The 133458-nt window shown below is 49.1% G+C and overlaps 4 protein-coding genes across 29 annotated transcripts; 3 read left to right on the forward strand and 1 right to left on the reverse strand.

Annotated features, from left to right (window-relative positions):
* Positions 1 to 268: 268 nt before the first annotated feature.
* Positions 269 to 43041, forward strand: DOCK6 (dedicator of cytokinesis 6). 13 transcript variants are annotated; one of them, XM_067032749.1, is made up of 50 exons: positions 269 to 405; positions 7622 to 7709; positions 8325 to 8500; positions 8764 to 8832; positions 9082 to 9211; positions 10172 to 10384; positions 11682 to 11767; positions 13481 to 13547; positions 13653 to 13802; positions 14724 to 14804; positions 14920 to 15073; positions 15241 to 15368; positions 15485 to 15578; positions 16071 to 16233; positions 19291 to 19408; positions 19480 to 19550; positions 19774 to 19912; positions 20007 to 20108; positions 20790 to 20876; positions 21294 to 21525; positions 21776 to 21937; positions 22610 to 22773; positions 23450 to 23554; positions 25685 to 25777; positions 26022 to 26117; positions 26873 to 27013; positions 30082 to 30195; positions 30388 to 30558; positions 30908 to 31047; positions 31135 to 31304; positions 33720 to 33880; positions 34153 to 34335; positions 34443 to 34569; positions 34876 to 34960; positions 35121 to 35217; positions 35353 to 35487; positions 35814 to 35966; positions 36149 to 36307; positions 36427 to 36527; positions 37202 to 37394; positions 37487 to 37630; positions 38749 to 38880; positions 38977 to 38991; positions 40304 to 40435; positions 40562 to 40651; positions 40979 to 41215; positions 41582 to 41725; positions 41808 to 41914; positions 42183 to 42344; positions 42798 to 43041. In XM_067032749.1, exons 1-50 carry the CDS (start codon positions 362 to 364, stop codon positions 42838 to 42840), a joined length of 6348 nt encoding a protein of 2115 aa, XP_066888850.1. In that variant the 5' UTR covers positions 269 to 361; the 3' UTR covers positions 42841 to 43041. The 13 variants fall into 13 exon arrangements, 9 of the variants coding, with proteins under 9 accessions (XP_066888850.1, XP_066888851.1, XP_058917006.1 ...); XM_067032750.1 differs by having other exon boundaries at positions 41582 to 41689; XM_059061023.2 differs by having other exon boundaries at positions 40310 to 40435.
* On the reverse strand, positions 16505 to 17985 carry ANGPTL8 (angiopoietin like 8). The gene is made up of 4 exons (XM_059061026.2): positions 17689 to 17985; positions 17346 to 17507; positions 16690 to 16799; positions 16505 to 16608 (listed from the first exon to the last, which is right to left on the reverse strand). The coding sequence occupies exons 1-4, from the start codon at positions 17983 to 17985 to the stop codon at positions 16581 to 16583; spliced, it is 597 nt and encodes a 198-aa protein (XP_058917009.1). The 3' UTR covers positions 16505 to 16580.
* Positions 43042 to 43941: 900 nt separating the features above from the next.
* Positions 43942 to 70013, forward strand: KANK2 (KN motif and ankyrin repeat domains 2). Of its 12 annotated transcripts, none has more exons than XM_067032791.1 (13): positions 43942 to 44029; positions 45492 to 45718; positions 46708 to 46823; positions 47290 to 48501; positions 59180 to 59353; positions 59449 to 59551; positions 60342 to 60581; positions 61230 to 61317; positions 61853 to 62072; positions 63198 to 63340; positions 65962 to 66162; positions 66242 to 66331; positions 67751 to 70013. In XM_067032791.1, the coding sequence occupies exons 3-13, from the start codon at positions 46787 to 46789 to the stop codon at positions 67808 to 67810; spliced, it is 2568 nt and encodes an 855-aa protein (XP_066888892.1). In that variant the 5' UTR covers positions 43942 to 44029; positions 45492 to 45718; positions 46708 to 46786; the 3' UTR covers positions 67811 to 70013. The 12 variants fall into 12 exon arrangements, with proteins under 12 accessions (XP_066888892.1, XP_066888891.1, XP_066888890.1 ...); XM_067032789.1 differs by having other exon boundaries at positions 43949 to 44029; positions 46672 to 46823; positions 60330 to 60581; XM_067032792.1 differs by having other exon boundaries at positions 43949 to 44029; positions 46672 to 46823.
* Positions 70014 to 76613: 6600 nt separating this feature from the next.
* On the forward strand, positions 76614 to 81849 carry SPC24 (SPC24 component of NDC80 kinetochore complex). 3 transcript variants are annotated; one of them, XM_067033444.1, is made up of 5 exons: positions 76637 to 76863; positions 80101 to 80245; positions 80414 to 80518; positions 80766 to 80842; positions 81630 to 81849. In XM_067033444.1, the coding sequence occupies exons 1-5, from the start codon at positions 76704 to 76706 to the stop codon at positions 81734 to 81736; spliced, it is 594 nt and encodes a 197-aa protein (XP_066889545.1). In that variant the 5' UTR covers positions 76637 to 76703; the 3' UTR covers positions 81737 to 81849. The 3 variants fall into 3 exon arrangements, with proteins under 3 accessions (XP_066889546.1, XP_066889544.1, XP_066889545.1); XM_067033443.1 differs by having other exon boundaries at positions 76626 to 76863; positions 80101 to 80518; XM_067033445.1 differs by lacking the exon at positions 81630 to 81849 and having other exon boundaries at positions 76614 to 76863; positions 80101 to 80537.
* The last annotated feature ends 51609 nt before the right edge of the window (positions 81850 to 133458 follow it).

A 133458-nucleotide genomic window follows, 5' to 3' on the forward strand; every position in this document is an offset into this window, starting at 1 on the left:
TTAATAAACGCTCGAGATTATCATTATTATGGTGATTATAGTGATTGCTAGCCAGAGGGCAGAAAGAGCATCCCCCGGGAGGAAGTCCGAGGCCCCCAGCCTCAGTCTCGTGTCCTCTCCTCCCCTGCCCCCCTCAGTTTCCCCAGCCCAGCCTCGAGGGAGCAAAGGGGGCCGGGGGATCCGCGCCGCCTCCGACCGGCAGGGGCAGCACAGAGCGGCCCGGGACACCCGGAAGGGCCCCGCCCCCGTCCCCGCCCAGTTCGGGCTGCCCAGAACCGGGAGGCGGCGGCGACGGCGGCCACGGCGGGGACGGTGGGCGCGGCTGCAGCAGCGGAACCGGCGGCTGGAAGCGCGGAGCGCCATGGCTGTAGCCGAGCGCCGCGCCTTCGCGCACAAGATCAACAGGTATTGCGGCCGCCGGGCCCCCTCCCGGGCCGCCCCCACGTGTCCGAGCCCCGCCCCGGGGCGGCCCGGCCCTCCCCCGCCTGGGCGCCCCCCATTCAAGCTCCTTCCGCCTTGGCCAGCTCCGGCCCGCTTCCTCCGGCTGGGGGCGCAGGCGTGGGGAGGTGGGGAGGGCGGTGGGGTTCCGGGCTGGGGGTCGCGGGGGGACTGCGGGCGCGGTGATGGCTGAGGTCTTCCCTTGGAACCGGTGGGACGCGTGGGGGCGTGCCCGGGGGGGCCTTCCTGGAGGAGGCAGCGCGGGGAAAGCGCTGCTCGGCACCCTCCGCGACTCCTATCCCTCTCCTGGCCCCTCCTCCAGCCCCCAAGCTCCCCAAGCGTGGGAGTTGGGGGGCTCTTTCCGTCCCATCCTCTGGGCCTGGTGTGGGGCAGGGACGCATCAGGCGCCGAGATTTGGGAACAGGGATGGTGCTCCTGGCGGGCTTTGAACCCCCTCGGGAAGTTTCCCGTGATCTTCTCCCCGCGAGCGTCCCGTGCCCGGCTGTCTGGGGCGCAGGGGACAGCTGTGTATGTCCCCCCGCCCCCAGCCCTGCTTCAGGCTCTCCCAGCACCGGCTGGACGCGCTGGAGATGGATGGTGATTGAATGGAAGGAGTGGGGGCGGGGGGACAGAACCAGCTGGTGGGCAGACGGGGGGAGGGGACAGGCGCCAGGCGCTGGGGGATCCATTTCCGTGGCCACTGGAGATTGTAAGAGATTGGCCAGGGAGGGGGATGTCAGATTCTCTGGGACTGAAGAGCCTTTCACCCGTTCGGGTCTTTGCCTCCAGGAGTGGGTTCAGAATCTGCTGGCGGGGGGGGGGGGGGGGGGGGGTGGTGTGTTTCTCTCGCAGCGGAGGAGGGGTGGGGTGGGGCGGGGGGCGGGCAGGGACCTCCCCTGATCACCCCCAGGTGAAAGAGTCAGCCCTGCCCTGACGGAGACACAAGAAAAGATCCCACCCTTGGGGGCAGATACAGTGGGGGAGGCAGAGGAGAAGCAGGATAAAGTAGATTATATGTTAGTGGTAAGTGGTATCAGGACATACAAGGCAGAGAAGGGAGATGGGGACTGTGAGGACTATTTTAGATCTGGGAGGCGAGTCAAGAAGGCCTGGAGGAGAAGGTGGCATTTAAACAAAGATCTGATGGAGGTGAGGGAGGAGTCCATGCCCAGACATGGGGGAAGAGCAGTCCAAACACAGGGAAGGGCAAGTGCAAAGGCCCAGGGGCAGGAGCAGATGTTCACAGAGCATCTGAGGAAGCCATTCAGGCTGGAGCAGAGTGAGGAGGGGAGCAGGTAGTACAGGGCTTGTGGGTTGTGGGGAGGAGTTTAACTTTTACCCTGAGTGAGGTGGGGGCCATGAAGAGTTCGGAACAGAGGAGGGACATTGTGATGTCTGGGGCATAGCGGTTGGGCGGTTTTTATGTTCTGTTATCTCTGTGTGTCTGAATCGTTCCTCTGTCTTGGACCTTTGGTGTTTCCGTGCTTGGGGAGGTTATTGCCGTCTGTTTTTTTGCCTCTCAGTCCCTATGTCCTTGGGTCCTGGCATCCACTCAAGTGAGAAAGAGAGGCCCTGGGTTTTGCCCTGGGGAATGGATACTCTATAGAGTTCAGGGTAAGAAAAGCAGAGAAAGATCCTGGGGCCCCAGTGAACCACAAGCAAATGGCTCAAGTCTTCCAGCCACCCTCTGATAAGGCCTCCTGAACAGACCAGTGGGCACCCAGGTATCTACATGCTCAGACCTGGGCCTATATTCATCTGCTTGTTCATTCAATTATTCATTCCACAAGTGCCATATTAATTTGAATATTAGACAGTCTCCCAGTTTCCTAATGAACAGGTCCATTTAAAACAAAGATTTGGCGGGACAACTTAAAAATACAAACTCGGGAATTCCCTGGTGGTCCAGTGGTTAGGACTCGGCGCTTTCACCGCAGAGGCCCGGATTCGATCCCTGGTCGGGGAACTGAGATCCTGCAAGCCGCCAGGCATGGCCAAAAGGAACAACAACAAACAAACTCTTATGAATATACACAACATGCACAAATATTATTGTATGCAACATAATGTTCTTTTTTTTTTTTTTTTTTTTTTTTTTTTTTGCGGTACGCGGGCCTCTCACTGTTGTGGCCTCTCCCGTTGCGGAGCACAGGCTCCGGACGCACAGGCTCAGCGGCCATGGCTCACGGGCTTAGTTGCTCCGCGGCATGTGGGATCTTCCCGGACCGGGACACGAACCCGTGTCTCCTGCATCGGCAGGCGGATTCTCAAGCACTGCGCCACCAGGGAAGCCCTGTTCTTTTTTTTTTTGACTTGTACTCTTTAAAATAAAGTCCAATCTGGAATGGTGATAACCACCAGTACTTTTTTTTTTTTTTTTGGCTGTGTGGCTTGGCTTGGCTTGGCTTGCGGGATCTTAGTTCCCCAACCAGGGATCAAACCCATGCCCCCTGCAGTGGAAGCCTGGAGTCCTAACCACTGGACTGCCAGAGAATTCCCATGGCCGGCACTTCTAATGTGCTTATCGCATGCTGGTCCCAATCTGAGATGTCACTAATTGTCACCAGAGCCCGTTGACATCGGTATAACTATTGAAACCGAAACCCAAAGTGGCTAGGTCACTCTCAAGGGTCTCTCAGGGGGAAGTGAGCCCAAGAGTGTGTGGCTCCAGAGTTGAGAACAGTCTTGGAAACCGTGCCTCTTCCTGCCTTCTCCTATCCGCAAGGATGTCCATTCATTCTTCCAGGCTTCTGAGAGCAGTGTCTTTATTTTGCCCCTCAGTTGTCTGATGTCGGGCAGTTTGCGTTTCTCACTTAAAGAAATGATTTGTTGGAGTGGTGGGAGCCCAACGAGACGTGCATTGACGAAATTCCAAAAGTACCTGTGGGATTTCAAGGAAATATCTTCCTCCCAATCCTGTCCCCCAATACATTTGCAGACGTGAGCTTATGCATAGGTGATTACTTTTTACCTTTAAAAAAATTGTAACAGATGACATGTATACAGAAAAATGCTAAGTTGAAGGAGTAATCATGAAACAAATGCCAGGGGAAAAGTCACTTGGATCAAGATGGGCTGTCTTGGGAATTCCCTGGCTGTTCAGTGGTTAGGGCTCCATGCTTCCACTGCATGGGGCACAGGTTCAATCCCTGGTCGGGGAACTAAGATCCTGCATGCTGTGTGATGCTGCCCAAAAAAAAAAAAAAAAAAGACGGGGGCCGTCTCTACCTTCCCAAGCCTCCCCACTCCAGCAGGCCCCCCTCAAGGTGATCTGCACTTGATTCTGCCCCTCAGGGAACGGCCATGCTGGTGGCAGCTACTATTTCTTCCTCACTTACATTATGGTTTGTCCTTCCAAGTTGGCTTCCTATCTGCAGTGGGTTGGCTCTGTCTGTTTAGAACATCTCATTAATGGAACCACACGGGATGTCAAGTCCTATATGGCAGCGTAATGTCGGCAGCATCTGTGCTGCTGCCTGTAGTCCGGCTCGTCCTTTTTCATTGCTGCGTACTATTCCCCCAGCTTCTTGTGCGTTCTCCATCTTTGGTCAAGGAACTTGTGAGTTGTTTCCCTTTGAGGTTGTCATGATCAGAGCTGCTATGAACGTTCTCGGCCATGTATTTCCTCCTGAGTGTCTACGCCTCAGTGGAATTGCTGGATTGGCACATTTTCAACTCTGCCTGTAAATTTACAGATGGTTTTCCAAAGGGGTGCCCCCAGCAGCAGATGAGGGTTCCCATTGCTCCGCCTCCTTGCTGGCAGTCATACTCTTTGCCTTTAAATTTTTCTGTCAGTCCGGGAGGGGTCGGGTGAGATATGAGGAGGAATCTCTTTATGGTTTTATATTTACTCATTTTCTTCCCTCACTTTTTGCAGAAGTGGGAACACAGCATCAAGGCCTAAGCCATTCTTGTTTCTGGTTTTGTCATCCTCCTCCCCCGTGAGCGTAGTCCTCTGTTAATCTGGCCAGCCCTGGGGGGAGGTACACAGCCTCACATGAATTCCCAGTGCTGCCACTGCTTCATCTTCCCCCTCTGAGCATCTCTTTACTATCACATAGGGTTGTGGAGTTTTCACCTTAGAAGGATTTATCTCACCAATAGCTATAACCCACCACCTGATCTTTGCAGTTTCCCTCATTGAATGCTGAGATTCCCTTCCTGAGAAAACCCACTAAATTCAGCTCAGCATCTTGCCTCCCCTTTTGAAATGTGGTCCACGGGAACATCTGAAGCAGATCTGATGTGGGAGTGAGAAAGAGAGGGGTTGGCGATGACTCCCAGGTGTGGGTCCCGAGCATCCAAGAGAGTAGCGCTGCCCTTAGTGAGACAGAGAGGATGGTGGGAGGGCAGGTTATGGTCATGGGGCAGATTTGAGGATCTGTTGGTGTTTAGATGGTGTTGAAGCCTCGAGATTGGATGGGACCGCTCTTCGGAGTGGGGAGTGGGGAGTGTGGACAGGGAAGGGGCAGGCTCTGGAGCCCCTGTTCTTGGCCCTACTCCCCATCATGGAATGCCTAGCGCTAAAGGACTTCGACCTCCAGCCGACCCGCGTTCAATTCTGGGCACCGCTGCGTTCTGCTGTGTGACCCTGGGCGCCTCACAACCCCTCTCTGAGCCTCACTCACCTTTGGTATACAAAGCAGAGTCAGAAATTCTAGTTTCCCAGGATGCTCTGTGAGGCAACGTGGTGACAGCTAGCTTTAATTGAGCACTTACTGTGTGCCAGGCCCTACACTCAGAACAGCTCAATAAGTCGTGGGTACTGTCCCAAGCCCAGAGGTCCAGAGAAAAGATGTCATTCACCCATGCCCGCCGAGGTCCAAGTGCAGAGCTCTGTGACTCAGTAAACTGGCTCCCGTGGCCACACCGTTGTGGACCCAGCCTTCTCCTACTCTGGGGTCCTCACTCTAAGGCCCGTGGCAAAATGAAGCTGGAGGCTCAGCCCTCCCCACCCCCCTCCCTGCTCTGGGGCAGCTGCTGCAGAACAGCTGGGACCAGGGCACAGACAGGTTCCCTGATATGGCATCTTTTGTAAATCACCCCCAATCCTCCTCTGTGTGCCCATGCTTCCAGAGCAAGTGGCCTAGACTTGGGGAATTTGAGGACAAATCTCTAATTCTCCCCCCCCCGACCCCCACATTGCCTGGCTTTCGGGATCTTAGTTCCCCACCCAGGGACTGAAGCTGTGCCCTCAGCACTGAAAGCGTGGAGTCCTAACCACTGGACCGCCAGGGAATTCCACAAATCCCTAATTTTTAACATCCTTTGAATTTCCTACAAGCTTCTCTTCCCTTCCCCGCTTCCCCACACCCCCTGTCCAATAGAAGCAAGACTCTGAGACAGTTGACAGAGAAAAGAAATAGAATCCAGGGACAGAGAAGGAATGAGGCTGGGGTCTCAAATTGGAGGCCCCACGTTGGATCAGGGTCATGGTCAAGTTTTGTTTGGTCAAGTTTCAAATCCACACGGATTTGAATTCGGAGGCTTACAGACAGGGCTGAAGCTCCTAATTATCCCCACCCCACACCTGTCTTTCCTGGGCCCACCTCACACATCCATTGCATTGGACGCCTGTGGGCCACATTTGCAATCCTCAACATAGCGCTTTATGGGGCACAACTTCTATTTTATTTTTATTTAATGTTTATTTATTTATTTATTTATTTGGCTGCTCTGGATCTTAGTTGCGGCATGTGGGATCTAGTTCCCTGACCAGGGATCGAACCCGGGCCCCCCGCATTGGGAGCACAGAGTCTTAGCCACTGCACCACCAGGGAAGTCCCAGGGGCACAACTTTTTATTAAGAAAATTTCCAAGCATAAGAGAAAAGAGGGAAGCAGGAGCGATTGAGGCCTGAACCCCTCAGCCGTTGCCTTGCCTTCCTGATTTTAAGAGAGACTGAGGCCCAGAAAGGTTGTTCCACCTGTCCAAAGGCACACAGCTAAAAGATAAGGGGCTTCCCCCAACTTACAGTAGATTTACACAAGTTGGACCAAGAGGGAGATTGGAAGGGATTCACTCATTCCATCAAAAAAAAACATGTATTCATGGGAATTCCCTGGCAGTCCAGTGGTTAGGTCTTGGCGCTTTCACTGCCGTAGGCTGGAGTGTGATCCCTGGTCAAGGAACTAAAATTCCACAAGCCATGTGGTGCAGCCAAAAATAATAATAATAATAAATTATTGAGCATCTACTATGTGTGGGATCCAGTGCTGGGGCTTCCACAGGGACGACACAGTCCTAGTCCTGTTTTCACAGAGACCCCAGGGAGCAGCGATTTCCAGGCCCAGAGAACAGAGCCCAGCCTCAGAGCCTTTGCACTCGCTGTTCCCTCTACCTGGCACACTTTTCCCCCAGATAACTGCAGGGCTCCCTCTCCTTCCAAGCTCAGCTGAAGGAATTAAGAGCTTGGGGAACCCCTGCCCCTATAGGGTTTGTTCGAAATTCCTGTGCTGGCCCCCTCTGCGGTGGGTCTTGCCCCTTCACCCTCATCCTCTGGGACTCTGAAGGTCAGCGTAGATGCAGGCGGCCCATGAAGGCCACGGCACTGACCTTGGTGGCTAGGTTATGCTCTCTGCGAGTCATGCTGGCCTCTCACACACAGTCAGCCTCAGACTTCCTGAGAAGGTGGGTGTGTGGCATGCCCGCTGAATGCCAGGCCCCCTGCTCAGCTCCACTGGTCTGTGAGAGCAGGGAAGCTACAAATGGAGAAACTGAGGTTCAGAGGCAGGAGTGACTTGCTCAGCAAGGGTGGAACGGTTCTCACATTCATGATGAGGGGCAGGGGCCAGGGTAGGCGGAGGTCCTCCAGATGAGGAAGTGGAGGCCTCTGTCCAGACCTGGAAGCCAGTCCTGGTGGGTCAGGACTCAGACCCCGGGGGCCAGGAAGAAGAAGGAAGTGCAGGAATCAGTGGCCCTCAGGCCCTGCCCAGCAGCAGCGCTCTATCTGTGCTTGCAGGAGGAAAGGGGACGATGTGTCTGCCACAGCCTTGGGGCCCACACGCTGAGATCTGTGGATCCTGAAGCCTGGGTTCTCTTGGCTGGGGCCTGATTTTTTTTTTCTTTCCATAGCCTGGATTTTCCTCTCATGGAATGAATTTGTCGGCTCTGAAGCCCCAGTTCCCAGGGCCCAGCTGCCCAAGTTCTCTTGCCCCCAACTACCCCCTTCCTGTCCCCACAGGACGGTGGCTGCCGAGGTGCGGAAGCAGGTGTCCCGGGAACGCAGTGGCTCTCCGCACTCCAGCAGGCGCTGCAGCAGCTCCCTGGGGGTGAGTGTTTGGGAGCCCAGCCCCCCACCCCCACTGCTGTGGGGAAGCTGAGGCTGGGAGGGACCCAGCTGTGGCAGGGGAGGGGGTCCCTGTCCTGGACCAGCACTGTCCCCATTCTTGTCCCCAGTGAGCATGATTGGGAGGGTGGTGGACCCCCCTCTGCAGGGAGCAGCCCTGTGGGTGGTCGGAGGGAGAAGTTCCAGCCTGATGTGACCCGCACCTCCTGCTGCCTGGACCACCCAGCTGGGGATGGTGGGGAGGGCCGTCTTGGGGATGGGAGGTGCTTCTGGCTGCCATGGGGAGGGGTGGGGCTCTCTCTCGCCCCAGGGCCTGAGGAATTGTATCTTGCTTTGCTGCAGTTCACAAACCTTTCCTTCCACCAGGAGTTTCCTGTCCCTCCAGGCACAGGGTGTGATTTCCTGCCTGGAAAGAGGGTCAGGGCTGGCCAAGCTAGGGTGGGGGTGGAGTGGCTGAGGTCACTGTCCTCCAGGGCCCCTCCAGCTCCAACACCCTCCATGGCTCCCACGCCCTCTTGTTTGTTCAAGGCCAGCCCAAGTCCACACTCACCCTCCAGCCCCCCGGGGCACGGGTCACAGCCACTTTGCTCCAACTCAGGTCCCACTGACTGAAGTCATTGAGCCCTTGGACTTTGAGGATGTGCTCCTGAGCCGGCCGCCAGATGCAGAGCCTGGGCCACTCCGGGACCTGGTCGAGTTTCCAGCTGATGACCTGGAGCTGCTGCTGCAGCCCCGGGAATGCCGCACCACGGAGCCTGGGATCCCCGAGGATGGGTGGGTTCAGCCCCACACCCTCCCTGTCTGTAACTCCACCTACCTCTGTGCCCACCATGAATACCCCCTTTCCCACCAAGCTCCCAACAGCCCTGAGTTCAACTCTTGGCTCCGCTGTGTGACCTTGGGCAAGTCCCCTTCCCTCTCTGAGCCTCTACCTCTGCATCTCTGAAACAGACAGAAGGACAGGCCCCACCTCACAGGCCACTGGAAAGATTAACACTGGGCGCTGCCTCTGTTTACCCTGATTGTATTTTGTGCAGAAAGCTGGATGCCCAGGTGAGGGCTGCCGTGGAAATGTACACGGAGGACTGGATCATTGCCCACAGGAGGTAGGTCTGGCTCGGGGGCAGCTCAGGGTAGAGAGGCCAGGTCTGAGCTCAGAAGAGCCCATTGTCTGCTGCCGGTCCTCCTGTTTATCCACCCACTGTCCCTTTAAGGGTAGCCAGACTTCTCCAGCAGAGCGCAGGGAGGGTGGATGGTCTTGCAGGCATCACCTGGACCTTGGAGGTGTGTCAGCACATCCAGGAGCCCTGGGGAGCCCTCATTCCTGATACCCACCAAGCCCTGCCTCCTCCTAGGTACCAGCACCTGAGTGCAGCATACAGCCCCATCACCATAGAGACGCAGCGAGAGAGGCAGAAGGGCCTCACCCGCCAGGTCTTCGAGCAGGACGCTTCTGGGGATGAGAGGTCCAGCCCGGATGACTCGGTGAGGGAGCCCTGGGCAGGGGTCATTATAATCATATGTACATGCATGGGCTGCGGCCCCTGCTCTCAAATGCATATGATGGGAAATGACCCAAACAGCCTTGAACCCAAAAAGAAATGTATCAGCCCTGTAAGTGAAAAGTTAAGGGTAAGAATTATAAGCATTTATTAAGGGCTTAGTGTATACTAAATGTTTTATACTTGTCCTTATCTTTTATCCTGTGAGACCGGGCAACACCCATTTTATAGATAAAGACACTGAGGGGAGTTCCCTGGTGGTCTAGTGGTTAGGATTCAGAGCTTTCACTGCTATGGCCTGGGTTCAATCCCTGGTTGAGTCTTGAGCCTGTATTTTGTTAACCAATATTTATTGAGTGCCTAGTTTTACCAATAATAATCATGTCAAGAATTATTGTTATTGTTTCCTTGTTACTATTTGTAAGTGTAGATGGGGAAACTGAGGCCCTTAGAGTTGGGGTCAGAGACCCAGGGTCACACAGCTGAGCTGGGATTTGAACCAAGGTAGGCTGCTTCTGACCATAGTTGAGTCTGGGAGGTCAGGCAGGGTCCTGGGCCATTGACAGCCCCAGTGAGAACTCTCCCTCCCCTGGCAACAGTGAGCAGAGTCCCAGGGAAGGCTCTCATTGGCCCAGCCCAGGCATATCCTAACCTTGGAGCCAATCCCTGGGGCTGGTATCTGTTTTGTTCTGATTGGCCAGACAAGGGTCATGTGATACCCAGACTGGGAAGTAACCTCCCCACGATAATAAAGGAGGGGGCTTCCCCAGACAGAAGGTTCTAGAAAGAGTCAGCAGAGCCCTCAGGTGACCCTTGTAGTGGTGACCCCAGCACCTGGCCCGCAGCTTCCCCATCTGTAGGTTGGGCATGAGGACAGTCTCACCTGAGTAGGATGGAGATGCATTCAGCTGTCGCTCAGCGCTTGCCCATTCTCTACTGGCAGGATGACCGCCGGCACTCCTCAGGCTCCCCGGATGACACCCCACGAAGCAGTGGTGCCTCTGGCATCTTCGACCTGAGGAACTTGGCAGCCGACTCATTGCTGCCCTCACTGCTGGAACGCGCGGCCCCTGAGGACGTGGACCGGCGCAATGAGGCCCTGCGGCGGCAGCACCGGCCCCGTGCCCTGCTCGCCCTCTACCCGGTGCCCGACGAGGTGGGTGCCCACTAACCTGCACAGGCCCTGAGGTCAATACACATCCAACTGACATGTATCACAGTATATGATCCCAGCAAGATTTCCTGGGTGCCTACTGTATACCCTGCAATGTATACTTTAATTCAATGGCTTATATTGGGTGCCTACTATATACCCCTATATTTTTCCACTCAGCATTTATTGGGCACCTACTATATACTGCTATATTTACTCAACCAATATTTTATTGTATGCCTACTGTATAGTCTTTTCTTTAGTCAAACAGCATATAATCAACCAATATTTATTGGGTACCTATTGTGTACCCTATTTTTTATTTGATGACTTTTATTATATATACCCCTATATTTATCCATTCAGCATTTATTGGGTACCTACTGTGTACCCTATACTTTTATTCAATGACCTTTATTTATTATACATACCCTTATATTTATTCACCCAGCATTTATTGGGCATTTACCGTATATTCATATTTATTCAGTCAATGTTAACTGTATGCCTACTGTATAGTCTTCTATTTAATTAAACAGCATTTGAGCAACTTTTATTGAGCACCTACCATGTGTACCTATATTTATCCAACTAACTTTTGTTAGGCACCTAGTATATACATCTGTGTTTTAATTCAGCCATTTATTGAGTGTTTGCTGTATACCCCAATATTTTATTCAACTAGTACTTATTGGGTGTCTAGTACATGTCTCTCTATATATCCAGTCAGCATTAATCAAATACCTTGTGTATATGTCTATGTTTATTCAACCACTTTTTAGTAGGTACCTACTACATACCTCTGTGTTTATCCAACCAAGATGTTTGAGTGCCAGTCATATAGCAGGCACTGGGGATACAGCCATGAACAAGATAGAGCCAGTCTTTGCTCTCCGAGTTCACAGCCTGGTGGAGGAGAGATGCCAGGAAATGACAACCCAGAATAGTGCCATGATGAGGTGTGTGTCATTGTCGCTCACATGGCCCTCAATGTCCCAGCCATGTGGCCCATTGCAACAGGGCCTGTTGAGCATCTGGAACATCAAGTGCCTCTGAGTGAGGGAAGGCTTCCTGGAGGAAGTGCCAGCTAAGGTGCAACCTGACGATGAGCATGTATCGGCCAGGCAAGGAGGAAGGGAGAAGAAGGGCATTCCAGGTAGCGGGAACAGCATGTGCAAAGGCTCAGAGGCAGGGGACTGAAAGAAGTTTAGTCAGGCTGCAGGTAGAGCTGGTCTCAGGCCACACATTCCAAGCCCTCCCTGGAGGATGTGTTCCCAGCTGCCCCTTCGGCTCTTGGCAGGATGAGGCCGTGGAACGCTGCAGCCGCCCAGAGCCACCCCGAGAGCACTTCGGACAGAGGATCCTGGTCAAGTGTCTGTCGCTTAAGTGAGTGTGCTGACCCGTCCCTCCCTTCAGACGTGGGAGGGGACCATGTGGCTTATGGTGTGGCATACACTCGGCACTCACTACTCGAGCCATGCCATTACCGTGTGCAGCCCCGAGACCTATGAGGACGCCCATGGGCTCTCAGGCTGGAAGATAAGACTCCCTTTTTCATTATTCAAAACCGCCAATCCTAAACTCCAGTTGTGTGTCAAACTCAGTTCTCAGCCCTCCATGTGTATTAACACTGACCTTCACCACAACACGCGATGTGGGTGCAGGTGGGAAACCGAGGCACAGGGTGGTAAAGTCATTGTGCCCAAGATCACGAGTTGTGAGGCCAGAGTCTGACCCTCGCCCAGTCTGCTGCTAGGACCCAGGCTAGAGGGGGTGCTGGTGACCCTGGGCCTGGCTTCCAGCTGCCCAAGGCCCCCTCCACATCGCCCCCTGGGAGCAGCCAGCGTTCGTGGGAATGGAGCTGAACAGGATGTGGCCTTGGACCTGAGCCCGGCCCCTCCCCTCCCCCACTCTCAGTTCCTGCCTGGATGGGGGCAGGAAAGGGAGGTCCCATCTGGCCTGAGGCCCGGGTGGGCCTCCTGCCTCAAGCACATGGGCTGGGAACCGGCTCTCTGAGCTCATCCAGTCATTCAACAAACACTCATTGAGTGTCTACTCTATGCAAGGCCGTGTCACTGTGGGATGAACACGTAGGGCTCTCTAGGTGGGGGATACAGCACAAACAGAGGCCAAGAGATGTCTGGAGAGAGGAAAATTGAGGCCAAGAAGTGGGTGGGATGGGGCCATGCAGGGCAGTGAGGAGCCTCAAATTTTAAGTTGTTTTTTTTTTTTTTATTCTTACTACCTTCTTTTTTAAAAAAAATATTTATTTATTTGGCTGCATCAGGTCTTAGTTGCGGCATGTGGGATCTTCTTTGCAGCATGTGGCATCTTCGTTGCGGCATGTGGGATCTTTCGTTGTGGTGCACGGGTTCTTAGTTGTGGCTCACAGGTTCTAAGTTGCGGCACGCAGGCTCTCTAATTGTGGTGCGGGCTCAGTAGTTGCGGTGCGTGGGCTTAGTTGCCCCGCAGCATGTGGGATCTTAGTTCCCCGACCAGGGATCGAACCCACGTCCCCTGCATTGGAAGGCGGATTCTCAACCACTGGACCACCAGGGAAGTCCCAAATTTTAAGTTTTAAGATATTTCCTTAGGAAGCACGTGGATGATGAGTAGAAATGAGCAGGGCAGAGTAAGACAGGGAGGCGGTTATAGGGGCTATTTAGGCAATGGAAGATGGGACTCAGCCCAGGATGGCAGAAGCCATAGAGGACACCTCAGGGAGGGGAGGCAGGGAGGCCCAGGAGTCGAGAATTTCAAGATGGGACTGGGGGAGGATTGATGTGTCAAAAGCTGCCTCCATGCCAACCGAACAAGGGCCATGGTTTCAGCAAGAGGGGCTCTGTGTGAGTTACTTACTGAGGGAGGAAGCGGGGCGGGGGGTGGGAAATCTCTTGGTGCCTCAGTTTCCCCTTTGGCAAAATGGGACAGGTCTTTCCTACAAGCCCTTAAATGGTGCTTCTCTGTGACCCAGTGGGAAACAGATGCCCCCCGCCCCCACAAGGCACCAAGGCTGGGCTGGACCTCAAGAGGGAGTGGGGTGTATGGAGGAGGGGGTGTCAAGGTCCTCCTCTGCCAGAGAACCCCCGTTTACTGCAGGTTCGAGATAGAAATCGAGCCCATCTTTGGCATCTTGGCCCTGTACGATGTGCGGGAGAAAAAGAAGGTAGGAACCCCTTTCTTCCCTTTCCTCCCAGTCCTCCTCCTCCTCCTCGCTGCAGGGTAGTGGGCTTCCTGGAAGTGGTGTCCCAGCTGCCTCTTGTGCCCCCAGATCTCGGAGAACTTCTACTTTGACCTGAACTCAGACTCCATGAAGGGGCTACTGCGGGCCCATGGCACCCATCCTGCCATCTCCACCCTGGCCCGCTCTGCCATCTTCTCCGTGACCTATCCCTCGCCCGACATCTTCTTGGTTATCAAGGTACCCACTGGGGCTGGCAAGGGGGTGATAATGGTGAAGGCTGCAGGCGAGGTCCCCACTCTCACGAAAGAAGACAGACATGTCACTAAGAAGGGTGATCAGGGCTGTCATGGGGGAAGTACAGGCAGCTGGGTGAGAGCCCAGAGGAAGCTTCTGACCCAACCCAGGTGGGGAGAAATCACCAAGGGCTTCCTTGGGGAGGTTACAGCTCAGCCGACACCCATGAGTGGGCAGCCTGGGGAGAAATGGCATCCCGGCACGTGTGGGTGGATGTTTAAAATTTTTTTTTAGTTGAGAGCTTTTCAGTTTATTAGAGGAAGAAAGAGCTAGTTGGCACATTCGTCTGGGATTTTCTTTTTCCAGGAGTGAGTTCAAATTTCCTTCCCCAAAACATTCAATAATTAAGTTACACTAATGACATTAATTGAACACCTTAAGGCAGGCACTGCCCCCAGTCGGTTAGGCTTCACAGGGATTCTTGTCTTTGGTCCTCACAGCAGCCCTGGGAGGTGGGAGTTGCCATGGGGCCCATTTTACAGTTGGGGAAACTGAGGCACAGAACTGGTAAAGAATATGCTCACGGTCCCACAGCCCCTGAGTGGTCAGGATTGGAGTCCAGGCTCAGAGCCGTGCTTGGTGTGGACTCTGTTTATACTAACAAAGAAAGATGTAAACGTGGGGGAAAAGATGGAGTCTTGGGTTTGGGGCCGGGTTTAAAAGGTGGGCAGGATGTAGCTAGTTGCCCAGGCTGATAGCTAGCACTCAATCTCAAGGACAGTGGGAGCCATGGTCGGTGTTGGAACGAGAGCCCTAGCTGGATGGAACGGAATGTATGGGAGACTGTGAGGGTCAGGGAAGTTGGGGGTGGCTTGGGGAGGTTGGAGTCCCAGCAGTGCCTCACTGGCCTTGCCTGCCTCTCAGCTGGAGAAGGTGCTGCAGCAGGGGGACATCAGCGAGTGCTGCGAGCCCTACATGGTGATGAAGGAGGTGGACACAGCCAAGGTAAGCGTGGGAGGCTGGGCCAGGTGGTGAAGGGGTCCCCAGGCAGGGCAGATCCTGGATTCAGAGGACCTGGGGCACTGAGCTTGTGGGGTGTGTTTGCGGCATCTCCCCACAGAACAAAGAGAAGCTAGAGAAGCTGCGCCTGGCGGCTGAGCAGTTCTGCACCCGTCTGGGCCGCTACCGCATGCCCTTCGCCTGGACGGCGGTGCACCTGGCCAACATTGTGAGCAGCGCGGGCCAGTCGGACCGGGACTCGGACTCGGAGGGCGGTGAGGAGGCGGGGCCGACGGGCCAGGGGCGGAGCTACCGGGGAAGGGGAGGGGCGCCCTCTGCTGGCCGGACTTGGTACCAGACCTGAGTCCGCACCGTCTCTGCCCTTCTCTGCCTCTCTCTCTGTCATTTCTGTCCCTCTCCATCACTGTCACTGTCTCCCTAGAGCGCCGACCCACTTGGACTGACCGGCGCCGTCGGGGACCCCAGGACCGGACGAGTAGCGGGGACGACGCCTGCAGCTTCTCCGGCTTCCGCCCAGCCACGCTAACTGTCACCAACTTCTTTAAGCAGGTGCCGTGGCTCGGGCGTCAGGGGACTAAAGGAGGGGCACCCAGGGGCAGCCCCCATTACCCCCCTGTGGCTGCCCGGGCCCCGGGGCCCTGGTTCACCAGGGCGGGTCCCTGCAGGAAGCTGAGCGACTCAGTGACGAGGACCTCTTCAAGTTCCTGGCTGACATGCGGCGCCCGACATCCTTGCTGCGGCGCCTGCGGCCCGTGACCGGTGCGTGGTGCGCTCCCTAGATGAGACGTGTTACTCATACAGTCACTCAGCAAATCCACACTGAGCACCTACTGTGCCAGGCCCTGGGGACCATGATAGGCAAAGCCCCGACTTCATGGGTGGACCTTCTAATGGGGCCCAGAGATGAGAAACAGAATAAGACAGGACTTCCCTGTGGTGGTCCAGCGGCTAAGAATTCACGCTTCCACTAAGGGGGCGCGGGTTCGATCCCTGGTTGGGGTGCGGCCAAAAAAAAAAAAAAAGAATAAATAAGACAGAGAGATAGTAGGTCACACGGGGAATGTGGTGGCCAGAGCTGATCAAATATGAGGGCAAGACATGGGAGTTGAGGGCATCTTCCAGCCTTAATACCCGAAGGATAGAGCCACCAGAGGGTATTGTGGGAGAGTCAGAGCCCTGATCCGAAGCCCAGAGAGGTAGGGCCCGGCTCGAGGCTCCCAGGCAGGTGCAAACTGGCTATCCCCTCCCCAGCCCAGCTCAAGATTGACATCTCCCCAGCCCCTGAGAACCCCCACTTCTGCCTCTCCCCGGAGCTGCTTCATGTCAAGCCCTACCCAGACCCCAGGGGTCGGCCCACCAAGGAGATCCTGGAGTTCCCTGCCCGGGAGGTCTACGCCCCCCACACCAGCTACAGGTACAGCCTCTGGGGCAGCCGGGCACTTGAATGGGGGCATTCAGGCATCGTGCAAAGTGAGATGCCCTTTCCCCGACATTCACAGACACTGGCCTGAGATGCCACTGCTCTGCTTTAATGGGGGATGGATAGGAATGAAGGGGCGTGTCCTTCCTCCACCCCTCCTCGACGGTCCATGTCCTCTGCCTGCGTCCCTGCCTGCTTCCGTCTCTGCTCCATGGCCAGAAATGGGGCCCAGCGCCCTGGCCGACCTCAGCAGACAGGCAGCTCCTCCCTGTGCAGGGGCCGCATGGGGCATGGCAGCATCCCTCGGTGCATGACTGGTCCTCAGTTCCACCCAGACAGTGTCAGGCTGGGAGCGCCGCCGTGTGGAGTCTGGGAGGGAGGTGAGGCTTAGCCAAGGCGCAGGGGTCCCCATCCCGCTGCCTGGCACACCCAACCCCCCACCAGGCACACCTCTCCTGAATCTCTCTCAGCCGCTGCTGCTGTGCCATCATCTCCTGCCTCTGTCGCTGCACGTGGCCCATGAGGGCCCACATGATGTGGCTCTGCTTGTCTGCATGGGCCTGTGGGGACAGGACAGAAACCTCAGCTGGGGGCCTCCTCACCTCCTGTCCCTCGACCCCACCCAGACCCCCCTGCTCCCCACTACATCTGTGTGACCCGGCAAGTCACTACCACTCCTTGGCTTCAACTTCCCCACCTGTAAAATGGGGATGAATCAGGAGTCCCTTTGTGGGGTTGTTATGAGCATGATGTGGATTTTTAGAGGGCATAAAACAGTGCTGGATACGTCATGGGCACTCAAGAAATTCTCTAAATAGTGTGCATTTATTGAGTAACTCCCACGTGCCCCACCCCATGCTGAGGATTTTGTCTGCCCTGAGTCCCTGGCTCAGGGACATCAGTTGAGACATCAGTTGTCGCCATTATTTGCAAATAGGGAAACTGAGGCATGGGTAGGGACATGGGTTTTGCCCAGAGACACGCAGAGTAGACGCCAGGGTACTGGAAGGCTGACCTTTGGGGGGGGTCTCTGGGACAAAAGGTTCAGAAACGAGGTCTGGTTGTGAATCAGGGTCTTGACTCCCCCAGGGCTGGGAACCCCTTACCTTTAAGGCCTCAAATTCTAGGTGGGCATGGCCCAGCCAAGCGCCTCTCAGCTGGACTTCCATCCGCTTCATTTTCTTCCGCAGCACCTGCTGTCCTTGGGCCACTTCCCCCAGCGCCTGGGCTGTGGCTTCTGCCTGCAGCTTGAGACCGTCCTCCTCCATCTGACCAATAGATAGCGGATGTTAGTAGGATGACCTACTGGGACTGGCCTGATTTTGACACTGGAAATCCTGTATTCCAGGAACCCCCTCAGTCCTGGGAAAACCTGACAGTTGGTCACCCTAGGCATAACTCTCCCATAGACCCCTATCCACCCCGTAACACCCCAACTGCAGCGTCTACCTGCATCTCCAGTAGGCTCGCACGTAGCTCCTGGGCTGCATCCTGGCCCTGGCTGACCTCCTGCCCCAGGAGCCCCAGTGCCCGGCCATAGAGGCTCAGGCTCTTCCCGGCCTCTGTCAGCTGTGCCTCCGTGGCCCTGTACACGCCGTTGAGAGCCTGGCTCAGCTGCAGGGCCCCGTGAAAGAGCAGGGTCAGCTCCTCCTGCTGTGCCGGCTCCGAGCCGCTCATGGGGGCCAGCAGGGCAGGCTGGGCCGCCGTTGCCAGGGCGCACAGCAGGCACAGCACGAGCATGGGCATGACTGGGGAGCCGGGGGTGTGGCCACAGCAACACTGCTGCTGCCTTTTATGCCTTAACACCCCCCTTAACCTCAGGTCAATCGTTAACCGGCCAGCCGGGTGCCCCGTGTTGCGCAAGGGCCTGGCGGTGGCACTGGAGTTGCATCAGGCGAATGTCCAGCCGGGCCACGCTGGCACCACGCTGGCTGGGGCTCGGGCCAGGTGTGGGCTGGGGACACTGGGAGAGAACAGGCCCAGGCCCCGCTGGGAGACCCTAGGGCTCCTAGCCTCAGTTTCCCCTCCTGCAGATAGGCATGACAGCAATAACAGCAATAACAGTGAGGCTTTTATGAGCTCCAGTGCTTTGCCCAGAGCTGTCCCACTGCTGTTACAATAGCTGGTCTCATAATCTTCCCACGAGCCTGTGATGCTGGTGTTTTCGTTGGCCCGGTTAGGAGCTAAGGGAGCAGGTACAGACGGTGGAGACTCTCCCAAGGCCACACAGCGTGACTCCAGGACCTCCACGTACCCTGGCTCAATACTAACTGCCATTTGTCTCCCTGGGTGGCTGTGGGCAAGTGCCTCTGTTTCCCTGTGAAAAGGAGTGCGATGTGAGTCCCTGCCCGCAGGCTGCCGGTGAGAAATAAATGAGTCATTTCACGTCGGGTGCTTAGAACAGAGCCCGGCACACCCAGAGCCAGTTGGTGCCACGTTAGTGTTTGGTGCGATTATTGACATTTTTGTAACTTAGCATCGTTGGTATTACAGAGGCTCAGCTGGGAGGCTTGATGCCCCCATTAGACAGATAGGGAAACTGAGGCCCAGGGGGCGGTTAGGGCTTGAATGGAGTTACCCTGGGGGAGGGACGCAGAACCCTGACCCCAGCCCAGCCCTTGCCTTCAACTCCAGCCTTGGTTTCCCCACCTGAGAGACACACCATATAATTCTAGTGGCCTCTCCCCGGGGGGAAGGGGTGCTCAGGCTCCTGAGCTGGGCGATGGGCAGGTCAACCTGGGCGGGGCTCAGGCCTGGTGCTGGTCGCCTGGGCTACCTTCTGGGAAGCCTGGCCCTCAGCCCCCCTCCCCTGCGCTCTGCCTCACTGTGCACCCTCAGTACCCCCGGAGTCCACCCGTGTTCCCACCCTCTGCCGCACCGTTCCCGCGCCTGTGCTCTGAGCGAGCCCGTCTGTCCTCCGTTCTCTGCCGGGCACATCTCCCGCCTGGTGCCTGTATGTGTCCCTGACCCGGCTCTCAGTGCCCCAGTGGTGTGACCACTGTCCCCCCGGCTCTCGGTCCCTCTGACGTGGACACGCCCCTGCCCCCGCAGGAACCTGCTGTACGTGTACCCGCACAGCCTCAACTTCAGCAGCCGCCAGGGCTCCGTGCGCAACCTCACTGTGCGAGTGCAGTACATGGCGGGCGAGGACCCCAGCCAGGCCCTGCCGGTCAGTGGCTAGGCCCAGGGGGAGGCAGGCGGGGTGTCCGCCGCCGGCCCCTCATGCCCCTGCCCCCCCAGGTCATCTTCGGCAAGTCCAGCTGCAGTGAATTCACCCGCGAGGCCTTCACACCGGTGGTCTACCATAACAAGTATGTGGGGTCGGGGTGGGGGCACCGATGGGGGTACGGTGGGGCAGGAAGAGGGGCCAGGGTCGGGGGAGGGGTGCCGTCGCCTGGAGTGCTAATGCGGGGAGCCGAGCCCGAGAGCAGGGACAGCGGGGCCCAGCAGCACTGGGGGGACATGTGGCAGAGGGGCTGGGGCAGGCAAGGGGGAGCCCAGCGCCCAGCAGAACCCCCAGCCCGGCCCTGCCAGGTCCCCTGAATTCTACGAGGAGTTTAAGCTGCGTCTTCCGGCCTGTGTGACCGAGAACCACCACCTGCTCTTCACCTTCTACCACGTCAGCTGCCAGCCCCGGCCAGGCACGGCCCTGGAGACTCCTGTGGGCTTTACTGTGAGCTCCCCTCCACCACTGCCAGCCCGCACCCCCATGCCCAGCCCTCCTGCCCCCGGTCCGGCCCCATACCTGACCCCCAGCCTCTCCCCAGTGGACCCCACTGCTGCAGCACGGCCGCCTGAGGACCGGCCCCTTCTGCCTCCCCGTGTCCGTGGATCAGCCCCCGCCCAGCTACTCTGTGCTCACACCGGACGTACGTGCTCTGGACTCCCAGCCAACTGGCACCCTGTCCCCCATCGGTGCTCCCAAGTCCCCCGTTCGTGCCCTGCTTTCCTTCCCACCAACACCCCTGGGGGCCTTGTCCTCCATTAGGGCCTCCAGGGCCCCTGCCTGCCTCGTCTCCCCCACCCCCATTGTTAATCCTGTGTGACCTGCTGCCCCCGTGCGTGTCCCTCCCCGTGCCCGACCGGCCCTGCCTCGTTACCGCCCCTCCCCTGCCTCTGCACTCACTGTTCCGTCGTAAGATCCCACTGCCTCTCCGCTGCAGCCCCCCACTTGCCTCCCTAATCACCGTCCCTAGAGCACCCCCTCCCCATGTGAATGTTCTGTCACCCTCCCCCATAGCCTGTAATTTGCACCCCGGGGACCTCGAGTCCTCCCATCATGCTATTTCCTGTTCATTCCCTCCAATAACGGTCACCCTGGCTCTCCATTCTCCCGTGAGCATCCCAGGCTTCCGGCCTGCCCGGTGGACCCCCGTGGCGCTCCCCTCCGTCTGCCCCCATCTCTGGGCTGGGCGGGGCCCAGGGGAAGGGTGCCCAGTGACTCCCCCAGGCGGGGCTGTGCTCAGGCCACAGTGTCGCAATGGCTGAGGCTGGTGGCCTGAGCAGTGGGGAGGGCCGGCCGGTGCCCACTCGGTGTGTCCCTCCCGCAGGTGGCGCTGCCGGGCATGCGCTGGGTGGATGGCCACAAGGGTGTGTTCAGCGTGGAACTCACGGCGGTGTCCTCTGTGCACCCCCAGGTAGGGGGTGGGGCCAGAGCCCAGGAGTCCGGCCCTGGGGTTGGGCAACAGTTTCCGCTGACCAGGGAGGCCTGGCTCTGGGCCATTGGACATGACTTTGGTCAGTGGGGCCAGGCTCCAGGGGAGCTGCTGACTCAGGCAGGGGTGGCCGTGCCTGAGTGGCCATCCCAGCTGGAGCTTTGGCCTTTGCATGGTCTCTCCTCCCCCCACCCCATTTGTCCCTTGCTGTTTCTGTGATCACTCCCCATCTTTTCCTTTTCTTCTTGAGCTACCGTCTTGTCCCTTTTCTCATGTATTTTCCATTCACTGATCCCCGGCCTCTGTGTCCCAGCCTACTCAGCCTCGCACTCGATCCCCTGGGCCCTTTCTGGATTGGGGACCCTGGCCTCGCCCTGCTCACCCCTGGTCCCCCACCAGGACCCCCACCTGGACAAATTCTTCACCCTGGTGCACGTCCTGGAGGAAGGGGCCTTTCCATTCCGGCTCAAAGATGCCGTGCTGAGCGAGAGCACCGTGGAGCAGGAGCTGCGGGCCAGCCTGGTGGCCCTGCGACTCGCCAGCCCTGAACCCCTTGTCGCCTTCTCCCACCACGTACTGGATAAGCTCGTATGCCTGGTCGTGCGGCCCCCGATCATCGGTGGCCAGATTGGTGAGTGGGCACAGCCTCATACCTTAGTTTCCCCATCTGGAGAATGGGCCTTGGGTCCCCTGGTCCTGGGTGACCTCCCATAGCCCATTTATCTCTCTGGTCTCAGTTTTCCAATCTGAAAAATGGCCCCTCAGTCCCCTGGTCCCCTGACTTTTTGATGGCCACCTGAGCCCCTTGGACCCTGAAGTCTCTTCCCTGGGGAACTAGGAAGCTCTGAGACCTGGAACTTGACCTCTCCTCTGCCCGGCAGTAAACCTGGGTCGTGTAGCCTTTGAAGCAATGGCTCATGTAGTCAGCCTCGTCCACCGGAGCCTGGAGGCTGCCCAGGATGCCCGTGGTCAGTGCCCACTGCTGGCTGCCTATGTCTACTATGCCTTCCGACTGCCTGGCACAGAGCCCAGCCTCCCAGGCGGTGAGTGTTGGTGGGAGACCCTGGGGCACAGGAAATACCTGGAAGCAGAGCATCCCAAGCAAAGGGAAGGGCATGTGCAAAGGTCCTGAGGCTGCACAGGCTTTGGTTGGTTTGGGCAATTTACAGGAGAGAGAGAGAGAGAGCTTTTTGCCCCAGCCCCAGGGGTATGGTCTTTGTAAACTTGACTGGCATGTGATTCAGCCAGTCAGCAAGCAGGGACTCAAGCAGAGCTGTCTGGGTTTGCATCTCAGTTCTGCCTACAAGCTCTGTGACTCTGGGCCAGTGACTTTACCTCTCTGGGCCTGTTTTCCCATCTAGAAACCGATGATAATAATAGTGCTTCTCACAGTGGTGCTAGCACTAGTCAATGGCATAGTAATCCATGCAAAATGCTTGGCACACTAAGCGCTCAATAAAGTTGGATTTTTTTTCATTTGCTAAATAGTTAACAATAAGCACTAAGACTTATAATGTGCCAGGCACTGTTCTCAGTGTTTTTCATTCTCCCCAAAATTACTATGAGGCAGAGCCATTATCACACCCATTTTACAGGTGAAGAACCTAGAGGTTCAGAGAAAGAAAGTGACTTCGCCAAGGGCAGCTGACTGGGGAGGGGCAGGGGGTCATGAGGGCAGGTGGGCAGGGGGCTGAGCATATTCCTTCCATCATCAGGGGCCCCTCCGGTGACGTTGCAGCCTGCCACGCTGGCCCGTGGCCCTGGCCGCCCCGCAAGCCTCTACCTGGCCCGCTCTAAGAGCATCAGCAGCAGCAACCCCGACCTGGCTGTGGCCCCTGGCTCCGTGGACGACGAGGTCTCCCGTATCCTGGCCAGCAAGGTAGGGCAAGGGGCCCCTGCTCTCTCCAGCCTCAGTGGTCATGGCTGCCAGGTGGGCAGGTGAAAGATCTCAGGGTTGACAGAGGACAGGAAAGACAGCCAACAGCATGGATGAAGACTTGACCCTGGGTTATTCCCTGGCGGTCCAGTGGTTAGGACTCCAAGCTCTCACTGCCGAGGGTGCGGGTTCAATCCCTGGTCGGGGAGCTAAGATCCTGCAAGCCATGCAGCCTGGCCAAAAAAAAAAAAAAAATAGACTTGACCCTGGACATTAGAGTTGGGCTCTGGCTGTCACAGGTGGGGAGCTGTGACTCGGACTCTTAGGCTGACCCAAGGAGGGGTGACTGGATCTTGAAAAACGAGCACCACCTACGTAGTGCCGTGGTGCATTTCCGCGTGTACCCTACGCATGTATGTACATGGGGCACGTATATGCACGCACTCCACGCACATGGGAACGCAGGTGCATGTACTCATGCATTCCACGCACAGACGTATGCGGGAGGCATATACGTGTGCACCCCATGCGCATTTGCACACACACACATATTCCAGGGTTGCGTGTGGGTGTCCACGTGGGCACGCGTGTGGCCCGGGACAGTGAGCACGCTTGGTGTTTCACGCTGGTTTCCCTGCCCTCTGCCCATAGATGCTACCACTTATCCGTGTATCTCCAGGGTATCGACCGCTCACACTCCTGGGTGAATTCTGCTTATGCTCCAGGAGGCAGCAAGGCGGTGCTGCGACGGGCACCCCCTTATTGTGGGGCCGACCCCAGACAGGTGCCCTCCCTGCCTGCCCCTGCACGTGTGTCACCCCACCTCAGCATGAGCTCCTCCCACCTTCCTGGCTGGGGCCGACTAACCTAGGGGGGCTGCCTGGAGGAGGCAGTGGACCCCCTCCTGCCTTTGTATGGGGCTGTGGAGTAGATGTTGTAGGCAACACAGGGTCATCTTAACCAGCCTTTTGCTGCCACACAGACCACAGCCTCAGGCAGAGACAGAAGGGGCAGGGTGGTATGCAAACAGCATGCAAATGATATGCACATTCAGCCTCTCTAACCTCACTGTCCTGCATGCCCTGTTTCTCTCCCCTTAATTCACTCTGTTCGGGAGACTCTCAACTGTCCCCTTGACACAGCAGCCTGAATGATGCCCAGGGGATGGAACTGAACCTCTGGGCTCCCCAACCCCGTTTCAGGCAGAGCGACCCCTATGGGCAGCTTCCTTTGCTTTGCCCCTTCCTGGGACCTGGTGTGGGGAGGGGATTTGCCATCAGACCCTGGCTCTGCTGTGGGCTCCCCCTGCGCCCCAGGTTCTGAATTTTCAGAAGTGAAGACTTGCTATTCAGTGCAGTGGTCCGAGCCCGGGAGGGAGTTAGGGCGTCGCAGGCAAGATTTTGTTGGGCAGATAGATCCTCAATCCAGCCTCATCCCTGAGTTCCTGGCTAGTCAGGGAGATGGACACCCATCAAACAAACACACGAATATATAAGTGCAGGGGGTGAAAATACCTGAAAGGAAACGAACTGAAACAGGGCCACCAGCCTCCCTCTGGGTGGTCTGGGGAGCCTCTCCGGGGAGGTGACATTTTTGCTGGTACCTGAAGGGTAAGATAGAGCCAGCCAGCGAAGGATGGGTGTTCCAGATGGAGGGAAAGGCATATGCAGAGGTCGGAACCAAGCTCAGAGGCCCCTGGGCACCAAGGGCTGGATTCCCTGCATACTTGGCCCCAGGCCGTGTTCCAGCTCCGTACCTGTCACCTAGGCAACCTGCACCGCATGGCAGCCAGGGAACTGTTCACAGCACCGGCAGGGGGACTTTCGGACAGTGTTCTAAGATTTGCTGGGAGTCTGGGTTCATGGGCCTTTCCAGCCCCCCCATGTTTCTAACAGTTCTCCCCACCAGTGCCCTCAGTTCTCTGGGGTGTCAGCTGGGCCTGGAAGAGCACATAGGAGGTGACAAGGTGGCAGGAGGGCAGGCATTCCAGGCAGGAGGCGGCAGTGAGGCTGGCCTTTGCAGTAGATGGCCCATCTGATGCGGGCTGAGGAGCCCAGGGCGTGTGGCTGGGACTATGGGAGCTCGGGGGTGGAGGGGCCCTCGGCCAAGGCAAAGGACCTGGGCAGTTTCCAGGGCCAGGCCAGCTCCATCCCTGGGTCTCCTCTCCCTGTCAGCGGCCTCACCTGACCAGCAAAGGAGGCGGGGAGAGTGGAGCTTGAGCACCTTATGTCCATTTCACAGATGGGGACACTAAGGCCTGGCAAGGCTGGAGTGGGGCCAGGCCTGGAAACAGGGGCTCTCTTGGCTGCTTCCGCTGTCTCTCATCACTATCTCACCTCCTCTGTCCTTATCTTTCTTTTTCTTCTTTCTCCTCCTCCATCCTCCCTTTAATCTCCTTTGTCTGTACTCTCCACCCCTGTCTACACTCTTCCTCCTCCGCCCTGGTGCCCTCCGCCTCCCCTGTCCATCCCTGGACTCACGGACTCACTCACACTCTCTGCCCTCGTCCCCACTTGGCGCACCTCCTCTGACCACATTCTCTTCTCCGTCTACACTGATTTTACCCTCCCCACCTCCACTCCTCCCATCTCTTTTCTCTTACCTTTGTCTGCTGGGTCCTGCTCCATCTGACGGGCTCCCGGCCACGTTCTTGCCTGTTCCGTTCACCCTGCTCGTCCCCTCCTTACCTGTGTCTTGCTTCTCTTCATCTCTTCCATCACATTCTTATCTTCTCCATCCGCTCCCACACACTTCTGTCTTTATTAACACGGCTCTCTCCATCCACATCCCCGCTGTCTGTCCACACGGCCACGTCTTTCCTCCATCCACGCCGACTGTCTCTCTTCCCCATCCGTACCGCCTGCACCCACTCTGACCCCCGTCGCCATCCCATCCCCTCATCATCCCATCCTAGGCCATCGACCGCAGCTCTAGCCGAACCTCTTCCTACCTCGAGGCCTCCTCCTCGACCCCACCAGCCACCCAGCCGAGACCCACTGTGCAGAAGGTAGTGGGAGGCACGGGGTGGGTGACTCCATTTTGGGGTCCAGAGCTCCCTTGCCCGCGAGCCCAGCAGGGTCTGGAGAGCCCGGGGAAAGGGCACATTGACTCCTCCTGGCCCCTTTCCTCCTGCATGGCCTCTCGCTGCTCTCATCCCAAGCCCTCCAGCTGCATCCTCCCCTGTCACGCCCTCCAGACGGGGGTACGGGGTGGGCTCCTCTGCTCTCTGTGATCCCTGCCCCTGCCCCCAGCTGCTTCACGAGGAGCTGGCCCTGCAGTGGGTGGTCAGCGGCAGTGCCGTGCGCGAGGCTGTCCTGCAGCATGCCTGGTTCTTCTTCCAGCTCATGGTGAGATGCCCTCCTCCCCGCCCAAGAACAAGGGGCCCCCAGGGGAGACTCTCCTTGGGGAGAGAAGCCCCCTGAGATTGTACCTAAGCCCCCTGAGAAATGGCCCCAAGAGACCCGCACGTAGAGAGAGATGAGAGATGCCCAAGGAATCTCTCCCTGGAGAGGCCCCCTGAAAGTTACCTGAAACCCCTTCCACAGTGAGAAGGATCCCCCCCTACCTACCTTCCCTATAAGACCATTGAGAGACCCCCAACTAGCAAGGAGGCCACCCCTGCAAGAGAGAGAAGGAAACTGTTGGGATCAGACTTGAGACACCCCTCAAACTCTTCAAGAGGTGCCTTGAACTATTCCTCCTGACTACAGCCGTCCCCCCTCAATCTGGTGGGCCTTCAAGCCCCACCCTCTTACCTACAGTCAGACGTTGACCCCTGGAGACCTGCTCTATCCCCACCCATACTCTCTCAGCTTCTCACCCCTCTGCCTAGCACCCACTCAAGGCCCCGCCATGTCCTTCTCAAGCCCCGCCCACAACCTGCAAAGTCCCACCCACAGCTCTGGGGCCCTCCCCACAGCTATCAGGCCCCACTCTCACCCCGTAACTACAGGGCTCAAGCCATATCCAGAACCCCTCATGCCCACCTTTAGCCCACTTCAAGCCACCACTCAGAGCCCCCCAATCTCTGTTCCCTTCTGGCAGGCCACCTCCACCCACAGCCCCTCAAGACCCACCCCCCGTCCTCTTGCCCCACCCCCAGGTGAAAAGCATGGCACTGCACCTGCTTCTGGGCCAGAAGCTGGACACACCCCGCAAGCTTCGCTTCCCTGGGCGCTTCCTGGATGACATTGCTGCCCTGGTGGGCTCTGTGGGCCTGGAGGTCATCACCCGTGTCCACAAGGTAAGGGGGAGGGGCCTCCATGGAGGGAGGGTGGGGCAGGGGTGCTTAGGGAGGACATAGAGCCAGCCACATGAGGCATCAGTCCTGTCCAGTGCCTCCTGGCTACAAGACCACGAATCCCATTTGCTGAATCAGTCTGTTCACACAACATCTATTTCTTAAGCACAGCCCTGTGCTGGGAACTAGAGACACAGCAGTGAACAAAACAGACCCAGTTCCTTGCCCGCATGCAGCTGACTTTTAGGGGAAGACTTGAGGACATGAGGGAGCAATCTATGTGATATCTGGGGGAAGAGCATTCCAGTCAGGGGAGAAACAGCAAGTGCAAAGGCCCTGAGGCAGGACCGTGCCACTGTCAGAGGAGCAGTGAGGAGGTGAGTGGCTGGGGTGAAGTGAACAAAGTGGAGAATGGGAGTTGGTGAAGGCAGAGTGGTGACAGGGCAGATGCATTAGCCCTTAGCACAGTGTCAGTATACACTAAGTACTCAGTAAATGGATGTTGATGTTCCGAGAGCTTGATGCTTATCCAGGCCCTGGACCATTAATTCCAGTGCTCACAGAAGCTGGGCAGACAGTGATAATAGTAATAAAAGTATGCATTTATTGAGCACTTACTGTGTACCTAAATACTTTATTTTTTTTAAAAATTAATTTATTTATTTTTATTTGTGTATTTTTGGCTGCACTGGGTCTCCATTGCTGTGCGTGGGTTTTCTCTAGCTGCGGCGAGCGGGGGCTACTCTTCGTTGCGCTGCGTGGGCTTCTCATTGCAATGTCTTCTCTTGTTGCGGAGCACGGGCTCTAGGCATGTGGGCTTCAGTAGTTGGTGCATGCAGTCTCAGTAGTTGTGGTGCACGGGCTTAGTTGCTCCGTGGCATGTAAGATCTTCCCGGACCAGGGCTCAAACCCATGTCCCCTGCATTGGCAGGTGGATTCTTAACACTGTGCCACCAGGGAAGCCCCTACCTAAATACTTTAGATGGATCACATCATTAAACTCTCCCAACAACTCCATGAAGTTAGAAGTATTGTTTCTTCCATTATACTGTTGTAGAAACGGAGGCAAAGAATGACTGAATAAGAACTTGATACCATATAAGTGGGAATGGGCAGAATGGGGGTTTGAACCCTCATCACCAGCTTCAGTTGGGGAGGTGGGGCTTATGGTGGACCAAAGGGCATGTGGCCAGAATGTCTGATTTTTTTTTTTTTTTTTTTTGCGGTACACGGGCCTCTCACTGTTGTGGCCTCTCCTGTTGGGACGCGCAGGCTCAGCAGCCATGGCTCATGGGCCCAGCCGCTCTGCAGCATGTGGGATCTTCCCGGACTGGGGCACAAACCCATGTGCCCTGCATCGTCAGGCGGACTCTCAACCACTGCGCCACCAGGGAAGCCCCAGAATGTCTGATTTTTTTTTTTTTTTTTTTTTGCGGTACACGGGCCTCTCACTGTTGTGGCCTCTCCCGTTGGGACACACAGGCTCAGCGGCCATGGCTGACGGGCCCAGCCGCTCCGCGGCATGTGGGATCTTCCCGGACTGGGACACGAACCCGTGTCCCCTGCATCAGCAGGCGGACTCTCAACCACTGCGCCACCAGGGAAGCCCCAGAATGTCTGATTTTTAAAGAGAAAGGGGACTTCTGGATTTGATGGGAATTTTCCGGATTTTTGAAATGCTGGCCTGTCCAAGCTGGCCCTTGTGCAATCCCCCACGACCTCTGGGCTGGTCTCAAAGGTTTTAACCTTGTTTCACTAGAGCCTCCCCAAGGGCTGAGTTCCCGGAGGCTGATCCAGATTATGAGGAAACCCTCCTCAAAAGGGCTGCAGGGAAGAACAATGCCCTTGAGAAGCACCTTTGTCACAGCGCTGGGGGGGTGGGTATCAGTGACGGGCCTCAGCGGTTTCATTCCTTCACTTGACATTTATGGAGTACCAACTGTATCAGGCTCCATGTACAAGTCTCTGCCCCACTTGAGGACTCGGAGCTCAGGTGGATTTTGTATTTTGTTTCTTTAGGTTGCAGGGAACTGCAGGCCACCGAGGCTAACTTGTGAGGCCGAGAGTAGCTCCCGAAAGCAGGAGGGCAGCTGGACCTTGAGGTCATAGGAGCCTCCTTCCTTGTCATTCCTCACACTTGCCAGGCGCTTCCTGCTCCAGGGCCTTTGCACTTACTGTTCCCTCTCTTCAGAACGCCTTTCTCCCCTGGGCTCTTGCTCATCCTTCAGGCTTCTCTTGAAATAGCACCCTGTTAGTTGTCTTTGAAACACATAGAACTATCCGGAATACTCTTATCCCCCATCCCCCTCCCCCCGTGAGACTGAGAGCTGGACAAGCAGCAGGGACCATGTCTGTCTCGTTCACAAGACTTGGTACATAATAGATGCTTGTTAAATGATTTCTTAGGGTTTATCAGTTAGGGCAAAGGTTAATTTGCTTGAACATCGTCACAAATGGTTTAAATGTGACCAAAGTTTATTTCTGAGCATAGGTGGGCTGCAGGGGGCTCCACGGTGTGGGTCTGGCCATCTCAGTTCATCATGGTACCTGCCACATCAGGCATTACAGGCTATGGAAACCGGAGGACCTGCCCCTTCTGTTTAAGTGGCCACATCATTCCTCTCAAATCCCATTGGCCAGAATGTGGTCACATGATTGTTCTCAGCTGCATGGGAGGCTGGGAAATGTAGTCCCTACCCGGCTCTGAACTCTGAAAAAGCGTCCCAATACCTGTGAGAGGATATGGCGGGGGGGTCAGCAGTCAGTCTCTGCCATCTGTGTTGTGTTACTCAAATCTGGTGAGAGAATAAAAAAGAGTGTCCTCAGCAGAGCCGGGTGGAGGGTAGACACTAACTCTGGGGAAGGGAAGGGCTAGCCAGAGGGAGGAGGACAACCAGGAATCCTGGGAGTCAGGAGCCTAGAGACAAGGGCGTGTCGAGGAGACCCAAGGTTTTCGGGCAGTGACACGGCTCTTAGGGGTCACTGGTGGCCTTGGCGAGAGCCAGGCCAAGGGCAGGGCTGGAGGCTTGATGGGGTGAGTGGGCATGGGCTGACAGGCCCTGTCCCCCCAGGACGTGGAGCTGGCCGAGCACCTCAACGCCAGCCTGGCCTTCTTCCTCAGTGATCTGCTGTCCCTGGTGGACCGCGGCTTTGTCTTCAGCCTGGTCCGGGCTCACTACAAGCAGGTAGGGGTGGGCGTAGTGGGAATGGCACACCTGCAGAGACGTGGTAGGAACAACACACCTGCAGAGATGTGGTGGAGACGGCATACCTGTGGGGGACTTGGAGGGGACAGCACACCTGCGGGGACATGGCAGGGGGTGGTGTGGATTGGTGGCAGAGCAGTGTAATGTCACCCGCTGGACCCTCGCCCGCAGGTGGCCACACGGCTGCAGTCGGCTCCCAACCCGGCGGTGCTGCTGACCCTGCGCATGGACTTCACCCGCATCCTATGCGGCCACGAGCACTATGTGACCCTCAACCTCCCCTGCTGCCCCTTGTCGCCCCCGGCCTCGCCCTCGCCCTCCGTATCTTCTACCACCTCGCAGGTGGGCTGGCCTCACATCTGCTTCCTCTTCTTGACCTATGACCTCTTGCCTTTCAGCCCTTCTTATGTGGTTCCCTCATCTCTGTCCATTTCACAATAGGCCACTGCCCAGGGGACTGACCCCTTACCTCTGACCCTTCACCCCTGACCCTGCATTCTCAGCAGTTTCCTGGGAGGACCAGCTTCTGATTTCTCACCCCTAAATCCTAAGTCCCAGACTGGCGTTGCATCTGCCATTTCTCAAATCTCTGACTTTGGACCCTGTGCCCTGTCATCTCACAGATGAGTTAACCCTAACCTCTCACCTCTGACCCTTGGCCCCTGGTCCCTTGCTTTGTCCCCCTGTCCAGAGCTCCACCTTTTCCAGCCAGGCCCCAGACCCCAAGGTGATCAGCATGTTCGAGCTGAGTGGGTCGTTCCGGCAGCAGCACTTCCTGGCTGGGCTCCTGCTGACGGAACTGGCCCTGGCCCTGGAACCTGAGGCTGAGGGGTGAGCACAGGCCCTGCCTGGCCGTGGGGCGGGAGGAAGGTCCAGGAGCCATACCCACTCTGTCCTGAGCACCTCACTATCCCACAGGGCGTCCCTGCTGCACAAGAAGGCCATCAGTGCTGTCCACAGCCTGCTCTGTGGCCATGATGCTGACCCCCGCTACGCTGAGGCCACTGTGAAGGCCCGGGTCGCCGAGCTATACCTGCCACTGCTGTCACTGGCGCGGGACACACTGCCACGGCTGCATGACTTTGCTGGTCAGCAGGGCAAGGCGGGGTGGGGTCCCACAATCTGGGGGCCTGATTGATCCCACAAGGCTCAGATCGGGAAAGGTTGGCAAGCATGTTAGGAGTAAAAACATGGGTGTTAGGATCAGAGGAGTGGGTTCAAGTCCTGCTATGGGGCCCCAAGAAAGCCATTAACCTCTCCGAGCCTCAGATTTATCACCTGTAAAATGGAGACAGTGGTAGCACCAGCTACTTCCTAGGATTACGTGAAAATCTGAGGGCGTGTAGTACTGGGATATTGTCAGCGTGCAATAAATGGGAGACGAATTATCTTCCAGAAAGAGGTGTGAGGAGGGAAAGGTGGGGAACATCAGTTGGAGCCCTGTGTTCGTTCATTTATATGCACATTCATTGGCACCACTGATGGACAAGTGTGTTCAGTGGTTGGCAACACAGACCTGGGATTGGTGGGTTGATCCCCTTTGTCATTTGGGGGAAACTCTCAGTTGTTATCTCTTGAATTTTTTTTTCTGCCTCGTTTTCTCTCTTCTCTCCTCCTGAGACTCCAATTACACGTATGTTAGACCTTTATGATCATGTTACAAGTGTCTGCTGTGCTCTGTTCTTTTTTTCATTCTGTTTGCTCCCTGTGCTTGAGTTGGGAAACTTTCTGTTCACTTGTGTTTGAGCTCACTACTTCTGTCTTCTGCTGTGTCTGGTCTTCTATTAATCCCCTCTATTGAGTTCTGAATTTCAAATTTTATTTTATTTTATTTTATTTTATTTTATTTATTTTTTTTTTTTTTTTGCGGTATGCGGGCCTCTCACTGTTGTGGCCTCTCCCGTTGCGGAGCACAGGCTCCGGACGCACAGGCCTAGCGGCCATGGCTCACGGGCTTAGTTGCTCCGCGGCATGTGGGATCTTCCCGGACCAGGGCACGAACCCGTGTCTCCTGCATCGGCAGGCGGATTCTCAACCACTGCGCCACCAGGGAAGCCCTGAATTTCAAATTTTATATTTTCCAGTTGTAAGTTTTGATTTTGTTGTTGTTGTAGATTCTAGTTCTCTGCTGCAGTTCTCCATTTTTTAACCCATGTTTGTGCATCTTTTTTATTTTTTATTTTAAAGTTTTGCTCACTTCAACATTTGATCATTTCTGTGCCTGCTTCTATTGTCATTTCTCCCTTATCAGTCAGTCACCTTTTCCTGCCTCTTCACATCTTCTGATTTTTTTATTGTATTTTGGACATTGCATGTAACAGGACCATCAGGACTGAAGCAATGTCATCTTTTCCCAGTGAGCATTCCCCTTTCTCTCTCTTAGGCAGCTAGGATAAGGGGCTGATCACCTCAATCCAGTCAGGAATTCAGCTAGGTTAAACTGGGCTGGAGCTTTAGTAAAACTCAGTTGACTTTGACCTTTTATTTCAAGACTCTCTGGGGTGAAACCTGTTGTGTATTTGTTGGCAGCAACTCTCTGATGAGACTCTTTTTGGGGGAGGGGGGAGTGGAGAGAGTACTCTTTTAAGATCAGAGATTTATTTATTTATTTATTTTTGGCTGTGTTGTGTCTTCGTTGCTGCACACAGGCTTTCTGTAGTTGTGGTGAGCGGGGGCCACTCTTCGTTGCGGTGCGCGGGCTTCTTATTGCAGTGGCCTCTCTTGTTGCGGAGCACAGGCTTTAGGCATGTAGGCTTCAGTAGTTGTGGCATGTGGGCTCTAGAGCACAGGCTTAGTAGTTGTGGTGTATGGGCTTAGTTGCTCTGTGGCGTGTGGGAATCTTCCTGGACCAGGGATTGAACCTGTGTCCCCTGCATCGGCAGGTGGATTCTTAACCACTGTGCCACCAGGGAAGTCCAAGATCAGAGATTTTGGAACCAGACTGTTTAGATCAAAATCCTAGCTCTACCATTTATCTACTGTGTGACCCCAGGAAAGTAACTTAACCTCTCTGTGCCTCAGTTTCTTCTTCTAAAGAGTAAGGGTGATAAAAGTACTTATCTCATAGGGTTGTTCTGAAGAGTAACAGTTAATATTGTTAAAGTGCTTAGAACAGCACCTGACACAGGAAATGCCATGTAAGCGCCACTTGGTGCTGTAATAATAGCAGCAGCATTTATTATTGTGGTTGTCACCATTGCCATCATCATCATCATCATCACTTTACAATGACTGCTCCTGTGCACCAGGCCACGTTCTAAGTGTTGAGTTTAGAGTGGCCACAGCAGATATAGTCCAGGCCTTTGTGGATCTTAGAAACAGTTGCATGATGAATGTATTTAATTACAAGTACAATAAGTGAGCTCTGGGAGTCAATAACTAGAGACTCCACCCTGGTCTGGGGGGGTAGAATCAGGGAAGGCTTCCCTGAGGAGGTGACCTGTGAGCTGAAATTTGAGACAGAGATAGCACTTAACCACGGTCTCATTCTTTTCTCCCCGCAGAGGGTCCAGGTCAGCGGTCAAGACTGGCCTCTATGCTCGACTCAGACACAGAAGGGGAAGGGGACATGGGAGGCACCATCAACCCCTCAGTGGCCATGGCCATAGCTGGTGGCCCCCTGGCCCCTGGCTCCCGGGCCAGCATCTCCCAGGGCCCAGCGACAGTGAGTACCAGCCTTGTCCCCAGAGACCCCATCCAACATTTGATTGTTTTTGTGCCTGTGTCTAATGTCTTTTTTTCCCTTATCAATCACATCTTCCTGCCTCTTCACATGTCTTGTGATTTTTTTATTGTATTTTGGACATTGTGTGTCCAATAACCTGGTAATGGAATTTATTCAATGAAGTACCAATCGGCCAGTTCTCATCTTAATATGGAGAAAAATGACAGTCACCTCTCTCCCTTCTGAGTGCCCTGTCCCCTCTCTGTCCCCAGGCTGCTCGCTCAGGCTGTGCCCTCTCTGCCGAGTCTAGCCGGACCTTGCTGGTGTGTGTGCTATGGGTCTTGAAGAATGCTGAGCCAGCGCTGCTGCAGCGCTGGGCGGCGGACCTGGCCCTCCCTCAGCTGGGTCGTCTCTTGGACTTGCTGTACCTCTGTCTGGCTGCCTTTGAATACAAGGTTCGAGGGGTAGGCAGGGGACGGGTGTAGGAGGCAGAAGAAGCAGGACCAGGGTAGCCCACAGAAAAGAGCAGAGTCAACCTCGAACTTCTTCTCTGTTCTTCCAGGGGAAAAAGGCCTTTGAACGTATCAACAGTCTCACGTTCAAGAAATCACTGGACATGAAGGCCCGGCTGGAGGAAGCTATCTTGGGCACCATCGGAGCCCGACAGGAGATGGTGCGACGGAGCCGTGGTGAGAGGGAGATGTACCCCATGCACGTCCCTACCCGGTGCCTCCCAGCCTTTGTACCAGGGGCCCCGAGACGGGGACCATCTCTGCCTCTATTTGGCTTACTTTTCCCAGAAAGAAGTCCACGCGTTATCCCCGTACACGTGGATGTCTGTGTTCCCTGTTCATGTCTAACTGCATCCACTCCGCAAGCATCCACGTCACCCAGTGTCCTCACAGGGATCCCACGTGTGTGGGATCCATTCTCATGGTCATCACGTGTGTCTTTATGTTTTTGCACATCTGTGAACATGCACCTGTGTGTCTCAGAGAGGAGCCCATTTGGGAACCAGGAGAATGTACGCTGGCGGAAGAGTGTCACACACTGGAGACAAACCTCGGACCGTGTGGACAAGTGGGTGTGGGCAGGAAGTCGTTTGCTGGGGTTAGACCAATTTCCAGAGAACTGGCGCCCCCACCCAGCCACCCAAGGCAGCCGAGGGAGGGGAAAGACCTCAGCCGTGGGGTGGAGTCTGGCCCTGAGAGGCCCCCTCAATCCCTTCTGTCCCCTCCAGGACCAAGGAAGAAATGGAACACGAGGCCTTGGTGGACGGGAACCTGGCAACCGAGGCAAGCCTGGTGGTTCTGGATACACTGGAGATCATCGTGCAGGTAGGGCTTGATCCAGCATCTCTCTCATCTCTGACCCCACCACAGGGCCTTGTGATCTCTGACTCCGGAATCCCTCTCCTTCCCTGACTCCATAACCACCCCAGTCTCTAACAGTTGGATTTCTGGCCCCCCCAGACGGTGATGCTGTCAGAGGCCCGGGAGAGTATCTTGGGCGCGGTACTAAAGGTTGTGTTGTACAGTCTGGGCAGTGCCCAGAGTGCCCTCTTCTTGCAGCATGGCCTGGCCACACAGCGGGCCCTGGTATCCAAGGTGAGTACCTCTGACAGCCACACTTCTTAAGAGTAACAGTCACAGCCCATTCGTTGAGCGACTGTTGTGTGCTCAGCAACTCCATGAGGCAGACACTCACTCCTTAGCTACAGTTTGCAGAGGAGGGAACTGAGGTTCAGAGTGGCAGAGTTACTCACCTGGAGTCACACAGTAAGGGCTTAAACCCAGATCTGACACCAAAACCTGCTGGGATTGGCCAGAGAAGGCAGAACACAGACCGATGCTTCCGCCCATGTCCCCATCTGGGACCTTCTGAGCCAGAACGGGGAGGGGCTGACTGGTGTCTGTCCCTCTATGGGGGCCAGTTCCCAGAGCTGCTGTTTGAGGAGGACACGGAGCTGTGTGCCGACCTCTGCCTGAGGCTCCTGCGACACTGCGGCAGCCGCATCAGCGCCATCCGTACGCACGCCAGTGCCTCCCTCTACCTCCTCATGCGCCAGAATTTCGAGATTGGCAACGTAAGTGGGGGTGTGGGGTGTGTGTGTGATCAAGGGCTCTGGGGAGGGCGGCCGACTAGGGGTCTTGACGCGACAGACGCAGGGCAGGAGGGGAGAGGGGTGAAGTCAGCGGGTCTAGCAGGCTCTGGTGTGAGGATCCGAGGTCCACAGTCAGGCGTGCTCTTCCTCCCCGGCCCACCCAGAACTTTGCCCGCGTGAAGATGCAAGTGACCATGTCGCTTTCGTCCCTGGTGGGGACAACGCAGAACTTCAGCGAAGAGCACCTGCGACGTTCACTCAAGACCATCCTCACCTATGCCGAGGAGGACGTGGGGCTGCGGGACAGCACCTTTGCTGAGCAGGTGACCCCGCCGGACCCCCGCCCCACCTTCCGCAGCCAGGGTCTTTGCCCTGCGGTGCTTGACCCCTGACCCCACCACCTCGGCTCCGTCAGTCACTCCTGGCCATTTCCCCGCTCCAGGTCCAGGACCTGATGTTCAACTTGCACATGATCCTGACTGACACGGTGAAGATGAAGGAGCATCAGGAGGACCCGGAAATGCTCATTGACCTCATGTACAGGTGAGGAGGGCCGGTTGGAACCTTCGGCCATTCACAGACAGGTGAGGGGAGAGGAGGTGGGGAGGGAGCAGGTGAGCGCACAGGTAATAAGAGAGACGAGTAAGGATGGACAAGTGAAGGAGGGACCAGGAGAGGAGACACGTGAAGATGACCAAGTGAGAGGGCAGACAGGCGAGGGGCCAGGTGAGCAGACAGGTGAGGGCAGGTAAATGAGTAAGTAAAAATGGTGCCAGGTGAACATACAGATGAGGATGACAGAGGAGCACAAGAATAAGTGAGGGGGACAGGTGGGAGAGACAGGCGAGGTGCTAACCCGTGAAGGGGTGACAGATTAGGGGAACCAGTGATTTGGAGAAGAGTGAAGGGTATTTAGTAAGAAACGGGGGAGTGGGAGATGGGGGCCCACGTGATGGAGACAGGGAAGGCAGGGGGCATACAGAAGGGTTGGCCCTGGGCAGACCCCACTCTGGGTCTGGGGCACTTGTGGGGGTAATGAAGAGATGGACAGGTAAGGAGTGGGTTAAGTTAGGAGACAGGTGAATGGGGTAAAGGTGAGGAGATTGGCTGGGACAGATGGGTGGGGTCACAGGTGAAGGGGATGGACATGTGAAGGGTGAGCAGGGGGGCAAGGTGAGTCCCCGTCCTCCTCACATCCCCCCTCACCTGGGTCCTAGGATTGCCCGGGGCTACCAGGGCTCCCCAGACCTGCGGCTGACATGGCTGCAAAACATGGCGGGGAAGCATGCGGAGCTGGGCAACCACGCAGAGGCCGCACAGTGCATGGTTCACGCGGCGGCCCTGGTGGCCGAGTACCTCGCTCTGCTGGAGGACAGCCGCCACCTGCCGGTGGGCTGCGTTTCCTTCCAGGTGAGCGGCGGGGATGGGGGGTGAGGTAGTGGCGGGCAGGGGGTGGCACACGTGGGCCGAGGACCGGGCTCTGATGCCACCTCCCACCCCAGAACATCTCGTCCAACGTGCTGGAGGAGTCCGCCATCTCTGACGACATCCTGTCGCCTGATGAGGAGGGCTTCTGTTCCGGGAAGCACTTCACGGAGCTGGGGCTGGTGGGGCTGCTGGAACAGGCGGCCGCCTACTTCACCATGGTGAGGACTGGGGCTGGGGAGGCATCGTGCGTCTGCTGATGGGCCCGATACCCGCTCCCAGAGACTCAAGGTGAAGCTGCTGCCCGGACCCTATCTGGGCAGGGGATTTGTAGAGGAGGAGGATTGGGTTCCCTCAGAGGCCCCGCTACCTGCCTTTCTCCCCATAAAACCCTTGACACATGGTCTGGATATAGTAAGCCTTGAATATATTCAGTTACCATTTTAAATTTTTTTTTTTTTTTTTTTGCCACACCATGTGGCTTGCAGGATCTTAGTTCCCCTACTAAGGGGATTGAACCCAGGCCCCCCTGCGGTGAGAGTGTGGAGTCCTAACCACTGGACCACTAGAGAATTCCCTAAAATTCTTTATTGTTATAAAAAATGTCAAGAACATATAAAAGAAAGTTGTATCCCCACCACCCCCCATACCCAGCACTCAAATTCAGTGACCATTTACCATCCTGTTTCAGTTCTTTGCATCAAGCCTTCTTTTTTTTCCCTTTTTTTCTAGAGGTTTTTGTGTTTTTTTTAATGTTGTTTTTATTATTATGATCACTTTGCTGGAGTCTCAGAGACAGAGGCCTTGGGAATAAGCCAGATGGTAGACACAGACCTCTAACACTCAGCAAATAGCTCAGGATACCTGCCATGTGCCAGACTTGATGCTGGCCCTGACTGGGGGCCAGCGGCACTCAGGAGTGGCCATTACCATGTGCCGGGAGGCAGTTGAGTGTGGAAGTCTTAGGCACCATGCCAGAAGGGCCGGCCTTCAGGTCCTGGCCCTGGGGAGCCCCTCCATGTCTCTGAAGTTCAGCTTCCCCTCTGAGGAGTGGAAAAAAAAGATGACTCCTCCCACCAATGAAGGAACATGGGTAGAGTGTACATGTACACAGCACCGGGTCCATAGTAAAGCAGGTGGAGACCACAGAGAATGTCTGTAGGGGCTGAGTGGAAAGGCTGGTACCCCATCTGGGGCAGGTGTGGTCAGGGTGGGCTTCTCGGAGGAGGTGATAGAAGATGGTGTCCTGGAGGGGTGGGTAGGAGCATGGAAGGAGGGTTGTTCCAGGAAGGAGAGAAGATCAGGGCTGGTGCTGGAAATCCTGATGTTCCACCCCCAGGGTGGGCTCTACGAGGCAGTGAATGAGGTCTACAAGACCCTCATCCCCATCTTGGAAGCCCACCGTGACTACAAGAAGCTGGCTGCCGTGCACGGCAAACTGCAGGAGGCCTTCACCAAGATCATGCACCAGGTGGGCCCAGGATGCCCTCTCAGACCCTGCCCTCGGCCCCAGCCCCTGGCCCCTGCTGGGCTCAGCTGACCTTGACCCTTCTGTCCCCACCCACAGAGCTCCGGCTGGGAGGTGAGTGGCCACCTGCCTCTGGTCAGCAGTGGTCAGGGACCACCAGGGGGCGCTGGAGGAGCACAGCTGCCTGGCCACAGGGGCTCAGTGGGCGATGACGCACCCCACTACTTCCCCCCGGAGCCCCCCTCCCTGCCCCAGATCTCCAGGGCAGCCTGTGACTCACCCAGCTGGGAGCTCTCCAGAGACACCCCTCCCTCAGGCAGGGCCAGCTTGGTCACTGCCTGGAAGCGGGGGGGGGGGCCTCCAACTTCCTCTGTCTCTGTTTCTTTTTCTCTCTCTTTGTGTCTCTTGGTCTCTTGCCGTCCATCTCTCCCTGTCTCTGTCTCTCTCCTTGATCACTCTCTCTGTGTGTCTCTCTTGGTTTCTGTCCCTGCCTCCCCAGCTTCCCCCAGGATCTCTGCTCCTCATTGCCATTTAATGTCCCCCCTCTCCCGCCTCTCCCCTACTTGGGTCTATTTTTAGGCATCTCCTAGTTTGGGGAGAATTTTCTGGCCAAAGATGGCAGGAACCCAGAACCAAGGGGGGAGGACTGGGTGGGAGCTGGGCGGGGCGGGCAAGTCCCCTCCCTCCCCGGATCTCCTGTCTCTGCCCATGGAATAGTTCTCATGGGACAGCATAACCAGGACTCTGGGGCCTGGGGGCTGTGACCTCTGACCTCACCCATGACTTTGTCTCTCTGCCCCCTGCTCCCCACCTCCATCTCCTGGTGCCCACCTCACCCTGCCTGGATCTGCCTTGGTGAGTGAACATGGAGCCACCCCCATCCTTCCTGGTGGAAAGTAGTCTACCTGGAGGGAGGGGGTCCTTCTTGGCAAACTTAGATCTGGGAGGGGAGGGGATGCAGTGGAACAAGGGAACCAGAGCCTCTGTCCCAGAGCAAGAAACGGCCACGCCTTCCCTCAGTCACTCGTGCATGTATTGAGCACCTACTGTATACCCAGACCTATAGGCATTGAGCACCTAGTTATGAGCAATAGGGCCCCAGTTCTCATTTCATATTGAGATCCAGACTCTGAAGAATTGCATGGATCATGAGGGAGAGTCAGAAACTAGGGGTTTGTGTTAAATGAGAATAAAGATTTGGGGGAGGTAGGAGACAGGCTGGGGAAAATAAATGAGTGAGGGTGTGGGCAATTGGCAGTTATCTGGGTTCACGCCCCTGCCTGTGCCCGTGATGTGATGTTCTTGAGGTGTCCGGGGTCCTCCGCCCATGCCAACCTCTTCCGCACATGGGGCCTGAGGACCCATGTGTCTCTGGTGTAGAGGGACCTCCAGCAGGGCCTCCTGGGCAACAACAGCTTTCCCACAGCCCCAGCGTGTGTTCGGGACATATTTCCGCGTGGGCTTCTACGGCGCCCGCTTCGGTGACCTAGATGAACAGGAGTTCGTGTACAAGGAGCCGTCCATCACGAAGCTGGCCGAGATCTCACACCGGCTGGAGGCACGTCCTGGCAGTTGGGGGGTGGACAGGGCACTGGGCTGCCCTGGGGCGGGGTGGGGCGGGGTGCCCTGGGACAGGGCACTGGGGCTGCAGCTGTGCAACTGTGAGTCAGCCCCGTTTCCTCAGGAGTTCTACACGGAGAGATTCGGGGAGGACGTGGTCCAGATCATCAAAGATTCTAACCCTGTGGACAAGACCAAGCTGGACCCCCAGAAGGTGAGGGCTCCTGACTACCCCCCCAGGGACCCCAAAATCCTATATTCAGGGAGACTCCAAGTATTATAATTCTGTGTCCCCTCAAATCCTATATCGCTGGGAAACTCCAAAGCTTATCTCCCTCGGGGTCCCCACGTCCTCTTCCTCAGGGGATTCCCAAACATCCAAAGGAGACATAGGGAGACCTGGGAACCCCAGATCCAAAGCCCCCAGACCCAGGGAGGCCCAAATCCCCTTTCTCCAGGGATGGGGCCCCTACGGGAGGCCAGCAAGCCCCAGCCGTGTGTATTGGGGCTGAGAGCCTCACCCCTGAGCCCCGTGCCCCAGGCCTACATCCAGATCACGTACGTGGAGCCGCACTTCGACACCTATGAGCTCAAGGACCGGGTGACCTACTTCGACCGCAACTACGGGCTGCGAACCTTCCTGTTCTGCACGCCCTTCACGCCGGATGGGCGCGCACACGGAGAACTGCCCAAGCAGCACAAACGCAAGACGCTGCTCAGCACAGACCACGCCTTCCCCTACATCAAGACACGAATCCGCGTGTGCCACCGGGAGGAGGTGGGCGGGGCCCAAGCCTGGGGGAGGCCCAGGGAGGGGCGGTACAGAGACCCCAAAACCAAGGGAGGCCAGGGACCCCCAAACTCCAACCTCCAGACCCCAATCTGCAGACTCAAACCTCCTACTTCCAGACCTTGCTGACCCAAGGCTGGACTAGAACCAGACCAGAGTTATCAGAACCAAACAAAGGCAGCTCAACCTTGACCCCCACCCTGCCAGACCCAAGCAGGCAGGAGCCCCAGACCTGGTTCCTTACAGCCTCTTGTACCCCTGTCCACCCCCAGCTGGGGTCCAAGCTGCCGTGGGCTGGGTTGGGTGAGGACATCCTCAGGCCCCGACATGTGCCTGCTCATCTCCACCCCGCAGACAGTGCTGACGCCAGTAGAGGTGGCCATCGAGGACATGCAGAAGAAGACCCGGGAGCTGGCCTTCGCCACCGAGCAGGACCCGCCTGATGCCAAAATGCTGCAGATGGTGCTGCAGGGCTCCGTGGGGCCCACTGTAAACCAGGCACGGTCGGTGGGGTATGCAGGCTGCCTGAGGCCCCCGGGGGCCATGCAGACATCGTCACAAGCCCCTATCACCCCCACAGGGTCCACTGGAGGTGGCCCAGGTGTTTTTGGCCGAGATCCCGCAAGACCCTAAGCTCTTCAGGCATCACAACAAGCTGCGGCTCTGTTTCAAGGACTTCTGCAAGAAGTAGGCCCGACCACCACCCCCAGTCAGAGTCCCACTAACCCCCGCATTATGGCTCTCTGCCTATCTGACTCCCCAGTACAGCCCGTCTATCAGCCTGAGCCCCCATTGTAACCTCTCTGATTTCCATTAAGTCATATCCACCTGCCAGACCCCCATCATAGGCTCCTGTGCATGCCTGACCCCAGCTCGCGGACTCCCCACCTCTGGTCTTGCTTTGTCTTCTGAGTGTCGGCCCCTGAGCATCTCCTGCCGTCTGGTCCTCCCTCAGGTGCGAGGATGCGCTGCGGAAGAACAAAGCCCTGATTGGGCCGGACCAGAAGGAGTACCACCGTGAGCTGGAGCGCAACTACTCCCGCCTGCGGGAGGCTCTGCAGCCCCTGCTCACCCAGCGCCTGCCTCAGCTGCTGGCGCCAAACACAGCCGGCCTCAGGTGCCTGACCCAGGCCTCCCACCCTAGAGAGGGAGACAGGGGGCAGGCAGAGAGAGCGTGGGGGCCGTCATACACGTGCACATCAACACGGGTGCTCAGGGCTTTGCACAGTCATGTGAATACTCAGACACGTACACATATTCAAGCTCTGGGCAACCGTTTCTGATCATTTCCCAGGTGTGTGACTTCATTTTTCTGAGCCTCAGTTTCCACATCTGTAAAATGGGCGTTGGGCGTGATTCATATCTCCAGTGGTGGATTCTAAGAGACAATTTCTGATTCCATGGCCAGATCAGAGCCAATGTAAAAGGAGCCAGGAAGACCATAGAAGACCTCCTTGGAGGAGGAGGGGGGGAGGAAAAGGGGGAGGGGAGGAGGAGGAGGAGGAGGCTGGGGAGCATTATGGAGTTGGGGGCCCTGTGGCCATGTTGATCCACTTCATTCCTCCCCCAGGAACTCCTTGAACAGAGCAAGTTTCCGGAAGGCTGACCTCTGAGCTCACAGGGCCTGAGACCACACCCAGAGGAACCAGCACCCTGGACTCAGCTGTCTGTGCCTTCCTGACAGTCTCCACCACTGCCCACTCAGCCATGGGGTGACCACATCGCACATGGGTCTGGGCCCTCTGTCCCTCTGTTCTCATCTGTGTGCACTGATGCTTCTTACCTTTTCTAATTTAAAATGGTTTTTATAAACAGCCTGTGTGGTGTGGTCCCTGGGAGCTGGGTCCCGTGTGCACCCTCTACCTGCACACCCTGATTGTTGATGCACAGACACTGAGAACCAGTTGGGTGCCAGGGACACAGCAGTGACAATGGATGCAAATTTCTGCCCTTGTAGAGCTGACATTCTAGTGGGGAAGGCAACACACAAATGACAATGTCGCATGTGTGCAGGGGGAATAATAGTAACATTTATTAAACTCTTGTTAAGCGCCCAGCCCTGTATAATTGGCTTCCGCAAAGACACTGCCCCATTTATGGGCCTTTCTGCCTGAGGGACCTCTATTAGGCCCCTGCCTCATGGTTATAGAATCATCTTAACACCACTATCAGGCAGGCAGCATTCTTAGCCCCATTTTACAGATGGGGAAACTGAGGCAGCAAGTAAAGGCTTGGTGGAGTGAGGATTGGAGCCCAGGTCTGGCTGGCCATGGAGCCCAGGCCTTAGCTATGGTCTGTGCAGCCTCGCGCTGACCCAGCCCTCCCTTCCCGCCCCGCGGTGGTCACGCCACCGTGTACCAGGCCTGTGCTGGGCGGCTTCCAGCCCTGAGCCGGCGGGGGGAGGGGTGACCTCCCGCAGCCGCCGCCGCCACCACCGCCCTCCCTCCAGGAGCTGGACCCCGGCCAGCCCCGCCCTCTCCCGCCCCCCGCAGCGGCCCAGCGGCAGCTGTCGCGGGGGGGGGTGGGGGGAGGATAGCGGTGGTGGGACCCTGACCCGAGGACGGGAAGAGGGGGCGAGGCCGGATACCCCACAAGCGCACACACACCTGCCCGTCCAGGTGCGATCGTGTCCCCCCACATCCCCCTCCACCGTGGCCGGGACGCTGGCGACTAGAGGGGCGGGGCCAGCCCGGGGGGCGGGGCGGGGCGGAGCTACCGCCGAGGGCCGGGCGCTCGGGCGGCGGCGCGCTGAGGACGCAGGGGCGGCGGGACGCTGGGACAGCGGCGGCCGGAGCGCGCGAGGCGAGTAGGACCCGGGCTGGGTCGGGGTTCGAGTCCGGTTCTGGGTTCGAGCGTGGTCCCCACCCCACCCACCCCACCCCTAATCCCGGGGCGCGATCTCGCCGGTCTCTACCAGCTGCTGCCTCCAACTGCATCATCTATGCCCAAACTTTCCGGACTTTGAGTGTCTTGGTCCCGCGCCTCTGCTCCGTCTTCATCTTTGACCCTGTCTCTGCTTCTCTCCCCCAACCCCATCTTCCATCCGTACCTCCCTTTGCCCCATCACTGCCTCCCCTCTGCCCCTCTCCCCTGTGTCCATCCTCCTTTCTACCTCTGTCCCGCCTCCCCACTCCCCCACCCGGTCCTCCCTCGCCCTCCTCCGCGGCCGGGCCGGAGCCAGGCCCAGGCGGCGGGAAGGCGTCCGGGCGTCCGGCCGGGCTGGGCCTCGGCCTGGCGGCTGGGCCGGCGTGGGGAGCAGCAGCTGTTTGCCATTAGCTGGGGACCCCGCAGGCCCCGCCCCTACCCTGTACGGGGCGGGGTCCTCCTCGCCCCTTCTTTGAGGCGGAGAGAGGAGCGGGAAGACCCCAGAGACGTCCAGGCTGGTCTGGGAGGGGGGCCTTTAGGGAGACCCCGCCGGACATCCAGGCCTGCCCGGGACCCCGCGCCCCTTCCCTGAGCCTCCCACCTGTCCCCTCTTGGAGTGTCCTGTCCCTTTCTCTCCATGTCTCTCTGTTCTATCCCGGGTCCTCCCCTTTCTCCAGGGGTCCTATAGAGGGAGAGGAGTCTCAGCCACAGACACCCACCACCATTACACTTTCCCCCACCATCTGCTTTCTCCACCTTGAGTCAGTCACCGGCCCACGTGGAAGACGGTCAGATGGCTGGAGACTCTCAGACCTCAGTCTCTCTGCCTGGGAAATGGGCAGAGGAATGTGGCGAGGGGGTTAAGGGTGGCTTGGCTGGCAGTGGGGGAATCTACCAGGCTTAGGATTCAAATCCAGACCCAGCTAATTCCCCCTTCAGTGACCCTGGGCAAGTCACTGTATTTCTGTGTCCCCAAACACAGAATCTGTAAAACAGGGTGATAACTACCCACCTGGTAGGGTTGTCATGATAATCAAATGAGTTTCTGGGATGACGATTATAGTTATTACTGTTAGTCGCCTCACACCCTGCACCTCCAGGGTTCCACACCGGGGACCGTTCCTCGTCCCTGCCTCCAGTCTCTCTCAGGTCCCCAGAAACTTTTTTTAAATTCACTTTTATTTTATCGGCCGTGCCCGCGCCACGCATCATGCGGGATCTTAGCTCCCCAGAGATCGAACCCGCGTCCCCTGCATTGGAAGCGCAGAGTCCTAGCCACTGGACCCCCAGGGAAGTCCCTGCAGAAAATATTTTTGATCACCTTCCTGTTGTGCATGGGATGGCCCTCCAGGCAGCTGGAAAACCAAATTTCCTACAATTGGGTGACTGTGTGTTTCAGGCATTGAAAGACAGAGAAGTGAGGACAGAGACGTGGAGAGACAGGGAGAGAGAAGTGAAGAGAGACACAGAGAGACAGAGACGTGGAGAGACACAGAGAGACGTGGAGAGAGAGACGAAGGAAGACGCTAAGCAAGGAGGGTGTGAGACAGGAGAAGCTTGGCTGCCCCTGGAGCCCCGACCCCGCCTTCATGCCCAGCAGGTGCCCCACCTGGCCCATCCTCCCAGGTACCCACTGCCCCAGCACCTGCAGCTTGCAAAGGGTCCTCTCTGGTGGTGGGATGGGCTGGGATCTCTGCAGCAGGGTGGCTAGGGGTCAGACAGCAGAAAGGACTGGCCAAATTCAGGTGGAGTGTTGGGGACAAAAGTGCCCTGGCCGGCCTCCAGGGCTGGGGGGGCAGGTTAGTGAGAGGCCCTGCTTGTCCCTCCCCTTTGAAGCCTCCAGGCACCCCCTCTTACTTCCTCCCCCAGCCCCCATGACTTCTCGGGCCTCCACCCGGCCTTCTATCCCAGCCGTGCCGCCCCCCCACGCCCCCCCCCAGCCCTGAGCCCTAGGCGTCCTTGGTGGGGGGGGGGGGCAGGAAGTTCTCGTGTAGCCGGGCAGTGAAACTGTTTATTTTTAGAGAAAATTGTTTCCATAAAGGGGAAAGGCTTTGCTCCTCGCTGACTCCCCCCAACTTTCCCTACCGCCCCCCACCCGCACCGCCTGGCCTGACCCAGCTCTGTTTTGGGGTCCCGTACCCTGAGCTCTATTCCTCTTTGTGCCCCAGTGTCTCTGTCTCCTCGGATCCTTGCAGGAAGGCTGTCTCCCCATGAGTGCCCCAGCCCTCGGTCCACCTAAGCCCCCATCTGTCCCAGCAGCCAGCTCTTGCCTGGGCTAAGGGGAGGGGGCTCAGGAAAGGTGGGGCCTGTCAGGCTTAGGGCTCCTCCTCGGCCTGGGAGCCTTGTGGAGGCAGGGCTGTGGGAACAGCTGGAGCCCGTCCAGGGGCCGGACAGATGTGCGGGCGGACAGTGAGTTTTGGTTTCTTTGTTCCAGGCTCTGGGGGCTCCCCACCCCTTTCCACAGCCAGGCTGGGTGTGCACCTATGAGAGGGTCCCACGCCCAGGGGAAGGGGGAACTTGGGGCGGGGTGGAGGGGGCAGAGGGGAGAGGTGGCCACATCCCCTCCCCTCCCCCTGCAGATTCCCAACTCCGGCTTCATCACACCCTCTCCCCAGGTAAGCCTCAGCCCGTGCTGCAGGTGGTCTGACTCACAGTCTCCCAGGTGACTCTTGAGGAGCGTCTGCAGGCAGGAGGATGGCCCAAGTCCTGCACGTGCCAGCCCCCTTCCCAGGTCAGGGGTCTCACAGGGAAGAGGGCCCTGCCCTGGGGTTGGAGGTGGGGGAGGGGAGACACGGCCTGGGGGAGGGGAGAGGGCCCTACTTGAGGAGGCTGAGGGTAGGACGCAGCCCTGCCCTGAGGGCCTGAAGAGGGGCAACTTGGCTCTCCCCTGGAGAGTCTGATGGGAGAGACAGGGCCTTCCAGGGAAGGAGGTTGGTCTGAGTGGGGAGACAGGGTCCTGTCTCGGTTGGGAGGTTGGGAGGTTGGAGGCACAGCCCTGCCCTGGAAGGGTCTGTGGGGGTGACAGGGCCCTGCCCTGGCCGGGGAAGGCTCGGAGACGGCAGACACAGCTGAGCAGTTGAGCACCCGGTGGGATGCCATCCTTTGGGCAAATAAGCCTTGACCCTCCCAGGGGCAACAGTGTGCCCCGAGGAGGGGACCACCGTGTTCAGAGGCGCTGGCCTTTCCTCCCACCCCAGGGACCCCCGGCCCAGCCTCCCCGCCCGCCTTCCCCTCCAAGGAGCCCGAGCTGCCCTACTCCGTGGAGACGCCCTACGGCTACCGCCTGGACCTGGACTTTCTCAAGTACGTGGACGACATCGAGAAGGGCCACACGCTGCGGCGGGTGGCCGTGCAGCGCCGGCCCCGCCTCGGCTCCCTGCCCCGCGGCCCCGGCTCCTGGTGGACGTCCACCGAGTCTCTGTGCTCCAACGCCAGTGGGGACAGCCGCCACTCGGCCTACTCCTACTGCGGCCGAGGCTTCTACCCGCAGTACGGCGCCCTGGAGACCCGCGCCGGCTTCAACCCGCGCGTGGAACGCACGCTGCTGGACGCCCGTCGCCGCCTCGAGGACCAGGCGGCCGCCCCCACCGGCCTGGGCTCCCTGACCCCCAGCGTGGCTGGCTCGACAAGCTCACTGGTGGGCGTGGGGCTGCCACCCCCGACGCCGCGGGGATCGGGACTGTCCACGCCGGTGCCGCCCAGTGCTGGGCACCTGGCCCACGTGCGGGAGCAGATGGCGGGGGCCCTGCGGAAGCTGCGGCAGCTGGAGGAGCAGGTGAAACTGATTCCCGTGCTCCAGGTGAAGCTGTCCGTGCTGCAGGAGGAGAAGCGGCAGCTCACGGTGCAGCTCAAGAGCCAGAAATTCCTAGGCCACCCGGCGGGAGCCCGGGGGCGCAGCGAGCTCTGCCTGGACCTCCCCGAGCCCCCCGAGGACCCGGTGGTGCTCGAGACCCGGAGCGTGGGCACCTGGGTCCGAGAGCGGGACTTGGGCATGCCCGACGGGGAGGCAGCCCTTGCCGCTAAGGTCGCCGTGCTGGAGACCCAGCTCAAGAAAGCGCTCCAGGAGCTGCAGGCAGCTCAGGCCCGGCAGGCCGACCTCCAGCCCCAGGCCTGGCCGCCACCAGACAGCCCAGTCCGTGTGGACACTGTCCGGGTGGTGGAGGGGCCGAGGGAGGTAGAGGTGGCGGCCAGCACAGCTGCGGGGGCCCCTGCACAGCGGGCCCAGAGCCTGGAGCCCTACGGGGCCGGGCTGCGGGCCCTGGCGACATCCGGCGGGGCCGAGAGCCCCGCTGTGTTCCGCAGTCACGAGGTGGTAGAGACAGTGTTCCCAACGCCCCCTGCATCCACCAGCAATGTCCACCTGGTAAAGAAGATCAGCATCACAGAGCGCAGCTGCGATGGGGCAGCAGGTGAGCCTTAGTGGGCTGGGGCAGATGGTGGAGGGTCCCTCCTTCTTCCTCTGAATGCCGGGGTCCAGCCCCAGCCCTGTCCTTCTACCAGCTCTCAGAGCCTCGGTCTCTTCATCTGTGAAAAGGGGACACTTATGCTGCTGACTCAGTACCTCTAGGGACCATGAGAAGAAATTGGGTGTCTGTTAAGCATGTGTGCTCATGTCTAGCGCATTGTCAATGTCTAGAAAACAGGAGGTATTTGGGGGAGGGTCCCCAAGGCTGTTGGTTCCTGGGCAAAAAATCGTCCCTGATTGGCAGAGACCAATCTCAGACTATGAGAAAGGAAATGTGTTGTCCATGTAACTTAGTGACGGCTTCAGGCATAGCTGGATCCAGGTACTCAAATATCCTCAGGAATCTCTAACTCCCTCTTTCTCTTCCTCTGTGCACCCTGGAGCCTTCTCTCTCAGGTAGACAAAAGTGGCCCCACCACTCCGGGCAACTGTCCTTGCAGCTCAGTGGAAAGAGAGCCCCTCAATCCAGATAGCACCAAGAAAAATCCCAGAGGTGGCCCTCCTTGGCTGGCTTGGGTCATATGCCCATCACTGAGCTAATCACTGTGTATCTCACTGCCCAGGACCAGGTCCTGGGGGTAGAGGAGCCCCAGCCAAGTCCTGAGGGAGGAAGGGGCTGCTCCCTGGAGGAACTGCTGAGTTCTCATTCCAGGAGAGGGGATGTGGGATGTGCAGAATGGCAGCTGTCCCACCACCGCCTTCCTGAGGCCCCTGGGAGGAGCTGCCAGAATGATTCATAATAATAACAGCTGTCCTTTATCGAATACCAGTCTGGTGCTGAGGGCTCTGATAAGTGTTTCACCTACAGAGGAGGTTAAGATGGTGGGCTGTGCAGCCAGGCAACCTGGGTTCAAATTTCACCTCTTACTGGGTGACCCTGAATGAGAAGCTTCACCTCCCTGGGCCTCAGCTTCCTTATCTGTGAAGTGGCATAATAATGACCCCCACCTCTAAGACTCTTGTGAATTAGTGCATACAGTAAGTGCTTAGCCAGTGCTTGTTGCTCCATCTACTAATGATTTTCAGGTCAATTCTTTTTTTTTTTTTTTGCGGTATGCGGGCCTCTCACTGCTGTGGCCTCTCCCGTTGCGGAGCACAGGCTCCGGACGCGCAGGCTCAGCGGCCATGGCTCACGGGCCCAGCCGCTCTGAAGCACGTGGGATCCTCCCGGACCGGGGCACGAACCCGCGTCCCCTGCATCGGCAGGCGGACTCTCAACCACTGCGCCACCAGAGAAGGTCTCAGGTCAATTCTTGTCATAGCTGGGGAAACTGAGGCCTGGGAAGAAGCTTCACTTGCCCTGTGCCACACAGCCAGGATCGAAGCCCAGGCCGTTCTGAACCTACAGCAGGGCTCAAAGGTGGGGCCCATATCCCCATCCCAGCCTTGAATGTCAGGTGGCCAGAGCCCATGGAGGGACCAGAGGGCATAAGCTGGGGGGCAGGGACCCAGCTGTGTTTTCTTGCTTCCCCATGTTGTTCCTGGACAGCTCTGGACTCCACCCTTCTGTTCTGTGTCTATCCTAAACACCCAGCCCTGCGACCCTGGCCCCCAGCCAGAGGCCCCGCCCTGCCCAGCCTCGGTATCTCTTGAGAGGCAACCTCCATTCCAGACATGCCTCTCAGGGCAGCCACGGGGCCTTCTGCCTGCAGAACACACAGACCTAGCAATGCCCTCACCCTGTGCAAGCTGCCACCCCTGAGAGAGTTCTTCTTTGTGTCTCACTTAACTCCTTCTTGCTGCAGCCAGCCCTAATCTCTGCCTTGCTTGGGTGGAACTGGTGTGTGCTAATTCATTTCGATACCTTCTCATCCGGCAGACATTTATTGAGTGCCTGCTATATGCCAGACTCTTGCAGGCACTGGGGACACAGCAGTGAACAAGACAGACAAAAGCCCCTGCAATAAACAAATAAGAGACCACCAAAAACACATGAAGAAAAATAATTTCAGAGAACACGTCTGGAGCAAATAAAATGGGCACGGGGTGGGTGGCGGTTGGATGGGGTGGCGGCCTGTGTTCAAATTCTGGTTTCCCTGCTCCCTAGCTTTGTGCCCTTGAGCAAGCTGTTTAACCTCTCTGTGCCACATTTGCAAATTGGGGGTCCTGACAAGCTGATGTCACCAGATCAGTGTGATCTTAAAGGCATCAGTTGGTGTGAGTGTTCAGTATGGTACCAGGCGCTGGTAGGTTGCTCTTTGAACCAAGATGTGAAAGGAAAGAAGCAGCCGGGTGGCTGCTTGACAAGTGGTTTTTGTTTGTGTATTTGTTTTTCTATTTTTTTGGCCACACCACAAGGCATGCAGGGATCTTAGTTCCCCAACCAGGTATCAAACTCACGCCCCCTGCAGTGGAAGCGTGGCGTCTTAACCACTGGACCGCCAGGGAAGTCCTTGATGAGTGTTTGGACCATGTGTTCTTTTAGGTCAGTCAGCTCAATGGGTAGGTCAGGGAGGACTCCCTGGAAGAGGAGGCAGGAAGGAGCCCAGCCTCTCTGACATCTAGAATTTGCTTGCTGCAGCCAAGGGCAGGGAAGGTGAGAGGCAGCCTTCCCCTCAGGCTGGCAAAGGTGGGTGGGGCAGGCAGAGGCCTGGAGACTCCATAAAGTCTCATTCACCCCTCACCTTTCAAAGGCACCACAAAGAGATTAGTGGGAGAAGGGGTACCCAGGCACATGCATCCATGAGATCTCTCCAAGGCTCTGAAATTTCCTGTGCTCTTGTTGGAAACATAGTCCTATGAAAGCAATTCATATTCTTTGTGGAAGGTTTAGAAAGTACAGACGAATCTAGAACACAAAATATAAGCCCCATAAACCCACCACCACCATTTTTAAAAAAATTTTATTTATTTTTGGCTGTGTTGGGTCTTTGTTTCTGTGAGTCGGCTTTCTCTAGTTGCGGCTAACGGGGGACACTCTTCATCGTGGCGCGTGGGCCTCTCACTGTCGTGGCCTCTCGTTGTGGAGCACAAGCTCCAGACGCACAGGCTCACGGGCCTAGTTGCTCCGCAGCATGTGGGATCTTCCCAGACCAGGGCTCGAACCTGTGTCCCCTGCATTGTCAGGCAGATTCTCAACCACTGCGCCACCAGGGAAGCCCCCTCCTGATTTTTTTAAATGCAGAAGATAATATGTATTTTTCAAGTCTGGCAACATATAGCTGATGGAATTTGTTGTGTTGCTTTATTTTATATTTAAAAGCATTTAGGCAGCCCTTACAATGGGCCCAGGGCATTATTTGATGCCCTTTTTGTATTTTAATTCATTTACACCCCCAGCACCGCTATGAGGTGGGTAGTGTTTTTAATCTCCATTTTACAGATGAGGAAACTGAGGCACCGGGAGGTAAAGGAATTTGCCCACAGTTTTCAAAGCCAGGATTTAAACTCTGATTTCTTTAATTTAACATTATCCCAGGGCCATTTCATCACATTGTTAAAAATTCTTGGGGGAATTCCCTGGCCGTCCAGTGGTTAGGACTCCACGCTTTCACTGCCGAGGGTGTGGGTTCAATCCCTGATCGGGGAACTAAGATCCTGAAAGCTGCAAGGCGCAGCCAAAAAAATTCTTGCGGGCTTCCCTGGTGGCGCAGTGGTTGAGAGCCCGTCTGCCGATGCAGGGGACACAGGTTCGTGCCCCGGTCCGGGAAGATCCCACATGCCGCGGAGCGGCTGGGCCCGTGAGCCATGGCCACTGAGCCTGCGCGTCCGGAGCCTGTGCTCCGCAATGGGAGAGGCCACAACAGTGAGAGGCCTGCGTACCGCAAAAAAAAAAAAAATTATTGGGACCTGCTATTTATTTTTTAACAGCTGGGTGACTCTTTACTGTCAAAGATGCTATGCAAATGTCCTTCTATGGGAACCCTTCACACACACACCCTTTTTTTTTTGGCCTCGCCAAGTGGCTTCCAGGGATCTGAGTTCCTGGACCAGGTATCGAACTTGGACCCTCTGGACTGCGGAAGTCCCTGGAAGGGCATTTTTAAGGACACACACACACACACACACACACACACACACACACACACACACACACACACCCTCCATGTACAGGTTGGCCAAGTGATTTAAATTTTTTAAAAAATTTCTTTTGGACTTAAGGAGCTCAAACCTGAGTTAATCTAATTCTTGGGCTCATGGCAACCAGCCCCATTGAGCTATGCATGGCATCTCTCTTGTTTTACTTTAATACTTTTTTCACCTTTGTCTTCCGCCCTCAACGTTGAGGGTTGATAAATATTGATAAGTATTTTCGGCTTTGCGGGGCATCTGATCTCTGTTACAACTCAGTTCTGCTCAGTTCTTTTTTTCCCCCAGCCTTATTGAGGTATATTTAATATACAAAAAACTACACATTTTTTTTTTTTTTTTTTTTTTTTTTGCGGTATGCGGGCCTCTCACTGTTGTGGCCTCTCCCATTGCGGAGCACAGGCTGCGGACGCGCAGGCTCAACGGCCATGGCTCACGGGCCCAGCCGCTCCGCGGCATGTGGGATCTTCCCGGACCAGGGCACGAACCCGTGTCTCCTGCATCGGCAGGCGGATTCTCAACCACTGCGCCACCAGGGAAGCCCTACACATTTTTAATGTATACATTTTGATGAGTTTGGCTCCTCAGTTATGCCTTTGTAGCACTTAAGCAGGTTTAGCCAGTGCATAAATGAAAGAGCATGGCTGTGTACCAATAAAACTTAATGTGTGGACACTGAAATTTCAATTTCCTATAATGTTCACGTGTCCCAAAGAGAATCCTTCTTTTGATTTTTTTCCCAACCATTTAAAAATGTAAAAACCGTGTCCATGGGCCATGATTCAGCAACCGCTGCTCAGTCATACACCTCCACCCCACTGTAATATCTTTCCTTGCAACCCATCTTCCAGAAGCTTATTTAGATATTTGAGTGTTCTTGAAAAATATGCCCTATGCTTGTTTAATTTCCTAAAATGGTATTGTGCTTTAGGGGAAAAAAAAAAAATCTCATTATTTTTTCTCTCTACACACTATTTTGGAACTCTCCACCCTGATGTTTATAAATCTGGTTTGTCACTTTTAATGACTGCGTAGATTTCTGCCCTAGGTATGTGCTACACTTTCTTATCTGATCCCCCCCTTGGTGGGCCCCTGGGTTACTTCCAGCTCCTGGCCGCTTTGAACAGTATGGAGCCATCCTCACATGTCCCCTCTGGTGGGGTGGCTGGGTCACAGGCAATGTACAACTTCACTCCAGATTTTGTCTTATCCTCTTCGGAAAAGGTCTCCCTGTCCACGTTCCCACCAGCCGTGCTTGGGCCTGAAGTACCCACTTCCCTACATCTGCACTAACATACAGTTTTACCTATCTTTCTAATTCTTCGCCCATTTGACACTGGTGCAAGGTGGTATCTGCTTGGTGTTTTTTCGTTTTTGTATTTTTTTTTTAATTGGGGTATAGTTGTTTTACAATGTTGTGTTTGTTTCATATCTCGTTTTAATTTGCATTCCTTTGATTCCTGGTGAGGTTGGGCATCACCATATAAGTTTAACAAGAATCCTTGGTGAGTTGCTTAGTTGTAGCCTTTGTCCATTTTTCTTTGGGCAAGTTTGAGATGTTCCTGGCATATTTCAGAATAGAGGTTAGCAAACTACAGCCTGCAGGGCCAAATCCAACCCACTGCCTGTTTTTATATAGCCCATGAGCTAAGAATGGTTTTTATGTTTTTAAATGGTTGAACAATGTGAAAAGAAGAAAAACATTGTGTGATATGAGCAAAATTATATGAAATTCTAATTTATTAGAACACAGCCACGCCCATTCATTTATGTACTGTTTAGGGCTGCTTTTGTACCATTTGCAGCAGACCTTATGGCCCACATAGCCAAAAATATTTACTATCTGGCCCTTTACAGAAGAATTTTGTGGACTCCTAGTCTAGAAAGTAATCCCTTGCCTGTTTTTGGCATTATGACTATCTTCCCACAGCCTGTATTCTTCTGTAGATTAACTTTGTCTAAGAGTTTGGGGTTTTTTTAACCAAATAGAAATCTTCATGTTGATGTAGTTAAACCCATCGTATTTTTCTTTTTTTAATTTTTGATATTTTCTGCTTTTTTGAGATATAATTGACATATAACATTATATCAGTTTAAAGTGTATAAATTAATGATTGGATATATGTATATACTGCAAAATGATTACCACAACAGGTTTAATTAACATCTATCACCTCACAGAGTTACAGGTATTTTTTCTCGTGATGAGAACTTTTTATTTATTATTTATTATTTATTAATTTATTTATTGGCTGCATTGGATCTTTGTTACTGCACGCAGGCCTTCTTTGGTTCCATCGAGTGGGGGCTACTCTTCGTTGTGGTGCATGGGCTTCTCGTTGCGGTGGCTTCTCTTGTTGCGGAGCGTGGGCTCTAGGCGTGCAGGCTTCAGTAGTTGTGGCATGTGGGCTCAGTAGTTATGGCTCGCGGGCTCTAGAGCACAGGTCCAGTAGTTGTGGTGCACGGGCTTAGTTACTTCGCGGCACATGGGATCTTCCTGGACCAGGGCTCGAACCCGCGTCCCCTGCACTGACAGGTGGATTCCTAACCACTGTGCAACCAGGGAAGCCCCCTTGTGATGAGAACTTTTAAGATCTCTCTTAGCAACTTTCAAATATACATCAGAGATATTGAGGGTTCGGTTCTAGACCCCCTGCAATAAAGCAAGTTACACAATTTTTTGGTTTCAGAGTGCATATGAAAGTTATGTTTACACTGTAGTGTAGTCTATTAGGTGTGTGGTAGAATTATGTCTTAAAAAATAATGTACATACCTTAATTAAAAAATACTTTACTGCTATAAAACGCTAACCATCATCTGAGCCTTCAGTGAGTCAACCTTTTTGCAATAGTCACATTGAAGATCACTGATCACAGGTCACCATAACAAATATAATAATGATGAAAAAGCTTGAAATATTGTGAGAATTAACAAAATGTGACACAAAGATACAAAGGGAGCAAATGCTGTTGGAAAAATTGTGCCAATAGGCTTGCTCGATGCAGGGTTGCCACAAACCTTCAATTTGTAAAAAAATGCAGTATCTTCAAAGCACGATAAAGTGAAGCCCACTAAAAGAAGGTATGCCTGTATCCTATACCTGGAGGTTTGTACCTCTGGACCACCTTTACCCATCCCACCCATCCCCTGCTTCTGGCGACCATCAATCTGTTCTCCGTATCTATGAGGTTTTTTTTGGTTTTTTTATTCCACATTTAAGTGAGATCACCTCATACTTTTCATATATGGTTAGTGCTCAGAGGGCTTTTTAAAGGGATCTTTCCCCTTCTTGAGGCCACTGATATTCTGCCACATTTTCTTCCTGTAGCTTTGTCATTGTGCCTTCATATTAGTCCTTCGGAGTTTATTTTTTGCATAAGGTGTGAGGTAGGGATCCAGCCTGATTTTTCTTGGGCAGAGTAAGCTGCTTTCCCTACACCACCCCACAGAGCTCACCCTTGACCACTGATTTGTGGAAAGCCCTCTGCTTTACCCCAAGTTCTTTCAGACAGGGTCTGTGTTGGAACTCCTTTCCTTTGGCCCATTTCTTCCTGCAACCGTGCCCTGCTGATTTGATTATTGTGACTTTGGGAATATGTGTTACTCTCTCCTAAGCCAGCTTCCCCATCCCTGCCCATTTTTGTAAAATTAGCTGGCCATGGACTTTTGTTCTTCCTTATAAATTTTGATAACAGTTTGCCCCATCTCCCAGTAGAATAACAACTGTTATCTGTTATTAATAACAGATACAGAATAACTGTTATTAATAACAGATACAGAATAACAATAATAACTGTTTTGTTATTGTTATTTTAGTGTTGCAGTGTCTGACCTTGAACTTCTTAAGCTGGAAGGAGCCATGCTTTTCCCTCCGGGCAGAACGGGCCATAGAGCTGCACCACTTCACTTTTTTTTTTTTCACATTTTAAAAAATTGCAGTAAAATACATATAACATAAAACTTACTCTCTTAACCATTTTTAAATGTCCAGTTCAGTGACAATAAGCACATTCACACTGCGTCCAACCATCCCCACCATCCGTGTCCAGAACTCTTCCATCTTCCCAAATTGAATCTCTGCCCCATTACTCGCTCACTCCCCATCCCCTTCCCCAGCCCCTGGCACCCGCCATCCTACTTTCTGTCTCTATGGATTTAACTCCTCTAGGAACCTCATATAAGTGGAATCATGCAGTATTTGTCCTTCTGTGACTGGCTTCTTTCACTGAGCATAGTCTGATTTGCCGAGTAACAAACCTCCCAGGTGTTTACATCAGGAGGCCTGAGTTCGGGCAACAGTGAGACTGTGAAGTGGCCCATCTGCCGCCTCCTGATACATTCCACTCACATAGTGCTTTTGTTTGTTTGTTTGATGTGAATTTATTGACAAGGTTTAAAAAAAAATCTGGAGATTCACGTAAAAACCCGGTGTTTGCTCTTCGTTCCCCATGGGAGTTGGAGCTCCCGGCTCAGGAATCCGCCTGGCCCGACTGGGTTGGGGCGCTGTGGGAAACATTTATGGCCAATGTCTTATCCGCTCTATGTGCCTTACTTCTGCTGAGTGTTTACTCCCCGGTTCTTAGCTGAAGTTGAGTGTCGCCCATGGACTTGAGGAAGTAGTTACTGTGGATGTCAAAAAAAGTTAACCATGGGCTTCCCTGGTGGCGCAGCGGTTGAGAGTCCGCCTGCCGATGCAGGGGACGCGGGTTCGTGCCCCGGTCCGGGAGGATCCCACGTGTCGCGGAGCGGCTGGGCCCGTGAGCCATGGCCGCTGAGCCTGCGCATCCGGAGCCTGCGCTCCGCAACGGGAGAGGCCACAGCAGTGAGAGGCCCGCGTACCACAAAAAAAAAAAAAAAAAAAAAAAGTTAACCATTAAAGGGAATTAAAATGAATTGGTCTGCAGAGCCCCTGGCCAGCTGGCAGGAAAGGGACATCCTGGGGAAGTGATGACACAGAAGCCACACGTGGCCTGGCCAGGGCAGGGGTTGGGGGGGGGAACCTGAGTGGGTTCCGAGACCCGGGAAACCACTCCAAGTGGCAACTGGACTTTTGTTTCTAGCTCCAGGCTGGCGATCCGGGGCTGGAGCTGTCTGCCAAGGCCACTCCCGTTTGTGCAGTGGGCACCCTTGGGGCCCAGGTCCTATAATGTCACCTTTGTTCTCAGACCAAACTGGGCGGGTTTTTTTCTAATGATGATAAAATACACATAACATAAAAAGTATCATTTTTGCCATGTTCGGGTGTCCAGCTCAGTGGCATTAAGCACATTCACATTGTCGTGCAACTGTCCCCACCCTCCATTCTCAGAACTTTTTCATTGGCCCAAACTGAAACTCCACCCGGGTGGGGTTTTAGTTTTCATTTTCTAATAGTCCTTATTGTTTATTTTTTGTGATTATTAAAAGGAACACCTGCTTAATTTCTTTTTTAAAAATTTATTTACTTATTTATTTTTTGGCTACGTTGGGTCTCTGTTGCGGTGCGCGGGCTTCTCATTGTGGTGGCTTCTCTTGTCATGGAGCATGGGTTTTAGGCGCGCGGGCTCTAGAGCGCAGGCTCAGTAGTTGTGGCGCACGGGCTTAGTTGCTCCGCGGCATGTGGGATCTTCCCAGACCAGGGCTCAAACCCGTGTCCTCTGCATTGGCAGGTGGATTCTTAACCACTGCACCACCAGGGAAGTCCCCTGCTTTATGTTAAGTAAAGAAGGAAGTGAAATACAAAATGTTATCTACAGCACAACCCTACTTCTGTTAAAAACAAAAAGTATAATATTAGGGCTTCCCTGGTGGCACAGTGGTTGAGAGTCCGCCTGCCGATGCAGGGGACACGGGTTCGTGCCCCGGTCCGGGAGGATCCCACATGCCACGGAGTGGCTGGGCCCGTGGGCCACGGCCGCTGAGCCTGCGCGTCCGGAGCCTGTGCTCCGCGACGGGAGAGGCCACAACAGTGAGAGGCCCGCTTACCAAAAAAAAAAAAAGATTAATATTAAATCTTATCAAAATATAGTTTACAATTCTCTTGAATTACCAAATGCTCTTCAGGTGCTCTTGATGTGCAGGTGTTGTTCTAAGCTCTCTCCCTCACATTACTGTCTTTAGTCTGCACAATGCCATGATGTAGGAAATGGTGTTTGTCCAAGGCACAGAGAGGTTAAGTGACTTGCCTGAGGTCACACAGCTCTTTTGTGGGAGATACGAGTCCCGACCATGACCACTATGCTTGGCTATAGTTTCCAGACAATACTCAGTATGAAGTCGGAGGGGGTCACAAGCCAGGATTATGGGGTCTCGTAGTCTTCCCTGACCCTGACCAGCTGCGAGGCAGGCAACAAACCAGGGTTGGGATGGATTCTGCCACTTGTTCGCTGGGTGACCTCAGGCAATCTGTGCGCCTCAATTTCCTCATCGGTAAATCATCCAACTTCTGCATGGGCTGGGAAGATTTGATGAAATAATGCAAGAATTAGCCCTTGGAGCACCTGGCCTGGGGTATGTGACCCCCCCCACCCCCGCTACCAGGAGGTAGCTATTGTTACTATTCTTGTTTTGCTATTGTTACCCACAGTAAGCGCCTCTTTTCCTGCCCCTTCAGGTCTCCCACAGGCTCCTGCAGAGTCATCCTTGTCACCCCCGGAGTCTGAGGGGGCCTCCCTCGCGCAGCCAGAGAAGAACACAGGCCTGGTGCCTGCCCACGACGCCGCAAACAGGGAGCCTACCAGGCAAGCAGTCCCACAGGAGTTGGAGTCAGAGGAGGCCGGGGGTGCAGGTAAATGGCGGTGGCCACCGAGAGGGTCAGGTGCCAGAGGCCCGGCATGGGGTCTGGCTTTGGGAGAGCCTCACGACACCACGCTCCCCCACCAGGAGGGCCCCAGGCAGGTGTGCCATCCATCCTGAAGCAGAAGGAGGAGCCCGCAGACCCTGAGACCCACCGGAGGAGCCTCCAGTTCGTGGGGGTCAACGGCAGGTGAGAGAACCTGGTCTGAGCCCCTCTCTTTATGGTTCATTCATTTAACCAAAGCACAGTAGACAGACGAGGAAACGCCTCGTGGGTTGGCTCCAGAGCCTGTGCTGCAACCACTGCACCACACTACCCCTCGGGAGGTGCTGGACTCAGCTCCCTGCCCTCATGGAGCTCTTGGTCCACTGTGATCTTGGGCCCTAATAGGCGATCCCAACACAACATGACTGGAGCAATGATGCGGGATGCTCAGGCAGTGGGGGGGCCCAGGGAAATAACAGACTGAGGGGAACACATGTGCTGCAGGACAAGCAGAAGCTTGCGAGGTGCAGAGCAGGAGGGGTGGGGGTCTCCTGATGGAGGGCACAGCCTGGATAAAGGCTCAGGGGTGGGAGGAAGCAGTGACGTGAAAAATGGGAGGCCTGGGGAACCGGGCCAGTTGGAGGCCTTGAATGCCAGGCCCAGAAGTTTAGATGTGTTTGGAGGTAGCAAGAAGCATGAGGGTCCTGTCTGCAGTGGGGCAAGGATCTGAATCAGTATAACACCTGTGTAAGGAGCAAAGTGTAAGAGGTACCAAAGGGTGGAAGGGAAAAGCAGTGTCCCTCCCTGGCCCCCCCAAGCATGATCACAATCACAGCCAGTGTTTGTTGATCACTTACTGTGTGCCAGGTGCTATAAGCTGCATCCCTGGAGCCCTGTGAGCTAGATACTGCCATTACCCCCATTTAACAGATGGGGAAACTGAGGCCCAGAGAGGTCACGTGCCCCTCCCCACCACCTGCAGTGTCTCCCCCAGGTATGAGTCCTCATCTGAGGATTCCAGCACAGCAGAGAACTTCTCAGACAATGAGAGTACAGAGAACGAGGCCCCAGAGCCGGAGGAGAGGGTTCCGAGTGTGCTTGAAGCCCCCCAGCTCAGGCCCAAGGAAACGGCAAAGGCCAAGATCAGCCAGGAGGAGTGCCAGCTGTCCCGGGAGTCTCAGCAGGCGCCCACAGCTGAGGGGGCGTCGGGATCAAGTGCGGAAGAGGAGATCCGGTCAGTTTTCTGTGTGGGAGGGATTTAGGCAGGGCCTGGGGTGACCTCTGCCTCAGATCCCACCATTCAAACCCTCTGAGGGAACCTCCGATCAGTCATGCCCACCTTAGTCTGAATTAGTGAACAAGCACTTTCTCCTTCTGGGCATCTGAAGGTCCGGAGGCTTTGATAAAGGGCCTGATGGGGGCAATTTGGGCTGTTCAGCTTTGGGTTTAAGGGGCAGACCAAGTTGGTCCTTAAGCCACCCACCTTCTTTGGGACATTTGCCACACCTGTCCATCCTGTGTATGTCTCTCTTTTTTTTTTTTTCCCCTGATTTAAAAAAAAAAAAAAATCTGTCCTCAGAGAAAGATTTTCCATCTGCCACTGGCCACTTGGAATAAATTTTGGCCCACGTGTCCACTTTCTCTTGGGGTCTGTGTGCTCCCCATGTCTGCCCCTTGGGGTGCCGTGTAAAATTATGTCCCCGGGGAAGGGGGTCTGAGATTCTACCACTCAGGTGAGCCCTGGCAGAACTGGGTGAGTGCCTTGGTGGAGAGTGTTGAGGGCCTCTCTGAGCACCCCTACTGGATGTGGGGAGTAGGGGGCACCCAGGAGGCTGAGGTGGGCGCTCCTAAGATCACCTCCCCATTTGTCTGCCACCGGCAGGATGGAACTCAGCCCTGACCTCATCTCAGCCTGCCTTGCCCTGGAGAAGTACCTGGAGAACCCCAGTGCCCTCACCGAGCGGGAGCTGGTACGGTGGGGCCCTGGGCCTGAAAGGGCGTGGGGAGGGCTTTGTCCCTTCCACCGTCACCCTGGCTTCTCCTTCTGCTTTGGATCATGGGGACCCCAGGATCCTAGCTGGGAGCTTGTGGGGGGGCTCCGAGGCTTGAGTCTTGGTCTTTGGAGAGGCGCCAGGGAGGCTGGGAGGGGCCAAGGATGATTGCCCGCCGGCAAACCCAGCCTTGGTTCCTGTTCCTTCGGGGGCTTGAGGGAAGGGGCTGCCATATTTCCCTTGATGGGTGTCTACACTTGCCTTTGAAGGTCACATCCAGGGTGGAAATGCCCACACCTTCTTTCTGGGGGCATACCTGGTACTGCAGTGTCTACACTTCCCTTAGGGTTCTTGTCCAGGGCAGGGGACACTACATTTTCCTCCAGGGGGGCTCACTGGGGTGGGGCACCCATGCTTCCCCTCAAGGCTCGGATTCAGGGTGGTGTGTCTGTACTCCCCTTGGGGGGGGGCTTCCGTGGCCCTCACACCTCTTTCCTTCCCAATCTGCATACAGAAAGTGGCCTACACCACGGTGCTGCAGGAGTGGCTGCGCCTGGCCTGCCGCAGCGATGCCCACCCAGAGCTTGTGCGGCGCCACCTGGTCACTTTCCGGGCCATGTCGGCGCGGCTGCTGGACTATGTGGTCAACATCGCCGACAGCAACGGCAACACTGCGCTGCACTACTCCGTGTCCCACGCCAACTTCCCCGTGGTGCGGCAGCTGCTCGACAGCGGTGAGCCCGGCGGGGCGGGGCCATGCAGACACTGCCTTCCCGGTCTGTGGGGGAGGCCACTCTCATAGTTTGATGGAGGAAATGCCGCCCTCCCCGTGTGATGGGGGAGACGCCCGCCCTCCCCGTGTGATGGGGGAGACGCCCGCCCTCCCCGTGTGATGGGGGAGACGCCCGCCCTCCCCTTCTGATGGGGGAGACGCCCGCCCTCCCCGTCTGATGGGGGAGACGCCCGCCCTCCGCGTCTGATGGGGGAGACGCCGCCCTCCCAGTCTGATGGGGGAGACGCCGCCCTCCCCGTCTGATGGGGGAGACGCCGCCCTCCCCGTCTGATGGGGGAGACGCCGCCCTCCCAGTCTGATGGGGGAGACGCCGCCCTCCCCGTCTGATGGGGGAGACGCCGCCCTCCCCGTCTGATGGGGGGGACGCCGCCCTCCCAGTCTGAGGTGAGGGGGATACAGGCCCCACCCGTGGCCCCGGTGTACTGGAAAAGGCAGACATGGTCTTATGGAAAATATGTGGCCCTTCCCTCCACCCCCCCCCACCAGTGACCCCTGTATAATGAAGGCGCACCTCTGGAACCCTAATCTGAGGGAAGGACGTGGATGTGGCCTCTGGCCTGGGGCTTGGAGAGAAGATGTGGTCCTCGATTTGACATGAAGAAATTTGCTTTCCCCTAGTTGTAATGGGGAAGACATAGCCCCCTAGTCAGTCTGACGAAGGAGGCAGAGCCCACAGTCTCAGGGAGGAGACTGACTAGGGACTCTTCCAGATCAACGGGGGAGACACAGCTCCTACTTTCAGCCCTAAAATGTGGGTGCCAGTATCCAGGGGGCCCCAGTCTGATGGAGGAGGCACAGTCTACACCTTTACGAGCCCCTCCCATAACAGAGATGGAGACCCTAGGCCAGAATGGGGTTCTCAGTCCAAGAAAAAGGAGTAATTAGGCCAGGCCTAGGCTGCTGGAGGAGGCTTGATACCCAGTGCTCTTTATGTCGTGAACAAGGTTTCCAGTCTGATGGCAGAGACATGGCCTGGGCCTCGGGGACCCTCCCTCAGCCTGCAGGCAGAGCTGGCCAGCATCAGGGGTATCTGAGACCTGCTGTCCTTCTGGTGCCCTCCCCTCAGGTGTCTGCCAGGTGGATAAGCAGAACCGCGCCGGCTACAGCCCCATCATGCTCACCGCCCTGGCCACCCTGAAGACCCAGCATGACATCGAGACTGTCCTGCAGCTCTTCCGGCTCGGAGATGTCAATGCCAAAGCCAGCCAGGTACGGGCCCTCGGCGCTGCAGACCGGGATAACTCTTCCCATTTATTAAGTCTTGGCCATACCCAAGCCCAAGGGGAGAATCCCCACTCCACAGGCAAAGAAACCAAGGCTCAGAGACATATTCATTTCCTCAAGGTCAAACTAGAGGAGGGGGGGACTTGAACCTGGGGGTCTAGCTCCCCATTCTTTTTTTTTTTTTTTTTTTTTTTTGGCCGTGTCACATGGCATGTAGGATTTAGTTTTCCAACCAGGGATCTAACCTGCGCCCCCTGCAGTGGAAGCACGGAGTCTTAACCACTGGACCTCCAGGGAAGTCCCGAGAGCCCCATTCTTTTTTTCTTTTTAAAAATTTATTTATTTTTGGCTGCGTTGGGTCTTCGTTGCGGTGAGTGGGCTTCTCATTGTGGTGGCCTCTCTTGTTGCAGAGCACGGACTCTAGGCATGTGGGCTTCAGTAGTTGTGTCATGTGGGCTCAGTAGTTGTGGCTCACAGGCTCAGTAGTTGTGGCTCACTGGCTCCAGAGCACAGGCTCAGTAATTGTGGCACACGGGCTTAGTTGCTCTGCGGCATGTGGGATTCTCCTGGACCAGGGATCGAACCCGTGTCCCCTGCACTGGTAGGAGGATTCTCAACCACTGCGCCACCAGGGAAGCCCCCAAGAGCCCCATTCTTAATGACCTGTCTGCCAGGGTGCCTCTGACACAGGACCTCATGGTGGAAATGGGGGTGTGGGAAGACATGGGGGTACTCAGCTTTTCTTAAGCCGACACCATCCCACATCCTGCTTGGTAATACATTGACCAGCAACCGGACGCCAAGGACTGAAATGTTTGACAAGCAGGCACGGTCCCCACCCTCTCAAAGCTCACTAGCCAGCCAAGAGCTCCAGGAGCCCGAGCATTGGAGGCTTAGCGGAGCTTTGGCCTCAGGGCTGCGGGAAGCTACCAGGGCAGGGGCTAGGGCTGCTTTCTGGTTTGGAATCTCCCTTCGGCTGTATGTTGGGGAGCAGAAGCTGGGAGACTGTGGGGGTGACTGGGGCATGGGTGGGTGTCTGGGCAGAAGAGCAGGGCAGCCAGGACCCCGTGGGGACAGCGAGGAGGGGAGAGATTAGCAGCAGCCTTACTGCAGTGAAGGAAAAGGGGGAGGTGCTGCCATGGTGTGTAACAGGCAGACCCTCCTTGTTTTTTTACTGTTTTTTTTTAATTAAAATTTTTTTCTTGGTGGTTTGCTTTTTTAAAAAAATCGAAGTATAGTTGCTTTACAATGTTGTGTTAGTTTCTGGTGTACAGCAAAGTGATTCGTTCTTTTTCAGATTCTTTTCCATTATAGGTTATTACCAGCCATTGACTATAGTTCCCTGTGCTCTACAGTAGGACCTTGTTGTTTATCTGTTATACATATAGTAGTTTGTATCTGTGAATCCCAAGCTCCTAATTTATCCCTCCCCACGTTTCCCCTTTGGTAACCATAAATTTGTTTCCTATGTCTGTGAGTCTGTTTCTGTTTTGTAAATAAGTTCATTTGTATCATTTTTGTAGATTCCACATATAAGTGGTATCATATGATAATATTTGTCTTTCTCTGACTTACTTCGCTTAGTACGGTAATCTCTAGGTCCATCCATATTACTGCAAATGGCATTACTTCATTCTTCTTTATGGCTGAGTAATACTCCATTGTGTATATATGTTCCACATCTTCTCCATTCATCTGTCGATGGACACTTAGCTTGCTTCCAAGTCTTGCCTATTGTAAAAGTGCTGCTATGAGCATTGGGGTGCATGTATCTTTTTGAATTCGAGTTTTCGTCCTTCCAGATGTATGCCCGGGTGGTTTCCTTTTCTAAAAATTGAGGTGACGTGCACATAAGATTAACCCTTTTAAAGTGAACAAATCGATCCATAATGCCGTGCAACCCCCATCTCTGTCTACCTCCAGAACATCTTTACACCTTGACAGGAGACCCGGCACCCACAGCGGTCACTCCCATCCCCACTTCCCCAGCCCCTGGCCCCCTCCAGTCTGCTCTCTGTCTCTATGGATTTGCCTGTTCTGGATATTTTATATAAATGGAATCATGTAGTATTGTGTCCTTTTGTGTCTGGCTCCTATCATGGAGCATAATATTTTCAAGGTTCATCCATGTTGCAGTAAGCTTCAGGCCTTCCTTTCTTTTTAAGGATGAATAATGTTCTGTAGTATGGATATATACATTTCTTTATCCATTCATCCACTGATGGACGTTGATTTTTTTTTTTTTTACAGTGAAGTTTAACTGGCAGACAGAAAAGTGTACAACTCTTAGCTCAACACATTTTACTTACGTTTGCACCTGGGAGTTACGAATCTGCTTTCAGTGGGCATAGGGGTGGGGAGGCACAGAGCATCTCCCTGAGGAGGAGACATTTAAGCTGAGACCTGAGGGAGGAGCCAGCAGGAGGAAGACGGATTAGCAAGTGCAAAGGCCCACTGGTAGGAAGGATTATTTGAGATACAGAAGGAGGCCCGTGAGTGGAGGTGCTGTTAGCGTCAGAGTACTCGGGAACCATGGATGGTTCCGGAGCAGGGGTGTCATGCTCTGGAGGCTGCATGATCCATAAGCTGTTCCTTGCCCTGCCCAGGCGGGGCAGACAGCCCTGATGCTGGCGGTCAGCCACGGGCGGGTGGACGTGGTCAAAGCCCTGCTTGCCTGCGAGGCGGATGTCAACGTCCAAGATGATGACGGCTCCACGGCCCTCATGTGTGCCTGCGAGCACGGCCACAAGGAGATCACGGCGCTGCTGCTGGCTGTGCCCAGCTGCGACATCTCTATCACCGACCGCGTGAGTCCCCACCCAGGCGCACTCCGGGGAGGGCGGGAACATGGTGCAGGGTGTCAGCATAGCAACTGATGCTTTGCAGGACGGGAGCACAGCTTTGATGGTGGCCTTGGATGCAGGACACAGTGAAATTGCATCTATGCTGTACTCTCGCATGAACATCAAGTGCTCGGTGAGTCTCGGGCCGGGTAGGACAGGGGGTGCGGGGCTCTGAGAATGGATGGTGTATGGGGCCCATCCCAAGGGCTGCATGGTCAGCTGCTTGTTGAACCTTCACGGTGCCCCCGTGAGGAAATAAGGCAGGAGGGCTGAGACTGCATGGTTATGGCTGGCATCACGGTATTCGAACTCGGATCTGTCTAGTTCCAAATCATGCTCTTAATTACCACACAGAGGACTTTGGCGTGTCTCCCAAGCATGATTTCTGGAACCTTCCACAATAACCCAGTTCAGTTGCATAAAGTACCGTTACTATTACCATTCTTCAGGTGGGGAAGCTGACGCTTTGAATGGTTACCTTCCTGGCCCAGTCTCTCAGACAGGAAGGGGCGGAGAGACCTCGGGGTCTGAATCCAGACCACCGGCAGGAGCCTCTCTGCCCCCTCCTCCTCACCCCTACCTTGTACCTGCCCCGGCCTCCCCAGGCCCGTCTGGGGCCAGGTTCAAGGGTGGCGTGGTGGGCGTCAACCACAGCAATTCCCCAAATGGTCTAGGAGAGAAAAGGTTGCTGAGACCATTTGGCTCCTGACTGGCTTTCCAGCTTCTTCCTGAGGCTCCGAGTCTTTCCGTCTTCACTCCGTAGGGTGTTAGGACACCTGAGCCTCAGTTGTGGTGCTTAGGGGATCCCCTTGGGGGCCTCCATGTCCTCAACTGGAAAATGGGGGGTGATGGGGCCGGGTGGTGTCCTGCTGTCTGATATATGGTCCTGCTTCCCAGGGCTCCTGAGGGATGAATCCCACTCCTCCATCAGTGTCCACCTGGACCGCTGCCGCTGCCTCCGCTCTGCTTCCCTGGCTCCCACCCTCACCGTCCTCTCCACTCTGTTCTCCCCCCAGCGGCCAGAGGCCACTGTGAGCACCTGAGTCAGAGTACATCCCTCCTCTGCTCACAGCCCTCTGTGGCTCCCACCCCACTTAAGGGAAAAAAGCGAAAGTCACCTCCAGAGCCCACCAAGCCCTGCTCAACACCCCTCACCTCCCCCCACGCTCTCTCCTCTCCCCCTCACTCACTCTGCTCCAGCCACACTGGCCTGATCGCTGCTCCTGCCTCAGGGCTTTTGCACTTGCTGTTTCCTCTGCCTGGAACGCCCTGCCCCTTGGCTGGACCCCTAACATCCTTCAGCTCAGACGTCACCCTCCCCAACCGCCCACTCTCCACTTTCATTGCCTTCCACCCCTGATCCCTCAGGAAAAACCCTCCACTGCATTCATCTGTGTGCTGCTCCAAAGCATCTCCTCAACGTCACCTCCTTGAGGCCAAGAAACCAAGGCCTCTTGTTCACTCACTGCAGGCGCGGGGCCAGCCAACAAAGTCGGCGCCTCACAGCACAGGAAAGGACGCCAAACAAAAGGAATTCTGCCTCTCTTTTCAGTTTGCCCCGATGTCAGTGTCGGATGAGGAGAGTCCTGCGTCATCCTCCGCAGAAGAGTAGCTGTGAGAGGGGCCCGAGGCGCCTCCCCCGGGGGCCAGGCAGCCCCAGAGCGAACCATCCCTGGTCCCTCATCCCCTCCCTGGCCGGCCCCCACTCTACCCACCAAGGCCCAAGTCTCAAATGCAAGTGGGGTTTTCTTCTGCTTCCCCGGGGAGCCCCCAACAGCTCTGAGACTTCAGCCGAAAGCAGGTTTTTCCCAGCACCCCGGTTCAAAGCAGCCGCAGCGCAGACCGAAGCTAAATTCTTATATAAATTGGCGCCAGTGGCTAATGCTGGGGCGTGGGTTTGCGAAGAACGCTGAGAACAATCAACTGGCGATTAAGGACGGAGGAGGGTGAGAGGGAAAAATATTGTATTTCTGAATCATGTTCGGGGACGGGGGGAAAATTTGAAAGTCACTGGAATCGCATATTTTCATTTTAATCCTCTGTGATTACGCACGGATCACGTCCGGAGTGGCCTAATGCGCCCCCTGCTCGCTCCCCTACATTTAATTGTTTGCTATATAATAGCATTTTGTCCACTTGCCCCTCCCCAGACGGCTTGCTTGGTGGAATTTTCTTCTGGTCTCGTCACAAAGCAGACCCTGTCTTTGTCACCCGGGGCAGGAAGTTTAGTCGTTTCTTCTGCCTTCATGTTGCCCCTGCTGGCATCTCCCACGCCCCCATTCAGGTGGGGGGCTCAGGACCCAGCCGCCGAGGTGTGCAAGTAGTTCGTATCGAGAGATTACCCAGAAATCCGTCCCCTCCCCACGTGGGGGCCCTGGCACATACTCGTTTTCCTAGAAAATCCTTTAGATGTGGAGACGCAGGAAATGAATCCTGTCCCCGGAGTGGTCCCTGCATCCCTAGGCTTAAAACGCCAGTAGCGAGGCCATCCTTTTTCTCCCCAGACTCCAGAATTTCTCTCCTCAAAGGAAAGAAAACAGGGCATGAGATTGTTGGCAAAGCATAGGACCAGTTCCAAAAACTCCATGTGTGCTCGATTAAAAGTTGGCTGCCCCCAAGGGCTCCCAGTGCAAACTTAAAGAGACAGGGCTTTGCCGAAAACCAAACAAGGGCCAGCTGGTTTTTTGTTGTTTTTTTTTTTTTTTAACAACGTACAGCCTTTCCAGAGCTGCCTGGAACGGAGCCTGCTGGAAATGGGGCTCTCCCGACACACGTAGTTTCCTGCATGGCCTATTTTGTCCCCAGAATCTCAACAAAGTTTTCTTTCCTGTTCCTTCCTTTTGTGACAAAAAAAAAAAAAGGGTAGGGGGGAAGGGGGACAGGTTCTGAGCCTCAAAAAGTGCCTTGTGACCAGGGAGTAAGATCCCTCGTTCTTAGGTGTCCTGCCCTCTCTTGTCCAGTTCTCAGCTTAGCTGCTGGGGTGGAAGCCAAAACCCCAGCAGGACAGAGCAAGCCCTCGGCACTTACACGTTCATTCAATAAAGCCAAGTGCTGGCCTCTCTCCTAGAAAAGTAGGTTTCCTGGCTTGATGAAGTCTGGCTTGCTTTGATTTTGATGGAAGGGATATCTAAGACAAGAGAGCTTAATTGGTCAGAGGAGAGAGACACCCCAGAGAGAGAGAGAGAGAGAGAGAGAGAGAGAGAGAGAGAGAGTGTGTGTGTGTGTGTGTGTGTGTGTGTGTGTGTGTGTCTAGGAGAGAGACACCCCAGTGTGTGTGTGTGTGTGTGTCTCTAGGAGAGAGACACCCCAGAGTGTGTGTGTGTGTGTGTGTGTGTGTGTGTGTGTGTGTGTCTCTAGGAGAGAGACACCCCAGAGTGTGTGTGTGTGTGTGTGTGTGTCTAGGAAACGAAACCCCCCAGAGTGTGTGTGTGTGTGTGTGTGTGTGTGTGTGTACGGCTTTGGGCAGCTTTCAGAAGTGGTACAAGAGTTGTGTGCCTGTGTGTCTGGCCCTGGGGCCGGTGGGTACGTTTATTTTAAGCTTGTAGAACAGTTCATTGACACCCCCTGTAAGTCCATAGTTATCCCTGTGTTCCCTTCTCCCCAGCTTACCCACTGGACTTGGCATGGTAGGCTACAGGGGGTCCTGCCTCTGACCCCACTCTCTTCTCACGTGTATTCATGACCTTTAACTTCACTTTCCAACCACGGTACGTCCATAAAGACAGTATTACACTTAAATGAAGTATTCCTTTTTGTAATCGTTTTTTAGACAGTAAAGGAATTTAATAAAGCTACCTTATGATTATGCCAAAGCATCTGTGTCTGGTCCTCGTCTTACTGTACTCCTCTTGAAGTTTTAAAATAGATCTCTTTTTTAAAATGGACTTGTTTGAACAATGTTCCAGGCTACAGAAAGGTGACAAGAATATTACAATAAGCTCTCTTATGCTCTGCCCTACACTGGCACTGTCCAATACTATAGCCACTAGCCACCAGCCACCTGTGGCAATTTCCATTTAGATGTAAATCAACTGTAATTAATTCATGGTCAGTAGCTGCATGTGGTTGGTGAGTACCCCATTGGGCTGCAGAGACATAGAACACTGCCATTGTGGCAGAAAGTTCTAATCAAACCCACTGTGGGTGGGACTCCCCTGGTGGCACAGTGGTTAAGAATCTGCCTGCCAATGCAGGGGGCATGGGTTCGAGCCCTGGTCCGGGAAGATCCCACATGCCACAGAGCTACTAAGCCCGTGTGCCACAACTACTGAGCCTGTGCTCTAGAGCCCGTGTGCAACTACTGAAGCCCATGCACCTAGAGCCCGTGCTCTGCAACAAGAGAAGCCACCGCAATGAGAAGCCCGTGCACCTCAACGAAGAGTAGCCCCAGCTCACCGCGACTAGAGAAAGCCCGCGGGCAGCAAGACCCAACACAGCCAAAAATAAATAAATAAATAAATTTATTTATTTATTTAAAAAAAAACCCCACTGTGGGCAGAAAAAAATGTTTACTGATTGTTTTTTCCTCATGACAAAAGAATTTACAGTGATTGTAAAACACAAAGTTTAAGCAATACAAAAACATTTGGCACCTAGAGTCTGTCACACAGAGTAAAGTAAGTCAGAAAGAGAAAAACAAATATCGTATGCTAACACATATATATGGAATCTAAGAAAAAAAAAAAGGTCATGAAGAACCTAGGGTAAGACGGGAATAAAGACACAGACCTACTAGAGAATGGACTTGAGGATATGCGGAGGGGGAAAGGTAAGCTGGGACAAAGTGAGAGAGTGGCACTGACATATATACACTACCAAATGTAAATTAGATAGCTAGTGGGAAGCAGCCGCATAGCACAGGGAGATCAGCTCGGTGTTTTGTGACCACCTAGAGGGGTGGGATAGGGAGGGTGGGAGGGAGGGAGACGCAAAAGGGAAGAGATATGGGAACATATGTATATGTATAACTGATTCACTTTGTTATAAAGCAGAAACTAACACACCATTGTAAAGCAATTATACTGCAATAAAGATGTTAAAAAAAAATTTGGCATAGTGGAGGGTACCATGGTCCTACTTGGTAGAAATGCATGCCATTGTCAATACTTTGGAGAATCTCCTGCCAAACCTTTTTCTTATAGGTTGGATATTAAAATACTTTGTTTTGCTGTTTTATTTTTTATTGAGGTAGCATATACCATGTGTGTACAAGTTGTGTACAAAAGTGTACAGCTCCATGGCTTTTTGAAAAGTGAACATCTATGAGTCACCAGCTCCAGGAAAGGAAGTGCAGCATCCTCAGCAATGCCCCCCAGTCCCTGGGCCACTCCTCTCTCTCCCCCAAGGATGACTGTTATGGATGATTGCTCTCCTGATTCTCACTTCCTCTGTTTTTCCTCTGGACTGTTGAACCAGGAGATAACGGGTGGTTTTCAGAGGTTATAGGAAGTCCCAGAAATTTTATGCAAAGTTGTATATCTCTAAGTGGAAGGTCCACTGACCTTGTCAGTTTTCCAGAAGGGTCTGTGAGCCAAGAAGGGGCCTTTCGGAAATTAAAAAGAAAAAAGTTGTTCGGACGCTCCCTGGTGGTCCAATGGTTAGGACTTGGTGCTTTCATTGCCATAGCCGGGGTTCCATCCCTGGTCGGGGAACTAAGATCCCACAAGCCACGTGGCATGGCCAAAAAATAAATAAATAAAATAAAATTTTTAAAAAATTGTTTCTCACAAGCAATCACCCAGGACCATTTCATCATCTTTGTTACCTCGTTCAGCTCATGCTTAAGACCCCATTCCCCATCCTCTAAACCCAGTGTCTTGCTTTGCTTTTAAAAAATACATGTCTGCAAAAAGGAACGAAACTGAGTTATTCGTAACGAGGTGGATGGACCTAGAGTCTGTCATACAGAGCGAAGTAAGAAAGAAAGAGGAAAACAAAGTATGCTAACATACATATATGGAATCTAAAAAACTGGTACTGATGAACCTAGTGGCAGGGGAGGAATAAAGATGACGACGTAGGGAACGGACTTGAGGACACAGTGGGGGAAGGGGAAGCTGGGATGAAGTGAGAGAGTAGCATTGACATATATACACTACCAAATGTAAAATGGATTGCTAGTGGGAAGCAGCTGCATAGCACAGGGAGATTAGCTCGATGCTTTTTGACCACCTAGAGGGGTGGGATAGGGAGGGTGGGAGGGAGACACAAGAGGGAGGGGATATGGGGATATACGTATACATATAGCTGATTCACTTTGTTGTACAGCAGAAACTAATACAAAATTGTAAAGTAATTATATTCCAATAAAGATATTACAGGGACTTCCCTGGTGGCACGGTGGTTGAGAGTCCGCCTGCCAATGCAGGGGACACGGGTTCGAGCCCTGGTCCGGGAAGATCCCACATGCCACGGAGCAACTAAGCCCGTGCGCCACAACTACTGAGCCTGCGCTCTAGAGCCCATGAGCCACAACTACTGAGCCCACGTGCCACAACTACCGAAGCCCTCATGCCTAGAGCCCATGCTCCAGAACAAGAGAAGCCACCACAATAAGAAGCCCGCGCACCACAACGAAGAGTAGCCCCTGCTCGCCACAACTAGAGAAAGCCCGCACGCAGCAACAGAGACCAAACACAGCCAAAATTAAATAAATTAATTTTTTTAAAAAAGACATTACAAAAACATAGAAATTGTGCATAAAAAATATGTCTATGTCTTTATAAATATAAATGTAATGTCAAAGACATATGTCTATGTCTTTCATATGTCTATATGAAAAAATATATATGTCTGTTTATTTTTGTGGCAAAATATACATAACAAAACATTTACCATCTAAACTATTTTTAACCGTGCAGTTCAGTGCCATTAAGTACATTCACATCGTTGTGCAACGATCTCCACCATCCATCTCCAGAACTCTTTTCATCTTCCCAAAGTGAAACTCTGTCCCCATGAAACACTGACTTCATCACTCCCACACCCAGCTGCTGGCAACTGCCATTCTATTCTCTGTCTCTGAATTCAACTACTCTAGGGACCTCCTATAAGTGGAATCGTGCAGTATTTGTCTTTTTATGGCTGGCTTATTTCATTTAGCATAATACACTCAAGATTCATCCACACTGTACCATGTGGCAGAATTTCCTTACTTAAGGACTGAATACTATTCCATTGTTTGCATGCATCACATTTATCCATTCATCCATCAGTGGACACTTGGTTGCTTCCACCTTTTGGCTATTGTCAATCATGTTGGTTATACAAACATCTTCAAGTCCCAGCTTTCAATCTGGGGGGTATTATACCTAGAAGTACAATTGCTGGGTCATACAGTAGTTCTGTTTTCAGTACTTTGAGGACTAGCCAGAGTTTCTTCCAGAGCAGCCGCACCAATTTACACTCCCACCAACCAGTTTTTCCATGTCCTCACCAACAACTGTTATTTTCTGATTTTTTTTTTTTAAAAATAGTAGCCATCCTAATGGCTGTGAGTGGTTCTTTCTTTATTTTTTGGAAGTGAGGTGAATGGCCTTTTTGACAGGAGCATTTATATTTTTCAGGCTCTGGTTGTGCAACCTGGAATGGCTTCACTCTTGAAATACCTTTCCCAGCTGATAAGAGAGCTATCATTAGCCCATGACTTAGAAAGGTTAAGAACTTGCCATGGGCATAGGTGAACTGCAGATCCAGAAACTGAACCCATGGTCTTATCTCTTCTTCATTTCACTCAGCACTGTGCCCGCCTTTAGGCACAGAGAAGGCCAGCCCCTGCCACCAAAGGTCACATAGCTGATGGTGACAGAGCAATCCCAGCATCAAGTGCTCAGCTAACCTTCTGGGGTCCTGAAATCCAAAAATGTGTGCCAGTTGAGTACATTTTTCAGAGAAGAGCCTGTCTCATTGCTTTCATTAGATTTCAAAGGAATCTGTGACCCAGGGAAGACTACATGTAATATATAATAAATAAATATATTAGTCTCAAGGGAGTCCCCAGCTCCATGACCGCTGTAAAAATATTACAACATGAGCAGTCCCTGGGGTCTTGGCAAAAATTATCCCATGAAAGTAAGCTCTAAGGAGGAAGGTGGCTCCAGGCTTGGGGTTGGGGACCTGTCAGATTCTGGATGGTCAGTGGAAATCTTGACGCCTCTGTTGTAGTTTCTCTCCTCTCTCCCTGGCTGTGCCTTCTCTATCTGGCCGGCTTCTCCTCTCTTCTCCAACATCTGCAATTGGTGGGTCTCAGAACTTAGTCCTCAGACCTTGTCCTCTCCATACTCTCCCCCAGGAGAGCTATCATCTGATATCGGCGGCACCCTGACGACACCCAGATTTCTATCTGCAGCTCAAATGTCTCTGCAGACTCATAGCCAAGCAACTACCTTTTCTTTTTTTTTTTTGGCCACGCCATGGAGCATGCGAGATCTTAGTTCCCTGACCAGGGATCAAACCCACGTCCCCTGAAGTGGAAGCACGGAGTCTTAACCACTGGGCCGCCAGGGAAGTCCTGCAACTACCCTCTTGATAGCTCCACGTGATCAGCCTCCAGGCACTGGGAACTTCCCCAAGCTTTCCATTTCACGCAGCCCTCCACCTCCAAGCCTGCTCCCCTACCCACCTTGGTCACTAGCACCACCACCACCACCCACCACCCAACAGGTGTTTGGGCCAAACACCCAGAAGCACCCTTTCTCTTCCTCAGAGAAGGATGGAATCCAGTCTTGCTGGCAAGTTCTCTTGATTCTGGAAGACCTGGAGCCAATCCACTCCATAGCTCTTCCCTGCTTAACACCTTTGAACTTACTCCTTCCTCTGCCTGGTGCTTTGTTTCCTTTTTGTTTCCTTTTCATCACTCGGGTCCCAGTTCATATGTCCCCTTCTCAGAGAGTCCATCCCTGACCACCTAACCTAAAGCCACTTCCCTCCCCTGCCCCAACTCTGGTGACTCTGTCCTATGACCCTGTTTTATTCCCTGTAGCAGGTGTTCCTGGCTAAACTGATTCTGTTCATTTGTTTCTTTGCTTACTGTGAGGACTTGCCACGAGAGCTGTGGCTTTCAATGATTTTTTACACAACCCACAGCAAGATACAAATTTCACCTGTGACCCAGTGATCCAGGTGTTATGGCTGCATCACAAATTACGCCCAAGTTTACTGGCTTTAAACAAAGGCATGGATGTTGCTCACAAACCTGCAGTTTGGGCCGGGCTTGATGGGAACAGTTCTCTCTCTGCTCCTCTTGGTGTCAGCTGGGACGGCTCAAAGCCTGGAGGCTGGAATCATCTCAATGTTCACTCACTTACTTCTCTGGTGGTTGATGCTGGCTGGTTTCGGCTGGGACCTTATCTGGGAGACTCTTCACGTGGCTTGGGCTTCCTCACGACATAGCAGCTGGGCTCACAGAGAGTATCCTGGAATTGAGAGAGAGGGAGAGAGCGAGCTAGCACCAGGCAAAAGATGTATTCTGGTTTCTGACCTAGACTTGGAATTCACACAGCGTCCCTTCTGCCACATTGTTTGTTGCACAAATCCTGCGCAAGTTCAAGAGAAGAACTGGAGTCTGCCTCTTGATAGGGAGTGACAAAATTGGAACTATTTCTGTAGCCGTTTTTTGGAAAATACAATCTGCCACACCCAGTAGACAAATGGGGGTAGTTTCCCAAAACAATACTTGGCTTTCTGTACACAATGCACTGATTTATTTTTACCATTGTATTTAATTGAAAATGCTGGTCATGACCCGCTGGATTGATTTCTTCACCTCATTTGAGGGACATGTCACAAAAGTGAACAGTTTGTCTTTCCTCAACCGTAACCCCGCACACAACATGGTGTTCGGTGAGAATCAAACACCTCACCCACTAGCTTTCTATTTATTTTTAATTTAACACCTATAAAGCACGTACTGAATACCAGGCACTGACCTCATTCAACTCTCACACCAACTCTGAAGTAGACACTATGATGATCCTCATTTAACTGAGGAGGAAAGTGAAGCACAGAACGATGAAGCAATTTGCTCGGGGTAACACAGCTAGTAAGTGGCAAATCTGGGATTGAAACCCAATAAATCTGGATGCAGACTCCATTTCGCTACGCAGCCTCTTATAGAATTTACTTATTTATGATGTTTATTGTGAGTGTCCCTCACACACACCGCTGAACCTCAGCTCCACGAAAAGTAGTTCTCGGCTTCGCCCCTAGAACAGCGCGTTGCTCGCAACAGGCGCTGGACCCGGAAAGAAACAGCTGGAAGCTCTTGCAGCCGCTTTCCAGCCTGCGCAGGCGCATCAGGCAAGACTCCGGAGGCACCACCCCCTCCCTACGCAGACGGGCCGTCGCTGACAGAGGAGCCGGCGCAGGCGCACTAGTTCGACTAGAAGCGGCCTCCCTCGTTGGCTGATGACTGACGTGGGATAAACCCAATGGAAACGGGCCTCTCCGGGAAGGGGGCGGGGCCCAGGGGGCAGTTAAATTTGCGCGGGATTGGTCCTAGTGTAGTCATGGCGGCCTTCCGTGACATGGAGGAAGTGAGCCAGGGGCTGCTGAGCCTGCTGGGTGCCAACCGCGCCGAGGCGCAGCAACGGCGGCTGCTGAGGCGCCACGAGCAGGTGGTGGAGCGGCTGCTGGAGACGCAAGACGGTGCCGAACAGCGGCTGCGAGGTGAAGGCCGGGTCGGGGTCGGGGGGCGGGGGGCGGCGGGCGGCGGGCAGACGCGCCTGAGTGGTGGTGGTGGTGGCCAGGCCGGCCTCGAACCTCCTCCCTTCTGGGAGCCCCATCCGCTACCCTATTTCCCCGTGCGACCGGCGGATGAACATTGTCCCCTCTGAACCTCGGTTTCCCCACCCATGAAACGGGCTTCAGGACAGCAGCCACCTCCCAGGGGTTTAGTGGTGAATGTAGGAGGTCTGACGCGCCGTGAGCAGGAGCTGGGACTCGGGGTTTGAATTGGGGCTCAGGTGTCAAAGCGCCGGGTTTGAATCCCAGCACCGCGCCACTTCCCAGCTGTGAGATTTGAGATGACTTACTTAACCTTGCAATGCCTCTGTTTCCCGTGAAATGGTTGTAATAATAAATAGTCCGCATCTTCCTGCTGAGATGGTTCACATGTCTTACTGAGCACCTGCTGGGTCCAGGCATAGTGCCAGTCATGGGGTGACAGCCGGGAACAAAGCTAAACAAAATCCCTGGGGTGGGGGTAGGGCTAATATTCTAGTGGGGTGAGGCAGAGGATAAACAAGAAAAATGGATTGGTCAGGAGGTGATGGGCTAAGGATTTCAGCTGTTAACTCATGAACCCTCTGGTCCCAGTCCAGTGCTTCCCTCTCAAGCCTCAGTTTCCTCATCTGTGAAATGGGGATGCCGATAGCACCCCTTGATGGATCAAAGATTCATGGAGATGATGCTTGCACAGCACTGTGCCCTTAAAAGGGGCATGGGAGCTGCCTTTGTTGCAGCTTTTCTCAGCATCAGGGGTTTTTTGTTTTTGTGTTTTAAAGGCTTCAAACCTTTTTTTATTGTGGTAAAATTGACATAACCTAAGATTTACCATTTTAACTGTTTTCAAGTGTCCGGTTCAGTGGCATTAAGTACATTCACATTGTCGTGTGACCATCATCTCCAGTATTCCATCGTATGGATACACCACAACACCACATTTTGTTTATCCATTCATCCGTCACTGGACACTTGGGACACTTCCACCCCTTGGCTGTTGTGAATAATGCTGCTATGAGCATGAGTGTACAGACATCTCTTTGAGTCCCTGCTTTCAATTCTTTTTTTGTATTTTCCCAGAAGTGGAAATGCTGGATCAAATGGTGATTTGATATTTTATTTTTCTGAGGAACTGTCATCTAGTTTTCCACTGTGGTTTCAGTGCCAGGGATTTGTAATGCCTTTTGACAATTACACTTTATGAGGGGGTGCCATTTGGGTTGCGACTTGAATGATCTGGGAGCTAGCCATGGGATGGCTCCGGGAAGAGTGTTCCTGGCAGAGGGGACTGTCAATGCGAAGGTCATGAGGTGAGAATGAGCCTGGAGACCCGGGAGAAAGAGGTGGAAGAGGAGGTCAGCAGGGGCCAGACTTGCCAGCCTGTGAGCCCCCAGGAGGGGTTGGGATGTTAGTCTAAGCACAACAGATGTCCTGGTCAGGGTCTCCTGCTCTTTTCTCCTCCTCCTCCTTCCTTCCCTCTCCTTCCTTCCCCCACCCCCCCGCTCCATTAACTCCCCTTTCACCGGTGGTTGAGGAGAAGCTCAGCATCACCCAACCTGCCTGTGTTTCAGAAGAACGGATGGATTGGGGGCAGGGAGACAAGAGTCGGTGTTCTAGGGAGCTGGGGTTTCGATCCAAAGGATCCAGTTCAGATCCCGGCTTCAGAGCTAAGTGTGTGGACAAGTCACTGGACCACGGGCTTCTGCTCATCGCCTCTCAAATGGGGGGAGGGGTTCAGCCAGCCTCAGAGAGCGGTGAGAGTTCAGTGAGTTAGGGCTCCGTGGTCACCTGTGGCACTTAGCACACATTTGGGTAACGACAGCTTGTAATGACCGTCCACGGGGAAGAGATCCTCCCAGGAGACTCCGTTGTTGTTCAGAGGGTGAGTGGAGAAGGGGCGGGAAGGCTGCACAAGAGAGCCAGACCCTCAGCTCTCCTAACAGGAAGTCAGCAGGCACTGTCTAACACAGACAGATCAAGAAATAGCAGCATAAGCAAATTATTTAGAAATATGAAGGTCGATGCCAGAGAAAACAGTGAAGAGTTTAAGTGGCTGCTTCAGAGGGTTGGAGAGGCTTAGAGAGCCTCTAAGCCTGTGTGTGTGTGTGTGTGTGTGTTTAAATTTTCACAACCATAGACATGTAGTGCTTTGATTAAAAATTAACTTAATATCAGTTTTTAAACACCGGCCCTTTAAGAAGCATTTTCATCCGTGCCTTCTGTGAGTTGGCAGGTTTCTCTGACTCTGTGGGAAGGAACACAGTAACCTTCTTAGGGTGTTTTTGACCTTTTTGGATGTTTTGTTCAAAATATGTTTATTCTGAGTAGGTGTTGGCAATGTACAGTGATTTTAAGATGCGATCTGTGCTTTGAAGAAGAGAGACGGAATAAATAGTCCAGTGTGATACGGGCTGTCCTGGGAGCACAGTCTCGCCCCAGGAGGGAGAAGAGAGCGTCCAGCCGCCTGAGTCAGGCATTATCCAGAAGGCCTTAATGCTGGGGATGGTGTGCCAGTGGGCAGGGACACAGGGGCACAGGTCCCTGGAAGACAGGCAGGCAGAGGCCCAGGACTAAAAAAAAACCTGGCGTGTCTGCAGGATGATGAGGCGTCTTTGCAGCCGGAGCAAAGGGAAAAAGCACATGGTGGGGCGAAAAGCAGGGAGAGAGGAGGTTGGCAGGAATGGCGAAGGTGCCCCAAACAACCTGGACATTATCCTGGAGACACTGAAGGCAGAGAGCAGAAAGGATTTTGGCGACGGGAGAGACCAAAGCAGGACACGGCAGGGAGGTTTTGGGGGTGGTCCTGGAGGCGTGAAGGACCAGCACGCGGAAGAAGGGGTCCTGCCCGACGTGACGGCTAACGGGGTCTAGAAAGTGAGTCCCAGGGTTGTTGCCTGGACAGCAGGGTCGAGAGTGACGTCATTACTTAAGACTAGGTGTGCAAACAAGGACCAGGCTTTATTACTTTGGATGGATTCAAGTGTGATTTCGGTGAAGTGGAAGCACATGTGCCAGCTCCAGGTGGGACTCTCAGGTGGGCATTTGCAAATAGAACGATGGGTTCGGGAGCTCGAGATGGAAGTGGGAACGTGGCCATAGATGGGGGTGTTGAGGCCGCCCTCTGCTCCGGGGCTCTCCTGGGGAGCCCGAGTTGAGGGGTGCAGACTTCTCCCTGCCCTGCAGAGGTCCTCACTGCGGAGAAGGAGGTGGCCCAGAGCCTCCTTAACGCGAAGGACCAGGCACACCAGGGCGGCGTTGAGTTGCAGCAGCTTGAAGTGGAGCTTCAGAGGGCCAGCGAGGAAGACGCCCGCCTGAAGGCCAGCCTCCTATATCCTTTCCTGTGTGTGCGGAACAGCCGGGCCCCAGCCTCGCCCAGGAGGCCCTTGTTCACTCTAGAAAACACACCTGGAGCCAGCAGCCCCGGGCCCGACGGGGTTGGTGTGAGCACATGGGCAGCCCTCCCTCCAAAGCCAGGGGTCCTTAACTGCCTGTTTACTCAGCTCAGCAGAGAGCTGGAGGAGCTCAAGGAGATCGAGGCCGATCTCGAAAGACAAGAGAGGGAGGTTGACGAAGACACGACAGTCACCATCCCTTCAGCCGTGTAGGTCCACAGACGCGGTGTGAGTGCGTGTGTGTATGTGTGTGTGTGCGTGCATGCAGCCCACAGCTCTTTGTTGGAGTTGACACTGGAGTAACTTCTTTTCTCTCTCTCTCTCTCTCTCTCTGTCTCTGTCTCTGTCTCTCCCTCCCTCCCTCTCTCTCTCTCTCTCTGTCTCTCTCTCTCTGTCTCTCTCTCTGTCTCTCTCTCTCTCTCTCTGTCTCTCTCTCTGTTTTGTCTTCTCATGCAGGTATGTGGCTCAACTTTATCGCCGAATTAGTAAAATTGAGTGGGATTATGAATGTGAGCCGGGGATGATCAAAGGCAGTATCCTTTGTGGTGAAAGTGGAACCTTGTGCACTGTTGGTGGGAATCTTAAATGGTGCAGACACTATGGCAGATCCTAAAAAATTCAGCAGAATGACCACATAACCCATCAGGTCGACTTCTGGGGATACACACGAAGGAATCGAAAGCAGGGACTTGAGCAGATGTTTGTACACCCATGTTCACAGCAGCACTGTTCACAAAAGCCAAAAGATGGGAACAACCCAAGTGTCCATCAGCAGATGACCAGGTAAACAAAATGTGGTCCATCCATTCGGTGGAATATTACTCGGCCTTAAAAAGGAAGGACATTCTGGCACATGCTACACCATGGATGAACCTGGAACATAATCTGCTGGTTGAAATAAACCAGACACAAAAAGTCAGTCCTGTATGATTCCACCTACATGAGGTCCCTAGAGGAGTCAGATTCATGGAAACAGAACGTAGGATGGGAATTATGATGGGAGGGGGAGTCAGCGTTTAATGGAGACAGAGCTTTGATTTTGCAAGATGAAGAGAGTTCTGGAGATGGTGGTGATAGTTGCACAGCAACACGAATGTGGTTAATGCCACTGAACTGTACACTTTCACATGTTTAAGGTGGTAAATACGATGCTATATGTATTTTACCACAATTTTTTAAAAAGTGCATTATCTTAACTTTCTGTTCATGAAAATTTCAGTCTCTAATTATCTTAATAACAATTTAAAGGCAGTGTCCTTTCGTCGTGGGGGGAGGAGGAGGGCCATGTGTGCTGGGTTTCCCTTACATCTGCACCCTCAGTCCATCATGGCCCCAGCGTTGCTCAGCCCATCCACCTGGACAGCACCCAGCTCTCCAAGAAATTCATCAGCGACTATCTCTGGAGCTTGGTGGACACGGAGTGGTAGCCAGGAGCCTCTGGGGCTGCATCGTACAGTCCCACACAGTGGGAATCAGCCCGTGGTGGGTGGTCAGTGCCTCAGTGGTGAGATCAGCTTAAAATTAAATGTTTATACGTAAAGGAGTTTTTTTTACTGGCTTTCTTCCCCCGTTCCCCCCTCTTGACTTTGGCCTCAAATGCTGGAGTAGGTAACCAAAGAAAACTGACTTAACTGTGCCAGGCCTGTGACTTCATGTCTGTGACAACACATACAAATGACACCGTAGTATCCGATGACAAGTTCCGGGTCTTCGTCTTCTGTGATTCAGGTTTGGCGCTTTTTTATCCGTTCATTCTCTGAGTGCCACTGTGTGTCCGAGCTGTGCTGGGAACCCAAGGCAAGATGAAAAATCCCTTGAGCCAATGGAGGAGTCAAAAGTGATCAGATGCCACCCTCGAGCTAGATGCTTCAGGACCCTGGCCAGGGAGGGGGCCTGCCCCAGGGGATGGGGGTGCCATTTTTGCTGGGACTGGAAAGGATGAGTCAGTCACGAAGATATGACATTATAGGATGTAAAGGGGCCCATCCCTGGCTCCAGGGTGGGCTACGTGTCAGAGACCACCGTTTGCCTCCCTGGTATATATATTTTTAATGTTTTGGCTCTCATCCCTCTTTTATAAATTGATTTATTTAGGGCTGTGTTGGGTCTTCGTTTCTGTGCGAGGGCTTTCTCCAGTTGTGGCGAGCGGGGGCCACTCTTCATCGCGGTGCGCAGACCTCTCACTGTCGCGGCCTCTCCCGTTGCGGAGCACAGGCTCCAGACGCGCAGGCTCAGTAGTTGTGGCTCACGGGCTTAGTTGCTCCGCGGCATGTGGGATCTTCCCAGACCAGGGCTCGAACCCATGTTCCCTGCATTGGCAGGCAGATTCTCAACCACTGCGCCACCAGGGAGTGTGTGACTTCTTAAAAGGCAAGGGAGTATGCCCTTTCCCCCTCCCCTCTGTTTTCTGGAACTTGAGTGTGATGGCTGGAGCCCTGGCAGCTGTATTGCCACACTTGAGGGGTGCAATCCTCTAGGGATGATAGGAACCTGGTTGTCTGAAGATGGTGTAGCTGGGTATCAATGCTGGACTTCCTTGTGGGTAGGGGCTAAACGATTGTGTGTGCCTTTGTTATTTTAGTTTTTCTATCACAAACAGCCAAAATAAACCCTAACTGATTCAGCATGCAACCAAGGCCTGGGCCAGCCAATTGATTTCTTCACCTAACCCCCATCCTCAGTGACTGAGGTACTACTAAGAGTGGGAAGCCTGTGGCCAACCTGCCTGCCTGTCTGAGGGTAGAGAGTGAGAAGTAGGGTACCTTCACTATCTAGTGCCTCTTGGATACAGCTTTTCCTGAAGCCAGTAGATTTGGTAGTTACATGAACCTCTGGGCATTGGGTTTTGTGCACCTCTGTACCATTTACAGTAAGTACAATTTATATTTCTTGATCAGAGAGGGACATTCTAAGCAGAGGGAGTGGTAAGTTCTAGCAGCACTGAGTACATCAAGTGGGCACTAAAAATAGTCCATTCCGATGTCTCTTGGAGGCCCTAGAGCAAGGGATCCTGCCTGTTGGGCTCCAGGAGATAGACCCAAAAAAGGGGTTGTTAGTCTCCCTGAAATGTAAGCAGCCCCAGTCCATCTGGCTCACAAAGAAAGATTCCCAGAAGAACTTCAGAGGCCCTGCTTTTATGCCGAGGGCCTGGCTTTACATATTCAAGGAAATGTTCACATAAGCCCTCCTGGGCTGTTTTCATTTTCAAGGCTGGCAGAGTTTTTTATGATGTGAAAAAGAGGCAGAGCCCTTTATTTGTACCCTTGGCCTCCAAAGGGCAAAAGACTTGATCTAGACCACGGTTTTCCTGCCTCAGCCTTCACGATGTTTGGGCTAGGTCACTCTCTCTGGTGGGGGCTGTCCTGGACATCACAGGATATCTGGCAGCATCCCTGGCCTCCACCTACTAGATGGGAGGAGCACACCCCTGTCGCGAAAACCCGGGGAGGGGGGAGGCACCCCCCTGCCTCGCAGCCTCAGCCAGGAACCAGTCAGTCTTCTGCCAAGGTCAGCCGAGTAGCGGCTGTCACCTTGGTGGCTGTTCCCGCTGACACAGCCAGCCTCCACCTGCTCCCCTGCAGGAGTGCTCCGGGCCCTGAGTAGACCCGGCCCAGCTGAGGGTCCCAGGGCAGGCGGAGAGGCGTATTTCTCTCTAGTTCAAACAGATTTGCAGGTGCAGGGTCCCTGGGAGAGAAAGCCGGTGTTGAGGGGCGGGTGCAGTTACAGGCGCAGGCTTCTCTGTGCCCCGGCCTGCTCCCCGCCCCTGAGCGGTGGCCTCGCTTTGTTTCGGGAGGGGCCCTGGAGGCATTGCCTGCCCAGAACTCAGTTTCCCCAAGAAGAAGAAGGTGGCTCCAGGGAGGCAGCACGGACCTAGGCTCAGAGGGGCCCCGTCGCCCCAGGCCTCCCCCCAAGCCAGCCCAAGGAGTGAGCAAGTGGGTGAGGAACGCAGCACAGTGGGGCCTGGCGGGCGCATTCAGGGAGGTGCCTGAGCTCACAGGGGCCGGGAGAGGCCCTGGCCCTCCACATGCCTGGGCCCTGACTCACTGCCCGGCACTGGCTGGACGCCCGGACAGCCTCGGCCCGCGGCCTCCAGCCTGCACACACCCACTCCCGCCCCTGCCTGCTCTCCCTCTGACAGCGGGCCCATGGGCAGCCAGCGGCCAGCTCTCTCGGCCGGGCCCGTTGGAGTGCATGCGGGATCGGAGTCCCCCTGACCCGGCAATGAGTCGGGAACCGAGGCCTTGCGCCTGCAGCGGTGAGACTTGACCCCTCACCCCCAGCCCGTTCCTCCTGCACCCCTCAGGCCAACACCGTCCCAGGCCGGGGAGGAGTATATCCATTTTATAGGTGGGGGAGCCGAGTCCCAGGACAGTGACACCCTGGGAGGCTGAACTCGGCAGTGGGGCCCCGGGGTCCGTGGAGGATCATCTTGGCTTTTCAGATGAGAAATGGCCTCCAAGGCGCCTGCCCCTTGTCTGAGGTCAGCCAGGTAGAAAGAGACCAAGGACTGGAACTCAGGCCTGTACTGGGTGGAGCCCTGCTGGGCGACGGAGCAGGGTAAAGTTCCAGATGCTTAGTGATCAGTGGTTACCAGTCAGATATCCACACAGCTGGCCAACCTGTCTTATCATTGGTGTTTCTGGGGAAAATAGCCAAGGGCATATGGAGTTGAGAGGCCAAAGCCCTCGCACTGGACCTCCGGCAAGCTTGGTGGGCTGAGGCTGGTGAGAGGCCAGGAGGACTGGTCACAGGGCATCAACACAGACACAGCAGCGCTTGGACCACCCTCGGGGAGGCCCCAGGACCTCCCGGCAGCCCCCCGACTGACTCAGAAGTGTGCACTGGGCATTGTGACCTTCCAGGCCCCCGTTCAGGGAGCCACACTGCAGTGGAGGCCACAAGCAGATGCCATGTGCTGGCTCTCAGTGCCCTACAGGTGATGAAACTGAGGCACAGAGACGGCAGGCTATTCGTGGAAGGTGTCGCAGCTGATGGAGACAGAGCCTGCAGGAGGCCCCAGGGAGGAAGAGCCATTTGAGCCCAGATAGACCTGAGCCCTCTGAGGACAAAGGTGTGGAGACAGTGAGCCAGGCAGAGGGGACAGCAAGTGCAAAGGTGGGTGTTCAGGGACAGCAAAGAGGCCAGCGTGGAGGGAACATGAGGCCGTGGGGCTGGATCACGCCAGGCCTGCAGTCCACAGTGAGGCATGAGGAGGATTTTCAGATTCCAGGGGGGCCCCAGAGTTGGGGCTTGGAAAGGGGAGCTTGACATTGGCCTCTTGACACAGGTCATGGTGCAGAGGCCCAGCCGACTAGGGGGCTGGTCTCACTATGAACCCCCAAGCTCCCCACCTCCATCCCAGGCACCGCGTGGGAGAGGAGGCCTCTCGGGGTGAGCAGAGCAGCTGTGCTGGGAGGGTGGAGCCCCTCCACCAAGGGCAGGAATCAGTGCTGAAACCTGAGCTGCCTGGAGGGGAGGCTGGACGGGACCCAGGAGTCCTGAGGGCTATACCCCCCCCATCCCACTCCACTCAGTGGGGTGTGTGATGTGACCAGTGTTCGCTCAAACTCCAACTCTCAACCGCTCTCTTACCCCTTCATCGTGGAGGGGATTCACTTCCTGGGGGAGAGGAAGGGGTGCTGACCCCCACTGTAGGGGAGGGGCCGGCATCAGGGACAGGGCTCCCCCCTCCCTGCCTCCCCACTTCCCTTCCCCGGACCTGGGCTCAGCCCCGCAGGCTCCAGCCTGACTCACCACAGGCAGCTGTGGTTTCAGATGCCGGAGGGGGAGGCAGCAGAGGACATGAATTGGGGTGTCAGGCTTGGGGGAGCAGCTTCTTCCCACCACCCAGCCAGTCCTGGCCGGAGCCATCGAGCCCTTGGAGGGGGGGGCCAGGGTCACGCCTGCCCACACCCTGTCCTTGGGGACGGCAGCTCTGAAGCTCCAGTCTGCTCCCCACCCCTTTGGGCAGGCTGAGCCAACAGATCGGCTCCAAGTGGCCGGCCAGCTGTGCTGCATCTTACCTGGGTGACATCCACGCCCTTCCCTAGGGGACCCCTTGTGAGCCCAGAGAGGATCACCATCAGGCCGCACCCCTTCCACCCCTCGGGCTTCTGGTGGAGAAGGACAAAGGGAGGGATGTCTGGGTCTCACTGGGAGCTGTGGGAGCTGAGACCAGTGACCCCAGCCTCCCCTTGCCCATCTGTAAAATGGGCTCTGGGCCCGCCCTCCCTCCCCCACCTTGGGCGGCCACCGAGGGGAGCAGACAGTTAATCCCCAAGAAGTGTTTGCTCTTATTTTTCCTGAGGCTCTAGTCCGTGTCTGTATCGTACTCAATGCCACGGTGGGGATGCCCGAGGGAGGGTTTCAGCAACCACTCACTCCCTTAATGGAAAACTGCCCAGGCCAGGGACCAGAAACTTCCATCACCTCCAGCCTCTCCCAGGCGCTTCCTCTGCTCGGGGACCCCCGAGTCCTGCCCACCCTCCCCTCAGCACCCTCGGCCACCTCCCGGCCCCTCCCGCAGGCCCAGCCATTCGAGCTCATTTGTCCCATTTACCACGCGGCTGAGCATGGAGTCAGTCAATCAACCAATTATCGACCGCCTGCCTGCAGGCCCCGGACGCTTCCTGTGCGCTCCACTCAGCTTTCGCCCCCAGAGGCATTTTGGAACCTTCCCAAGACAAAAGGCGGAAGGAAGGAAGGAAGTGCCACCCTGTGGACATAGAAAAGATAACAGTCCCTGCGGCTTTGGCGCTTCTCTGCACCACCACGTCCGCCACCCGTGGAGCCCGGAGGTGGGGGTCAGCATCGGCCCCGTTTTCAGTTGGGGAAACTGAGACTCTGATGGGTCCAAGGTCACCCAGCTCAACCCAGGCCGCCTGGCCCAGCCTGCGGTCTTTCCCACCTGCTGCCCGGGCACTCTGGGTCCCCTGCCCCTGGGCCCATTCCTGCAGGGAACCCTGTTTCCCAGGTCCTGCTGCGTTCAGCCCGTGGGGGCGCTGGCGGGAGGGGGGCCCGGAGGAGGGGAGAGGACGGAGTCTCTCTCCTGTCTCTCTGCCGTGGAGGGGTCTCCTCCCAGGCTCCCGCAGCTCCTAGGCTCCAGTAATGCCACCCCCTTCTGCTGTTATTTCTAGGTGCCTTACTGTCCCTGTTTGTGGTTTTTTTGGCTGCGCCTTGCGGCATTTGGGATCTTAGTTCCCCGGCCAGGAATCAAACCTGTGCCCCGTGCAGTGGAAGCGTGGAGCCCTAACCATTGGACCACGAGGGAATTCCCTGGGTTTGGGGGTTTGTTTTAATAAATTTATTCATTTTTGGCAGCGTTGGCTCTTGGTCGCTCGCTGCCCCTGGGCTTTCTCTAGTTGCGGAGAGCAGGGGCTACTCTTTGTTGCGTTGCGTGGCCTCCTCATTGCGGTGGCTTCAGTAGTTGTGGCTCGCGGGCTCTAGAGCGCAGGCTCAGTAGTTGTGGCGCACGGGCTTGGTAGCTCCGCGGCATGTGGGATCTTCCCGGACCAGGGCTCGAACCCGTGTCCTCTGCATTGGCAGGCGGATTCTTAGCCACTGTGCCACCGGGAAGCCCCGTTGTCTTTTAAAAAAAAGTATTATTTAGCGTTATTTTCAGTTGTGGTCCGATACACATAACGTAAACTTTACTATCTTATCCAAGTTTAAGTGTGTAGTTCATCTGCCTTAAGCACGTTCACCTTGTTGTGCAACCAGCACCACCAGCCATCCAGCTCTTTGGTCTTGCAAAACTGAAAGCCTATGGCGATTAAACACCAACTCCCCAGCCTCCTCGTCCAGCCCCAGGCACCCACCGTCCTACTTTCTGTCTCTAGGAATTTGACTACACTAGGGACTTCGAATAAGCGGAGCCATACAGTAGTTACCTTTTCTAACTGGCTGATTTCCCTTTTGCACAGTGTCCTCGAGGGTCATCCATGTTGGAGCATGTGTCAGAATTTTCTTCCTTTTTCAGGCTGAATAATATTCCATTGTATATATACACATTTTATTTATCTGTTCACCTGCAGATGGACACTTGGGTTGTTTCCACCTTTTGGCTTTTGTGAATAATGCTAAGAACATGGGTGTGCAAAATATCTAAGTCCCTGATTTCAACTCTTCTGTGTATATATACCCAGATGTAGACTTGCTGGATCACATCATAGTTCTTTTTTTTTTTTTTTTTTTTTTTTTTTGCAGTACGCGGGCCTCTCACTGTTGCGGCCTCTGCGGCCTCTCCCGTTGCGGAGCGCAGGCTCCGGACGCGCAGGCCCAGCGGCCATGGCTCACGGGCCCAGCCGCTCCGCGGCACGTGGGATCCTCCCGGACCGGGGCACGAACCCGTGTGCCCTGCATCGGCAGGCGGATTCTCAACCACTGCACCACCAAGGAAGCCCCATAGTTCTATTTTTATTTTTATTTTTATTGTTAATTCTTTTGGCCGTGCCTCGCGGCTTGCGGGATCTTAGTTCCCCGACCAGAGATCGAACCCATGCCCCCTGCAGTGGAAGCGTGGAGTCTTAACCACTGGACCGCCAGAGAAGTCCCAATAGTTCTGTTTTTAATTTAAAAAATTTGAGGTCCTATTTTTAATTTTCTGAGGAGCCGCCATACTATTTTAACACTGTGCCTTCACCATTTTACATTCCCACCAACAATGTACGAAGGTTCCAGTTTCTCTACACCCTCGCCAACACTTGTTGTCTTCTGTTTTTTGTTTTTTATTACAGCCATCCTAATGGGTGTGAGGTGGCATCTCATTAGGATTTGACCATTTGGTGTGTTATGCTTAGATCCCTGTATTAAGGTTTTTTCTATCCAGTGAACTGCTGTGTTCCTGACTGTTCCCCAGTTGATGTGCCAGGACTATTTGTGGCTTGACCGCCATGCCCTAAGACAGGGGTCTGAAATGCCCTCAAGGCCCAGACTCAGGTAAAGCTGGGGTGCACAAGAGAATGAGGGTGTAGGGGACTGAGATGGACTGCAGCCCACGTACCCTGACACCCATGGCTCTGGCCAAACGTTTCCACGCTGTAGCCAGATTCACCTGAATTTATGATCATTTGGATTTGTGTTGTGAAATCTCTCGATTTTTTTCCATCTTAGCAATGAATTTAATAGGACTAATAAATTCAGGAGAATTCTTCCCTGACACCCCCCCAGAATAAAAAAAGCCTCCTGCCGGTCAGTTCTCTGCCTCATTATCCTTTTTTTTTTTTTTTTTTAAACATCTTTATTGGAGTATAACTGTTTTACAATAGTGTGTTAGTTTTTCCTTTACAACAAAGTGAATCAGTTATACATATACATATGTTCCCATATCTCTTCCCTCTTGCATCTCCCTCCCTCCCACCCTCCCTATCCCACCCCTCTAGGTGGTCACAAAGCACAGAGGTGATCTCCCTGTGCTATGTGGCAGCTTCCCACTAGCTATCTAATTTACATTTGGTAGTGTATATATGTCCCTGCCACTCTCCCACTTCATCACAGCCCACCCTTCCCCCTCCCCATATCCTCAAGTCCATGCTCTAGTAAGTCTGTGTTTTATTCCTGTCCTACCACTAATCTCTTCATGACATTTTTTTTCCCTTAGAGTCCATATATATGTGTTAGCATACGGTATTTGTTTTTCTCATTCTGACTTACTTCACTCTGTATGACAGACTCCAGGTCCATCCACCTCATTATAAATAACTCAGTTTCATTTCTTTTTATGGCTGAGTAATATTCCATTGTATATATGTGCCACATCTTCTTTATCCATTCATCTGTTGATGGACACTTAGGTTGCTTCCATGTCCTGGCTATTGTAAATAGAGCTGCAATGAACATTTTGGTACATGAGTCTTTCTGAATTATGGTTTTCTCAGGGTATATTCCCAGTAGTGGGATTGCTGGGTCGTATGGTAGTTCTATTTGTAGTTTTTTAAGGAACCTCCATACTGTTCTCCATAGCGGCTGTATCAATTTACATTCCCACCAGCAGTGCAAGAGGGTTCCCTTTTCTCCACACCCTCTCCAGCATTTATTGTTTCTAGAGTTTTTGATGATGGCCATTCTGACCGGTGTGAGATGATATCTCATTGTAGTTTTGATTTGCATTTCAATAATGATTAATGAGGTTGAGCATTCTTTCATGTGTTTGTTAGCAATCTGTATATCTTCTTTGGAGAAATGTCTATTTAGTTCTTTTGCCCATTTGGGGATTGGGTTGTGTTTTTTTTGTTGTTATTGAGCTGCATGAGTTGCTTATAAATTTTGGATATTAATCCTTTGTCAGTTGCTTCATTTGCAAATATTTTCTCCCATTCTGAGGGTTGTCTTTTGGTCTTGTTTATAGTATCTTTTGCTGTGCAAAAGCTTTTAAGTTTTATTAGGTCCCATTTGTTTATTTTTGTTTTGATTTCCATTTCTCTAGGAGATAGGTCAAAAAGGATCTTGCTGTGATTTATGTCCTAGAGTGTTCTGCCTATGTTTTCCTCTAAGAGTTTGATAGTGTCTGGCCTTACATTTAGGTCTTTAACCCATTTTGAGTTTATTTTTGTGAGTGGTGTTAGGGATTGTTCTAATTTCATACTTTTACAGGTAGCTGTCCAGTTTTCCCAGCACCACTTATTGAAGAGGCTGTCTTTTCTCCACTGTATATCCTTCCCTCCTTTATCAGAGATAAGGTGACCATATGTGTGTGGGTTTATCTCTGGGCTTTCTATCCTGTTCCATTGATCTATATTTCTGGTTTTGTGCCAGTACCATACTGTCTTGATTACTGTAGCCTTGTAGTAGAGTCTGAAGTCAGGGAGCCTAATTCCTCCAGCTCCATTTTTCGTTCTCAGGATTGCTTTGGCTATTCGGGGTCTTTTGTGTTTCCATACAAATTGTGAAATGTTTTGTTCTAGTTCTGTAAAAAATGTCAGTGGTAATTTGATAGGGATTGCATTGAATCTGTAGATTGCTTTGGGTAATGGAGTCATTTTCACAATGTTGATTCTTCCAATCCAAGAACATGGTATATTTCTCCACCTATTTGTATCATCTTTAATTTCTTTCATCAGTGTCTTATAGTTTTCTGCATACAAGTCTTTTGTCTCCTTAGGTAGGTTTATTCCTAGATATTTTATTCTTTTTGTTGCAATGGTAAATGGGAGTGTTTTCTTAATTTCACTCTCAGATTTTTCATCATTAGTGTATAAGAATGCCAGAGATTTCTGTGCATTAATTTTGTATCCTGCTACTTTACCAAATTCATTGATTAGCTCTAGTAGTTTTCTGGTAGCATCCTTAGGATTCTCTATGTATAGTACCATGTCATCTGCAAACAGTGACAGCTTTACTTCTTCTTTTCCTATTTGGATTCCTTTTATTTCTTTTTCTTCTCTGATTGCTGTGGCTAGAACTTCCAAAACTATGTTGAATAAGAGTGGTGAGAGTGGGCAACCTTGTCTTGTTCCTGATCTTAGTGGAAATGGTTTCAGTTTTTCAGCATTGAGAACGATGCTAGCTGTGGGTTTGTCATATATGGCCTTTATTATGTTGAGGAAAGTTCCCTGTATGCCTACTTTCTGCAGGGTTTTTATCATAAATGCGTGTTGAATTTTGTCAAAAGCTTTCTCTGCATCTATTGAGATGATCATATGGTTTTTCTCTTTCAGTTTGTTGATATGGTGTATCACATTGATTGATTTGCGTATATTGAAGAATCCTTGCATTCCTGGAATAAACCCCACTTGATCATGGTGTATGATCCTTTTAATGTGCTGTTGGATTCAGTTTGCTAATATTTTGTTGAGGATTTTTGCGTCTATGTTCATCAGTGATATTGGCCTGTAGTTTTCTTTCTTTGTGATGTCTTTGTCTGGTTTTGGTATCAGGGTGATGGTGGCCTCATAGAATGAGTTTGGGAGTGTTCCTCCCTCTGCTATCTTTTGCAAGAGTTTGAGAAGGATAGGTGTTAGCTCTTCTCTAAATGTTTGATAGAATTCGCCTGTGAAGCCATCTGGTCCTGGGCTTTTGTTTGTTGGAAGATTTTTAATCAGTTTCAGTTTCAGTGCTTGTGATTGGTCTGTTCATATTTTCTATTGCTTCCTGGTTCAGTCTCAGCAGGTTGTGCATTTCTAAGAATTTGTCCATTTCTTCCAGGTTGTGCATTTTATTGCCATACAGTTGCTTGTAGTAATCTCTAATAATCTTTTGTATTTCTGCAGTGTCAGTTGTTACATCTCCTTTTTCATTTCTAATTCTATTGATTTGAGTCTTCTCCCTTTTATTCTTTTTTTTTTTTTTTTTTTAACATCTTTATTGGAGTATAATTGTTTTACAATAGTGTGTTAGTTTTCCCTCTACAACAAACTAAATCAGTTATACATACACACATGCTCCCACATCTCCTCCCTCTTGCATCACCCTCTCTCCCACCCTCCCTATCCCACCCCCCCAGGCGGTCACAAAGCACAGAGGTGATCTCCCTGTGCTATGCAGCAGCTTCCCACCAGCTATCTAATTTACATTTGATAGTGTATATATGTCCCTGCCACTCCCCCACTTCGTCACAGCCCACCCCTCCCCCTCCCCATATCCTCAAGTCCATGCTCGAGTAAGTCTGTGTTTTATTCCCGTCCTACCACTAATCTCTTCATGACATTTTTTCCCCTTAGAGTCCATATATATGTGTTAGCATACGGTATTTGTTTTTCTCCTTCTGACTTACTTCACTCTGTATGACAGACTCCAGGTCCATCCACCTCATTATAAATAACTCAGTTTCATTTCTTTTTATGGCTGAGTAATATTCCATTGTATATATGTGCCACATCTTCTTTATCCATTCATCTGTTGATGGACACTTAGGTTGCTTCCATGTCCTGGCTATTGTAAATAGAGCTGCAATGAACATTTTGGTACATGAGTCTTTCTGAATTATGGTTTTCTCAGGGTATATTCCCAGTAGTGGGATTGCTGGGTCGTATGGTAGTTCTATTTGTAGTTTTTTAAGGAACCTCCATACTGTTCTCCATAGCGGCTGTATCAATTTACATTCCCACCAGCAGTGCAAGAGGGTTCCCTTTTCTCCACACCCTCTCCAGCATTTATTGTTTCTAGAGTTTTTGATGACGGCCAATCTGACCGGTGTGAGATGATATCTCATTGTAGTTTTGATTTGCATTTCTCTAATGATTAATGAGGTTGAGCATTCTTTCATGTGTTTGTTAGCAATCTGTATATCTTCTTTGGAGAAATGTCTATTTAGTTCTTCTGCCCATTTTTGGATTGGGTTGTTTGTTTTTTTGTTATTGAGCTGCATGAGTTGCTTATAAATTTTGGAAATTAATCCTTTGTCAGTTGCTTCATTTGCAAATATTTTCTCCCATTCTGAGGGTTGTCTTTTGGTCTTGTTTATGGTATCCTTTGCTGTGCAAAAGCTTTTAAGTTTCATTAGGTCCCATTTGTTTATTTGTGTTTTTATTTCCATTTCTCTAGGAGATGGGTCACAAAGGATCTTGCTGTGATTTATGTCGTATAGTGTTCTGCCTATGTTTTCCTCTAAGAGTTTGATAGTGTCTGGCCTTACATTTAGGTCTTTAACCCATTTTGAGTTTATTTTTGTGAGTGGTGTTAGGGATTGTTCTAATTTCATACTTTTACAGGTAGCTGTCCAGTTTTCCCAGCACCACTTATTGAAGAGGCTGTCTTTTCTCCACTGTATATCCTTCCCTCCTTTATCAGAGATAAGGTGACCATATGTGTGTGGGTTTATCTCTGGGCTTTCTATCCTGTTCCATTGATCTATATTTCTGGTTTTGTGCCAGTACCATACTGTCTTGATTACTGTAGCCTTGTAGTAGAGTCTGAAGTCAGGGAGCCTAATTCCTCCAGCTCCATTTTTCGTTCTCAGGATTGCTTTGGCTATTCGGGGTCTTTTGTGTTTCCATACAAATTGTGAAATGTTTTGTTCTAGTTCTGTAAAAAATGTCAGTGGTAATTTGATAGGGATTGCATTGAATCTGTAGATTGCTTTGGGTAATGGAGTCATTTTCACAATGTTGATTCTTCCAATCCAAGAACATGGTATATTTCTCCACCTATTTGTATCATCTTTAATTTCTTTCATCAGTGTCTTATAGTTTTCTGCATACAAGTCTTTTGTCTCCTTAGGTAGGTTTATTCCTAGATATTTTATTCTTTTTGTTGCAATGGTAAATGGGAGTGTTTTCTTAATTTCACTCTCAGATTTTTCATCATTAGTGTATAAGAATGCCAGAGATTTCTGTGCATTAATTTTGTATCCTGCTACTTTACCAAATTCATTGATTAGCTCTAGTAGTTTTCTGGTAGCATCCTTAGGATTCTCTATGTATAGTACCATGTCATCTGCAAACAGTGACAGCTTTACTTCTTCTTTTCCTATTTGGATTCCTTTTATTTCTTTTTCTTCTCTGATTGCTGTGGCTAGAACTTCCAAAACTATGTTGAATAAGAGTGGTGAGAGTGGGCAACCTTGTCTTGTTCCTGATCTTAGTGGAAATGGTTTCAGTTTTTCAGCATTGAGAACGATGCTAGCTGTGGGTTTGTCATATATGGCCTTTATTATGTTGAGGAAAGTTCCCTGTATGCCTACTTTCTGCAGGGTTTTTATCATAAATGCGTGTTGAATTTTGTCAAAAGCTTTCTCTGCATCTATTGAGATGATCATATGGTTTTTCTCTTTCAGTTTGTTGATATGGTGTATCACATTGATTGATTTGCGTATATTGAAGAATCCTTGCATTCCTGGAATAAACCCCACTTGATCATGGTGTATGATCCTTTTAATGTGCTGTTGGATTCAGTTTGCTAATATTTTGTTGAGGATTTTTGCGTCTATGTTCATCAGTGATATTGGCCTGTAGTTTTCTTTCTTTGTGATGTCTTTGTCTGGTTTTGGTATCAGGGTGATGGTGGCCTCATAGAATGAGTTTGGGAGTGTTCCTCCCTCTGCTATCTTTTGCAAGAGTTTGAGAAGGATAGGTGTTAGCTCTTCTCTAAATGTTTGATAGAATTCGCCTGTGAAGCCATCTGGTCCTGGGCTTTTGTTTGTTGGAAGATTTTTAATCAGTTTCAGTTTCAGTGCTTGTGATTGGTCTGTTCATATTTTCTATTGCTTCCTGGTTCAGTCTCAGCAGGTTGTGCATTTCTAAGAATTTGTCCATTTCTTCCAGGTTGTGCATTTTATTGCCATACAGTTGCTTGTAGTAATCTCTAATAATCTTTTGTATTTCTGCAGTGTCAGTTGTTACATCTCCTTTTTCATTTCTAATTCTATTGATTTGAGTCTTCTCCCTTTTATTCTTTTTTTTTTTTTTTTTTTTAACATCTTTATTGGAGTATAATTGTTTTACAATAGTGTGTTAGTTTTCCCTCTACAACAAACTAAATCAGTTATACATACACACATGCTCCCACATCTCCTCCCTCTTGCATCACCCTCTCTCCCACCCTCCCTATCCCACCCCCCCAGGCGGTCACAAAGCACAGAGGTGATCTCCCTGTGCTATGCAGCAGCTTCCCACCAGCTATCTAATTTACATTTGATAGTGTATATATGTCCCTGCCACTCCCCCACTTCGTCACAGCCCACCCCTCCCCCTCCCCATATCCTCAAGTCCATGCTCGAGTAAGTCTGTGTTTTATTCCCGTCCTACCACTAATCTCTTCATGACATTTTTTCCCCTTAGAGTCCATATATATGTGTTAGCATACGGTATTTGTTTTTCTCCTTCTGACTTACTTCACTCTGTATGACAGACTCCAGGTCCATCCACCTCATTATAAATAACTCAGTTTCATTTCTTTTTATGGCTGAGTAATATTCCATTGTATATATGTGCCACATCTTCTTTATCCATTCATCTGTTGATGGACACTTAGGTTGCTTCCATGTCCTGGCTATTGTAAATAGAGCTGCAATGAACATTTTGGTACATGAGTCTTTCTGAATTATGGTTTTCTCAGGGTATATTCCCAGTAGTGGGATTGCTGGGTCGTATGGTAGTTCTATTTGTAGTTTTTTAAGGAACCTCCATACTGTTCTCCATAGCGGCTGTATCAATTTACATTCCCACCAGCAGTGCAAGAGGGTTCCCTTTTCTCCACACCCTCTCCAGCATTTATTGTTTCTAGAGTTTTTGATGACGGCCAATCTGACCGGTGTGAGATGATATCTCATTGTAGTTTTGATTTGCATTTCTCTAATGATTAATGAGGTTGAGCATTCTTTCATGTGTTTGTTAGCAATCTGTATATCTTCTTTGGAGAAATGTCTATTTAGTTCTTCTGCCCATTTTTGGATTGGGTTGTTTGTTTTTTTGTTATTGAGCTGCATGAGTTGCTTATAAATTTTGGAAATTAATCCTTTGTCAGTTGCTTCATTTGCAAATATTTTCTCCCATTCTGAGGGTTGTCTTTTGGTCTTGTTTATGGTATCCTTTGCTGTGCAAAAGCTTTTAAGTTTCATTAGGTCCCATTTGTTTATTTGTGTTTTTATTTCCATTTCTCTAGGAGATGGGTCACAAAGGATCTTGCTGTGATTTATGTCGTATAGTGTTCTGCCTATGTTTTCCTCTAAGAGTTTGATAGTGTCTGGCCTTACATTTAGGTCTTTAACCCATTTTGAGTTTATTTTTGTGAGTGGTGTTAGGGATTGTTCTAATTTCATACTTTTACAGGTAGCTGTCCAGTTTTCCCAGCACCACTTATTGAAGAGGCTGTCTTTTCTCCACTGTATATCCTTCCCTCCTTTATCAGAGATAAGGTGACCATATGTGTGTGGGTTTATCTCTGGGCTTTCTATCCTGTTCCATTGATCTATATTTCTGGTTTTGTGCCAGTACCATACTGTCTTGATTACTGTAGCCTTGTAGTAGAGTCTGAAGTCAGGGAGCCTAATTCCTCCAGCTCCATTTTTCGTTCTCAGGATTGCTTTGGCTATTCGGGGTCTTTTGTGTTTCCATACAAATTGTGAAATGTTTTGTTCTAGTTCTGTAAAAAATGTCAGTGGTAATTTGATAGGGATTGCATTGAATCTGTAGATTGCTTTGGGTAATGGAGTCATTTTCACAATGTTGATTCTTCCAATCCAAGAACATGGTATATTTCTCCACCTATTTGTATCATCTTTAATTTCTTTCATCAGTGTCTTATAGTTTTCTGCATACAAGTCTTTTGTCTCCTTAGGTAGGTTTATTCCTAGATATTTTATTCTTTTTGTTGCAATGGTAAATGGGAGTGTTTTCTTAATTTCACTCTCAGATTTTTCATCATTAGTGTATAAGAATGCCAGAGATTTCTGTGCATTAATTTTGTATCCTGCTACTTTACCAAATTCATTGATTAGCTCTAGTAGTTTTCTGGTAGCATCCTTAGGATTCTCTATGTATAGTACCATGTCATCTGCAAACAGTGACAGCTTTACTTCTTCTTTTCCTATTTGGATTCCTTTTATTTCTTTTTCTTCTCTGATTGCTGTGGCTAGAACTTCCAAAACTATGTTGAATAAGAGTGGTGAGAGTGGGCAACCTTGTCTTGTTCCTGATCTTAGTGGAAATGGTTTCAGTTTTTCAGCATTGAGAACGATGCTAGCTGTGGGTTTGTCATATATGGCCTTTATTATGTTGAGGAAAGTTCCCTGTATGCCTACTTTCTGCAGGGTTTTTATCATAAATGCGTGTTGAATTTTGTCAAAAGCTTTCTCTGCATCTATTGAGATGATCATATGGTTTTTCTCTTTCAGTTTGTTGATATGGTGTATCACATTGATTGATTTGCGTATATTGAAGAATCCTTGCATTCCTGGAATAAACCCCACTTGATCATGGTGTATGATCCTTTTAATGTGCTGTTGGATTCAGTTTGCTAATATTTTGTTGAGGATTTTTGCGTCTATGTTCATCAGTGATATTGGCCTGTAGTTTTCTTTCTTTGTGATGTCTTTGTCTGGTTTTGGTATCAGGGTGATGGTGGCCTCATAGAATGAGTTTGGGAGTGTTCCTCCCTCTGCTATCTTTTGCAAGAGTTTGAGAAGGATAGGTGTTAGCTCTTCTCTAAATGTTTGATAGAATTCGCCTGTGAAGCCATCTGGTCCTGGGCTTTTGTTTGTTGGAAGATTTTTAATCAGTTTCAGTTTCAGTGCTTGTGATTGGTCTGTTCATATTTTCTATTGCTTCCTGGTTCAGTCTCAGCAGGTTGTGCATTTCTAAGAATTTGTCCATTTCTTCCAGGTTGTGCATTTTATTGCCATACAGTTGCTTGTAGTAATCTCTAATAATCTTTTGTATTTCTGCAGTGTCAGTTGTTACATCTCCTTTTTCATTTCTAATTCTATTGATTTGAGTCTTCTCCCTTTTATTCTTTTTTTTTTTTTTTTTTTTAACATCTTTATTGGAGTATAATTGTTTTACAATAGTGTGTTAGTTTTCCCTCTACAACAAACTAAATCAGTTATACATACACACATGCTCCCACATCTCCTCCCTCTTGCATCACCCTCTCTCCCACCCTCCCTATCCCACCCCCCCAGGCGGTCACAAAGCACAGAGGTGATCTCCCTGTGCTATGCAGCAGCTTCCCACCAGCTATCTAATTTACATTTGATAGTGTATATATGTCCCTGCCACTCCCCCACTTCGTCACAGCCCACCCCTCCCCCTCCCCATATCCTCAAGTCCATGCTCGAGTAAGTCTGTGTTTTATTCCCGTCCTACCACTAATCTCTTCATGACATTTTTTCCCCTTAGAGTCCATATATATGTGTTAGCATACGGTATTTGTTTTTCTCCTTCTGACTTACTTCACTCTGTATGACAGACTCCAGGTCCATCCACCTCATTATAAATAACTCAGTTTCATTTCTTTTTATGGCTGAGTAATATTCCATTGTATATATGTGCCACATCTTCTTTATCCATTCATCTGTTGATGGACACTTAGGTTGCTTCCATGTCCTGGCTATTGTAAATAGAGCTGCAATGAACATTTTGGTACATGAGTCTTTCTGAATTATGGTTTTCTCAGGGTATATTCCCAGTAGTGGGATTGCTGGGTCGTATGGTAGTTCTATTTGTAGTTTTTTAAGGAACCTCCATACTGTTCTCCATAGCGGCTGTATCAATTTACATTCCCACCAGCAGTGCAAGAGGGTTCCCTTTTCTCCACACCCTCTCCAGCATTTATTGTTTCTAGAGTTTTTGATGACGGCCAATCTGACCGGTGTGAGATGATATCTCATTGTAGTTTTGATTTGCATTTCTCTAATGATTAATGAGGTTGAGCATTCTTTCATGTGTTTGTTAGCAATCTGTATATCTTCTTTGGAGAAATGTCTATTTAGTTCTTCTGCCCATTTTTGGATTGGGTTGTTTGTTTTTTTGTTATTGAGCTGCATGAGTTGCTTATAAATTTTGGAAATTAATCCTTTGTCAGTTGCTTCATTTGCAAATATTTTCTCCCATTCTGAGGGTTGTCTTTTGGTCTTGTTTATGGTATCCTTTGCTGTGCAAAAGCTTTTAAGTTTCATTAGGTCCCATTTGTTTATTTGTGTTTTTATTTCCATTTCTCTAGGAGATGGGTCACAAAGGATCTTGCTGTGATTTATGTCGTATAGTGTTCTGCCTATGTTTTCCTCTAAGAGTTTGATAGTGTCTGGCCTTACATTTAGGTCTTTAACCCATTTTGAGTTTATTTTTGTGAGTGGTGTTAGGGATTGTTCTAATTTCATACTTTTACAGGTAGCTGTCCAGTTTTCCCAGCACCACTTATTGAAGAGGCTGTCTTTTCTCCACTGTATATCCTTCCCTCCTTTATCAGAGATAAGGTGACCATATGTGTGTGGGTTTATCTCTGGGCTTTCTATCCTGTTCCATTGATCTATATTTCTGGTTTTGTGCCAGTACCATACTGTCTTGATTACTGTAGCCTTGTAGTAGAGTCTGAAGTCAGGGAGCCTAATTCCTCCAGCTCCATTTTTCGTTCTCAGGATTGCTTTGGCTATTCGGGGTCTTTTGTGTTTCCATACAAATTGTGAAATGTTTTGTTCTAGTTCTGTAAAAAATGTCAGTGGTAATTTGATAGGGATTGCATTGAATCTGTAGATTGCTTTGGGTAATGGAGTCATTTTCACAATGTTGATTCTTCCAATCCAAGAACATGGTATATTTCTCCACCTATTTGTATCATCTTTAATTTCTTTCATCAGTGTCTTATAGTTTTCTGCATACAAGTCTTTTGTCTCCTTAGGTAGGTTTATTCCTAGATATTTTATTCTTTTTGTTGCAATGGTAAATGGGAGTGTTTTCTTAATTTCACTCTCAGATTTTTCATCATTAGTGTATAAGAATGCCAGAGATTTCTGTGCATTAATTTTGTATCCTGCTACTTTACCAAATTCATTGATTAGCTCTAGTAGTTTTCTGGTAGCATCCTTAGGATTCTCTATGTATAGTACCATGTCATCTGCAAACAGTGACAGCTTTACTTCTTCTTTTCCTATTTGGATTCCTTTTATTTCTTTTTCTTCTCTGATTGCTGTGGCTAGAACTTCCAAAACTATGTTGAATAAGAGTGGTGAGAGTGGGCAACCTTGTCTTGTTCCTGATCTTAGTGGAAATGGTTTCAGTTTTTCAGCATTGAGAACGATGCTAGCTGTGGGTTTGTCATATATGGCCTTTATTATGTTGAGGAAAGTTCCCTGTATGCCTACTTTCTGCAGGGTTTTTATCATAAATGCGTGTTGAATTTTGTCAAAAGCTTTCTCTGCATCTATTGAGATGATCATATGGTTTTTCTCTTTCAGTTTGTTGATATGGTGTATCACATTGATTGATTTGCGTATATTGAAGAATCCTTGCATTCCTGGAATAAACCCCACTTGATCATGGTGTATGATCCTTTTAATGTGCTGTTGGATTCAGTTTGCTAATATTTTGTTGAGGATTTTTGCGTCTATGTTCATCAGTGATATTGGCCTGTAGTTTTCTTTCTTTGTGATGTCTTTGTCTGGTTTTGGTATCAGGGTGATGGTGGCCTCATAGAATGAGTTTGGGAGTGTTCCTCCCTCTGCTATCTTTTGCAAGAGTTTGAGAAGGATAGGTGTTAGCTCTTCTCTAAATGTTTGATAGAATTCGCCTGTGAAGCCATCTGGTCCTGGGCTTTTGTTTGTTGGAAGATTTTTAATCAGTTTCAGTTTCAGTGCTTGTGATTGGTCTGTTCATATTTTCTATTGCTTCCTGGTTCAGTCTCAGCAGGTTGTGCATTTCTAAGAATTTGTCCATTTCTTCCAGGTTGTGCATTTTATTGCCATACAGTTGCTTGTAGTAATCTCTAATAATCTTTTGTATTTCTGCAGTGTCAGTTGTTACATCTCCTTTTTCATTTCTAATTCTATTGATTTGAGTCTTCTCCCTTTTATTCTTTTTTTTTTTTTTTTTTTTAACATCTTTATTGGAGTATAATTGTTTTACAATAGTGTGTTAGTTTTCCCTCTACAACAAACTAAATCAGTTATACATACACACATGCTCCCACATCTCCTCCCTCTTGCATCACCCTCTCTCCCACCCTCCCTATCCCACCCCCCCAGGCGGTCACAAAGCACAGAGGTGATCTCCCTGTGCTATGCAGCAGCTTCCCACCAGCTATCTAATTTACATTTGATAGTGTATATATGTCCCTGCCACTCCCCCACTTCGTCACAGCCCACCCCTCCCCCTCCCCATATCCTCAAGTCCATGCTCGAGTAAGTCTGTGTTTTATTCCCGTCCTACCACTAATCTCTTCATGACATTTTTTCCCCTTAGAGTCCATATATATGTGTTAGCATACGGTATTTGTTTTTCTCCTTCTGACTTACTTCACTCTGTATGACAGACTCCAGGTCCATCCACCTCATTATAAATAACTCAGTTTCATTTCTTTTTATGGCTGAGTAATATTCCATTGTATATATGTGCCACATCTTCTTTATCCATTCATCTGTTGATGGACACTTAGGTTGCTTCCATGTCCTGGCTATTGTAAATAGAGCTGCAATGAACATTTTGGTACATGAGTCTTTCTGAATTATGGTTTTCTCAGGGTATATTCCCAGTAGTGGGATTGCTGGGTCGTATGGTAGTTCTATTTGTAGTTTTTTAAGGAACCTCCATACTGTTCTCCATAGCGGCTGTATCAATTTACATTCCCACCAGCAGTGCAAGAGGGTTCCCTTTTCTCCACACCCTCTCCAGCATTTATTGTTTCTAGAGTTTTTGATGACGGCCAATCTGACCGGTGTGAGATGATATCTCATTGTAGTTTTGATTTGCATTTCTCTAATGATTAATGAGGTTGAGCATTCTTTCATGTGTTTGTTAGCAATCTGTATATCTTCTTTGGAGAAATGTCTATTTAGTTCTTCTGCCCATTTTTGGATTGGGTTGTTTGTTTTTTTGTTATTGAGCTGCATGAGTTGCTTATAAATTTTGGAAATTAATCCTTTGTCAGTTGCTTCATTTGCAAATATTTTCTCCCATTCTGAGGGTTGTCTTTTGGTCTTGTTTATGGTATCCTTTGCTGTGCAAAAGCTTTTAAGTTTCATTAGGTCCCATTTGTTTATTTGTGTTTTTATTTCCATTTCTCTAGGAGATGGGTCACAAAGGATCTTGCTGTGATTTATGTCGTATAGTGTTCTGCCTATGTTTTCCTCTAAGAGTTTGATAGTGTCTGGCCTTACATTTAGGTCTTTAACCCATTTTGAGTTTATTTTTGTGAGTGGTGTTAGGGATTGTTCTAATTTCATACTTTTACAGGTAGCTGTCCAGTTTTCCCAGCACCACTTATTGAAGAGGCTGTCTTTTCTCCACTGTATATCCTTCCCTCCTTTATCAGAGATAAGGTGACCATATGTGTGTGGGTTTATCTCTGGGCTTTCTATCCTGTTCCATTGATCTATATTTCTGGTTTTGTGCCAGTACCATACTGTCTTGATTACTGTAGCCTTGTAGTAGAGTCTGAAGTCAGGGAGCCTAATTCCTCCAGCTCCATTTTTCGTTCTCAGGATTGCTTTGGCTATTCGGGGTCTTTTGTGTTTCCATACAAATTGTGAAATGTTTTGTTCTAGTTCTGTAAAAAATGTCAGTGGTAATTTGATAGGGATTGCATTGAATCTGTAGATTGCTTTGGGTAATGGAGTCATTTTCACAATGTTGATTCTTCCAATCCAAGAACATGGTATATTTCTCCACCTATTTGTATCATCTTTAATTTCTTTCATCAGTGTCTTATAGTTTTCTGCATACAAGTCTTTTGTCTCCTTAGGTAGGTTTATTCCTAGATATTTTATTCTTTTTGTTGCAATGGTAAATGGGAGTGTTTTCTTAATTTCACTCTCAGATTTTTCATCATTAGTGTATAAGAATGCCAGAGATTTCTGTGCATTAATTTTGTATCCTGCTACTTTACCAAATTCATTGATTAGCTCTAGTAGTTTTCTGGTAGCATCCTTAGGATTCTCTATGTATAGTACCATGTCATCTGCAAACAGTGACAGCTTTACTTCTTCTTTTCCTATTTGGATTCCTTTTATTTCTTTTTCTTCTCTGATTGCTGTGGCTAGAACTTCCAAAACTATGTTGAATAAGAGTGGTGAGAGTGGGCAACCTTGTCTTGTTCCTGATCTTAGTGGAAATGGTTTCAGTTTTTCAGCATTGAGAACGATGCTAGCTGTGGGTTTGTCATATATGGCCTTTATTATGTTGAGGAAAGTTCCCTGTATGCCTACTTTCTGCAGGGTTTTTATCATAAATGCGTGTTGAATTTTGTCAAAAGCTTTCTCTGCATCTATTGAGATGATCATATGGTTTTTCTCTTTCAGTTTGTTGATATGGTGTATCACATTGATTGATTTGCGTATATTGAAGAATCCTTGCATTCCTGGAATAAACCCCACTTGATCATGGTGTATGATCCTTTTAATGTGCTGTTGGATTCAGTTTGCTAATATTTTGTTGAGGATTTTTGCGTCTATGTTCATCAGTGATATTGGCCTGTAGTTTTCTTTCTTTGTGATGTCTTTGTCTGGTTTTGGTATCAGGGTGATGGTGGCCTCATAGAATGAGTTTGGGAGTGTTCCTCCCTCTGCTATCTTTTGCAAGAGTTTGAGAAGGATAGGTGTTAGCTCTTCTCTAAATGTTTGATAGAATTCGCCTGTGAAGCCATCTGGTCCTGGGCTTTTGTTTGTTGGAAGATTTTTAATCAGTTTCAGTTTCAGTGCTTGTGATTGGTCTGTTCATATTTTCTATTGCTTCCTGGTTCAGTCTCAGCAGGTTGTGCATTTCTAAGAATTTGTCCATTTCTTCCAGGTTGTGCATTTTATTGCCATACAGTTGCTTGTAGTAATCTCTAATAATCTTTTGTATTTCTGCAGTGTCAGTTGTTACATCTCCTTTTTCATTTCTAATTCTATTGATTTGAGTCTTCTCCCTTTTATTCTTTTTTTTTTTTTTTTTTTTTAACATCTTTATTGGAGTATAATTGTTTTACAATAGTGTGTTAGTTTTCCCTCTACAACAAACTAAATCAGTTATACATACACACATGCTCCCACATCTCCTCCCTCTTGCATCACCCTCTCTCCCACCCTCCCTATCCCACCCCCCCAGGCGGTCACAAAGCACAGAGGTGATCTCCCTGTGCTATGCAGCAGCTTCCCACCAGCTATCTAATTTACATTTGATAGTGTATATATGTCCCTGCCACTCCCCCACTTCGTCACAGCCCACCCCTCCCCCTCCCCATATCCTCAAGTCCATGCTCGAGTAAGTCTGTGTTTTATTCCCGTCCTACCACTAATCTCTTCATGACATTTTTTCCCCTTAGAGTCCATATATATGTGTTAGCATACGGTATTTGTTTTTCTCCTTCTGACTTACTTCACTCTGTATGACAGACTCCAGGTCCATCCACCTCATTATAAATAACTCAGTTTCATTTCTTTTTATGGCTGAGTAATATTCCATTGTATATATGTGCCACATCTTCTTTATCCATTCATCTGTTGATGGACACTTAGGTTGCTTCCATGTCCTGGCTATTGTAAATAGAGCTGCAATGAACATTTTGGTACATGAGTCTTTCTGAATTATGGTTTTCTCAGGGTATATTCCCAGTAGTGGGATTGCTGGGTCGTATGGTAGTTCTATTTGTAGTTTTTTAAGGAACCTCCATACTGTTCTCCATAGCGGCTGTATCAATTTACATTCCCACCAGCAGTGCAAGAGGGTTCCCTTTTCTCCACACCCTCTCCAGCATTTATTGTTTCTAGAGTTTTTGATGACGGCCAATCTGACCGGTGTGAGATGATATCTCATTGTAGTTTTGATTTGCATTTCTCTAATGATTAATGAGGTTGAGCATTCTTTCATGTGTTTGTTAGCAATCTGTATATCTTCTTTGGAGAAATGTCTATTTAGTTCTTCTGCCCATTTTTGGATTGGGTTGTTTGTTTTTTTGTTATTGAGCTGCATGAGTTGCTTATAAATTTTGGAAATTAATCCTTTGTCAGTTGCTTCATTTGCAAATATTTTCTCCCATTCTGAGGGTTGTCTTTTGGTCTTGTTTATGGTATCCTTTGCTGTGCAAAAGCTTTTAAGTTTCATTAGGTCCCATTTGTTTATTTGTGTTTTTATTTCCATTTCTCTAGGAGATGGGTCACAAAGGATCTTGCTGTGATTTATGTCGTATAGTGTTCTGCCTATGTTTTCCTCTAAGAGTTTGATAGTGTCTGGCCTTACATTTAGGTCTTTAACCCATTTTGAGTTTATTTTTGTGAGTGGTGTTAGGGATTGTTCTAATTTCATACTTTTACAGGTAGCTGTCCAGTTTTCCCAGCACCACTTATTGAAGAGGCTGTCTTTTCTCCACTGTATATCCTTCCCTCCTTTATCAGAGATAAGGTGACCATATGTGTGTGGGTTTATCTCTGGGCTTTCTATCCTGTTCCATTGATCTATATTTCTGGTTTTGTGCCAGTACCATACTGTCTTGATTACTGTAGCCTTGTAGTAGAGTCTGAAGTCAGGGAGCCTAATTCCTCCAGCTCCATTTTTCGTTCTCAGGATTGCTTTGGCTATTCGGGGTCTTTTGTGTTTCCATACAAATTGTGAAATGTTTTGTTCTAGTTCTGTAAAAAATGTCAGTGGTAATTTGATAGGGATTGCATTGAATCTGTAGATTGCTTTGGGTAATGGAGTCATTTTCACAATGTTGATTCTTCCAATCCAAGAACATGGTATATTTCTCCACCTATTTGTATCATCTTTAATTTCTTTCATCAGTGTCTTATAGTTTTCTGCATACAAGTCTTTTGTCTCCTTAGGTAGGTTTATTCCTAGATATTTTATTCTTTTTGTTGCAATGGTAAATGGGAGTGTTTTCTTAATTTCACTCTCAGATTTTTCATCATTAGTGTATAAGAATGCCAGAGATTTCTGTGCATTAATTTTGTATCCTGCTACTTTACCAAATTCATTGATTAGCTCTAGTAGTTTTCTGGTAGCATCCTTAGGATTCTCTATGTATAGTACCATGTCATCTGCAAACAGTGACAGCTTTACTTCTTCTTTTCCTATTTGGATTCCTTTTATTTCTTTTTCTTCTCTGATTGCTGTGGCTAGAACTTCCAAAACTATGTTGAATAAGAGTGGTGAGAGTGGGCAACCTTGTCTTGTTCCTGATCTTAGTGGAAATGGTTTCAGTTTTTCAGCATTGAGAACGATGCTAGCTGTGGGTTTGTCATATATGGCCTTTATTATGTTGAGGAAAGTTCCCTGTATGCCTACTTTCTGCAGGGTTTTTATCATAAATGCGTGTTGAATTTTGTCAAAAGCTTTCTCTGCATCTATTGAGATGATCATATGGTTTTTCTCTTTCAGTTTGTTGATATGGTGTATCACATTGATTGATTTGCGTATATTGAAGAATCCTTGCATTCCTGGAATAAACCCCACTTGATCATGGTGTATGATCCTTTTAATGTGCTGTTGGATTCAGTTTGCTAATATTTTGTTGAGGATTTTTGCGTCTATGTTCATCAGTGATATTGGCCTGTAGTTTTCTTTCTTTGTGATGTCTTTGTCTGGTTTTGGTATCAGGGTGATGGTGGCCTCATAGAATGAGTTTGGGAGTGTTCCTCCCTCTGCTATCTTTTGCAAGAGTTTGAGAAGGATAGGTGTTAGCTCTTCTCTAAATGTTTGATAGAATTCGCCTGTGAAGCCATCTGGTCCTGGGCTTTTGTTTGTTGGAAGATTTTTAATCAGTTTCAGTTTCAGTGCTTGTGATTGGTCTGTTCATATTTTCTATTGCTTCCTGGTTCAGTCTCAGCAGGTTGTGCATTTCTAAGAATTTGTCCATTTCTTCCAGGTTGTGCATTTTATTGCCATACAGTTGCTTGTAGTAATCTCTAATAATCTTTTGTATTTCTGCAGTGTCAGTTGTTACATCTCCTTTTTCATTTCTAATTCTATTGATTTGAGTCTTCTCCCTTTTATTCTTTTTTTTTTTTTTTTTTTTTAACATCTTTATTGGAGTATAATTGTTTTACAATAGTGTGTTAGTTTTCCCTCTACAACAAACTAAATCAGTTATACATACACACATGCTCCCACATCTCCTCCCTCTTGCATCACCCTCTCTCCCACCCTCCCTATCCCACCCCCCCAGGCGGTCACAAAGCACAGAGGTGATCTCCCTGTGCTATGCAGCAGCTTCCCACCAGCTATCTAATTTACATTTGATAGTGTATATATGTCCCTGCCACTCCCCCACTTCGTCACAGCCCACCCCTCCCCCTCCCCATATCCTCAAGTCCATGCTCGAGTAAGTCTGTGTTTTATTCCCGTCCTACCACTAATCTCTTCATGACATTTTTTCCCCTTAGAGTCCATATATATGTGTTAGCATACGGTATTTGTTTTTCTCCTTCTGACTTACTTCACTCTGTATGACAGACTCCAGGTCCATCCACCTCATTATAAATAACTCAGTTTCATTTCTTTTTATGGCTGAGTAATATTCCATTGTATATATGTGCCACATCTTCTTTATCCATTCATCTGTTGATGGACACTTAGGTTGCTTCCATGTCCTGGCTATTGTAAATAGAGCTGCAATGAACATTTTGGTACATGAGTCTTTCTGAATTATGGTTTTCTCAGGGTATATTCCCAGTAGTGGGATTGCTGGGTCGTATGGTAGTTCTATTTGTAGTTTTTTAAGGAACCTCCATACTGTTCTCCATAGCGGCTGTATCAATTTACATTCCCACCAGCAGTGCAAGAGGGTTCCCTTTTCTCCACACCCTCTCCAGCATTTATTGTTTCTAGAGTTTTTGATGACGGCCAATCTGACCGGTGTGAGATGATATCTCATTGTAGTTTTGATTTGCATTTCTCTAATGATTAATGAGGTTGAGCATTCTTTCATGTGTTTGTTAGCAATCTGTATATCTTCTTTGGAGAAATGTCTATTTAGTTCTTCTGCCCATTTTTGGATTGGGTTGTTTGTTTTTTTGTTATTGAGCTGCATGAGTTGCTTATAAATTTTGGAAATTAATCCTTTGTCAGTTGCTTCATTTGCAAATATTTTCTCCCATTCTGAGGGTTGTCTTTTGGTCTTGTTTATGGTATCCTTTGCTGTGCAAAAGCTTTTAAGTTTCATTAGGTCCCATTTGTTTATTTGTGTTTTTATTTCCATTTCTCTAGGAGATGGGTCACAAAGGATCTTGCTGTGATTTATGTCGTATAGTGTTCTGCCTATGTTTTCCTCTAAGAGTTTGATAGTGTCTGGCCTTACATTTAGGTCTTTAACCCATTTTGAGTTTATTTTTGTGAGTGGTGTTAGGGATTGTTCTAATTTCATACTTTTACAGGTAGCTGTCCAGTTTTCCCAGCACCACTTATTGAAGAGGCTGTCTTTTCTCCACTGTATATCCTTCCCTCCTTTATCAGAGATAAGGTGACCATATGTGTGTGGGTTTATCTCTGGGCTTTCTATCCTGTTCCATTGATCTATATTTCTGGTTTTGTGCCAGTACCATACTGTCTTGATTACTGTAGCCTTGTAGTAGAGTCTGAAGTCAGGGAGCCTAATTCCTCCAGCTCCATTTTTCGTTCTCAGGATTGCTTTGGCTATTCGGGGTCTTTTGTGTTTCCATACAAATTGTGAAATGTTTTGTTCTAGTTCTGTAAAAAATGTCAGTGGTAATTTGATAGGGATTGCATTGAATCTGTAGATTGCTTTGGGTAATGGAGTCATTTTCACAATGTTGATTCTTCCAATCCAAGAACATGGTATATTTCTCCACCTATTTGTATCATCTTTAATTTCTTTCATCAGTGTCTTATAGTTTTCTGCATACAAGTCTTTTGTCTCCTTAGGTAGGTTTATTCCTAGATATTTTATTCTTTTTGTTGCAATGGTAAATGGGAGTGTTTTCTTAATTTCACTCTCAGATTTTTCATCATTAGTGTATAAGAATGCCAGAGATTTCTGTGCATTAATTTTGTATCCTGCTACTTTACCAAATTCATTGATTAGCTCTAGTAGTTTTCTGGTAGCATCCTTAGGATTCTCTATGTATAGTACCATGTCATCTGCAAACAGTGACAGCTTTACTTCTTCTTTTCCTATTTGGATTCCTTTTATTTCTTTTTCTTCTCTGATTGCTGTGGCTAGAACTTCCAAAACTATGTTGAATAAGAGTGGTGAGAGTGGGCAACCTTGTCTTGTTCCTGATCTTAGTGGAAATGGTTTCAGTTTTTCAGCATTGAGAACGATGCTAGCTGTGGGTTTGTCATATATGGCCTTTATTATGTTGAGGAAAGTTCCCTGTATGCCTACTTTCTGCAGGGTTTTTATCATAAATGCGTGTTGAATTTTGTCAAAAGCTTTCTCTGCATCTATTGAGATGATCATATGGTTTTTCTCTTTCAGTTTGTTGATATGGTGTATCACATTGATTGATTTGCGTATATTGAAGAATCCTTGCATTCCTGGAATAAACCCCACTTGATCATGGTGTATGATCCTTTTAATGTGCTGTTGGATTCAGTTTGCTAATATTTTGTTGAGGATTTTTGCGTCTATGTTCATCAGTGATATTGGCCTGTAGTTTTCTTTCTTTGTGATGTCTTTGTCTGGTTTTGGTATCAGGGTGATGGTGGCCTCATAGAATGAGTTTGGGAGTGTTCCTCCCTCTGCTATCTTTTGCAAGAGTTTGAGAAGGATAGGTGTTAGCTCTTCTCTAAATGTTTGATAGAATTCGCCTGTGAAGCCATCTGGTCCTGGGCTTTTGTTTGTTGGAAGATTTTTAATCAGTTTCAGTTTCAGTGCTTGTGATTGGTCTGTTCATATTTTCTATTGCTTCCTGGTTCAGTCTCAGCAGGTTGTGCATTTCTAAGAATTTGTCCATTTCTTCCAGGTTGTGCATTTTATTGCCATACAGTTGCTTGTAGTAATCTCTAATAATCTTTTGTATTTCTGCAGTGTCAGTTGTTACATCTCCTTTTTCATTTCTAATTCTATTGATTTGAGTCTTCTCCCTTTTATTCTTTTTTTTTTTTTTTTTTTTTAACATCTTTATTGGAGTATAATTGTTTTACAATAGTGTGTTAGTTTTCCCTCTACAACAAACTAAATCAGTTATACATACACACATGCTCCCACATCTCCTCCCTCTTGCATCACCCTCTCTCCCACCCTCCCTATCCCACCCCCCCAGGCGGTCACAAAGCACAGAGGTGATCTCCCTGTGCTATGCAGCAGCTTCCCACCAGCTATCTAATTTACATTTGATAGTGTATATATGTCCCTGCCACTCCCCCACTTCGTCACAGCCCACCCCTCCCCCTCCCCATATCCTCAAGTCCATGCTCGAGTAAGTCTGTGTTTTATTCCCGTCCTACCACTAATCTCTTCATGACATTTTTTCCCCTTAGAGTCCATATATATGTGTTAGCATACGGTATTTGTTTTTCTCCTTCTGACTTACTTCACTCTGTATGACAGACTCCAGGTCCATCCACCTCATTATAAATAACTCAGTTTCATTTCTTTTTATGGCTGAGTAATATTCCATTGTATATATGTGCCACATCTTCTTTATCCATTCATCTGTTGATGGACACTTAGGTTGCTTCCATGTCCTGGCTATTGTAAATAGAGCTGCAATGAACATTTTGGTACATGAGTCTTTCTGAATTATGGTTTTCTCAGGGTATATTCCCAGTAGTGGGATTGCTGGGTCGTATGGTAGTTCTATTTGTAGTTTTTTAAGGAACCTCCATACTGTTCTCCATAGCGGCTGTATCAATTTACATTCCCACCAGCAGTGCAAGAGGGTTCCCTTTTCTCCACACCCTCTCCAGCATTTATTGTTTCTAGAGTTTTTGATGACGGCCAATCTGACCGGTGTGAGATGATATCTCATTGTAGTTTTGATTTGCATTTCTCTAATGATTAATGAGGTTGAGCATTCTTTCATGTGTTTGTTAGCAATCTGTATATCTTCTTTGGAGAAATGTCTATTTAGTTCTTCTGCCCATTTTTGGATTGGGTTGTTTGTTTTTTTGTTATTGAGCTGCATGAGTTGCTTATAAATTTTGGAAATTAATCCTTTGTCAGTTGCTTCATTTGCAAATATTTTCTCCCATTCTGAGGGTTGTCTTTTGGTCTTGTTTATGGTATCCTTTGCTGTGCAAAAGCTTTTAAGTTTCATTAGGTCCCATTTGTTTATTTGTGTTTTTATTTCCATTTCTCTAGGAGATGGGTCACAAAGGATCTTGCTGTGATTTATGTCGTATAGTGTTCTGCCTATGTTTTCCTCTAAGAGTTTGATAGTGTCTGGCCTTACATTTAGGTCTTTAACCCATTTTGAGTTTATTTTTGTGAGTGGTGTTAGGGATTGTTCTAATTTCATACTTTTACAGGTAGCTGTCCAGTTTTCCCAGCACCACTTATTGAAGAGGCTGTCTTTTCTCCACTGTATATCCTTCCCTCCTTTATCAGAGATAAGGTGACCATATGTGTGTGGGTTTATCTCTGGGCTTTCTATCCTGTTCCATTGATCTATATTTCTGGTTTTGTGCCAGTACCATACTGTCTTGATTACTGTAGCCTTGTAGTAGAGTCTGAAGTCAGGGAGCCTAATTCCTCCAGCTCCATTTTTCGTTCTCAGGATTGCTTTGGCTATTCGGGGTCTTTTGTGTTTCCATACAAATTGTGAAATGTTTTGTTCTAGTTCTGTAAAAAATGTCAGTGGTAATTTGATAGGGATTGCATTGAATCTGTAGATTGCTTTGGGTAATGGAGTCATTTTCACAATGTTGATTCTTCCAATCCAAGAACATGGTATATTTCTCCACCTATTTGTATCATCTTTAATTTCTTTCATCAGTGTCTTATAGTTTTCTGCATACAAGTCTTTTGTCTCCTTAGGTAGGTTTATTCCTAGATATTTTATTCTTTTTGTTGCAATGGTAAATGGGAGTGTTTTCTTAATTTCACTCTCAGATTTTTCATCATTAGTGTATAAGAATGCCAGAGATTTCTGTGCATTAATTTTGTATCCTGCTACTTTACCAAATTCATTGATTAGCTCTAGTAGTTTTCTGGTAGCATCCTTAGGATTCTCTATGTATAGTACCATGTCATCTGCAAACAGTGACAGCTTTACTTCTTCTTTTCCTATTTGGATTCCTTTTATTTCTTTTTCTTCTCTGATTGCTGTGGCTAGAACTTCCAAAACTATGTTGAATAAGAGTGGTGAGAGTGGGCAACCTTGTCTTGTTCCTGATCTTAGTGGAAATGGTTTCAGTTTTTCAGCATTGAGAACGATGCTAGCTGTGGGTTTGTCATATATGGCCTTTATTATGTTGAGGAAAGTTCCCTGTATGCCTACTTTCTGCAGGGTTTTTATCATAAATGCGTGTTGAATTTTGTCAAAAGCTTTCTCTGCATCTATTGAGATGATCATATGGTTTTTCTCTTTCAGTTTGTTGATATGGTGTATCACATTGATTGATTTGCGTATATTGAAGAATCCTTGCATTCCTGGAATAAACCCCACTTGATCATGGTGTATGATCCTTTTAATGTGCTGTTGGATTCAGTTTGCTAATATTTTGTTGAGGATTTTTGCGTCTATGTTCATCAGTGATATTGGCCTGTAGTTTTCTTTCTTTGTGATGTCTTTGTCTGGTTTTGGTATCAGGGTGATGGTGGCCTCATAGAATGAGTTTGGGAGTGTTCCTCCCTCTGCTATCTTTTGCAAGAGTTTGAGAAGGATAGGTGTTAGCTCTTCTCTAAATGTTTGATAGAATTCGCCTGTGAAGCCATCTGGTCCTGGGCTTTTGTTTGTTGGAAGATTTTTAATCAGTTTCAGTTTCAGTGCTTGTGATTGGTCTGTTCATATTTTCTATTGCTTCCTGGTTCAGTCTCAGCAGGTTGTGCATTTCTAAGAATTTGTCCATTTCTTCCAGGTTGTGCATTTTATTGCCATACAGTTGCTTGTAGTAATCTCTAATAATCTTTTGTATTTCTGCAGTGTCAGTTGTTACATCTCCTTTTTCATTTCTAATTCTATTGATTTGAGTCTTCTCCCTTTTATTCTTTTTTTTTTTTTTTTTTTTTAACATCTTTATTGGAGTATAATTGTTTTACAATAGGGTGTTAGTTTTCCCTCTACAACAAACTAAATCAGTTATACATACACACATGCTCCCACATCTCCTCCCTCTTGCATCACCCTCTCTCCCACCCTCCCTATCCCACCCCCCCAGGCGGTCACAAAGCACAGAGGTGATCTCCCTGTGCTATGCAGCAGCTTCCCACCAGCTATCTAATTTACATTTGATAGTGTATATATGTCCCTGCCACTCCCCCACTTCGTCACAGCCCACCCCTCCCCCTCCCCATATCCTCAAGTCCATGCTCGAGTAAGTCTGTGTTTTATTCCCGTCCTACCACTAATCTCTTCATGACATTTTTTCCCCTTAGAGTCCATATATATGTGTTAGCATACGGTATTTGTTTTTCTCCTTCTGACTTACTTCACTCTGTATGACAGACTCCAGGTCCATCCACCTCATTATAAATAACTCAGTTTCATTTCTTTTTATGGCTGAGTAATATTCCATTGTATATATGTGCCACATCTTCTTTATCCATTCATCTGTTGATGGACACTTAGGTTGCTTCCATGTCCTGGCTATTGTAAATAGAGCTGCAATGAACATTTTGGTACATGAGTCTTTCTGAATTATGGTTTTCTCAGGGTATATTCCCAGTAGTGGGATTGCTGGGTCGTATGGTAGTTCTATTTGTAGTTTTTTAAGGAACCTCCATACTGTTCTCCATAGCGGCTGTATCAATTTACATTCCCACCAGCAGTGCAAGAGGGTTCCCTTTTCTCCACACCCTCTCCAGCATTTATTGTTTCTAGAGTTTTTGATGACGGCCAATCTGACCGGTGTGAGATGATATCTCATTGTAGTTTTGATTTGCATTTCTCTAATGATTAATGAGGTTGAGCATTCTTTCATGTGTTTGTTAGCAATCTGTATATCTTCTTTGGAGAAATGTCTATTTAGTTCTTCTGCCCATTTTTGGATTGGGTTGTTTGTTTTTTTGTTATTGAGCTGCATGAGTTGCTTATAAATTTTGGAAATTAATCCTTTGTCAGTTGCTTCATTTGCAAATATTTTCTCCCATTCTGAGGGTTGTCTTTTGGTCTTGTTTATGGTATCCTTTGCTGTGCAAAAGCTTTTAAGTTTCATTAGGTCCCATTTGTTTATTTGTGTTTTTATTTCCATTTCTCTAGGAGATGGGTCACAAAGATCTTGCTGTGATTTATGTCGTATAGTGTTCTGCCTATGTTTTCCTCTAAGAGTTTGATAGTGTCTGGCCTTACATTTAGGTCTTTAACCCATTTTGAGTTTATTTTTGTGAGTGGTGTTAGGGATTGTTCTAATTTCATACTTTTACAGGTAGCTGTCCAGTTTTCCCAGCACCACTTATTGAAGAGGCTGTCTTTTCTCCACTGTATATCCTTCCCTCCTTTATCAGAGATAAGGTGACCATATGTGTGTGGGTTTATCTCTGGGCTTTCTATCCTGTTCCATTGATCTATATTTCTGGTTTTGTGCCAGTACCATACTGTCTTGATTACTGTAGCCTTGTAGTAGAGTCTGAAGTCAGGGAGCCTAATTCCTCCAGCTCCATTTTTCGTTCTCAGGATTGCTTTGGCTATTCGGGGTCTTTTGTGTTTCCATACAAATTGTGAAATGTTTTGTTCTAGTTCTGTAAAAAATGTCAGTGGTAATTTGATAGGGATTGCATTGAATCTGTAGATTGCTTTGGGTAATGGAGTCATTTTCACAATGTTGATTCTTCCAATCCAAGAACATGGTATATTTCTCCACCTATTTGTATCATCTTTAATTTCTTTCATCAGTGTCTTATAGTTTTCTGCATACAAGTCTTTTGTCTCCTTAGGTAGGTTTATTCCTAGATATTTTATTCTTTTTGTTGCAATGGTAAATGGGAGTGTTTTCTTAATTTCACTCTCAGATTTTTCATCATTAGTGTATAAGAATGCCAGAGATTTCTGTGCATTAATTTTGTATCCTGCTACTTTACCAAATTCATTGATTAGCTCTAGTAGTTTTCTGGTAGCATCCTTAGGATTCTCTATGTATAGTACCATGTCATCTGCAAACAGTGACAGCTTTACTTCTTCTTTTCCTATTTGGATTCCTTTTATTTCTTTTTCTTCTCTGATTGCTGTGGCTAGAACTTCCAAAACTATGTTGAATAAGAGTGGTGAGAGTGGGCAACCTTGTCTTGTTCCTGATCTTAGTGGAAATGGTTTCAGTTTTTCAGCATTGAGAACGATGCTAGCTGTGGGTTTGTCATATATGGCCTTTATTATGTTGAGGAAAGTTCCCTGTATGCCTACTTTCTGCAGGGTTTTTATCATAAATGCGTGTTGAATTTTGTCAAAAGCTTTCTCTGCATCTATTGAGATGATCATATGGTTTTTCTCTTTCAGTTTGTTGATATGGTGTATCACATTGATTGATTTGCGTATATTGAAGAATCCTTGCATTCCTGGAATAAACCCCACTTGATCATGGTGTATGATCCTTTTAATGTGCTGTTGGATTCAGTTTGCTAATATTTTGTTGAGGATTTTTGCGTCTATGTTCATCAGTGATATTGGCCTGTAGTTTTCTTTCTTTGTGATGTCTTTGTCTGGTTTTGGTATCAGGGTGATGGTGGCCTCATAGAATGAGTTTGGGAGTGTTCCTCCCTCTGCTATCTTTTGCAAGAGTTTGAGAAGGATAGGTGTTAGCTCTTCTCTAAATGTTTGATAGAATTCGCCTGTGAAGCCATCTGGTCCTGGGCTTTTGTTTGTTGGAAGATTTTTAATCAGTTTCAGTTTCAGTGCTTGTGATTGGTCTGTTCATATTTTCTATTGCTTCCTGGTTCAGTCTCAGCAGGTTGTGCATTTCTAAGAATTTGTCCATTTCTTCCAGGTTGTGCATTTTATTGCCATACAGTTGCTTGTAGTAATCTCTAATAATCTTTTGTATTTCTGCAGTGTCAGTTGTTACATCTCCTTTTTCATTTCTAATTCTATTGATTTGAGTCTTCTCCCTTTTATTCTTTTTTTTTTTTTTTTTTTAACATCTTTATTGGAGTATAATTGTTTTACAATAGTGTGTTAGTTTTCCCTCTACAACAAACTAAATCAGTTATACATACACACATGCTCCCACATCTCCTCCCTCTTGCATCACCCTCTCTCCCACCCTCCCTATCCCACCCCCCCAGGCGGTCACAAAGCACAGAGGTGATCTCCCTGTGCTATGCAGCAGCTTCCCACCAGCTATCTAATTTACATTTGATAGTGTATATATGTCCCTGCCACTCCCCCACTTCGTCACAGCCCACCCCTCCCCCTCCCCATATCCTCAAGTCCATGCTCGAGTAAGTCTGTGTTTTATTCCCGTCCTACCACTAATCTCTTCATGACATTTTTTCCCCTTAGAGTCCATATATATGTGTTAGCATACGGTATTTGTTTTTCTCCTTCTGACTTACTTCACTCTGTATGACAGACTCCAGGTCCATCCACCTCATTATAAATAACTCAGTTTCATTTCTTTTTATGGCTGAGTAATATTCCATTGTATATATGTGCCACATCTTCTTTATCCATTCATCTGTTGATGGACACTTAGGTTGCTTCCATGTCCTGGCTATTGTAAATAGAGCTGCAATGAACATTTTGGTACATGAGTCTTTCTGAATTATGGTTTTCTCAGGGTATATTCCCAGTAGTGGGATTGCTGGGTCGTATGGTAGTTCTATTTGTAGTTTTTTAAGGAACCTCCATACTGTTCTCCATAGCGGCTGTATCAATTTACATTCCCACCAGCAGTGCAAGAGGGTTCCCTTTTCTCCACACCCTCTCCAGCATTTATTGTTTCTAGAGTTTTTGATGATGGCCAATCTGACCGGTGTGAGATGATATCTCATTGTAGTTTTGATTTGCATTTCTCTAATGATTAATGAGGTTGAGCATTCTTTCATGTGTTTGTTAGCAATCTGTATATCTTCTTTGGAGAAATGTCTATTTAGTTCTTCTGCCCATTTTTGGATTGGGTTGTTTGTTTTTTTGTTATTGAGCTGCATGAGTTGCTTATAAATTTTGGAAATTAATCCTTTGTCAGTTGCTTCATTTGCAAATATTTTCTCCCATTCTGAGGGTTGTCTTTTGGTCTTGTTTATGGTATCCTTTGCTGTGCAAAAGCTTTTAAGTTTCATTAGGTCCCATTTGTTTATTTGTGTTTTTATTTCCATTTCTCTAGGAGATGGGTCACAAAGGATCTTGCTGTGATTTATGTCGTATAGTGTTCTGCCTATGTTTTCCTCTAAGAGTTTGATAGTGTCTGGCCTTACATTTAGGTCTTTAACCCATTTTGAGTTTATTTTTGTGAGTGGTGTTAGGGATTGTTCTAATTTCATACTTTTACAGGTAGCTGTCCAGTTTTCCCAGCACCACTTATTGAAGAGGCTGTCTTTTCTCCACTGTATATCCTTCCCTCCTTTATCAGAGATAAGGTGACCATATGTGTGTGGGTTTATCTCTGGGCTTTCTATCCTGTTCCATTGATCTATATTTCTGGTTTTGTGCCAGTACCATACTGTCTTGATTACTGTAGCCTTGTAGTAGAGTCTGAAGTCAGGGAGCCTAATTCCTCCAGCTCCATTTTTCGTTCTCAGGATTGCTTTGGCTATTCGGGGTCTTTTGTGTTTCCATACAAATTGTGAAATGTTTTGTTCTAGTTCTGTAAAAAATGTCAGTGGTAATTTGATAGGGATTGCATTGAATCTGTAGATTGCTTTGGGTAATGGAGTCATTTTCACAATGTTGATTCTTCCAATCCAAGAACATGGTATATTTCTCCACCTATTTGTATCATCTTTAATTTCTTTCATCAGTGTCTTATAGTTTTCTGCATACAAGTCTTTTGTCTCCTTAGGTAGGTTTATTCCTAGATATTTTATTCTTTTTGTTGCAATGGTAAATGGGAGTGTTTTCTTAATTTCACTCTCAGATTTTTCATCATTAGTGTATAAGAATGCCAGAGATTTCTGTGCATTAATTTTGTATCCTGCTACTTTACCAAATTCATTGATTAGCTCTAGTAGTTTTCTGGTAGCATCCTTAGGATTCTCTATGTATAGTACCATGTCATCTGCAAACAGTGACAGCTTTACTTCTTCTTTTCCTATTTGGATTCCTTTTATTTCTTTTTCTTCTCTGATTGCTGTGGCTAGAACTTCCAAAACTATGTTGAATAAGAGTGGTGAGAGTGGGCAACCTTGTCTTGTTCCTGATCTTAGTGGAAATGGTTTCAGTTTTTCAGCATTGAGAACGATGCTAGCTGTGGGTTTGTCATATATGGCCTTTATTATGTTGAGGAAAGTTCCCTGTATGCCTACTTTCTGCAGGGTTTTTATCATAAATGCGTGTTGAATTTTGTCAAAAGCTTTCTCTGCATCTATTGAGATGATCATATGGTTTTTCTCTTTCAGTTTGTTGATATGGTGTATCACATTGATTGATTTGCGTATATTGAAGAATCCTTGCATTCCTGGAATAAACCCCACTTGATCATGGTGTATGATCCTTTTAATGTGCTGTTGGATTCAGTTTGCTAATATTTTGTTGAGGATTTTTGCGTCTATGTTCATCAGTGATATTGGCCTGTAGTTTTCTTTCTTTGTGATGTCTTTGTCTGGTTTTGGTATCAGGGTGATGGTGGCCTCATAGAATGAGTTTGGGAGTGTTCCTCCCTCTGCTATCTTTTGCAAGAGTTTGAGAAGGATAGGTGTTAGCTCTTCTCTAAATGTTTGATAGAATTCGCCTGTGAAGCCATCTGGTCCTGGGCTTTTGTTTGTTGGAAGATTTTTAATCAGTTTCAGTTTCAGTGCTTGTGATTGGTCTGTTCATATTTTCTATTGCTTCCTGGTTCAGTCTCAGCAGGTTGTGCATTTCTAAGAATTTGTCCATTTCTTCCAGGTTGTGCATTTTATTGCCATACAGTTGCTTGTAGTAATCTCTAATAATCTTTTGTATTTCTGCAGTGTCAGTTGTTACATCTCCTTTTTCATTTCTAATTCTATTGATTTGAGTCTTCTCCCTTTTATTCTTTTTTTTTTTTTTTTTTTTAACATCTTTATTGGAGTATAATTGTTTTACAATAGTGTGTTAGTTTTCCCTCTACAACAAACTAAATCAGTTATACATACACACATGCTCCCACATCTCCTCCCTCTTGCATCACCCTCTCTCCCACCCTCCCTATCCCACCCCCCCAGGCGGTCACAAAGCACAGAGGTGATCTCCCTGTGCTATGCAGCAGCTTCCCACCAGCTATCTAATTTACATTTGATAGTGTATATATGTCCCTGCCACTCCCCCACTTCGTCACAGCCCACCCCTCCCCCTCCCCATATCCTCAAGTCCATGCTCGAGTAAGTCTGTGTTTTATTCCCGTCCTACCACTAATCTCTTCATGACATTTTTTCCCCTTAGAGTCCATATATATGTGTTAGCATACGGTATTTGTTTTTCTCCTTCTGACTTACTTCACTCTGTATGACAGACTCCAGGTCCATCCACCTCATTATAAATAACTCAGTTTCATTTCTTTTTATGGCTGAGTAATATTCCATTGTATATATGTGCCACATCTTCTTTATCCATTCATCTGTTGATGGACACTTAGGTTGCTTCCATGTCCTGGCTATTGTAAATAGAGCTGCAATGAACATTTTGGTACATGAGTCTTTCTGAATTATGGTTTTCTCAGGGTATATTCCCAGTAGTGGGATTGCTGGGTCGTATGGTAGTTCTATTTGTAGTTTTTTAAGGAACCTCCATACTGTTCTCCATAGCGGCTGTATCAATTTACATTCCCACCAGCAGTGCAAGAGGGTTCCCTTTTCTCCACACCCTCTCCAGCATTTATTGTTTCTAGAGTTTTTGATGATGGCCAATCTGACCGGTGTGAGATGATATCTCATTGTAGTTTTGATTTGCATTTCTCTAATGATTAATGAGGTTGAGCATTCTTTCATGTGTTTGTTAGCAATCTGTATATCTTCTTTGGAGAAATGTCTATTTAGTTCTTCTGCCCATTTTTGGATTGGGTTGTTTGTTTTTTTGTTATTGAGCTGCATGAGTTGCTTATAAATTTTGGAAATTAATCCTTTGTCAGTTGCTTCATTTGCAAATATTTTCTCCCATTCTGAGGGTTGTCTTTTGGTCTTGTTTATGGTATCCTTTGCTGTGCAAAAGCTTTTAAGTTTCATTAGGTCCCATTTGTTTATTTGTGTTTTTATTTCCATTTCTCTAGGAGATGGGTCACAAAGGATCTTGCTGTGATTTATGTCGTATAGTGTTCTGCCTATGTTTTCCTCTAAGAGTTTGATAGTGTCTGGCCTTACATTTAGGTCTTTAACCCATTTTGAGTTTATTTTTGTGAGTGGTGTTAGGGATTGTTCTAATTTCATACTTTTACAGGTAGCTGTCCAGTTTTCCCAGCACCACTTATTGAAGAGGCTGTCTTTTCTCCACTGTATATCCTTCCCTCCTTTATCAGAGATAAGGTGACCATATGTGTGTGGGTTTATCTCTGGGCTTTCTATCCTGTTCCATTGATCTATATTTCTGGTTTTGTGCCAGTACCATACTGTCTTGATTACTGTAGCCTTGTAGTAGAGTCTGAAGTCAGGGAGCCTAATTCCTCCAGCTCCATTTTTCGTTCTCAGGATTGCTTTGGCTATTCGGGGTCTTTTGTGTTTCCATACAAATTGTGAAATGTTTTGTTCTAGTTCTGTAAAAAATGTCAGTGGTAATTTGATAGGGATTGCATTGAATCTGTAGATTGCTTTGGGTAATGGAGTCATTTTCACAATGTTGATTCTTCCAATCCAAGAACATGGTATATTTCTCCACCTATTTGTATCATCTTTAATTTCTTTCATCAGTGTCTTATAGTTTTCTGCATACAAGTCTTTTGTCTCCTTAGGTAGGTTTATTCCTAGATATTTTATTCTTTTTGTTGCAATGGTAAATGGGAGTGTTTTCTTAATTTCACTCTCAGATTTTTCATCATTAGTGTATAAGAATGCCAGAGATTTCTGTGCATTAATTTTGTATCCTGCTACTTTACCAAATTCATTGATTAGCTCTAGTAGTTTTCTGGTAGCATCCTTAGGATTCTCTATGTATAGTACCATGTCATCTGCAAACAGTGACAGCTTTACTTCTTCTTTTCCTATTTGGATTCCTTTTATTTCTTTTTCTTCTCTGATTGCTGTGGCTAGAACTTCCAAAACTATGTTGAATAAGAGTGGTGAGAGTGGGCAACCTTGTCTTGTTCCTGATCTTAGTGGAAATGGTTTCAGTTTTTCAGCATTGAGAACGATGCTAGCTGTGGGTTTGTCATATATGGCCTTTATTATGTTGAGGAAAGTTCCCTGTATGCCTACTTTCTGCAGGGTTTTTATCATAAATGCGTGTTGAATTTTGTCAAAAGCTTTCTCTGCATCTATTGAGATGATCATATGGTTTTTCTCTTTCAGTTTGTTGATATGGTGTATCACATTGATTGATTTGCGTATATTGAAGAATCCTTGCATTCCTGGAATAAACCCCACTTGATCATGGTGTATGATCCTTTTAATGTGCTGTTGGATTCAGTTTGCTAATATTTTGTTGAGGATTTTTGCGTCTATGTTCATCAGTGATATTGGCCTGTAGTTTTCTTTCTTTGTGATGTCTTTGTCTGGTTTTGGTATCAGGGTGATGGTGGCCTCATAGAATGAGTTTGGGAGTGTTCCTCCCTCTGCTATCTTTTGCAAGAGTTTGAGAAGGATAGGTGTTAGCTCTTCTCTAAATGTTTGATAGAATTCGCCTGTGAAGCCATCTGGTCCTGGGCTTTTGTTTGTTGGAAGATTTTTAATCAGTTTCAGTTTCAGTGCTTGTGATTGGTCTGTTCATATTTTCTATTGCTTCCTGGTTCAGTCTCAGCAGGTTGTGCATTTCTAAGAATTTGTCCATTTCTTCCAGGTTGTGCATTTTATTGCCATACAGTTGCTTGTAGTAATCTCTAATAATCTTTTGTATTTCTGCAGTGTCAGTTGTTACATCTCCTTTTTCATTTCTAATTCTATTGATTTGAGTCTTCTCCCTTTTATTCTTTTTTTTTTTTTTTTTTTTAACATCTTTATTGGAGTATAATTGTTTTACAATAGTGTGTTAGTTTTCCCTCTACAACAAACTAAATCAGTTATACATACACACATGCTCCCACATCTCCTCCCTCTTGCATCACCCTCTCTCCCACCCTCCCTATCCCACCCCCCCAGGCGGTCACAAAGCACAGAGGTGATCTCCCTGTGCTATGCAGCAGCTTCCCACCAGCTATCTAATTTACATTTGATAGTGTATATATGTCCCTGCCACTCCCCCACTTCGTCACAGCCCACCCCTCCCCCTCCCCATATCCTCAAGTCCATGCTCGAGTAAGTCTGTGTTTTATTCCCGTCCTACCACTAATCTCTTCATGACATTTTTTCCCCTTAGAGTCCATATATATGTGTTAGCATACGGTATTTGTTTTTCTCCTTCTGACTTACTTCACTCTGTATGACAGACTCCAGGTCCATCCACCTCATTATAAATAACTCAGTTTCATTTCTTTTTATGGCTGAGTAATATTCCATTGTATATATGTGCCACATCTTCTTTATCCATTCATCTGTTGATGGACACTTAGGTTGCTTCCATGTCCTGGCTATTGTAAATAGAGCTGCAATGAACATTTTGGTACATGAGTCTTTCTGAATTATGGTTTTCTCAGGGTATATTCCCAGTAGTGGGATTGCTGGGTCGTATGGTAGTTCTATTTGTAGTTTTTTAAGGAACCTCCATACTGTTCTCCATAGCGGCTGTATCAATTTACATTCCCACCAGCAGTGCAAGAGGGTTCCCTTTTCTCCACACCCTCTCCAGCATTTATTGTTTCTAGAGTTTTTGATGATGGCCAATCTGACCGGTGTGAGATGATATCTCATTGTAGTTTTGATTTGCATTTCTCTAATGATTAATGAGGTTGAGCATTCTTTCATGTGTTTGTTAGCAATCTGTATATCTTCTTTGGAGAAATGTCTATTTAGTTCTTCTGCCCATTTTTGGATTGGGTTGTTTGTTTTTTTGTTATTGAGCTGCATGAGTTGCTTATAAATTTTGGAAATTAATCCTTTGTCAGTTGCTTCATTTGCAAATATTTTCTCCCATTCTGAGGGTTGTCTTTTGGTCTTGTTTATGGTATCCTTTGCTGTGCAAAAGCTTTTAAGTTTCATTAGGTCCCATTTGTTTATTTGTGTTTTTATTTCCATTTCTCTAGGAGATGGGTCACAAAGGATCTTGCTGTGATTTATGTCGTATAGTGTTCTGCCTATGTTTTCCTCTAAGAGTTTGATAGTGTCTGGCCTTACATTTAGGTCTTTAACCCATTTTGAGTTTATTTTTGTGAGTGGTGTTAGGGATTGTTCTAATTTCATACTTTTACAGGTAGCTGTCCAGTTTTCCCAGCACCACTTATTGAAGAGGCTGTCTTTTCTCCACTGTATATCCTTCCCTCCTTTATCAGAGATAAGGTGACCATATGTGTGTGGGTTTATCTCTGGGCTTTCTATCCTGTTCCATTGATCTATATTTCTGGTTTTGTGCCAGTACCATACTGTCTTGATTACTGTAGCCTTGTAGTAGAGTCTGAAGTCAGGGAGCCTAATTCCTCCAGCTCCATTTTTCGTTCTCAGGATTGCTTTGGCTATTCGGGGTCTTTTGTGTTTCCATACAAATTGTGAAATGTTTTGTTCTAGTTCTGTAAAAAATGTCAGTGGTAATTTGATAGGGATTGCATTGAATCTGTAGATTGCTTTGGGTAATGGAGTCATTTTCACAATGTTGATTCTTCCAATCCAAGAACATGGTATATTTCTCCACCTATTTGTATCATCTTTAATTTCTTTCATCAGTGTCTTATAGTTTTCTGCATACAAGTCTTTTGTCTCCTTAGGTAGGTTTATTCCTAGATATTTTATTCTTTTTGTTGCAATGGTAAATGGGAGTGTTTTCTTAATTTCACTCTCAGATTTTTCATCATTAGTGTATAAGAATGCCAGAGATTTCTGTGCATTAATTTTGTATCCTGCTACTTTACCAAATTCATTGATTAGCTCTAGTAGTTTTCTGGTAGCATCCTTAGGATTCTCTATGTATAGTACCATGTCATCTGCAAACAGTGACAGCTTTACTTCTTCTTTTCCTATTTGGATTCCTTTTATTTCTTTTTCTTCTCTGATTGCTGTGGCTAGAACTTCCAAAACTATGTTGAATAAGAGTGGTGAGAGTGGGCAACCTTGTCTTGTTCCTGATCTTAGTGGAAATGGTTTCAGTTTTTCAGCATTGAGAACGATGCTAGCTGTGGGTTTGTCATATATGGCCTTTATTATGTTGAGGAAAGTTCCCTGTATGCCTACTTTCTGCAGGGTTTTTATCATAAATGCGTGTTGAATTTTGTCAAAAGCTTTCTCTGCATCTATTGAGATGATCATATGGTTTTTCTCTTTCAGTTTGTTGATATGGTGTATCACATTGATTGATTTGCGTATATTGAAGAATCCTTGCATTCCTGGAATAAACCCCACTTGATCATGGTGTATGATCCTTTTAATGTGCTGTTGGATTCAGTTTGCTAATATTTTGTTGAGGATTTTTGCGTCTATGTTCATCAGTGATATTGGCCTGTAGTTTTCTTTCTTTGTGATGTCTTTGTCTGGTTTTGGTATCAGGGTGATGGTGGCCTCATAGAATGAGTTTGGGAGTGTTCCTCCCTCTGCTATCTTTTGCAAGAGTTTGAGAAGGATAGGTGTTAGCTCTTCTCTAAATGTTTGATAGAATTCGCCTGTGAAGCCATCTGGTCCTGGGCTTTTGTTTGTTGGAAGATTTTTAATCAGTTTCAGTTTCAGTGCTTGTGATTGGTCTGTTCATATTTTCTATTGCTTCCTGGTTCAGTCTCAGCAGGTTGTGCATTTCTAAGAATTTGTCCATTTCTTCCAGGTTGTGCATTTTATTGCCATACAGTTGCTTGTAGTAATCTCTAATAATCTTTTGTATTTCTGCAGTGTCAGTTGTTACATCTCCTTTTTCATTTCTAATTCTATTGATTTGAGTCTTCTCCCTTTTATTCTTTTTTTTTTTTTTTTTTTTTAACATCTTTATTGGAGTATAATTGTTTTACAATAGTGTGTTAGTTTTCCCTCTACAACAAACTAAATCAGTTATACATACACACATGCTCCCACATCTCCTCCCTCTTGCATCACCCTCTCTCCCACCCTCCCTATCCCACCCCCCCAGGCGGTCACAAAGCACAGAGGTGATCTCCCTGTGCTATGCAGCAGCTTCCCACCAGCTATCTAATTTACATTTGATAGTGTATATATGTCCCTGCCACTCCCCCACTTCGTCACAGCCCACCCCTCCCCCTCCCCATATCCTCAAGTCCATGCTCGAGTAAGTCTGTGTTTTATTCCCGTCCTACCACTAATCTCTTCATGACATTTTTTCCCCTTAGAGTCCATATATATGTGTTAGCATACGGTATTTGTTTTTCTCCTTCTGACTTACTTCACTCTGTATGACAGACTCCAGGTCCATCCACCTCATTATAAATAACTCAGTTTCATTTCTTTTTATGGCTGAGTAATATTCCATTGTATATATGTGCCACATCTTCTTTATCCATTCATCTGTTGATGGACACTTAGGTTGCTTCCATGTCCTGGCTATTGTAAATAGAGCTGCAATGAACATTTTGGTACATGAGTCTTTCTGAATTATGGTTTTCTCAGGGTATATTCCCAGTAGTGGGATTGCTGGGTCGTATGGTAGTTCTATTTGTAGTTTTTTAAGGAACCTCCATACTGTTCTCCATAGCGGCTGTATCAATTTACATTCCCACCAGCAGTGCAAGAGGGTTCCCTTTTCTCCACACCCTCTCCAGCATTTATTGTTTCTAGAGTTTTTGATGATGGCCAATCTGACCGGTGTGAGATGATATCTCATTGTAGTTTTGATTTGCATTTCTCTAATGATTAATGAGGTTGAGCATTCTTTCATGTGTTTGTTAGCAATCTGTATATCTTCTTTGGAGAAATGTCTATTTAGTTCTTCTGCCCATTTTTGGATTGGGTTGTTTGTTTTTTTGTTATTGAGCTGCATGAGTTGCTTATAAATTTTGGAAATTAATCCTTTGTCAGTTGCTTCATTTGCAAATATTTTCTCCCATTCTGAGGGTTGTCTTTTGGTCTTGTTTATGGTATCCTTTGCTGTGCAAAAGCTTTTAAGTTTCATTAGGTCCCATTTGTTTATTTGTGTTTTTATTTCCATTTCTCTAGGAGATGGGTCACAAAGGATCTTGCTGTGATTTATGTCGTATAGTGTTCTGCCTATGTTTTCCTCTAAGAGTTTGATAGTGTCTGGCCTTACATTTAGGTCTTTAACCCATTTTGAGTTTATTTTTGTGAGTGGTGTTAGGGATTGTTCTAATTTCATACTTTTACAGGTAGCTGTCCAGTTTTCCCAGCACCACTTATTGAAGAGGCTGTCTTTTCTCCACTGTATATCCTTCCCTCCTTTATCAGAGATAAGGTGACCATATGTGTGTGGGTTTATCTCTGGGCTTTCTATCCTGTTCCATTGATCTATATTTCTGGTTTTGTGCCAGTACCATACTGTCTTGATTACTGTAGCCTTGTAGTAGAGTCTGAAGTCAGGGAGCCTAATTCCTCCAGCTCCATTTTTCGTTCTCAGGATTGCTTTGGCTATTCGGGGTCTTTTGTGTTTCCATACAAATTGTGAAATGTTTTGTTCTAGTTCTGTAAAAAATGTCAGTGGTAATTTGATAGGGATTGCATTGAATCTGTAGATTGCTTTGGGTAATGGAGTCATTTTCACAATGTTGATTCTTCCAATCCAAGAACATGGTATATTTCTCCACCTATTTGTATCATCTTTAATTTCTTTCATCAGTGTCTTATAGTTTTCTGCATACAAGTCTTTTGTCTCCTTAGGTAGGTTTATTCCTAGATATTTTATTCTTTTTGTTGCAATGGTAAATGGGAGTGTTTTCTTAATTTCACTCTCAGATTTTTCATCATTAGTGTATAAGAATGCCAGAGATTTCTGTGCATTAATTTTGTATCCTGCTACTTTACCAAATTCATTGATTAGCTCTAGTAGTTTTCTGGTAGCATCCTTAGGATTCTCTATGTATAGTACCATGTCATCTGCAAACAGTGACAGCTTTACTTCTTCTTTTCCTATTTGGATTCCTTTTATTTCTTTTTCTTCTCTGATTGCTGTGGCTAGAACTTCCAAAACTATGTTGAATAAGAGTGGTGAGAGTGGGCAACCTTGTCTTGTTCCTGATCTTAGTGGAAATGGTTTCAGTTTTTCAGCATTGAGAACGATGCTAGCTGTGGGTTTGTCATATATGGCCTTTATTATGTTGAGGAAAGTTCCCTGTATGCCTACTTTCTGCAGGGTTTTTATCATAAATGCGTGTTGAATTTTGTCAAAAGCTTTCTCTGCATCTATTGAGATGATCATATGGTTTTTCTCTTTCAGTTTGTTGATATGGTGTATCACATTGATTGATTTGCGTATATTGAAGAATCCTTGCATTCCTGGAATAAACCCCACTTGATCATGGTGTATGATCCTTTTAATGTGCTGTTGGATTCAGTTTGCTAATATTTTGTTGAGGATTTTTGCGTCTATGTTCATCAGTGATATTGGCCTGTAGTTTTCTTTCTTTGTGATGTCTTTGTCTGGTTTTGGTATCAGGGTGATGGTGGCCTCATAGAATGAGTTTGGGAGTGTTCCTCCCTCTGCTATCTTTTGCAAGAGTTTGAGAAGGATAGGTGTTAGCTCTTCTCTAAATGTTTGATAGAATTCGCCTGTGAAGCCATCTGGTCCTGGGCTTTTGTTTGTTGGAAGATTTTTAATCAGTTTCAGTTTCAGTGCTTGTGATTGGTCTGTTCATATTTTCTATTGCTTCCTGGTTCAGTCTCAGCAGGTTGTGCATTTCTAAGAATTTGTCCATTTCTTCCAGGTTGTGCATTTTATTGCCATACAGTTGCTTGTAGTAATCTCTAATAATCTTTTGTATTTCTGCAGTGTCAGTTGTTACATCTCCTTTTTCATTTCTAATTCTATTGATTTGAGTCTTCTCCCTTTTATTCTTTTTTTTTTTTTTTTTTTTTAACATCTTTATTGGAGTATAATTGTTTTACAATAGTGTGTTAGTTTTCCCTCTACAACAAACTAAATCAGTTATACATACACACATGCTCCCACATCTCCTCCCTCTTGCATCACCCTCTCTCCCACCCTCCCTATCCCACCCCCCCAGGCGGTCACAAAGCACAGAGGTGATCTCCCTGTGCTATGCAGCAGCTTCCCACCAGCTATCTAATTTACATTTGATAGTGTATATATGTCCCTGCCACTCCCCCACTTCGTCACAGCCCACCCCTCCCCCTCCCCATATCCTCAAGTCCATGCTCGAGTAAGTCTGTGTTTTATTCCCGTCCTACCACTAATCTCTTCATGACATTTTTTCCCCTTAGAGTCCATATATATGTGTTAGCATACGGTATTTGTTTTTCTCCTTCTGACTTACTTCACTCTGTATGACAGACTCCAGGTCCATCCACCTCATTATAAATAACTCAGTTTCATTTCTTTTTATGGCTGAGTAATATTCCATTGTATATATGTGCCACATCTTCTTTATCCATTCATCTGTTGATGGACACTTAGGTTGCTTCCATGTCCTGGCTATTGTAAATAGAGCTGCAATGAACATTTTGGTACATGAGTCTTTCTGAATTATGGTTTTCTCAGGGTATATTCCCAGTAGTGGGATTGCTGGGTCGTATGGTAGTTCTATTTGTAGTTTTTTAAGGAACCTCCATACTGTTCTCCATAGCGGCTGTATCAATTTACATTCCCACCAGCAGTGCAAGAGGGTTCCCTTTTCTCCACACCCTCTCCAGCATTTATTGTTTCTAGAGTTTTTGATGATGGCCAATCTGACCGGTGTGAGATGATATCTCATTGTAGTTTTGATTTGCATTTCTCTAATGATTAATGAGGTTGAGCATTCTTTCATGTGTTTGTTAGCAATCTGTATATCTTCTTTGGAGAAATGTCTATTTAGTTCTTCTGCCCATTTTTGGATTGGGTTGTTTGTTTTTTTGTTATTGAGCTGCATGAGTTGCTTATAAATTTTGGAAATTAATCCTTTGTCAGTTGCTTCATTTGCAAATATTTTCTCCCATTCTGAGGGTTGTCTTTTGGTCTTGTTTATGGTATCCTTTGCTGTGCAAAAGCTTTTAAGTTTCATTAGGTCCCATTTGTTTATTTGTGTTTTTATTTCCATTTCTCTAGGAGATGGGTCACAAAGGATCTTGCTGTGATTTATGTCGTATAGTGTTCTGCCTATGTTTTCCTCTAAGAGTTTGATAGTGTCTGGCCTTACATTTAGGTCTTTAACCCATTTTGAGTTTATTTTTGTGAGTGGTGTTAGGGATTGTTCTAATTTCATACTTTTACAGGTAGCTGTCCAGTTTTCCCAGCACCACTTATTGAAGAGGCTGTCTTTTCTCCACTGTATATCCTTCCCTCCTTTATCAGAGATAAGGTGACCATATGTGTGTGGGTTTATCTCTGGGCTTTCTATCCTGTTCCATTGATCTATATTTCTGGTTTTGTGCCAGTACCATACTGTCTTGATTACTGTAGCCTTGTAGTAGAGTCTGAAGTCAGGGAGCCTAATTCCTCCAGCTCCATTTTTCGTTCTCAGGATTGCTTTGGCTATTCGGGGTCTTTTGTGTTTCCATACAAATTGTGAAATGTTTTGTTCTAGTTCTGTAAAAAATGTCAGTGGTAATTTGATAGGGATTGCATTGAATCTGTAGATTGCTTTGGGTAATGGAGTCATTTTCACAATGTTGATTCTTCCAATCCAAGAACATGGTATATTTCTCCACCTATTTGTATCATCTTTAATTTCTTTCATCAGTGTCTTATAGTTTTCTGCATACAAGTCTTTTGTCTCCTTAGGTAGGTTTATTCCTAGATATTTTATTCTTTTTGTTGCAATGGTAAATGGGAGTGTTTTCTTAATTTCACTCTCAGATTTTTCATCATTAGTGTATAAGAATGCCAGAGATTTCTGTGCATTAATTTTGTATCCTGCTACTTTACCAAATTCATTGATTAGCTCTAGTAGTTTTCTGGTAGCATCCTTAGGATTCTCTATGTATAGTACCATGTCATCTGCAAACAGTGACAGCTTTACTTCTTCTTTTCCTATTTGGATTCCTTTTATTTCTTTTTCTTCTCTGATTGCTGTGGCTAGAACTTCCAAAACTATGTTGAATAAGAGTGGTGAGAGTGGGCAACCTTGTCTTGTTCCTGATCTTAGTGGAAATGGTTTCAGTTTTTCAGCATTGAGAACGATGCTAGCTGTGGGTTTGTCATATATGGCCTTTATTATGTTGAGGAAAGTTCCCTGTATGCCTACTTTCTGCAGGGTTTTTATCATAAATGCGTGTTGAATTTTGTCAAAAGCTTTCTCTGCATCTATTGAGATGATCATATGGTTTTTCTCTTTCAGTTTGTTGATATGGTGTATCACATTGATTGATTTGCGTATATTGAAGAATCCTTGCATTCCTGGAATAAACCCCACTTGATCATGGTGTATGATCCTTTTAATGTGCTGTTGGATTCAGTTTGCTAATATTTTGTTGAGGATTTTTGCGTCTATGTTCATCAGTGATATTGGCCTGTAGTTTTCTTTCTTTGTGATGTCTTTGTCTGGTTTTGGTATCAGGGTGATGGTGGCCTCATAGAATGAGTTTGGGAGTGTTCCTCCCTCTGCTATCTTTTGCAAGAGTTTGAGAAGGATAGGTGTTAGCTCTTCTCTAAATGTTTGATAGAATTCGCCTGTGAAGCCATCTGGTCCTGGGCTTTTGTTTGTTGGAAGATTTTTAATCAGTTTCAGTTTCAGTGCTTGTGATTGGTCTGTTCATATTTTCTATTGCTTCCTGGTTCAGTCTCAGCAGGTTGTGCATTTCTAAGAATTTGTCCATTTCTTCCAGGTTGTGCATTTTATTGCCATACAGTTGCTTGTAGTAATCTCTAATAATCTTTTGTATTTCTGCAGTGTCAGTTGTTACATCTCCTTTTTCATTTCTAATTCTATTGATTTGAGTCTTCTCCCTTTTATTCTTTTTTTTTTTTTTTTTTTTTAACATCTTTATTGGAGTATAATTGTTTTACAATAGTGTGTTAGTTTTCCCTCTACAACAAACTAAATCAGTTATACATACACACATGCTCCCACATCTCCTCCCTCTTGCATCACCCTCTCTCCCACCCTCCCTATCCCACCCCCCCAGGCGGTCACAAAGCACAGAGGTGATCTCCCTGTGCTATGCAGCAGCTTCCCACCAGCTATCTAATTTACATTTGATAGTGTATATATGTCCCTGCCACTCCCCCACTTCGTCACAGCCCACCCCTCCCCCTCCCCATATCCTCAAGTCCATGCTCGAGTAAGTCTGTGTTTTATTCCCGTCCTACCACTAATCTCTTCATGACATTTTTTCCCCTTAGAGTCCATATATATGTGTTAGCATACGGTATTTGTTTTTCTCCTTCTGACTTACTTCACTCTGTATGACAGACTCCAGGTCCATCCACCTCATTATAAATAACTCAGTTTCATTTCTTTTTATGGCTGAGTAATATTCCATTGTATATATGTGCCACATCTTCTTTATCCATTCATCTGTTGATGGACACTTAGGTTGCTTCCATGTCCTGGCTATTGTAAATAGAGCTGCAATGAACATTTTGGTACATGAGTCTTTCTGAATTATGGTTTTCTCAGGGTATATTCCCAGTAGTGGGATTGCTGGGTCGTATGGTAGTTCTATTTGTAGTTTTTTAAGGAACCTCCATACTGTTCTCCATAGCGGCTGTATCAATTTACATTCCCACCAGCAGTGCAAGAGGGTTCCCTTTTCTCCACACCCTCTCCAGCATTTATTGTTTCTAGAGTTTTTGATGATGGCCAATCTGACCGGTGTGAGATGATATCTCATTGTAGTTTTGATTTGCATTTCTCTAATGATTAATGAGGTTGAGCATTCTTTCATGTGTTTGTTAGCAATCTGTATATCTTCTTTGGAGAAATGTCTATTTAGTTCTTCTGCCCATTTTTGGATTGGGTTGTTTGTTTTTTTGTTATTGAGCTGCATGAGTTGCTTATAAATTTTGGAAATTAATCCTTTGTCAGTTGCTTCATTTGCAAATATTTTCTCCCATTCTGAGGGTTGTCTTTTGGTCTTGTTTATGGTA

The sequence above is a fragment of the Kogia breviceps genome, chromosome 4 (assembly GCF_026419965.1).
Source record: "Kogia breviceps isolate mKogBre1 chromosome 4, mKogBre1 haplotype 1, whole genome shotgun sequence".
Taxonomy (NCBI): domain Eukaryota; kingdom Metazoa; phylum Chordata; class Mammalia; order Artiodactyla; family Physeteridae; genus Kogia; species Kogia breviceps.

Excerpts from the sequence above, each read along its gene's own strand:
- DOCK6 (XM_067032749.1), top strand. The coding sequence starts at position 362 with ATGGCTGTAGCCGAGCGCCGCGCCTTCGCGCACAAGATCAACAG. Across the intron at positions 19,551-19,773 it reads CCGGTGGTCTACCATAACAA|GTCCCCTGAATTCTACGAGG; the intron begins GTATGTGGGGTC and ends CGGCCCTGCCAG. Across the intron at positions 36,308-36,426 it reads ACAGCACCTTTGCTGAGCAG|GTCCAGGACCTGATGTTCAA; the intron begins GTGACCCCGCCG and ends TCCCCGCTCCAG.
- ANGPTL8 (XM_059061026.2), bottom strand. The coding sequence starts at position 17,985 with ATGCCCATGCTCGTGCTGTGCCTGCTGTGCGCCCTGGCAACGGCGGCC. Across the intron at positions 17,508-17,688 it reads CGAGCCTACTGGAGATGCAG|ATGGAGGAGGACGGTCTCAA; the intron begins GTAGACGCTGCA and ends TCTATTGGTCAG. Across the intron at positions 16,800-17,345 it reads TAGAATTTGAGGCCTTAAAG|GCCCATGCAGACAAGCAGAG; the intron begins GTAAGGGGTTCC and ends CTGTCCCCACAG.
- KANK2 (XM_067032785.1), top strand. The coding sequence starts at position 45,682 with ATGCCCAGCAGGTGCCCCACCTGGCCCATCCTCCCAG. Across the intron at positions 59,354-59,448 it reads AGAGGAGGCCGGGGGTGCAG|GAGGGCCCCAGGCAGGTGTG; the intron begins GTAAATGGCGGT and ends CTCCCCCACCAG. Across the intron at positions 60,582-61,229 it reads AGTGCGGAAGAGGAGATCCG|GATGGAACTCAGCCCTGACC; the intron begins GTCAGTTTTCTG and ends TGCCACCGGCAG.
- SPC24 (XM_067033443.1), top strand. The coding sequence starts at position 76,626 with ATGGAAACGGGCCTCTCCGGGAAGGGGGCGGGGCCCAGGGGGCAGTTA. Across the intron at positions 76,864-80,100 it reads TGCCGAACAGCGGCTGCGAG|AGGTCCTCACTGCGGAGAAG; the intron begins GTGAAGGCCGGG and ends CCTGCCCTGCAG. Across the intron at positions 80,519-80,765 it reads GTCACCATCCCTTCAGCCGT|GTATGTGGCTCAACTTTATC; the intron begins GTAGGTCCACAG and ends CTTCTCATGCAG.